Source organism: Pelobates fuscus, chromosome 9, assembly GCF_036172605.1.
Source record: "Pelobates fuscus isolate aPelFus1 chromosome 9, aPelFus1.pri, whole genome shotgun sequence".
In the NCBI taxonomy this organism is placed as follows: Eukaryota; Metazoa; Chordata; class Amphibia; order Anura; family Pelobatidae; genus Pelobates; species Pelobates fuscus.
Window position 1 is genome coordinate 102,819,496 of NC_086325.1, and position 144,179 is coordinate 102,963,674.

Here is a 144,179-nt window from a genome sequence, read left to right on the forward strand (position 1 = left end):
GGAACATTATACTTAATCCTACCAGAACAACAGAGAAAATGGAGAGAATACCCTTCATATCCCCATACACCCCCCACAGTAAGGATATTAAAAACATTATCCTTAAACATTGGAACATCTTTGAGGGTGACATTAATCTTCCTACTGAATTTACAAATCCCCCACTGTTCTCCTATTGTAGGGCACAGAATTTGAAAGATAGATTGGTACGTTCCGACATTGGGAGCGGCAAGAAACAACGGAGATTCTTCTCTGAACCAAAAAAAGGCACTTTCCCATGTCTCAATTGTAGACACTGCAATAGCATTATAAGGGGTGAATACTTCGCACACCCTCTATCAGGGAAACAATTTAAGATCTTAGATTATTTCACATGTAACTCGGATTATGTGGTGTACATATTGAAGTGTCCTTGCGGTCTTCTTTATGTTGGAGAAACTATAAGACCGATCAAAGACCGTATTGGTGAACATAAGAGGGACATTAGAGCCGCTATACAAAAGGGAACAGATGCTAAACCAGTGCCTAGACATTTTATTCAACACGGTCACAGCGTAAATCAATTACGCTTTCAAGTGATCGATACTGTCAAGCCCCTACGGAGAGGTGGGGATAGACAGAAGGCACTTTTGTGCAAGGAGACGAAGTGGATTAGTGTCTTGGACACATTATATCCACAGGGTTTGAATGAGGATTATGATTTGAAACATTTTTTATAATACAGGTTAGCATTGTTTAAACTTATATACTCTGTACTCAGATCCAAGTAACCGTCATAACATTATGATTTTATCTTTATCAGATTTTGACCATGTTTGGTCCGCCTGGTCCCCTATCTCCACCTCTGGCTCTCATAAAATTAACCTATGTTGGTCCGCAACCCGAATAGTTATTACGGGGTTCTCATTTGGGATGGCCATGGATATATTTCATTGGTACACCACTGGTGAGTACATCTCTATTTGTTAAACAGCCGGAGTTTTTATCTCTGAGGGGCCATTGCAGTGTCTTAACACTTTATGTACCAATTCGGTGATATACTTTTACTACATGCTTACAGAGGCACCTCTGAGTTACACAGATGGGCCACAACAGAAATTACATAGATATGGTTTTAAAAAACAGAGGATTTAAGAAAGTGACTGTGTCCCTTTAAAAATGATATGGAGTGGGTGTCGGCCATAACACTCTACAATAATAATAACGACCTATGTTCCTTACAGCATAATCTTTCCCCCTTTTTGGTCATTAACCATTCATAATTGTTAATATATAACAGATTAGTATTTTTTATTTTAAGTTGTTTCCAACTTTAAACACATTTAAGGTTTTTTTCGATAGTTGGGAATGGTTTTGTGAGTTTTGTAGATATGTAAATATGTTAATAAAGTTATTTTGAGATTTTCGCTCTGTGGAGCACATTCATGTCGATTAGAGTGTGACGTCATCATAGCGCGACCCGCGAGAAAGGGCGGGCGCGCAATAGAGACATAAGCAGCTTCTCACACTCATTCCCGACAGGGCCATTGAAGGGATCATTGGATTCCGAGCGCGCAGCCCATTACAGCACCCCACCGCCTGCTACAGCATTTCATCAAAGGTAAAGAGACCCTCTACAAACAACGAGCAAGCAAGGAAGGAGCCTGGAGGACGCATTGCACAAAGGAGGACTGACTACATGTTCCTCTATCCTGGCACAGACCGGAGATAATCCCTTGGACGTAGATACAAACAACTAATGATACAGGGAATCCTCTGGCCTCTAACTGTGGTGAGATCTAACCATTTAACACTTGGAGTAATAACTACTTATAATCATCAGTGTATACACATTTGGACTGTAAATACTTTTTTCATTTTTTTTCTCATTTTTTCTTATTTTTTTCTTCTTTTTACTGTTTTATTTTTTGGACATTCTCTTTGTTTTTTCACATATATTTTTTCTATATTACTGATGAATTTTTTCTATATTACTGATGAATTTTTCTGTACAGTGTATATAAGAGATAGAGGGCTCTCTATCATATAGTGCCTCTGTGCACTTTACTTGATTATCAATTGCGGTTTATATTGGGGGCTTTTTGTATATATTAATTATTGTTTAGGTGCAATGGTAGGATTGTAGATATATTTTGTTAGTCATCAAGTATACCTTTATGATATTCTATTCGCTTTGATTATTTAAATAAAACTATTTTTGCAAGAATTAGCTTCTAAGCAGTATTTATACAGAGTGCGGTATCCTTTTTTGTTGCATAAAACTTCCACAGCGCCTGCCTAGCTGGTATCTGTGACATCTAGGAGTCAGCCTGATACTATACTGGTAAACCGGTGAGCTAGAAAATCACAGTATGCGAGGCAGATATGTGGCAGGCCTAGGAAGCATATAAAATGATAACATAAAAATAACAAACCAAACAATGTCAACGGAAAAGGCATACATCTTGGTACATTGGGAAGCGGTAGGTCTTGACTTAATGTGCAGTGAGTAACCTGTCCCGGTGCTCAGCCCATATCCTTTGGGGGTAAGATGTAAACAAGAACTAAATACAACGTGCGCTCGGACTATAATTTCTGGAGCGTGTGTTAGCTTGGTATATCAGCCAGACGGGGGTGAAACCCAGATCTCAAGAGTACCTTCCATCTATAAGTTCGGCGTGTGTTCCGAGTGTGTGTGGTCTGGTGGGTGCGTGTCTGCGGTCTTCGGGTGCCCCTAAGTGATGTGTGTCCCCGTCCCGCCCGCTATGTGGGTAATAAAGTCTGGCTGTCGTTGTGTAAGCGCTGGGGAGTGCATGCAGGGCTGGTGTGTTGGGGTCGCAGGTGAGCTAGTCGCACTGCGTGTTGTGTAAGGCTGGGGTTCGGTCATGGCCTGCATTCCGAGACCTTGGTAGTGAGGAAGGGGAGATGCTATATAGATATTTCTTTTTTTTTAAATTCTTTATTTTTGATACGGTTGAACACCACATGTACAATACACATCGATACAAATAACGCCACCTGAACATATGCAGGAGTCAATAGAAACATAAGGCACATCATATAAGGTACATTATAAGTCTCTTGAAGCTTCGTCGATGTCATCGGCGGGTTGGTATCGAGGATTGCACTTGAGGTCGTGGTGTCCCTCCATTTTCATATATATAAAACTCAAAAAGAACTAGAATGGCTATAGCATGTGATATACATGGCATTGAATATTTTACATATGTAGTAACATATCCTTCGGGCTATAGAAAAAACTTTGTCCGGCCTCGCCTGTTGGAACGCCTAATAGTGCAATCGTACATTTCCAAGAAAAGCTCCCTGTAGTAGCGTCCCTGTCTAGACAGGACGAGGTCTAAGCCAAGGTAGCGGAGAAAAAGAATATGCAGCCATTCAGAAGAAATAAAGAGAGAAACGGAAAGGAAGGAAAGATAGAAAAGACATAGAAAAGCGGGAACAGGAAAGATTATAGGATGAAGAGCCAGGAAGGGAAAACCAGGGAAGGGGGGGGGGGGGGTGGGAAAGGGAGGGGATAGTAGTCGCATGTCCTCCGCCTGTAGTTCGCAAAGTAGCGCCAATAACCCTAAACCTGTTGCGCTGTACGTAGCCCCGAATCTCCCTGCCCCCAAAAAGCTTGCTGCCTCCCGGAGGCCGCCAAATGAGAGCCTCAATATGCCTTCTAAAGGGAGGTAAACCGTGTTCACATCCGTCTTGCACCCAATCATAGAGGGAGGGGTCTGTAGGGCTACGCCTAGGACTCTTGCGCCCTAATCACTCATACCGCTGTCCATCCAAGGTGCCCAAACTTTATTAAATTTGGCAATTGTGCCCCTGACCTTTGCTGTGAGTTTATCCATAAGGAATGTATCTTTAATCTTCAGAAGCACTACCTGGATCGGGGGGGCGGAAGGTTGAAGCCAGACCTGAGCCAAGGCCCGCCTTGCTGCCAGGTTAATTTTGTGTACCAGTTTCTGCTCAGTTCTGGTCCATCCCTCTAGAGGTCTGGCCAGAAGGAACACCCATGGGTCCAGCTTAATCTCCCTGCCGAAGATATCCTTCAGCAAGTCCGCCACCCGTTTCCAAAATTCCTGGGCCTCAGGGCACTCCCACCACATGTGCAAATATGTACCTTTGTGACCGCAACCTCTCCAGCACATGTCCGTAGACAACCTATGCATTCTACACATCTTCACCGGGGTGGTGTACCACCTGAACATGGTTTTATAAGCTTGTTCCTGCATGGAGACACATATGGAGGATGTAGCTGCAGCCTCCCAGATCTCCTGCCAATCCACCCCCTCCAGCTCCTCTCCTAAGTCAGCCTCCCATTGTGCTATGTAAGTAAGTTCCCCCCATTCTGACGTGGATGTGCTTAAATGCGCGTATAAAGTTGTTATGAGGCCTCTTGGAAATTGCTCCTTTAGGCACATGTTTTCGAAGAAGGTGGGCGGCCGCAGCGCGCAGGCTTTATTAGCCGGGGTCTGTGCGTAATCCCGGAGTTGGAGGAATCGAAAGAAGTCAGAGGGGCGCAGAGCAGCCCTGGTCTCCAAGTCCTTAAACTGAAGGAGTGAACCTCCTTCGTACAGGTGGCAAAGGCGTTGAACGCCCGTACCCTCCAGCCCCTTAAATTCTCTAGCGTCCATTCCTGGGGGAAAAGCCTTATTCCTCAAAAAGGGAGTTAGTGGAGATGCCTGGGAGGACAACCTATATTTAAGTGACACAGTGTCCCATAATTTCATCGAATTTGCGATAGCCGGACATTCTATATGCGTCGTCGGTCTGTGTTCCCGAGGGACCCACATGAAGAACTGGGGAATATCCGGACCCATGAGGGATGCCTCCAAGTCAACCCACCTCCTTTCTTCCGGGGGGGAGTGCCAGAGTGCTACTTGTGTGAGCTGGGCCGCTAGATAATAAAAATAGAAGTTTGGTAATCCCAGTCCCCCCCTCGACTTCGCCCTATACAGAATGTTTCGAGAGACCCTGTGTTTCCTGTTCTGCCAAATGAACTTTCCAGCTGCCTGCTGGAGCGCGCCCAGGTCCGACTTAGTGAGTCGTACCGGGAGTGCCTGAAATAGGAATAAAATCCGGGGGAGTACATTCATTTTTACCGAGTGGATTCTACCAATCCATGAGATCGGTTTGTCTTGCCAGTGCTCCATATCCGCAATAAGAGTGCGAATCAAGGGGGTATAATTCTGTTGGAAAAGCCGGGCGGGGTCCGCCGTCAAGTAAACTCCCAGATATTTAATATTACTCTTTGAGATTCGAATATTGTGTGCAGATCCCACGTGGGCAATTTCCGAGTCGCGCATACAAACAGGGAGTGCGCTAGATTTGGGTAGGTTCACCTTATAGCCGGCCAAAGCTCCATAGGACTCCAGTACCGTTGCTAACGCATGCATTGATTCCGTCGGTTCCGTCAGAGTCAACAACACGTCGTCCGCGAATGCGGACACCACGTACCGCTGATCTCCTATCGAGATCCCCCGAATCTCCTGGGTACAGCGCACTGTTTGCAGCAGAGGTTCCAGTGATAGGGCAAAAAGCAGAGGTGACAGAGGGCAGCCCTGCCTGGTTCCATTGCCCAAGGTAAAGGGTTTCGCGTTCGAGCCTGCTATGCGGACCCGTGCCTGAACACCTGTGTACATTGCCTTAATTGCAGTGACATAAGCGACAGGGAGGCCAAAGTGCCGAAGAACCTCGAATAGGTAAGGCCACTTAACTCTGTCGAAGGCCTTTTCTGCATCAAGCGATAGGATCAACGTCGGGATCTTCCGAGTCGCTTGCCTCCATATAAGGTCAATGTTGCGTCTAGTATTCTCATATAACTGTCTGCCGGGTATAAATCCCACTTGGTCTGGATGAATTAAGTGTGTTAAGAAGGGGCTTAGGCGGGTCGCCAGTATTTTGGCCAAAATCTTAGAGTCATGGTTTATCAGCGATATCGGGCGAAAGTTCTCAGGAAGCGAATCGTCCCTGCCCGGTTTTGGTAGGAGAACCACGTCGGCCAATGACATGTCCCTGTCCGGTACTCCCCCCTCCATGAGATCGTTGAACAACGTCTCAAGATGGGGTGTAAGCTCTTCACGAAAAACTTTATAGTATCCGCCCTCAAAACCATCCGGGCCTGGGGCTTTATTGCCCTTCAATGACGTAATTGCCGCGTCTATTTCGTCGGCCGTGATCCGCGCTCCCAGGACAGCAATGTCTCCTTCCCCCAGCTTCGGCATAGCCAAGCGATTCAATAAAACTCTCGTTTCCTCAATCTCGCGATGTTGTTGAGTGCTGTCGCCGCCGTCAGAGTGGTTATATAATTTGGAGTAATACTCTGTGAAAACCTTCGCGATATCGGTGGGATCTGTGCGATACGTACCTGTGGCGTCTTTAATCCGTGTGATATGGGAGTGACCCTGTCTCGGGCGGAGAGATCTAGCTAGTAACGTGTCCATCTTATTGGATTTTTCATAGTACGTCCTCTTAGACCATACCACTGCCCTAGCTGTATCATCCATAAGTGTCTCGCGTACTGACGTGCGTAGTTTCTGCACGTCCGCCAACATACTGGCGGACGGGGCAGCTTTATGTTTCTCCTCAGCTTTTCCCAAGGCCTCCAGGAGGGATGACAATAGTTGCATTTTGCGTTTCTTTTTTAACGTAGCTTCTCGAATAAGTATGCCCCGTATGACCGCTTTATGAGCGGCCCATACCGTAGCCGGGCGTACGTCGGACACCGTATTCCGAACGAAGTACTCCGTTAGTTCCCTGCGGACTGTCTCCACTACGGCCGGATCTTGTAGTAACGAAGTATTCAGTTTCCAGGACCATGGAGACGCCGAACACAAGTTGTCCATTGTCAACGTGACTTCAGCATGGTCCGACCAAGTGATGGATCCAATTGCGGAGTCCGAAACCCTGGACATCGCATGAGAGTTCACCAGGAACAGGTCGATCCTGGAGTAAGTGCCGTGGGGTGCAGAATAGTAAGTAAAGTCACGGTCATCAGGATGGTGGGCCCTCCAAACGTCCAATAGGCCCGTGCGCTGAATAAACGTGCGGAGCAGTTTATCTTGGCCCCCCCTACTGTGTGACCTTGGTATCCCGCTTCTATGGCTCCGGTCAGCCGCTGGACACGGGGCAGCATTAAGGTCCCCTCCTACGACAATCATGCCGTGGGGTAAACCATTGACAGTTTGGGCCATATTGTCCCAAAATGCAGCGGAAGGGTCATTGGGGGCGTAAATATTTAGAAAGTGGATCGTGTGGGAATACAGACTCCCTGAAAGCAGTAAAAAGCGTCCAGCCGGATCCATTATCACATTTCCCAATCGAAAAGGGCATCTATGGTGGATGAGAACAGCTACTCCATTCTTTTTATTTAGGGCTCTCGCCTCAAATACAGTCCTGAACGTATGATCCCTCAAAGTGAATTTCGCTGGTGCTGGCACATGTGTCTCCTGCAGGAATGCTATGTCTGGGTTTATACGTTTAAGTTCTCGAAACATAAGGCGCCTTTTTCTTGGGGCATTAAGGCCCTTAACATTCAAGGATAGTAGTTTCAACGGCATTACGGTGGGTTAAAAGGTGAGCTCGTCTCAACAGGCAGACCCACCAGGGGTCGACCCATATAAAGCAAATGAGGCACAGCGACAACCCCTCCCAAAGAGACGTGGGCGGGGAAGGGGAGAGAGGAAGGGGGAAGACTGAGGAGGGTAGAATAGAGGGGAAAAAGAAGAAGAGAACAATAGAATAATAGAAAGAACAATTGCCTGGTCTTACCTATCGCCAGGACAGGACGGGGTATATGTTGAAGCTCCTCCATAGCGCCGAAAGGGCGCCGGAGATGCCTAAACATAGACCAACTAAGCAAAGCACCCCTGGGGTGCCAAGCGAACCTATATTAGAGACAAAAATCGAATAAAGGGGGACAAAAATCCCCATAAAGGCAGGGGAAGTCGGACGGGCCGCAGGGAATGGAATCCCGAGGGACTCGCATCCCACTTCCCCGGTTCACGACAGCGGGCTGTTGGGCAAGGTATCTTCATGGTAAACTGCAGGGCCTCAACAAAGAGGGGGAAGCAACTTAGGATGCCAAAGAGGAAGGCTACCATAGCAGGCCCAGTTGCAAGAGGGCACAGCCAGGAAATACACGGGTAATATGTAAGGGGCCACATAGCGTGATAACATGACCTGAGCTAAACATGTCAAACCTCAATTTACGCATGTATAACAAGATTGGCAACATATGTTAAGTGCACAAACGGATACAAAAAGTCTAGATTAAACCCTTATCCCCTGTTGCATAGTGCCTCGTGGCCACTGAGGGCATTCTGGGGGGGGGGGGGGGAGTGGAACACTAGCATTAAGAAGAAGCCCAAGGCCAAAACCCCTGAGAACCTGCCTGCCCCCCAATAAAACCCATTTTGCAACGATACCGTCAGTTGGGAAGCTATTATGTAGGGGAGGTAGGGGCATAAACGGCTTTCTTCCCCACAAGCTTAAACTTGGGCCCCGTATTACAGGACGGACCGGAAAACATAGTATGCACAGTTTCCCACATAAAATCCCCCGCCACACCGGGTCCCAACCCCTCCCGGCGAAATACCCCACCGCCACACAATGAGCATATATCACAATCGGTACAAATATATTTGCAATATACAATCCGAGGGCGCCAGGTGACTTCCTAGAGCCCAGCCCGCCGCCCACCGCCCGCCGCCCGAAACCATTCCCGCACCCCAACATCAAAACCATCAAAACGAATATAAGACCCCAATCTCGAGGAACCTAACAATAAAGTCATAAACAAAAGGGTATGTGGCATAACAAGCCAACAGTCCGCAGCTGAGGGTCAGCCCAAGGAAACTAACGCGGGAGCCAAGGTGAGGCCCAGGGACGTGAAGCAACCCTAACCCACCCAAGTAGAACCAAGCCCACCCTCGAGACCGGGAACCCGTCGACCCACAGGAGCTATATCGGGGATCCCGCCATACTGGGCCCCAAAAAAGAAAATATAGGGAGCGGGGCTCCAGACCCACCCTCCCAAACAATATTATCCCCCCCGTGAGGCCTTACCAGCCGGTACAACAGCCAGCCAGCCTGGAATTGCAACAGGAGATCCGCCTTCCTCATTCATCTGCCGCATACCACTCACGGGGGAGAACGGCGAGGACCTCCGCCGACGCCCCCGGCACCGCGAAGTCATCAGGAGTTTGGATCCCAAAGTCGCCAAGAAATTTTGTCGGGTCGCCATCCGGGAAGAGAAGTTTAGTGCGGCCATCTTTGAAGGCCATCAGCCGAAAGGGGTGCCCCCAGGCATACCTTATGGAATGTTGCTGTAACAGTTCCGTAATCGGGCGCCAATTACGCCGCCTCTGCAGTGTCAGCGGGGTGAGGTCCTGGAAGAGAGCGAGGCTTACCCCTTTGTGAACAATCGGGCGGTCCCTGCCATACTTCATCAGGGCCTCCTTCGTTTGGAAGGAAAGAAATTTAATTATCACGTCCCTGGGGTGCCGGTCGTCCGCCCTCCTAGCCCGGAGAGCCCTATGCGCCCTTTCGATGTGCCACAGATGATCCGGGACGTCGGGGAGCAGCGGTTTAAAGATCCCCAGCACGACTTCTCCCAGAGACCCTTCCCCCTCTTGCTCCGGTAAGCCCCGGAGGCGGACGTTATTCCGTCGCGATCTATTACCGAGGTCATCTATTGCCGATTCTGCGGTAAGTAGTTGGGAGGTTAGACGGTTGATTTGGGTGGCGGCAGCATTGTGGGCCACGACTGTGGATTCCACCCGGTGCTCTAGCGCCGCTGTCCGCACCCCCAAGGCCTGGATTTCGGCCTTCACTTCTGCTGTGTTGCGGGTAATCTCAGTGGCCAGGTACTCACGGACTTCCGCCAATTTAGCCAGGATTTGGCCGGTATCGGAGTCTGAAGAACCCATGGTCACGCCGCTCGCTGGGCTCGAGGGTGAACGGGGCGCACCATGACTGTCCCGTCCGCCATCTTGTGTGCCTGAGCGCACTGCTCGAGAGGCCGCGAACATATCGGTCACCGTTAGACCTGTTTCCGTCACTCTTTTCGTTTGTTTTCTCGAGGCTTTCCTATCCATCCTGCTTCCCCCACCGAATTCAGATGTTTTTAGGGATTTGTCTCTGCTTTTGTTAGCCGTTGGCACCGCGGTCGCAGCAGAGCCTTACCCGGACACGTCCAGCTCGCTCGGCCGCTAACCACGCCCCCTCGCTATATAGATATTTCTATGGCCAAATCGTGTGTGCGGAACTTTTACTCAGCCCCCCTGAGCGGTCAACATCCCAGTCCCAGTCCAGTAAAACCCCGTCTCTGGTCCTCGTGGTGAGTTCCATCTTCTTCTACGGTGGCGGTATGTGCCTGGCAAGTCCGCGGCCCTGTTCATGTAGTGGCCTTGGCGTATGAGTCAGTCGGCTGTTTCCTGGGCACAAACTCGTCTATGTCGTCTATGGTGTGGCTTCCCAGCCGTTGTGTGCGGCTAGCGGGTCGTGGTGTTAGACCGTGTGGGTCCGTGGGAATGTTCATGCTCTGTATCGCTTCAGCGGCCTCTTGGGGGTTGTGGACTACATACTTGGTGTCTCCTTTGCTTATATTAAGGGTGCGGTTCGGGCCCCAGCGATACTGGATTTGGTGCTGGCGTAGTAAGGCTGTATAGGAGCTCAGGGATCTCCGCCAGGCCAGCGTTCCTGCGGACAGGTCCGAATAAAAAGAGAGGGTCATCCCCTCAAAGGGGTAGGAAGACTGTCCCTTTGTAGCCTCTAGGACCATCTTCTTTTCTTTAGCCGTTTGGAATTTTATGATTAAGTCCCCGTGGCAGTTTGTGGGGCTTTTGCAGACCGGGGTATGCGGAATAGACCCTCCAATACTATTACTTTCGCCGCCTTGGGTGTCAGGAGCTCCACAAATAGGCGTCTGATGAGGTGCGGTAGTTCAGCGTCCTGTATGGAGTCCGAGACTCCTGTCACTTTGAGATTGTTGCGGCGGTATCTGTCTTCTTGGGCAGCCATCAAGGTTTCCTGTTGTGCAGTTTTATGTTGCAGGTCTTTAATTGCTTTCTGCAGGTCCGCGATCTGGCCGGAGTTGTTGGCAGAGGAGGTCTTCACCCTGCTCAGCCTGTCTGTGAGGCCTTTGATGTCCTCCCTGATTAGGGCCACATCGGTCGAAATCTTCTGATGGTGAGTCGCCATGAGGTCTCCGATTGCCTCCATCGTTACTGGGGTCGGGGCCTTAGTGTGTTGCGGTCCCCTTGGTTGTGAGGGGGTCAGCATGGGGTCTTCCCTCTCCTCGTCCGACGATCCCGCCGTGAAGTCCGAGCATCCGCCGTGTAGGGACTCCATTTTGGCGCCTCCTGCCTCGTGTGCCTGCCGCCATAGTTCCCCTATGTCCATTCCCTGGCGGGGTCTGTCGGGCTTTGCCTTTTTAGTTTTTCGCCCCATTAGACTCTCCTGGATCACAGGGTGGTTTTCGGGCTTGTTTTTGTGCGGGTTTGGGAGTTGTAAAAGTTGTTTTTTGTCGGTTTTGTAGTCGTTTGCCCTGGAGCTCTGTGGCCATGCGACCGTTCGCTTTGGATGCTTGGCTCCGCCCCCTGTCGGGATTGACTCTTAAACCATCTAAGTCTAAGAAAGTCAGGTGGAGGAGAAATACAGAGACAAAATAGTCCCTACTTTGTCTCTGCTTATCTATTGACTAGATTGGAATTTCGGTGAAATTCTAGCACATTCAATGTGAGTATTTCATAAAGATTTTATATTTGTAAAAAAACTAATTTTTCAGGGTGGTGGGGTGACCGTGCCACTTTAAAAGACACATTACTGCTAGTATTATTGCTGTGGAGCTGTGTAACACACGAAGACACACCAACAATATGGAGTTCTTTAGGAGAGAAAAGAGAGACAGAGGAAATTGGAAAGAGAGATAGAGGAAATTGGGTCCAAAATAGGGACTGTTCTTCTTAATTATGGACACTTGGGAGGTATGGGTCAGTGTGCATGAAAATAGTGGCATGTGCGGGCATGCATATCATTGTGTGGCGATAACCTCCCATAGCTCTCAAGTGCACTACTAGAGTAGGAATGGAGGAGGTTGTGTTAGGTAGAAGGACATGATCAAAAAGTAAAATGTTCTGCTCTAAAATGGGAATTGATAGATCTGTAATGAAAGGGGTTGTTCTTATGATATGTACTAAGAGTTCAAGAGCCAATATTAAAATTACAGCAGGCACCTCTGCTACGTCATATTGGTGATACTACATTTGTCAGAGAGGAAGCCCAAATTCATAACCCTCATTGACGGGTTAGAATATAGTGCCATGACAGCTGTTATGAAGGGAGTTGGGAGATCATATCTGTGTAGTGTTGCTTCCATATGTTGCCAATGGAGGTGATCAAACGTCTTCTTGGTATCCAGCGCCAAGAGAAGACTAGCTGTTCATGTAAGCTTGGCCAGATCTATGAGATCTAAAAACATCGTTATCACTAGGTTGATATGAAGGTACAAATCCCACCTATTCAGGGGCTACCAGGTGTGGGAGTAAAGCTTTTAGCCTTGTCGCCAGTAGTTTGGTGTACAGTTGTATGTCTGCATTCAGCAGGCAGATTGGTATGAGGTTCGGGCTACCTGATGAATGAGGCTTTCCCAGCTTTGGAAGTGTAATGATGTTGCATTTAAGGATTTCATCTGGGCATGAGCCTGTTTGGAATATGTGATTAAAGAGGTATGTCAGGTGAGGTACTAATTGTGGTGGAAATTTTAGATAGTAAGAGTTGTGAAACCCATCCAGCCTCAGTGATTTATATTTTGGGAGATATTTTATCGCTCTATGGACTTCGTTACTGTATATGGACTGGTCATAGTGGAGGCCTAGGAATTTGTAATAGTGGGGAGTGTGATCAGCCAAGAATTTCCCTCCTTCGCACTGCTCCCACTCTAATAAGGTGGCCCCTCACCACTGACTTATGTGACAGCAATACATAATTTGGAGAGTGTAGAAGACCATGGGTAACCCGACTAGTTACCTCCGCTATTACCTTCTTTCAACCACTCTGGAACCATCAGCACAAGTAAATACCCATTCCCCCCAGTAACCAGGAATAGAGAAACACCCTGGATAGCTCCTGGTCCCAGCCATGATCCCTGCAAATAGCTGAGCTAGCAGATGTACAGAGCCCGAAAAATTGTTTTATAAAGTCTGGGCTTGAGGCTCCGTACATACCCGCAAACAGTTCCACATAATCACTTGTTCAAACTTCGCACCTATACCACGAAGCAACCAATAAGTGCCCAGGGAGTGGAGGCGTTCCGGGCTAAGCCCTTTAACTCGCGCCGGCCAATCGGGAGAAAGGGCGCGAACCAAGTTTGCATAGTAGCTCTTTCTCCCATTGGTCGGCACGGACTTCCAGGTGGCCAGCGGGACTCTGCGGCTGTGACGCCGACTCATAGCTTAAGAAGGTCTGCTAGGGCTCGCGTCCCTCTTCGGTGGATATCTCCACTTAGGTAGCACCGGAGAGAGCGCTCCTTGCGCAGCTACTAGCCTGGACACGAAGCTCCCGGGTAGGGAGCCCCAGCAGTCACTGTCTGCCTCGCTGACTGTAATAAACATTTAACTCGCAAGTTGGAATAAACTTGGAATTAATAATAACATTAATAACTAAAAATAATAACTTAAAAACCGAGTGTAAAGTCAGAGTCCACACTCCTTGCTTTCGGCAATTCAATAATATTTATTAAGAGAGGCTAATTAAACAAATAAACAATACATACACATTTGAAATAGGCTAGTATATGTTGCTACTAAAACTAATCATTGACTGAATGGAAAGTAGGCTAAATTAACATAGTAAAAGAGGCATAGACACGTGATACAGTTACCACTCCATAGATCGTCAGCTGAGAGTAAGAGAGAGAGGGTGTGTATAGTGGGGAGAGGGGAGAGAGAGAGAGAGAAGGGAGGTAATTCAAAGAGAGGTGATTCAAAGAGAGGTCATTCAAAGAGAGAGAAAATGTGCTATTCACAGGGCTTTATACAGGTTAGCCCCTCCTTCTGCTGGACACACCTCCCTTAGTCAATCGCTTAGGATCTAACAGAACCAGAGTGCCTCCTGGGGGAAGGGGGAATGAACTAGAGGGAATGGAGGAGGAGTTTATCAACAACCCAACTGATTTTGCCTGGTAAAAGGCCATGTGCTTCACAGAGGACTCCATTATTGCCTAAGGGTAGAATGGGGGCTTGAATCCCTGTATTAGAACACAATAACACTTCATTGGCATACAGTTTGGCTGTTAATCACATCCCCCCACTTATTACACTGACCATCCGGCAGGCATGAGGCTCCTGGATCTCCTCCTGACAGTGATTATAGCTCCTGTAGGAGCAGATAGGGAGATCCCCAGCATGATGACCTGAAAACAAAGAGCTCGCAAGCGAGTGGGCATGGTACTCCGTGACGGCGTTCCATCACAGAGAGCTAGAGGGCTGTGCATTATCTTAGAAAGAGTATGCAAGTCTTTTTATAAAGTTTAATTGAGCCTCCATACTTCTGGTCCCCTAGGTGGGTGAAAAGGTGCCTATCACTGGGGCATGGTCAGACCATGAGATTGTTTCTATCTAGCATTGGTTAGATTTTGTAGGGCTCCCCCAATTTATCCAGCACATGTCCAGCCTTGTGTATTCTTGGTGAACTTAAAGTATTAAAAGTCCCTCTCAGTTAGATAAAGGGATCTCCAACAGTCATAGAGTCCCTGTGTCTATAGGAGAGCAGAGTTTAGCACTAAGGGCTATAAATACCCTGTCAGTGGGGTACATCTAATTCAATACTGCATCTAGAATGCAGTTGAAGTCCCTACAGACAAAGAGCTGGCCAGGTTTAATTGAATCAATTTTTTTCCCCCAAAGATATTTTGCGAGGAACTGAATTTTGCCATCATTAGTGTCGTATAGGTTGGCTATTGTAACTTGGATGTCGTTAAGAAGGTGCACTAAAATCAGAACCTTTTACTCTACTACAGAGAATTTACAATGCAAGGTGAAGACCCATTCCCTATGTATTAGCACTGAGACCCCCTTGCTTTTGTTGTGTGCGCATGTGTGATAGTTCATGGGTAATCTAAGAGAGTGAAAGCTGAGTGGGTCTCTTCTGCAAAAATGTGTCTCCTGAATACACACCACAGCTGCCACTGCATCGTTTATCTCCTTGAAGACCACCTCCTCTTACGCGGGTATAAGTCACTAAGCATTTAAAATCATAATTTCAAAAGCTCAGAATTCCCAGACTCACGGAATGTGCTTGTTTTCAGTCTCCAGTTCCCCCTGATCACCACCAATGAAAAAGTTCCCTTACTTAAAACAGACGTTCCCAACATCTCTTTCCTCCCCACCTCCAATCTGTTTTCCTAGAATAAGTTACATAAATTCTGTGCTCCCCAGGGAGACAAAGGCTGGAAAACAGAAAATTAGGTATAGAACATTCGAACATGTAACAAAAAATAACTCAAAATAATGATTAGTATTCAGCAGACTCTGAAGACTGCGTTCAATGCAAGGATTAACTCCATGGAGTTGAACTGAAAAGGTTGACAAACAACCAGAAGGAAATTCTAATTCCTGGCTAATCATGGCAGCATCACTTATGGGTAGCTCCTCCCTTAGCAGTCACAGGACAGGAATTAATTAGATTAATTAATTAGACTGATAGGTATAAAGAGTCCCTCCTCCCCTTACACCACAGTCTTTTTTCCTGTCCTTAGCAAGTTCTACAGGACTTTTTACTTTTTATTTTATGGCCACCTTCCTGCGTTTGTCGTGGGTTCGTTCCAAATGAAGTTCAGCCTCTCTTCATTTGAAGGACCCTGTAAACAGCCTGCATGAGCAGGACTAACTGGGTCAGGTTCAGAGTAAGTACTGAACTGCTGCGTGGGATATATGTTTAGTGTTCTGAGGGAGACACTGTTCTAAGCTTCCTGGGGTTGGTTATCCTTAAAAATGTCCCCTTGTTTCTGGAAGTGCCCCTAGTAATTGGGGTCGAAATCCCCCCCCTTACCTTGTTGGCAGTGATTGGGGATCCATACTGTAGTCGTCCTGATGGAGTGCTTTTGGGCTCTATTAGATGTTGTTTCCTGCCTGCATGCCCTGTATTGCCCCTGGGGGCTTGCTCGGAGTTGCTGTCCTTGTGGGGGCTGTTTTCGGCCGGATTTGCTGGTTTGCCGCGGTGTGCGTTCCAGCCGCGGAATTGCCGAACCCGGAAGTGCCTCGCGCCGGCCGCAAGGCTTGGAACGCATGGCGTGCGTTCCAGCGCTCTGCGCATGCGCGGACCGGGCGCAGAGGTATTTAAACAGGGGAATACTGACACTTACCTGTCAGCTGTTCGGAACTTCTGATTTGCGGTCTGAATTTTCGCCAGTTCTCCTTCTTGCTGTATCCTGGCTGCCTGGAGTGTGTTTTCTGCCGTTATGAGGTAGGATTGCCTGTTTTTTCATGGTTTTTTGCTGGAGGCTTTGGGTTTGCTTACCAGTTTGCCTTTTTGGGCTTATTAGGAATGTGTTTCTGATTTTGCCTTTGTTCCTTTCATAGTATGGATTCTCCCTCTGCCTCTGCTAGATCCCTCTCTAGAAAACATAGGTGAGCCATTTATTTTGTTCAGGGGGGGGGTTGTTAAAAGAGTGCCATACTGAGCCTGTAATATATGTTATATATGGCTTTCTTTCAGCCCCAGCAAACAGTTGGATTTTCCAGCAAGAAAATCCAGGGACAAGACCAACAGATGCGTCAATTGTTCATCTCCAGCTCCACCTGGAAGGAACCTCTGCAGGGAATGCTTGTCGGAAGCGGCTAATGTCCCCAGTAAGACTTCACCGCAGGACGACCTTAAGCTTTGGATTTCCCGTGCAATTGCTGAGGGCTTTAAGTCTACCACGGGATGTGGTGGCCCTCCTAAGAGACGCAGAGCGGAACCTCAGTCTTCCAGCTCTGGGGAGGATCCTGTGGGAGGTCTCTGTGGGAGGTCTCTGATGAGGGGGAGGAGGAGGCTGACTATGCCTCCAGGTCTCTGGACTCTAAATCTATAGATCGACTTATTACCCTCCTCAGAGACACTCTTAGCCTCACGGAAGAAAAATCTGAATTGAGAGAGGCTGACAGGTTTTTTGAGGACTTGAAACCTAATAGACCAACATTCCCAGTGCATTCCTCTATAAGGGACATGATCCTTCAGGAATGGAATAAGCCGGAGAGGAAGTCCACCTTGAAAAACAAATTCACAAGGACTTATCCTTATTCTGCCACGGACTGCTGCCTTTGGAATTCGGTTCCCAAGGTTGATGCCGCAGTGATCCATATGGCTAAAAAGACCACGCTTCCTATAGACTCCATGGCATACTTAAGAGAACCTATGGAAAAGCGTATGGATGGTGACCTAATTAAAGCCTATCTGGCGCTAGGCTCCGCCCTTCATCCGGCAGTGGCGCTGACCACTCTCTCCAGGGCCTTAAGAGTTTGGCTCGCTAATTTGGAGGAAGATATTGGTCAGGGTGTCCGTAGAGAACATCTCCTGGAAAGTCTCAAGGATTTGAGCCTTGCTACTGAATTTTGCTCTGAAGCCTCCCTGGACATCACTCGCATGATTGCCAAAGGTATGGCCCTATCTGTGGCCTCCAGAAGGGCCTTATGGCTTCATTCCTGGGGGGCGGACTATGCCTCCAAAGCGTCCTTGTGTGGTCTCCCGTTCCAGGGGGACCTCCTGTTTGGTAAGATCCTGGAGGATGCCATTCAGAAAGCAGCTGATGGGAAAAAAGTGTTTCTTCCACAAGTCAGCAGAAAGAGTTTTTCCTCCTCCTGGAAAACCAGGCGATTTAAGGATCGGTCCTTTCGGGACAGTAGAAGCTACAAGCCCGGAAGGGAGTATTCCAGGAACTCTTCGTGGAAGTCCTTCTCTCACTCCTCTTCCAATAAGGCTTCCAGAGGTAGAGGTGCCAGAACCTCCGGGAAGACCTTCTGAAGGTCCTCGGGCCCATCCGGGTACGGTGGGTGGAAGACTGCAGTTCTTTTACCCGGTATGGGCCGCAAATGTCACAGACGAGTGGGTCACCTCTATCATAAAAGAAGGCTACAGGATAGAATTTTCCTCTCGTCCACATGCTGCCCATTTCAGAAAATCAAAAGTGTCAGAAGGTGTCAAACGAAGGGCCATGAGGACTTGCATTTCCACTCTGCTGGAACAGAGGGTGTTGGAGGAGGTCCCTACTCACGAAAGGTTCCAGGGGATGTATTCCACTGTGTTTTTGGCCCCAAAGCCCCAGGGAAAGTGGCGTCTCATCCTGAACCTGAAAGGAGTGAACGCCTTTCTAGGCGTAAGGACATTCAAAATGGAATCCTTACAGACTATCCTAAAGTGCGTAAAACCAGGAGATTGGATGACCTCCATAGACTTAAAAGACGCCTACTACCAAATCCCTGTAAACAGCAATCACATGCAGTTCCTTCGGTTCTGGGCTTTAGGAAGACATTTCCAGTTCCGAGGGCTTCCGTTTGGTCTCAGCTTAGCGCCAAGGACTTTCTCGAAGGTCCTTGTCTCTTTAATTGCCGTCATAAGGATGAGAGGTATCGAGATATTCCATTACCTGGACGACATACTCATCATAGGGCCTTCACAAAGAATAGTGGAGCATCATACATTTATGGCAATGAACATCCTGCAAGATCACGGGTGGCTTCTCAACATAGAAAAAAGCTCCCTGATTCCATCTCAGACCATCGTGTTCCTCGGAGCGGTGATAAATACCATTTCTGCCCGTGTGTTTTTGTCTCCAGAGAGGGTCATGAAGATACAAGACAAAGTCAAGAAGCTCCAGGTTCTCGAAAGGGCCTCGGCAAGGGAAGTCATGAGTCTCCTGGGTTCTTTAACATCTACGATAGGTTTGGTGAAGTGGGCCCAATGGAAGTTTCGCCCTGTACAGAGTTGTTTCCTTCTCCAGTTCGACAGAGAAAAAACGGATTGGGATCAGAAAATATCTCTGCCACTGCCAGTAAGAAGAGAGTTGAACTGGTGGAAGAACGGGAAGAACCTAGCGAAGGGCTTTCCCTTGGAAGAGCCTCCGTGGACCGTTATTACGACGGATGCCAGTTCTTCTGGTTGGGGTGCCCACCTCGATTCCTCATGGACTCAGGGGTGGTGGACTCGAGAAGAAAGTCGGCTCCACTCGAACCTAAGAGAACTGCGAGCTATTTCCAAGGCCATTCAGGTGTTCCTTCCGAAGATCAGGAATTCCTGGGTGTTGATCAAGACGGACAACTGAGCGGTGGCCTCATATGTAAACAACCAGGGAGGCACAAGGAGCAAGCAGCTCTTAAAAGAGCTGGCTCCTCTAATGGTAATGGCCTTGACCTGTCTCCAGGGACTGAAGGCTATCTATCTCCCAGGCTCGGAGAACGTAGCGGCGGATTTTCTCAGCAGAACAGAAATTCTCCCGGGAGAATGGAAACTTCACCAGTCGGTTTTTGCTTGGATCACCCATCGGTGGGGCATGCCCCAGATCGACCTGATGGCCTCGTTCAGGAATCGCCAGGTGGAGAATTACTACTCCCTCCACCCAGAGAGTCAGGCACTGGGCCAGGATGCTCTATCTCTTCCTTGGTCGTTCGATCTGGGGTATGCGTTCCCTCCCCTACCCGTGATACCCAGGTTCCTGAGAAAAGTTTGGGCAGAAGGGAAGAAGGTTATTGCCGTAATCCCGATTTGGCCTCGAAGGCCGTGGTTTCCCCTACTGTCAACGTTGAGCCAGGAACAGCCTCGGCCCCTGCCTGTTCTGAAGGATCTGCTAACGCAGGGTCCAATATCCCATCCTCATCCGGAACGCCTCAAATTGGGGGTGTGGGTCTTGAAAAAGAAAGACTTCAACAATTAGGCCTTTCAGAAGCAGTGGTCAATACCCTCTTACACTCAAGGAAGGCTTCTACGTCCTCATGCTACCATAGAATCTAGGATGTGTTTCAGGAATGGGCTTCGGCCAAGCGAGTTGACTTCATACGCCCTCGCAACACTGAAATCTTGGAGTTCCTGCAAGAAGGTCTGGATAAGGGTCTTAGCATCAGCACTCTTAAAGTTCAGTCTTCGGCCCTGTCAGCTTTGTGCAACACCTCTTGGTCATCAGACCCATTGATCTCCAGGTTCTTCAAGGCAGCTTTCAAGTTGAGACCGCCTTCGAGATCCACTACCCCTCCTTGGGACCTTCCGCTTGTTCTCGACTACCTGACTGAGGATCTATTCGTTCCTCTTGAGAATTTGGATGCTGTCCTCCTAACTTGCAAAACATTGTTCTTAGTAGCAATTACTTCCGCTAGGAGAATTTCAGAGATCAAGGCCTTCTCCACCCTGCCTTCTTGTCTACAATTCTACCACAATAGGGTGTGCCTGAAACCTAATCCAGCATTTCTGCCTAAAGTGGTCTCTCGTTTCCATCTCTCTCAAGAGGTGGTCCTGCCATCCTTCTACCCCAATCCTTCTTCACCAGAGGAGATCAAGTGGCAACGTTTGGATGTCATGAACTGCCTGTCTATGTACCTTGAACGTTCTGCTCCTTACAGGAAAACTCACCAGCTTTTCGTTTTGCCTTCAGGGGCCAGGAGAGGTGAGGCAGCCTCTCTATCTACGTTGAAGCGTTGGATTGCTCTTGTAATCAGAAAGGCATATCTCAATAAAGATCGCTCTCCTCCACTGAAGATAAAGGCTCATTCAACCAGGGCATTGTCGACTTCATGGGCTAATTGGGCAGAGGTTCCATACGATGACATTTGCAAGGCAGCCACCTGGTCTTCCCCGATGACGTTCATGAAACACTACAAACTAGATGTGGATACTCCTTCCACCTCATTTGGGAAAAGTGTCTTGTCTACGGTTTCTTTGTCCCGTTGATATTAAATTCAGTCATAGCATAATAATTTGTTCTGTGTATTTTATCGTGATTTTATTCCCACCCTATTTTCTGTGAGCTTGGGTATTACCCATAAGTGATGCTGCCATGATTAGCCAGGAATAGAGAAAATTTATGCCAAACTTACCGTAATTTTCTTTTCCTGGCTATTTCTCATGGCAGCATCAGGGTTCCCGCCCATTTTTTATTTTCAGCTTTATAATTGGACTGTGGTGTAAGGGGAGGAGGGACTCTTTATACCTATCAGTCTAATTAATTAATCTAATTAATTCCTGTCCTGTGACTGCTAAGGGAGGAGCTACCCATAAGTGATGCTGCCATGAGAAATAGCCAGGAAAAGAAAATTACGGTAAGTTTGGCATAAATTTTCTCTATTTCCTAATCACTTTGGATGAAATCAAATCAGTCATGTTCACTGATCAGCCACAACATTAAAACCAGGTGAAGTGAATAACTTTGATTATATCATTACAATGGCACCTGTCAAGGGATGCAATATATTAGGAAGCAAGTGAAAAGGCAGTTCTTGAATTTCATGTTGGTAGCAGGAAAAATGAGCAAGCAAAAAAAAAAGAGCTACTGTACCTTAAATTGCTGAAAACCCTTATGCTGGCCATGATAGAAAAGCATCAGAACACACAGTGCATCACAATTTGCTGCGCATGGGGATGCGTTGCTGCAGACCTGTCAAGAGTGCTCATGATGACCTTTGTACACCACCAAAAGCTTCTTCAATGGGGATATGAGCATCAGAACTGGACCATGGAAGAAGGTTGCTTGGTCTGATTACTCACATTTTCTATTAACTCAGGTGGATGGCCAGGTGCATGTGGGTCATTTTACCAATGGAAGAGATGGCAGCTGGATGCACTATGGGAATAAAGAAGGCTGGCAGAGCCAGTGTTATGCTCTGGGCAATGTTCTGCTTGGAAACTTGGGTCCTGGCATGCATGTGGATGCTACTTTGACCATACCACCTACCTATAGATTGTTGCAGACCATGTACCAACATCCCAGCAGCGAGCCAGTATCTCCAGGTTTGGAAGAAAACTGACATTATGGAAGAAATTTTAGATGAGGAAAACAAGGATGTGGGTTGTTCTACCAAATACCTGGACTCCTGCAATACCTGGTAAGTTGAAAATTGATTAAACTAATAAGACGTTAAGAATTCATAAATAGAGGTCAGATACTAAAGAATCTGGCAGATATTTTGTGCATCTCAAGTCAAACAGACTCATGTTTCCAGTACACACTACCATTAAAGAGATGATTTATCAAGAGTGGGATAAACTTGAGGAAAAGGTAACACTGAAAAGACAAAGCTACTAGGATATATCCCTATGCCCAGAATGACTGCAAGTCATGGAACTCACTTTGAAAAATAGACGCTGCAGTAATTTGCATGGCAAAATGAACTATCCTTCCTAGGGACTCCATGAATTTTTTTAAGGGAGCCGATGGAAAAGCATCTGGATGCAAATCCTATTAAGTCTTATCTTGTTCTAGGTTCGGCCTTACATTCTGCGGTCACATTAATAACTTTATCCAGAGCCTTAAACCTAGGCATGTGCATGGGGAAATATTTCGGTTCAGTTCGGGATTCCGAAATTCGGGACTTCGGCAACTTCAGCATTTCTGGACTTCTCTTGCAGCCACTTAGTAGATAACTCCCTAATTCCCACGGTATTAGGGAGTTATCTACCAAAAGGCTGAAAGACCTTAATTGGTCTTTCAACCAAATTTACTAATACTAAGTAAAAATTACTTAGTATTAGTAAATTTTGCCCCTACTCGCTATACTGCGAGTAGGGGCATGTCTATTAAACAGTGAGCCAAAAAAAAAAGGGTCCCCCCTCCCGACTTAAGTGGAGACCTATTGCCCCCCCCCCCGGCCCCCACCCCTGAGCGGTGGGTGGGGCCCTAAATTAGAATAAGGGGGGGGACCTAATGTCCTCCCCCCGGCCCCCACCTCTGAACGGTGGGTGGGGGCCCTAAATACTAATAAGGGGGGACCTAATGTCCTTCCCCCTGTCCCCCACCCTGAGCGGCGGGTGGGGGCCCTAAATTAGAATATGGGGGGACCTAATGTCCTCCCCCTGAGCGGTGGGTGGGGGCCCTAAATACTAATAAGGGGGGGGACCTAATGTCCTCCCCCCTGGCCCCCACCCCTGAGCGGCGGATGGGAGCCCTAAATTAGAATATGGGGGGACCTAATGTCCTCCCCCTGAGCGGCGGGTGGGGGCCCTAAATTAGAATATGGGGGGACCTAATGTCCTCCCCCTGAGCGGTGGGTGGGGGCCCTAAATACTAATAAGGGGGGGGGGGGACCTAATGTCCTCCCCCTGGCCCCCACCCCTGAGCGGCGGATGGGAGCCCTAAATAAAAAAAATAACCCCCCCTCCCCCAGGTAACTAGGGGTCCCCAAACCCGTAGTCACCCCCTCCCCCAAAAAACTAACCCCTACCTACCCCCCTCACCCTAAAAATAATGAGGGGGGGGGGGACCTTTAACTAAGTACCTGTAAACATTTTTTTTTAAAATAAAACTTACCATTTGATGTTTTCGGTTTTCTAAAATCTTCTTTTTTCAGCCCCAAAAAAGGCCAAATAAAAAGCCATAATAACTGACGCACTTAAAAAAAATAAAAATAAAAGCAAAAAATAAATAAAATCCATCTTCACCCATGGAGGGCTCCGCAGACTGAGCTCTTCGGGGGTGGGGGAAGGCTTATAAAGCCTTGCCCCGCCCTGCAATTAGGCTCAGAGCACAGGTAAATGAAGAAACTGACCGGTAAGTCTCTACATTTTACACAGCGTGGGAAAGTTCTTTGGAATTTTCCCATGCTGTGTAATTTGACTCATAACACTCTGATTGGTGGATTAAGTAACCAGAGTGTTATGAGTCAAATTACACAGCGTGGGAAAATTCCAAAGAACTTTCCCACGCTGTGTAAAATGACACAGAGCACTCTGATCAGAGTGCTGTGGCAGGTAAATGTAGAGACTTGTAAATGTCAGCATAAATCTACCAATCAGAGTGCTCTGAGCCTACTTGCAGGGCGGGGCAAGGCTTTATAAGCCTTCCCCCGCCCTGCAGAGCTCAGTCTGCGCGGAGCCCTCGCCGGGTGAAGATGAATTTTTTTGGGGCGCTCGATTTTTTCTTTTCTTTCAAAGTGCGGTTGGTTTATATGCCTTTTGCCCCTTTTTTGGGGCTGAAAAAAGAAGATTTTAGAAGAAAGAAAACATCAAATGGTAAGTTTTTTTGTTTGTTTTTTACAGGTACTTATTTAATGGTCCCCCCTCACTATTTTTAGGGTGAGGGGGGTAGGTAGGGGTTAGTTTTTTGGAGAGGGGGATGACTAGGGGTTTGGGGACCCCCAGTCACCTGGGGGAGGTGGGGGTTATTTTTTTATTTAGGGCCCCCACCCACCACTCAGGGGTGGGGGCCAGGACATTAGGTCCCCCCCTTATTCTAATTTAGGGCCCCCACCCACACATCAGGGGAGGGGGCCAGGGGGGAGGACATTAGGGCCCCCCCTTATTAGTATTTAGGGCCCCCACCCACCGCTCAGGGTTGGGGGCTAAGGGAGGACATTAGGGCCCCCACCCACCGCTACACAATAGGTACCCTCCATCATTTTACTTTAGGGCCCCCAACCCACCGCTCAGGGGTGGGGGCCAGGGGGGAGGACATTAGGTCCGTCCCCCCCCTTATTCTAATTTAGGGCCCCCACCCACGGCTCAGGGGTGGGGGCAATAGGTCCCCCCTTTACCTGAAAAGCCCCCACTCGCGCATCGCGGGTGGGGGCTCGGGAGGAGGGACTTTTTTTTTTTAAACAGCCTGTGGCTGCTCACTGTTTAATAGACATGCCCCTACTCACGGTATAGCGAGTAGGAGCATAATTTACTAATGCTAAGTAATGTTTACTTAGTATTAGTAAATTTGTCTGAAAGCCCAATTTAGGTCTTTCAGCCTTTTAGTAGATAGCTCCCTAATACCATGGGAATTAAGGAGTTATCTACTTATTTATTTCTGTCATTCCATTGACTGGCCAAGTAACTTACATTTTATATGAATGTATGTTACTTGATTGTTGTAAGTGTTGCAAATGCTTACAGCTGAATCCTGGCTATGTTTGTATACTTTTTATTTAAAATTGTATACAGTGTAACATTATTCATTCTTCCACTGGTTAAGTATATTAGTTCTTAGGCAATACTGTGCTTCGGCGCTTCGGAAATTTGGTAATTTCAGAACTTCGGCAATTCATCTATTCGGACATTCAGAAGTACCCGAATGACCGAATTGCCCGAAATTCGTCCAAATTCACATTCGGACCGAAACGAATTGCACAGGTCTATTTAAAATTGTTGCTTGAAAATCTGGAAGAGGATGTAGAAAGAGGAGTCCGCCGAAAGACTTTGCAACTGAATTTTGTTTGGAGGTATCCCTGAACGTTACAAAAATGGTGGTGAAAAGCATGGCTTTGTCAGTAGCATCCAGCAGAGCTGTATAGCTACATTCCTGGGAAGCTATTTATGCCTCCAAAACCTCTCTGCTAGCTCCTTCATTTGAAGGAGACCTGCTATTTGGGAAAGTACATGATGACGCGATTTATAAAGCTGCTGATGGGAAAAGGGCATTTCTTCCCCAGGAGAAGAGGAGACCTAGTTCACCTGCCTGGAAAGATAAAAGATACAGAGATTGTCTTTACTTTTGGGACAGCAGAGCTTATAGACAAACAAGGGAATACTCCAGGAGCTCTAACTGGAGAAATTATCAAGCAACAGCTTCGTCCAAGTGTACTAGAAGAGGATGTAGGCCTTCCAATAAAAAAATCTCAAGTTTGAAGCTCCAACCAGGAGAAATAAGAGGAAGACTTCATCTCTTCTATCCCAGAACCATGACAGATTCCTGGGTCCAATCTATTATGAAAGAAGGATACAGGATAGAATGAAGAAATTCTGTCTTGGGAATTAATCACAAACGATCGAATAGCAAAAAGGAGTAAACAGAGCCATGAGAGATTGTATTTTACAACTTCTTGAAAACCATGTTTTAGAGGAAGTCCCTTATAGAAAACATTCAAGGGCCACTATACTATAGTCTTCCTCGCACCAAAACCCCACGGCTAATGGAGATTCCTATTATACCTAAATAATCTGAACCCAAAATTAAAATCAATAACCTTCAAGCTGGGAGTCAATGTCCACTATTCTCCCAAATATACAGAAAGGAGACTGAATGAGGTCTATCAATCTCAATGACGCACAGATTCCAGAGTCACCGCAAGTTCCTACGAATCTGGGTCTCAAGGAGACATTATCAATTCAGAAGTCTTCCTTTGGGTTGAGTCAGGTTTCAAGAACTTTAAAAAAAATTCTTATTGCTCTATATGCCTGCATTCGAAAGCAGCAGAGCAAATGATGGGAACCGCACTCATTCCCAGCGTCCACGGGTGCTCCATAGCAGGACCAGCAATCCCAGGATAATAGGTAGAGAAGAAAGACTCACAGGCACTCCGAATTCAAGCCGCAGGCAGTTTTATTGTAACAGAATGTTACATTCTGTTACAATAAAACTGCCTGCGGCTTGAATTCGGAGTGCCTGTGAGTCTTTCTTCTCTACCTATATTCGAAAACAGAACATCACAATATATTACAGATCTGGACGATTTCCTGATAATAGACCCATCCCATCATACAGATTCACTAAACACCCAGACTGCAGTCAATTGTCTTCTAAACCATGGATGGAAGATAAATATGGAGGAGATTAATGATTCCAGCTCAAATTATATTATCAAGAGCAGTGATAGACACTGCCATTGGGATAGTGACATTATCTCCGGAGAGGATTGAGAGAATCCAAGAAAAAAAAAAATCTTGAACCTTCACAACAAACAATACCTATGAGCGAGAGACTTTTGGAGTATTTTGGGCTCACTCATATACACCATAGGACAAGTAAGATAGGCCCAGTGGAACATAGAGACGTTCAGACTATCACTATAGATGCGAGTGTCTACATGGATGGGGGGACCCATTATAGTAAGGTATGGAAACAGGGGGCATAATCACTCAAATAGAGGAAGTTACAATAGATGTCAGAGTAATATACAAGGCGCTGCTGGTTTTCTAATATTTATTTATTACTGGCATTTATAAAGCACCAACATATTCCGCAGTGCTGTACAATTAGGGTAAAACATACAATATGCACAGAGCAATGAAAAAAGGGTAAAGGCGGCCCTGCCCGTGAGCGAATGTATCTTGCAAACTCACAGGTATGAATACAGTCAACAGAGCAGTGGCTTCTTATGTGAACCACCAGGGAGGAACCCGAAGAAAAAAACCTTTTGAAAGAATTGTGATGAAAATTTCACTCAGATCAATCTGCATGGTCTAAAAGCAGATTATCTGTCAGGTCTAGAGAACTTCTTGGCGGATTATCTCAGCAGATCAAAGATTCATCCAGGAGAGTAAGTTACATCCAGAAATATTTAATGCAATATCTCTTCGGTGGGGCATACCCCAGATCAATTTTATGGCTTCTATCAAGAATACGCAAGTCCCCATATATTTCTCTATTTGTCTAGATCCTCTATCAGCAGGACAAGATGCTCTATCTCTACCATGGGAATTTTATCTGGGGTATGCGTTCCCTCCCCTACTGATGATACACAGACTGCAATAACCTTCCTTCCACATAGTTTCCATCAATCACCCCAATTTGACCACGGAGACCTTGGTTTTCTCTTTTGAACAGAATGAGCTTGGATCATCAAAGACCACTTTCTCAGAGATCGGATTTACTTCAAGGGCCAGCAGTTCATCCTAACCCCAAGCAGCAGAACTCAGGGGCCTGACTCTTGAACAAAAAGACTCCTAAACCAAGGATTGTCCGAAGCAGTTGTAGAAACTCTTCTAATATCTAGAAAGAAAGCTACCTGCCATCATAGGATTTTGGAAACCTTTCGATTCTAATCAATTTCATATCTTGAATTTCCTTCATGCAGAACTGGAAAAAGGATTGAGCCTTAGTACTTTTTAAAGTACAAACATCAGCTTTATCAGCCTTATACAATATCTTGTGTGCCTCAGATCCCCTTATAGTGAGATTTTTCAAAGCTTCCAGTCGTATAAGACCTCCTATGAGAAATTATACACCACCTTGGAATCTTCCTATGGCTCTGATGTGATGACAGATACCCCCACCCCCCTTTGCTTCATTAGACAAACCGGCTATACTTTCATAGACCTACAAAATTCTTTATAGTGGCAGTCACATCAGCAAAATGCATGTCGAGATTCAGGCTCCTCTCATGATGTTGACCATATCAAAGTCTATCACGAGAGAGTGCTTTTGACACCTAAGCAAGAATTTTTACCTAAGGATGTTTCAAATTTCCACCTTCTTCATGAAGTTATCTTACCTTCTTTTTACCCAATTCCTTCATTAAAAGTAGAGAAAAACTCCATTAATTGGATGTAAGAGAAGGTCTGATAAAATACCTGGTGTTTTTTTAGGCTTTTTGTAAGTCTCGACGATCGTTTGTCCTTCCGAACAAGAAAAGGGAGAGTAGCTTTAGTTTCACTCAGACGTTGGATCTATAATATCATATTGAAAGCTTATCATCTAAGGAACCAGGCCCCCCCTTATAAGATCAAATAACATCAAGATGTATTCATTAATTAAGCATTATAAACTAGATTGGCTTCATCCTCTACATCCTTTGTTAGAGGTCTTCTGCTGCCTTTCACAAATAAAAATTCCAGCTCTTTTTTTGTTTAGCTTGGGTATTAACCATAAGTCATCCTACCATGATTAGCCAGGATTCATGAATATGAAAAATTTATATATTTACTGTAATTTCCTTTTCCTGATTATTCATGGCAGCATCAGCAAGCCTCCCAAATATATTTTTCAGAGCTTTTATACTAGACTGTGAGAAAGAATGAGGAGGGGCCTTTTATACCTACAGTCTGGTTCTAATTTGTTAATGGTTTCCTGTCTTGTTCCTGCTGTGAGTGAAGCTACCTATAAATGTTGCTGCGATGAATATTAACTAGGAGAAGAAAAGTACGGTAAGTATGATTATCCATATTCCTGCATGAGAGTATTCGTTACTTCTTGCTGTACAACAGTTTCATAGAATTTGAGCAGGAAAGACAAATACTGCATTTAAGATACCTTTATTAAAATTAAAACAAAGGGGGAAAAAAAACCAGAGGCAACGAGCATATACTCTGTAAACATTAGCTGTTAACCCATTATATGCCATGTTGCAACTTGAGTAAACACATCTATCATCAAGAAATGGTGTTTTTTATTCATATCTTAAAACTGAATCCCTAGTCAACTCCACAAGAAGAGTATGAATATTCTAATTAAAAATAGAAATAATAAAAACATTAAGAGGTTTATGCTATGTAATATATGGCAACATTTTAAGGAAATGACAGGTGTTACACATGTATGGCTGTAAAAGACATACAAGTTATTTACTGAAGTGAGAATTCAAGTGATTTTTGAATCAAAATAGTTACTCTGGAAAAATTCTTTAAGTCAGCAATGCTTTCAGATCGGATACTCTGGTCTTCAATTTTAAGTTTACTTTGAACTCACTTAACATTCTCACCTTAGTAAATAACCCTTACAAAGTTTGTATTTGCAGGGTCCAGATGATAGCTTATTAAAAAGAAAAAAAATATGCAAACAAGCATGTGGGTCAATTAATGTGCGTTCAAAATAAAAGTTTGCACATGGACGGGTCGCATTTATATGTAATAAGTCGTTTATGGTATCATATAAGACCGTTTCACTTTTGTTAGGTATCAATTGCTCACCTTTAAAGTTTTGATCTAAAGGCCTCAACATTTGTAGATATTAAACACCGACTTTTACAAATAATATGGAAAACAAAAAAATGATTTTACACAGTGATGATATAAACTTTACCTAATCATACAACACATTTTAAGGTATGTTTCTCTTACACAAGGACACTTCAGTAGCAGCAGTCATCATACATATAAGGCAATTATTAGTACTGAATTAGATTTATAAACTCATTGTATTATTATTATTTATCTAACATTACAGTTCACATTAAATTATAGGAGCAGGTGTACAGAGGCTTATTTGCCTCTGCAGACTATTAAGATGATTATCCGTTTTATGTATCCGCAAAAGATGCTTTAATTCAGTTAAGGAAAACCTCATCCCTTAAAACGTGTTTTTAGCAGAAAACATAATTAAATGTTTTCATTATTATAATTACTTGGAGTGATTATTATCAAAAAAGGAACTAGCACTATCGATGGTAATTGGAAATGGGCACTGTGCATTCAAATACTATGAAAAAAGAAAAGATATAAAAAATTGTTTAATAAAAACAAATTTTAGGTTTCATAATGTTTATTTTTCCAAGAGGACTTTTGGATTCAATATTTCATGGCAATGCTAGCTAATTTTAGTAGTGGATTTGTAATCAAACCCTCTATATGTTAGTGGATGACTAAATGGAGCAGGAGGACCTGGTAACTTTAATTCAAAAGAATACATTAATAAAAAGTTGAGTTATCTAAGGCTTTTCAAAGGAAGTCCTCCAGCTCAAAATAAATAATTATGAGGATATGTTTTAATGATATGTTTAAATGAGTATACAGATTAGATATCTTGGTTATTGCACAGTTCCATCCATAATCTTTTAAAACTAATATCTACATGGCTAAAGAGGCACTTAAACAAGAGAGAAAGAACGAGAGAGAGAGAAATATATTAGCAGCATTAAAGGGACACTTTAGGTACTGTAACTGCTTCACTGAAGTGGTTATAGTGTCTGGATTAATCCTTCCATTCATAGTTAAATCTTTTTTTAATGCTAAACTAGAGACCCCAGCAGACCGTACCCTCTGTGCTCCTTGGCCAATAGCTTCAGCAGCAACGGGCATCTGTGATTAGCCGACAGTGTCAGTTTACCACTTTCAACCTATTACAGCGCCCATTAGATTGGTATGGCTAGTAGGAAATGTGTAAATGGCCAGAGACCCTCTTTTTTTTTTTTTTCAATTCTTTATTTTTGTGTGCAAGTGCTTGACAGACATATTTAACGTGCCACAACAGCACACACATACTTTTCATCATAGACAGTATCTTGGCACATGGAAGTTGCACATTTTTTATATTAGACATAAATGACTAGGATACGGAAAACATAAATGGTTGATACTTCATGCTTATCCAACTAACAGTATACGGGGTAGGTGTAAGAGTTGTCAGATTATGCAGGCTTAATCCAGTGATTTATGACATGAGTATTTGTACGATTTGATACAGGAGTAGTTGAGAACACAGGCAGACCATATACAGTGTGGTTGTTGGCTATGCCAAGGATATTACAATATAACAAGGTAGGTATATCTCAAACGTTGGTACATTTTTAAGCAGTAACTATCTTGTGACATGCTGGCTAGACATTGCTTAGGTAGGGCTACTGGAGTCGGGCATATCGCTGTCGGCTGACTTAGGTCAGTGGGTGCAGTAGGCAGGATAGTCAATACCGTTGCGGTGCGGAGCCAGGGGTACTAGGTCTTAGGCGGCAAGGATGTAACTTAAGGCTGCGGCCTTCTGTGATGCGTAAAGTTGGGCTATGACTCAAAGATAATATGTTGGACCTGGAGACACTGCGGTCTAGCTCAATATACAGTGACAGGGATCTGCAGGCATTTGCAAGCATCTCAGGTACTCATCTGAGTGGCGGTTGAGCTTCTCCTCCCTGTCTGGGGCCATCGTCAGGTGCATCGCTTGTAGGCTTGATGTAGCATGGGGAGGGTGCCTGGTGAAGGCTCTGTGCGGTATACGCTCATGGCTCCCCTAGTTGCAGACCGAGGGTTCAGGAGCTCTTCCAGCCCCCCTCTCTCCCCGGCTGTGGTAAGAGGTGACATTGTCTCTGAATTTGCCCTGTGCCATCCTGTCGTGCTCCTCCGCAATCAGTGCAGTCGTGTCGGCAGATCGCGCACGTGGCTTGCATGCGGCAGCCATCTTGAGGGGTGCTGCTTGGTGAGTATCAGCTGCAGGGTGGTTGCTGTAGGCCCATAGTGGTGTGTTAGTGGCCACCTGTGTAGACCGGGATGACCCCCCCGGTCCAGAGGGGGGGGGGGGAAGCCAGACGCCGGCCGGAGACCCGGGAGAGCGGCCGTCTCGTCCCGGCTCAAGCCCCTACACACTCCGGGCCCCTGTCGGGCCACTATTGGTTCCAGGCACGGTCTTTAAAGGTGTCCTCTCGTACCCCGTCAGTTGGGGATCAAGGTGGTCACCGTCGTGGTTTTCAGGTTAGATTTGGCCTGCAGTTAGTGCCGGTTTTCCGGCCCCAGAGCGGGAGCTCAGACATGGCACGTCTGATCCCTTCGGCGGTCAGGCCCCGCCCCCCAGAGACCCTCTTTTCAATGTTAAACTACTTGAAATGTTTTAACACTGAATGGAAGGAGAGCCCCAGGAGACTTCCTGCACTATAAACAATCCAATTAGATGAAATAGTTACAGTGTTTATAGGGTCCCTTTAAAGAGAAATAATTTTTGGTTCACATTAGTAGTACATGGAACTGTTTACAAAGTGTTTACATGCACAATCAGACTTGTACCACAAAGTTCCAAACAGCTGATACCTTAACCAAAACTATAGCTGTTAACCCACTTGGGTTGCTATTGCTTCTTCAAAATGCTACACAAATACATTCGTAGTATGATAGATCACACAGGCTGCCTCACTAAAGTGATCACAGTGCAAAGATACAATTAGCTTTATTGCTAATGCACAGCAGTACATGTCTAGGTCACTGCATCGAGCAACCACTTTGTGGGAGAGATTCTTGCAAAGTTATGGCTACCGACTTAGATAGGTAAGTCATTGTCCCAAAGCGTCCACTGGGGGCACTGTCATATAACAAGCAGCATATTCCAGTTCCAGGGTCGATTTCTAGCATTCCATCATCTGCCCCAAGCGCCTTCTGCATCAAAACAACAAAAATGGACAAACAATTGTAAACAAAAGTGTTGTGGGGATAAGTTCACTAACAAAACAAAGGTAAAAACCTTATGTGAATGCTATCTTCATGGTGTCTCAGCAGGTTAAAATTTCCTTTCCAAAGCAGTGAGTCTCAGAAGAAAAGTTTACATTTCTGAATGTCATTTAAAAGGTTAAACAAGAAGGCAAAGATCAATGTTACCATGTATGAGTTATTATATGGGCTCTTTATATCAAATGCAACATTTAATCTGGAAAGTCAATGAGGGAATCAAATATAGAGAAAGGTGTGGAGGCTCATTACCTGCTCTTGACAGAACAACTCATTTGCAGTGTGCACGATCTGTTCTACGTGGATGATACCACCTACACTCTGGATGTCCACATCAGCAAGTATTGTTAAAACCAAGATAGCTTCCACCAGAAGCTGACGATATTCTGGTTGGGGAACACGGTTGAGGACAGATTCCACATGAGCAGAAAATTTCAATTCGCCAGGTGTCATCTGAAGGCAGAAATAAGGGAATGTGCATGTCTGACAACCGGTACGTATACAGATATCGTAAATACAGCTTAGGGTATGCATGAAAGATTTCACCAATTGGTTAAAATCTAATCTAACCGCAAAACAGACTTGGTAGTAGTAAATATAAGAGTTCCAATTCCCTTGAGATACCTAGATTTTTTCCCCCCCTTAACCAACGGTTTTAAGAAAAGAAATTGTTTAATGGCCATGTGTACAAACTCACTCCTACAACATTATTCACTAAATTGACAATTTGAAGGCTTCTGTGGCTTATAGATGATTATTTCCAGTTCAGCTATTTTGGCCTTATATTCAAAGTTCACTCTGAATTCTTGAATAGACCTGTTAATGGTTGGTCACTAATGGTCTTGGAGTCTCTGTGTTCCATTTAGGAATGTGCACTGGCCTCTTGACTCACTAGAGGCTACACTTCATGATTTTGCACGTTTGACCGATACTTCAGAAAGCTCCCATACAGTGCATTTCTGTGGCTATCATTGGAGTTACCCCCACCCCTTCCAAGAGGTATTCTGCTTACTAGTGGAAAGGGGGCTTGTAAAAATAACCTAACATCTACTTCGTGGTCTTCCACTGGTCCCTCATCCAGTGTACAACAGGAGGGGGGGGGGGGGGGGATACACCATAAAGTGCTGATGTATTTGTGATTGCTGAATAAAACAGTGCCCAACACCAAGCAGTGTGCTAAATAATCCATTATTTGTATTTATGGGTTCCCAAGAACATGGGCTTGCTTACAAACATATGAACCTAAATTACCACATAATCTTCGGTTTCCAAATATCACAAGCCCCTAACTACTTTGACATTGGTGAAGGGTAAATAAGAGACCAGAGGCAAGTCGTCTCTATTATTTAAAGTGGCTCTGGGGCGGGGCAAGGCAGCCAAGATGTCCGGACGTGTTCTCTGAGTGTTCCGGCATACAGGCTTCCTAAATCAGCTTTCTTGCACACAATCCCACTACCTGAAGCCTCACCTGAGCTTAAGACCTCCATAAACCAGGAGGAAATCTGTAGACTCTCCTACTGAAAAGCTATTCACTCCAAACTTGGAGAGAGCGCTTCAATGCCCACTTTGAACGGCTGTGCCAGGAGTTCTGGAGGAGAATTCAGAGCCGAAGCTCTGCAGGTACCGTGCCCACGAAGCCTGTGACAAAGACAACCACGCCAGAGCGGCGACCTCACTCTGCACAGGGTACCCATATAAAGGTACTACTCACTGCTAGCCCGATCTGACGATGGGCTATCCGTACCCTAAAAGCTCTCAAGGGCCCAAAAATCTACCACACACAACAAAGACCCCATGTAGAAGCAGATGAGGTTTCCCGTAAAGCATGGGCCTTCGGAAAGACAACACCTGGCTGCAGCACCCCTTCCTGGATATGCAAGTGTGAAACCGGGCTGACAGCAGAGCATAGTATGGAGGCATATAACGAAACAAGCCCAGTCACAGACTATCTAGCATGGCCCACCTGTGGCATAGGATGGACCAGAGCCTTGATCACCTAACAGTGCAGGGCCTCCACTTCTCTTCTTCACACGCCTATTTATAGGGATTAGTACCCAGTTGCACTTCAGTTAACTTGTTATAGACAGCATGTTATACAGCTCTCTCTCCTGACAAGCTTAGTTTAAGTTGTACCTACACCATGCTATATGTTTACCTAACGTGTTTCATGAATCTACTATGTCAGAAATACTTAATCTGTACGTACACCTACCGTATTTTTCGCTCCATAAGACGCACTTTTTCCCCTCAAAAGTGAGGGGAAATGTCTGTGCGTCTTATGGAGCGAATATGAAGCTTTACTTACCTGTCTTGTAGCGTGGACCGGCTTCACAGCGCGCACCGCGGTAGTGGAACTTCAATTTCAGGTTCCGGTTTCCGGCGGGACTGAAAGGAAGTGCGCAGTCAGTGTGCACACTTCCTTTCAGTCCCGCCGGAAACCGGAACCTAAAATTGAAGTTCCAGTACCGCGGTGCGCGCTGTGAAGCCGGCCCATGCTACAAGACAGGTAAGTAATTATGGGACAAGAGGAGGGAAAGTGCACTATGGGACAAGGGGAGGGGGGTAGAACACTATGGGAGGAGGAGAGGGGGGAGAACACTATGGGAGGAGGAGAGGGGGGAGAACACTATGGGAGGAGGGGAGGGGGGAGAACACTATGGGAGGAGGGGAGGGGGGAGAACACTATGGGAGGAGGGGAGGGGGGAGAACACTATGGGAGGAGGGGAGGGGGGAGAACACTATGGGAGGAGGGGAGGGGGGAGAACACTATGGGAGGAGGGGGGAGAACACTATGGGAGGAGGGGGGAGAACACTATGGGAGGAGGGGGGAGAACACTATGGGAGGAGGGGGGAGAACACTATGGGAGGAGGGGGGAGAACACTATGGGAGGAGGAGGGGGAGAACACTATGGGAGAGGAGGGGGAAGAACACTATGGGGGAGGAGGGGGAAGAACACTATGGGGGAGGAGGGGAAGAACACTATGGGGGAGGAGGGGGAGAACACTATGGGGGAGAACACTATGGGGGAGGAGGGGGAGAACACTATGGGGGAGGAGGGGGAGAACACTATGGGGGGAGGGGGAGAACACTATGGGAGGAAGGGAGGGGGGAGAACACTATGAGGGGAGGAGGAGGGGGAGAACACTATGAGGGGAGGAGGAGGGGGAGAACACTATGGGAGGAGGAGGAGGGGGAGAACACTATGAGGGGAGAACACTATGAGGGGAGGAGGAGGGGGAGAACACTATGGGAGGAGGAGGGGGAGAACACTATGGGAGGAGGAGGGGGAGAACACTATGGGAGGAGGGGGAGAACACTGTGGGAGGGGGAGGGGGAGAACACTATGGGAGGAGGAGGAGGGGGAGAACACTATGGGAGGAGGAGGAGGGGGAGAACACTATGGGAGGAGGAGGGGGAGAACACTATGGGGGAGGAGGAGGGGGAGAACACTATGGGGGGAGGAGGAGGGGGAGAACACTATGGGAGGGGGAGAACACTGGGGGGAGGAGGGGGAGAACACTATGGGGGGAGGAGGGGGAGAACACTATGGGGGGAGGAGGGGGAGAACACTATGGGGGGAGGAGGGGGAGAACACTATGGGGGGAGGAGGGGGAGAACACTATGGGGGAGGAGGGGGAGAACACTATGGGGGGAGGAGGGGGAGAACACTATGGGGGAGGAGGGGGAGAACACTATGGGAGGGGGAGGGGGAGAACACTATGGGAGGGGGAGGGGGAGAACACTATGGGAGGGGGAGGGGGAGAACACTATGGGAGGAGGAGGAGGGGGAGAACACTATGGGAGGAGGAGGAGGGGGAGAACACTATGGGAGGAGGAGGGGGAGAACACTATGGGGGAGGAGGAGGGGGAGAACACTATGGGGGGAGGAGGAGGGGGAGAACACTATGGGAGGAGGAGAACACTATGGGGGGAGGAGGGGGAGAACACTATGGGGGGAGGAGGGGGAGAACACTATGGGGGAGGAGGGGGAGAACACTATGGGGGGAGGAGGGGGAGAACACTATGGGGGGAGGAGGGGGAGAACACTATGGGGGGAGGAGGGGGAGAACACTATGGGGGGAGGAGGGGGAGAACACTATGGGGGGAGGAGGGGGAGAACACTATGGGGGGAGGGGGGGGAGAACACTATGGGGGGAGGGGGGAGAACACTATGGGGGGAGGAGGGGGAGAACACTATGGGGGGAGGAGGGGGAGAACACTATGGGGGGAGGAGGGGGAGAACACTATGGGGGAGGAGGGGGAGAACACTATGGGGGAGGAGGGGGAGAACACTATGGGGGAGGAGGGGGAGAACACTATGGGGGGGGGAGGGGGAGAACACTATGGGGGAGGAGGGGGAGAACACTATGGGGGAGGAGGGGGAGAACACTATGGGGGGAGGAGGGGGAGAACACTATGGGGGGGAGGAGGGGGAGAACACTATGTGGGGAGGAGGGGAAGAACACTATGTGGGGAGGAGGGGAAGAACACTATGTGGGGAGGAGGGGAAGAACACTATGTGGGGAGGAGGGGGAGAACACTATGGGAGGAGGGGGAGAACACTATGGGGGAGGAGGAGGGGGGAGAACACTATGGGGTGAGGAGGGGGAGAACACTATGGGGGAGGAGGAGGGGAGAGAACACTATGGAAGGAGGGGGGAGAACACTATGGGAGGAGGGGAGGGGAGGGGGAGAACACTATGGGAGGAGGGGAGGGGAGGAACACTATGGGAGGAGGGGAGGGGAGGGGGAGAACACTATGGGAGGAGGGGAGGAGGGGGGAGAACACTATGGGATGAGAACACTATTTGACAAGAGGATGGGGGTTAAAGAACACTATGGGACAGGGGAGGAGGGGTTAAAAATCACTATGGACAGGGGAGGGGGCTTAAAAGATCTCTATGGGACAGGGGAGGGGGGGTTAAAGATCATTATGGGACAGGAGAGGGGAGTGGGTGGTAAGGAACACTATGGGACATGGGAGAAAAAAAAATATTCTGAACAAACTTTCCCATAGTAAGAAACATGTTAGAAATATTTCTTTTTCTGGGTTTCCTGCTCTAAAAACTAGGTGCGTCTTATGGTGCGGTGCTTTTTATGGAGCGTAAAATACGGTATCTCTATTTGGACATGTTCACTAGCTTGCTTATTATATCTTTAATAAGAGGGGGGGAAAAATAAATAAAAAGTGCAGCACATCTTGACCTTACATGTTTATATATTGTCATTATACAGCCTGTCATATGTCATTACAAAAGCTTGTACCTATCCCTGCACGCCTAAAATAATTTAAACAAATTAAATAAAGTGGCTCTGACAGTGTTTTGTGTGTGTCCCCACCTTGGAAATGAAGCATTTCATGGATAAAATCTATATGAAATATTCATAAATACTGTGCTGATGTTGCGGTCGCCGGCCCGCCGTGTGGCACGGCCGTACCCGACCAGCACAGCCTCGCCGACAGCACGAGCTTACCTGCTCGTCGGCGAGCCAGCAACCGCTCCCCCAGGTCTTCCGGGCGTCACGCCCAAATCAAAGATGGTGTTGACCACGTGGTCGCGTCCATCTCTAGCTCCGCCCCCGAAAATTATACTAACGTGCGCATGACGTCACGACGTCAATGCACACGCACGTTTTGGGGCCAGAGGTCGCCCTCTGACCAATCAGAGCAAAGAGAGGGAAATTTAAATCCCTAACTTACCCCAGTACCTTGCCCTGTAGTGGTTTCCTGTTCCTGGTTTCCTGAGAGTGCTTTATCTTTGTTAATCTGATTTCCTGGTATCTTGATCTTGCCTTTTCCATGGTTATTCTGAATTCTGGTTTCCCTGACTTGGCTTGTGTAAACGGTATTGTGTTTTTTCTGGCTTCCTTTGACCATTCTCTGTCTCTAGCGTATTAGTACGGCCATTCTAAGGTCCGGTTTACGCTCTGTCCTTTTATTTTCCTTATTTTCCTTATGTATATGTTTACATAGTTTCTGCGTGCTGGACCACACTAGTAGTCGTGCCAGCTGAATTGTTTTAGTCTCGTTATAGCGAACTACATCCTCAGTAGATTTGAGTCAACACAATTAAAATCTAATGGGTTTAGTTAAAGCATCTGTATTTTTGCCCCTTCCACAGCCCCTCTAAGTGTCTCTTTACCAAGCCCTGGTCTGTCTCGTTTTCCCCTTCTACAGCCCCTCTGTGCAGTGTTAATGTTGGCAGCAAATTTCAATTTAGTCATAGTTTTTTGACTAAAAAGCCATTTTAGTTTTTACTCATGAATTGTTTTAGTCGACTAAATCGCAAATATTTTTAGTCAACTAAAATTTGACTAAAATTGTTAGTCGACAAAATTAACACTGGTCAAAAGATATCAGACAAAGTAGAAATCACCAACTTAAAAAGTAAATCACTAACTTGACAAAATGTTTTGACACTTGCTAGCGACAGCAGTGGGAATAAGACATTGTCTTGCTCATTGCAAGACAATATCTTTGGAGGGTCCTGCAGCCTCCTCCAAAGTCATCAGTATTGTACTCTCAGGCATATGCAAGCTCAGCACTGATGTGAGCTTCTGACAGATGCAGCACTTGGAACTGGAGATTGATAATGGCAGTGCCCGTGGCAGACAGCATCAGGTAAGTCTAACAAATTTCTATTGCACCTCTTGGACACAGCACGCTAAGCAGGGATGCCACCATAGGGAGTCAAGACTTCAGAAGGTGGCAAAGCCACTATTAAGGGAATAGCGTACTAACAGGTGTTTAGGTCTTCGCTAGATCATTATTGTCCATCCGCTGAGAATATGAGGGAGATAATGGAAGAATTACAAGCAGGTTCTCCTATAATAAATTGCTATACATCCCATTAACCTCAACGGTTAATCTCCAACAGTGTTATAGAGAGTGTTGGGTTTAAGGTAAGACCATTAAAAAGGTCCTCCCCTCAGGTTATGAGTACTCTCACATGCTCCATAACACTCTATACAATTTTCACATTTCAAACCGCTGCGTGTGCTGTGACGCAACAACTGGATTAAAGTTTATAGTAATTTGTGCAGGTGGTATGTGCAGTTTCCATGCAAATTAAATGTTTAACAGTTGTTTAATGTTATAAAATCTTCCTTGGCAATTTGCAGGATTGGGGTGTGATGAAGGGAAAAAATATCACATGAAGTGATACAATTGGTTTTCATAGATTGCCTCCGTTCTAATAGTGTCAAGGTTTGAACAGTGGCTCTGGAAGCATATGTTCTCAATACATCCATAATTTCTTACCTCACGTGTGCTGGAAGAAGGAAGAACATAACCTTCAATGGACAATCCGTGACACTGCGGGGAAAAAAACAAAACCAGAAATCAGGGAAAATAGAAAACAAAGAGGAGACTGGATATAATGATTTAAGGGTACAGGCAACCAGGGAATCTATATACCAAGTATTGTTCCAGCTTACTTCAGGCTTGTGTTTAGTTTTTATTTCTATACAAATCCATGTATGGGATCAAATATTAATTAAAGGAATACTATAGGGTCAGGAATACAAACATGTATTCCTGACCATGTAATGTTAAAAATGCTATTTAGGTGTTACTCACCAGAATGACTACACTAAGCTGTAGTTGTTCTGGTGATTATGGTGACTTAAGATCATATGTATGTGCTACATTTATACAATGGAATCCTATCACGCCATTTATTTGTAAAAGTCAACACAAGCAGATGAAGAGCAGTACAAATGCTTTATAAATATAGAAACAAAAATTTAAGATTAAGACATTATTGAGGTAAAAATAAGATCAATGTAACATTTGGTAGCATTAAGAATTGTTTTATATACCGTATTAAACACATATTTTGTTTATAGATAAAAACAGAAAAAATGTGCGCTTGTACAATACTGACACATAATCCAAATGCACCCTTATCATCAAAAACAGATTCTTATCTACCCCGATAGGGGGTCGGATAAAACAGGAAAAGAAGGTGTAGTGTCTTAAGTGTCCTTTAAGGAATGTGTGTATTTAAGCTCCCTACAAGTGTGAGTGTACAATTTTTAATTTTCCTTGCTCTGTCAACAAGTTTTTAAACTTACTACACTATCTGTTTTTGTTTTTTTTATTTTTCTTGAGGCTACATACATTCCCCTAAAGAATACTTCAGGCGCAACACCAAGCATGTCAAACTTGCGACCCATGGGCCGCATGTGCCCACACTGAATATATTTGCGGCCCGCCTGTCCTGGGGTCGATTTGTGCTGTGGCTGCAACCAGCCACAAAACTCTTTCCTGTCTGATCCTGGTCTTCTCTCCCACGACCACAAGAGCGCAGAGTGGCGGTCTGACTGCAGAGCAGGAAAGCCACTCCCCCTTCCCTCCTGCTCGCAGTGCCAGAGGAGCGTCTGGCCTGATTGAGCATAGCAGGACTAGGACTGGAGGATGGGCGCCTCATCTTAAGGTAGGAGAAGAGGATCTTGGAGGACCTTCCTGTGTAGTGTGTTAAATTGGGGAGAAAAAAAAAACTGGGGAGAGGGGGCAGTGTATTAATATGAGGGAGGGGGCAGTGTATTAATTTGAGGGAGGGAAAGGGCCAGTGTATTAATTTGAGGAAGGAAGAGGGCCAGTGTATTAATTTGAGGAAGGAAGAGGGCCAGTGTATTCATTTGAGGAAGGGAGGAGGCCAGTGTATTAATTTGAGGAAGGGAGGGGGCCAGTGCAGTCATTTAATTTATAATTTATAATAATTTGGGGGAGGTAGGGAACAATGTATTATATTAGGTGAGGTAGTGGGCAGTATATTAGTGGTGGGAGGGGTATGCAGTGTATTAGAGTTCTGGGAGGGGGGCAGTCTGTTAAATTGGGGGAAAGGCAGTATTAAATTGTGGGAGCGAGAGCAGTGTATTAGAGTGGAGGGAGGGGGGACAGTGTATTAAAAAAAAGGGGAAGTGTGTTCGGCCCCAAGTGTATTGGATTTGGGGGCAACGTATTACAATGGGGGGAGGGGCAGTGTATTAGAATGGGTCTGCATGGAGGCGCTGAACCCTCCCCGTGAAGGACCTGATTGGCCCACATAAACGTAAACCTTGTTTATTTGGCCCGTGTTAGCCTTTGAGTGTGACATGCTTGGTGTATACCTTCTTTTCCTGTATTAATTTGTTTATGTTGTCTAGATAGTACATTTGACAGGGGAAATATTTCCAGTATCCACAGCCTAAAACATTATGTGCAAATACAGGTAAGATTTGCAGACAATATCTCTATTTTGTATGGATTCTTTTAATCGCCATATTAATTTTCTGGATACTGCCCACTTTCACCACAAACACTTTGCATAGAAATCGTCTGAGAGATGTGATTTATTATACTACATCTCGTGAGTGCAATTTGTGTTTGCACAATTTCATTTTTATATAACAGTGTCACACTATATCTGTTCCTTTTGTGTTTCATTTACTTTGTTTGTAGATCTACAGCCATACTCTCCAACATACTTGCTGTTTTTCGTACTATATAAAAGGAATGTAGTCTGGGATATTCCTGGAGAAAGCTACCACTATCTATTAAGAGAAGTCACATTATTGATTTAGGTAAAGTGTTGGATGTATATTTTGTTTGCTTAAGAGATGTATATAACATTTGCAGGAAACTGCCATAGCGGTTAAACACTCAAGGTGGTACTACTTTTCCTATTCATATGTTGTCACTCAACAACTTTTGCAATGAATATCAAAATGCATGGTAAACATCTCATCAAAATGGATCTCTCTGCACCCCAAGTAGGACCGTTTGGTGCTCTGATCTGGTTAAAATTCAAATATTTACTAATATCACCTTTGAGACCCCCTTTTATTGGTACTTTATTGGTTATAAATGTCAAGATCAGTCTTGTCCTCAATGACAGGAAATGCCTCAGACCCACTCTCTGCTATATCTGCCTTTCCTATATGACTGGTTTAATGATCTCAAACTATCAAGGCCATGAAGGAAATTATTTTCTCATGTTCGCGATTAAGGAGAGAATATAATGCTTTCATTAATCAATACACTGCACCAATTTATTGCTGATTCCGCAGAATATATTTTTGTCTTCTATTCCCTGTTGCCTCAGCATTTATTATTTCTATGGAACTATTTTTCATAAAGTTGTTTCATAAAACATGACTAGTTTTTTTTTCGGAATATTCCTCACCTTTTGTAAGATTGTCCATACTTTCTGATAGAATCCAACAGGTACTCTGTTTAGTGCCCCATCCAATCTCCTCCTACGGAGCCACTGCCCCTGACGACTATCGTAGCCACTGTCACTATCGGATATGCTTGAAGTGGAGAGATCACCAGAAGCAGATAAAGAATCGCCAGGTTTCTAAACACAGCAAAGACAAAAGACCTAAAAACATACCCTGTATAACAGTTCAGTATTCATACCGATGTACATAGTGCTATAAAACATTGACACCTTGATTTGAATATTTTTGCATATTTTGTGAAATTCATGTTCAAATTTGGATTTTTGTATGATTCCCCATGTGTGTCATATATTTTATTGTAGGTTACTGTTGCCTTTATGTTTTATGAACGGTTTTGAATCTCTCACAATAAGTTTAAAGGGACACTATTGGCATCAAAACATAAAAACTTTAGCCTAATGAAGTAGTTTTGCTTTATAGATCATGCCTCTGTAGTCACACTGCTCAATTATCTGCTATTTAGGAGTTAAATCACTTTTGTTTATGTTTATGTAGTCCTAGCCACACCAACCCTGGCTGTGACTACATGAAAGAAAATGTTTTCCTTTTCAATCAGATATTAACTTGCTTCTTTGTAAATTGAACTATAGTGCAAGAGATAAGAACTTCTAAATTAAACAGACTGTGCAATACAGGAACTTTGAACATTAGCACTCTCTTCATAAGAAAGTGTTTTTATCAAGGCTGTGTAAGTTACATGCAGGGAGGTGTGTCTAGGGCTGCATAAACAAAGTGATTTAACTCTTAAATGGCAGAGAATTGAGCAAAGAGACTTAAGAGGCATGATGTATACTCCAAAACTGCTTCATTAAGCTAAAGTTGATTTGATGCCTATATTGTTCCTTTAATTTAGAGTTGTTGAAATATAGGTCCAGTTCAAAAATAAAGAATTTAGTCAGTTCCTTTTGCAGCATTGTCTAACCGTATATCTTTCAAGGAGCCCAGTAACAGGGTCTAAGGACCTATCTTCTAGCTGAAGTGCATGCGCTGTGGTTGCTATGGGTGGAGTGCAGAGGGACAGCCTGCGTGTGGTCTCCTCTGCTCTCAATTCCGCGGCATTGAGTGTCTGCCGAGGAAATGAGAGACAGAGAGGAGAATAAAACTATTTTATATCGGATTAGGAGCAAATGTATGCATTTGCTGACAAAACTGCTAGCACAATGTATAGATTAAAATATAAGCTCTTTTAAGAGAGCTAAAGTCAATAAGGATATGACTGGTTTAGAGAAATATGCTCCTCTACAGGCTGGTAATCACAACTAGATTATAAATGAGGGTGAGTGAGGATTTAAGGACTAAATTTCATTCTGCAAAAATACATGAAAGTAAAACAACATTTATACTCTATTCTGGAAATTAAGTAGTCAAATTAAATTTGTTTAGGTGCATAGTGAATTCCTTTAACATCTCCATAAAGATTTTAATAAGTTGTTTAAGACAAATAATGAGAAAAAAAAAAACCAAGATTTTATTCTGGCCTTGGCTTCCTTGAGTGAGAGCAGAACTGCGCATGTCCATGTTTTGTGGAAAAGTATTCATAATTAATATCATGGTGTGACGAACATAGAGGTTGCAGAAGAAACATACTTCAATGTTCCATACCTCCCATATGATTGCTTTCTGCTCAAATATATAATAAAACCTATAAAATATATAATACAAAAAGGTTGCAAAGAGTTGCAGGAAAAAAACAAAAAAAAACACACACACACCAACCAATTCCAGCACAGTAGGCTGCTTATGACTCACATAGTCCATTGGTCTGCCTTAGCTTAAAGTGTTATCCAAACTTAAATGGGATTTACTTAATGAGAATGTATTTGAAGTACAACTTCAAGTAATTTATTATTACAACAGGAAGAGGGCAGACAGCTACAGTAATATTTGGCTTTAAACTATCAGAAGCAGAACCGCCTTGCTCTAATTAAGGGTTGGGTATGACGTTTCTGTTTCCCTTGTATCTGTCAACCTACACAAAGAAAAATATCCAACTTTCCATTTAGTAAAGAGAAGAGCATTTATTATCTAAAAATAATATTACCAGTGACGTCATGGAGAAAGGATCCACATCCTATGTAGAAAACATAAAAGATATCCAAATTAGCACAGAAACAGCTAATAGTTCAGATTCTACTCATAATTAGTTAATGATTAACACAAAATGTGAGTTAAACTATTGGCAGCTGATTATGCTTAGCTAAGCCATGGATGGTAGCATCCCCCGAACATCATATTAGTCACATTTAAAGCAATATATGATTTCTCTGCTTCGATAATTAGGTGTTAAAAGCTGATCCGAGTGAGTCTGCAAGATTATAACTGCATTATTACTATATAAATGAAACAAAATATTTATATCGGAAAGACTGAACTGGTACAGTACCTGGTATGCATTTACTACTCTAGTGGAAAAATGACCAGCATTGTGGGAAGACATCTCAAACTAAAGTCAGACTTTTTTTACTATCAATACTTTAGTTTCTTAAGTGCTAACATAATCATCATTGAAAGCATAGAAAAAGTCTGACCAAGAATAATGACAACTTTATTAGGCACCCACTTAACTGTTCTAGAGGTAGAACTTTACATGAGGTTTGATTGACCAAGAATTTCACAACAGGAGAACCTTTCAAGTGAATGTAACTTGCACATAAAGCTCTAAGAGAGAGCTGTTAACAATCTGTTTAATTCATTTAATCAGCTCTCAAGAACTTCCAGCACTTAGGCTACCAGTGACAACATACCAGGTCAAATCCCACTTTTCCTTATTCTTATAGCATAGGAGACAACCATATTGAAGTGATTTTCTTACTGTGAATTAATATACTCTCCGCCATTCTTTTACGTGCACAAATAGGTGCTTAACAAAAACCTAATTATCCAGTTTGAAAGTGATACACCAGACCCATTAATTGGCATAATTATTATTGTGCAATCTACTTTAAACGGCACTATATTTTTGTAAGATCACAATTAAGCGATTCACCCACAGTGAACAGCCCATGCAGTGACTATAAACGCCATGTGCATACTTAGCAGTGATTAAATATAATGTAGCTCATCAGTTCACCTGGCACTCAGGAGCCAGAGACATCCTACGTTTATCCAGCTGTTAAGAGAGAGTTAAAGCCATATGATGAGGTAGCAAGCATTCAAGTCATCACACGTGTGATTCATTGATATTCACTTTAATATTTTTTAAGAAGAAGTTGTACAGGTGGTAAAAGACAAATAATGACAAAACAAGTTACGCACATTTAGGAACAGGAGGTGACAAGTATCCTGTTCAATATGAGCATCACAACATGAAAAGATTTGTACATTTCATAGTGATATCCTCAGTGGAAACAAAAACAATTGTGCATTGTAAAAAAAGAAAGTATTAAAAAATAAAAAAATAAAATCTAAAATCGACACAAAAAAAACGTTTTAGGTACCAGGTATAACATTTAAAGGGACACTGTAGGCACACAGACAATTTCAGCTCACTGAAGTAGTCTGGGTGCTGTGACCCTTTTGCACCCAGTGCTGCAATGTTAAACATGGCAGTTCCAGAGAGCTGCAATGTTTACATTGCAGCACTAAGTTTGCCCTCTGTGGCTGTCTGCCAGACAGCCACTGGGGGAACTTCTGGAATCCTAAAGGACTTTTAGCGCGTTATCCTCACGGACCTCCAGCATTAGATTTTCCCCATAGGAAAGCATTGAATAATGCTTTCCTTTGGGGAGGTCTAATGTGCGTGCGCGGAGCCTGACTCAGTGCCGAGGGACATCGGCGCTGGATTCAGGTAAGTGGCTGAAGGGGTTTTAACCCCTTCAGTCCTAAGGGAGGGGGACCTTTTAACCCTATCAGGCCAGGAAAACGGCTTTGTTTTGCTGGCACAATAGGATCCTTTTAATAGGATCCTTTTAATAGTCCTGCCCTACCAGACAAGCCAGAGGTGAAGGACTACCTTCAAGTGATAAATTTTCACTCACCAAAGACTAGCAGTGAGGGGAAATTTTGAGCCCTGATTTACAGAGTTATTAACTACATGATGAATTGTTGGGATTTTCAAAAATGAATTCAAAGAAAGTTTCACGAGTTGGGCCAAAATAATCAAATTGAAATAAAAGCTGACATTTTTCCAAATCAGTTACTTTGACTTAAATTTTGAAATTTATTTTGCATTCCTGACAAATAACATCTTAGGGATCGGTGAACTTCTAACATGCAGATGCACAGTAGAAATTGTGGGGTGATATCCTCTCATTAAGTGTAAAAGAAATACAAACTGGGTTATACTCGTATACATTTTCAGACTGTCCATAAAATGGCTTCATCTGTACATTACCAGTGCAAAAAAAAACAATTGGTCAGACTTTTGGCTAAATAAAATACCACTTCTGATCAGCAATATGGACTGAGGAGTTACTAACCCATCATTTAGGGCTCGGGAAGTTGCCACCTTTATAGTACAAAATGTAGTAGTGTTCAACCAAGGTTTTATCAAATTAGATAGATTTTTGTTAAACCACATCTGGATTCTTTTTGGGAAAAACAATATTCGGACAGGCATTATGGAGACAGAAAAGCTACATTTCAGCATTCTACTGTACAAATCGGAAGCCTTTTTTATTTATTTTTTTAACTATCAAGTAACTATGTATGTAGACTTTACCACAATTCCAATGGCATAGATATAAAACGACTCAGAACAGTTACTTCAACAATCTGTTATCACGACAACTGACTAGATAGTGTTTCAGCCTGTACCTAGGTCTTCATGTCCAGTCTAGTGGTTATCAGCATTCACCCCATCATTATATGTATGTATTCATATAGAGGTAATTTCAGAAATAAAGGGAATTGTCACACACACATAAATATGGAAGTCTGACAAGGCATAGCCTGGCAAACAATGCAAATCAGTTTAACTTGCATTATGAAGTGTATGGGTAGTTATGCATACTCAATGCATTATGAGAAGAGCGTTACCCTCAGCAAGTTGATTCCTTAAGGAGTTTAATAAGGATTTGAAGAAGGGATATCAGTGGAAATATGAAAGCAATACACAAATAAAAAACTGTCTGTATGCTATATTAAAAAAGTATAATGGTTAATATAGTTAATATGCAATGTAATAGGCATCATATACTGGATCTTTAACATCTAAAGCATTTTTCTTCTTTTGTATTTAACACTGTGCTTGGGAACCCTCAAAGAAAACCGAAGGCTATTCAGTATCTGGTCCAGAGGCTTGTATACATTGTACACACCAAAATGGATCAAGAACACCTGGATCTCACAAATTGCTTATAGCCTAGAGACAGAAATAAAGGATAGTACTGCTCTTTCCAATTTGATAACTGAAAGCTACCAATTATCTAACTTTGATAAACACAGAAGATATTTGTTTATTTACATTATGTAGACATGAAATGAAGTTCTGATGGAATTTTTGCAGAACTTTGAAATGTAGACAAGACCGACCATTACAATGGGATATATATGAAACAAAGCTGCACAATGTCTGGAAACAAAGCTACTTATTAGCTCAACAAATGAAAAGAATGCTCCTCAGATTTGTTTTAGGTGTGCATAACAGTGTGATGTAAGGATTAAAGCCTGTAGAGGTTAAGGGCAAATGCATAGTACAGGTATGCACTACAAACGTGTACACAGAAGTTCAATCCAGCAGTTGTAATTGTAGATAATATTTTAATTAATAAAATATAATTTATTGCTATATTCCAAAATAATCACAAATCTATGAGTAGTACCCTCGTGGTATGAAACATGTTATGCTGCTCTTTTTGTAGCGTGGATGTGTGCTCTTCTACTTACCAGTGTTTATTTTTAAATTTTATGTCTTACTCCTTGAATTTTTTTTAGGGGATTTCTCCACCATGTGGGTGGAAGACGAATTACTGCTGTGAATTGCTACTGGGAGAGCGAGAGAGTCTCCCTAGAGTGACACTGCCGCTGTTTGAGTACCAAGTTAGCAAAGTCGAACAATGGTTACACTGCCACTGGAGGTCAGATGGCCGGGCAGGTGGGGTTAGGGAGCAGGTAAAGTTGAGATTTACTTACCTGAACTTGTCCAACGCGGGCAAGGCCATATTGGCTGTAGGGATAAAAGAGGGCCATGTGGAGGAGAAATACAGAGGCAAAGTAGTCCCAACTTTAACCTCTGCTCTTTAAGAGTTCCCTATGCATAAGGTATGATTAACATTATATGCATACAATTGTTTTCTTCAGCTTCCGGATGAAAATATAGAAAATATTCAGGGTGATAGGTGACTGGAGATCAAAAGCACACTTATGAGTGATGGACACATTGCAAAACATTCTTCTCCAATGGCTCAACTGACACAAACACATCAAGGACACACAGATCGTTAAGGAAATGTGTAAAGAATCTACCATGCTTTTGAAGATATTATATATATATATATATATATATATATAATATCTCTCTTTTACTTACCAGTTTTATCTCACTTTTCAGTCGTGTGATGCCAGCTCTCTCGCTCTTTGTGGCCCCCACACCTTCCAATCCATGGATGGAAATAGAAGGATTGGAATCCACGGGTCGAACTGAGGCAAGAATGATAAAGACAAAGAGCAATTATATTGGTAAACAGGGGTAAAACGGAAGAGGTCACGTTCTAAAAAACATAATTCTGTAACCCCAATGCCTAGCCCAAGGATACCATTCTTTCAAACACCATTTTCTGGAAAATGTTAACTTACCACTTCTCTCCACACCAAATTCCTTCCCGCTCAGGATGTGGAGAAGTAGACTCTTCATGTCAGATGGGCTTAGATTCATAAGACTTTCTGTGGCTTCTTCAGCTATGGTAGAAAAATAGGGGGATGAGAGACTATTTTACTAGCAAAACTGCCAAATATGGCGGGACAATATTTTATTATAATTTATGAAACCATTATTAATTGTGATAGTAATAACTTATCTGCAGTTGGAAAGTTGTAGTTTTTTCTATTACTTTGTATTTAAAGTGATACTATAGTCACCTTAAGAACTACAGCTTAATGTATGTGTTCTGGTGAGTACAAATCAGTCTCTGCAGGCTTTTTGCAGTAAACACTTTTTTTTTTTTTCAGTGAAAAGGCAGTGTTTTACATTGCTGCCCATGGACATCTCCACTGGCCACTCCTCAGATATCTACTAGAGGTGCTTTCTGGGGCAGTGCTGCACACATTCAGTGTCTCCACCCTCTGCACGGAGACACTGAACTTTTCTCATAGACATGCATTGATTCCCATCAATGCACTTCTATGGGAAGATGCTGATTGGCAAGGGTGGTGTTTGACTCCGCCCCTTGCCCACCTCCGTGGCAATCTCAGCGAATCCAATGCTTTTCTACGGGAATGCATTGTGATTGGCTCAGATTATCACTTCTAAAGAGGTCAGCTAAGGAGGCAGATTAGGCTCAGAGCCAGCACCACCAGACTGGAATAAAGGTAATATTTATGGGGATTAGGGGGGTTAAATATTAATTTTAACACTATAGGGTCAGAAATACATGTTTTTGTTCCTGAACCTATAATGTTCCTTTAACTAAAGATGCACTCTTTATTAAAATCTGCCTTACACCGGCTTTGTTATCTCAATTTCACGGTTTTCCTCTTGAAAACTGACACTCAAAAGCCTATCTAGCATTTCTGCTGTTGGGCCTGTCACATAATAGCACACATTAAATACATTTAGTTTTCATTATATTAACGTCTACAAATGCAGCATTTTCTCACATAGAAAGAAAACAAAATAGTAAAGTACAATGCAATTAGTATACAGCTACAAAGAGCCTTTTCAAAGAAATAGATTAGCCGATACACTATAGAGACTGAAATAAGAAGTTTTCATTTAGATTAGCGTGTGTCAGCATATGGAAAATATGATCTGAAGTCCCCTACCAGAGCAGCGCAGTGAATGGGAGAGCTCTGTCGTCATGACCTGGATGATAAGTCCAATACGCAAGCGGAACATCTCAGAAAACAGTGAAGGCTGTGTCCTCATGTACATGGCCAGGTACACCATTATTTCCTGTGGGCAACAGAACAGGAATTGGTTGATTGGTTGACATGGCAACATATGATATCCAGATATTGCCTCTTTGCTTTAAGAAAAACATTCCTGCCACGTAACATCCCAAATTTGAAACTAACTTACAATTTACTTTGAATTCTCAGTTTAGTGAATAATTCTGCTAGTGTAATGCAAGGAAATATTGTGTTATTGTGGCGAAAAAAAGGAGGGATGGTGAAAAGTGGAATTTTGAAAACTTCCAAACTGTAAATTTATGCCACTTTAAGTCTGGCATATTACGGGCATTCAGTGCAGTACACTGTTGTAAAATGGTGTTTTGTGAAGCATCAGTAGATTCCTCAGAGCTACTTGTATTTCATGGGAGGAATGATTTTGGTGGAGGGTAGGGAGGTGACCAAACTAAGCCAACACTGGAATGTTAAAGTACACCAACTCACAGGATAAATCTACTTTGGTGTTTGGTAGTATCACATAAGCAGGAAGAACCTTGCTTGTATGGCACTGCTTTTGGTGAACTGTATTGCTTTGAAAATGTAGGGTAAGGTAAGTGGCATGGCAGGGAAAGAAATGTAGAATAGAAATATAAGTGCAAAATAGGAAAAAATATGCAGGTAATTTCATTATACCCTCTCTTGTGCTCGGCTGCATGCAACCGTCATTTTAATGTAGATATGTTTATTAGAATTACATCCTTCCCTGGCACACTCATTTATATCCGACAATCTACTAAAGTAATACAGCATTGATAAAATAATTAATTTAACCAACTCAGGTACATTTATATCCTTCACATAACATTTCTCACAAACTCAGCCTTTTGTTACTTTAGCAGGAAGGTACTTCAACTATTCTGGTCATAAAAAGTGTGTATATTTATAGATTTTGAAATCAGTTTGGAAGGTTATTTTTGCATAGTTTATGCCACACATGTGGCTAGCACAATAAAAAGTAAGATTGGGGAGCAATACCCTTTTTAATTTAACTGCGATTAACGTCTGTCTTTACAGATGTGCCTGCAGATCTAGGTGGGAAGAGGAACTTGCACTTGATCTTTCCCCCTATAAATCTTTTAGCCAGTCCATTGCAGCATTTTGAAGTTCTACCTGCACACGGCATTACACTTTCTGTAGAGTGTTTAACGGCTAGTGCCTTTCTATACTGTTTAATTCTCAAAGTGCTAGGGTGACATGCAATCCTGGGCAAACTCAGTACTGCAGTTTGGAAAGTTTTTTGATGGAGTTTGATGGAATGTAAATATGTATATAATAATCTGTAGATAAAACGTAATTTCAGGTGCCAAACTCGCTTTCAAAATAGTTGCAGTAAATGGTATTTGTTTGCCGTGTGAAGATTTTACTTTGTTAAATAGTAATATTGGCTGAAATAACTCAATCAGTAACAACCTCCCCAGATGTTTCTCTACTCTTAATCCAACAGAAGGGAAGTACCCAATGTGATTTAAAGACATTTCCAATTGTGCCACAAAAAAAAAAAGAAAATCCTTTTTTTCCCCAAAGTGGTAGTCAGATATTTCCTTGGCTCAAAAAGCAGTTTTCCCACATTTTAACTATTATATAACTGAATATTCTCTTTTTCCAAATTTGAATCCAAACCACATTTTTTTGTCAAGGAATCACAACTATTGGACTTACTGTAAAGAACAGCCATGGGTGCCCAGTTTACTTACCTGAGTAAGAATGGACGTGCTCAGGTTTTTCTCACTGGCTTCATCAATTAAATATATGAGTTTCTCATACGGGAGGGGCCTAATGGAATACACATAATTAGTAAGTACAAAAAATATGTAAAGTTCACAAAGAAGAGACGTATGTTGGGTTATTTTAGGTTGAAAATGTTACACAGCCATGACTCTTAAAATCTTTTCCTAATATTATTGAGATTAAAGGACCACTCTAGTGCCAGGAAAACATACTCGTTTTCCTGGCACTAGAGTGCCCTGAGGGTGCCCCCACCCTCAGGGACCCACTCCCGCCGGGCTCGTGGGGGAGGAAGGGGTTAAACTTACCTCTTTCTCCAGCGCCGGGCGGGGAGCTCTACTCCTCCTCCTCTTCTTCCTCGCGACGTCATCGGCTGAATGCGCATGCGCGGCAGGAGCCGCGCTCGCATTCAGCCGGTCACATAGGAAAGCATTCATAATGCTTTCCTATGGACGCTTGCGTGCTCTCACTGTGATTTTCACAGTGAGAAGCACGCAAGCGCCTCTAGCGGCTGTCAGTGAGACAGCCACTAGAGGCTCTGGAGGCTGGCTTAACCCTCAGAATAAACATAGCAGTTTCTCTGAAACTGCTATGTTTATAAAAAAAAAAAGGGTAAAAGCTAGCTGGACCTGGCACCCAGACCACTTCATTAAGCTGAAGTGGTCTGGGTGCCTAGAGTGGTCCTTTAACCCCTTAAGGACACATGACATGTCTGACATGTCACGATTCCCTTTTATTCCAGAAGTTTGGTCCTTAAGGGGTTAAGCACCCACTAATTCATATTTTCTTACAACAAATACGATCTGTAAAGAAAGTCGCTCTACCATCTAAAACATACCTCTCTCCTTTTGTTTAATCTTTTCTTCCTCTTTCCCAATCTGTTATTTTCTGATCTATTTCTCTTCAAAACGTAAGACAAAAGGATACTTGATCTTCTGTATTTTTCTTACACTTCACAAATGTGACAAAATGATTGAGCTTAATCAAGCTCCACTTCCTTTGTCATAGAACATTTTCCTACAATGCTCACCTTTACACCCTGTCTTTGCTCCGTTGTCTCACGAGATTTTTTGTTTCCTTTCTACTGGTAGTAGAATTGGGTTCTTAGTCCATTCGTTTCAAAAACAAATGAACAAATACAAATTAAACTGAATGAAACAAAAAACAGACCACTCTTGACGAAATTTCTGTACAATTCGTTTTTTTTCATTTTAGTTACAAGAACTGGCTTGCAACTCCCTCGTTGTAATATTTTAAAAAAAGAAGCGGCAGGGAGCATTCCTAAATTTCCCCATGCTTCACCTCACCCATTGGTGGTCGTGTGGACATATTAATTTAAGGGAGGTTAAACTGTCTGATTAAAAATATAATAAAAGTATAAAATATCTAACGCGTTTCATCCATCACAGTGGACTTCCTCAGAGATACAAGTAAACAGCAGTACATAAAAATATGCATAATCCCAACCCTCCCTAAGTCCCATTAAATACACTTATCCAGTGTTGTTGATTGGAGTGTGCTCCAGGTGTGACCAGATTCTATGCCGATCTCATTCTTGGTAAAGGGACCAGCTCTCCCCATAGGTTCTCATTCGGTACATTCTCTGATGTTCTTACTCAATTTGGTCGGCTTGCATTCCTAATAAATACATATTTGCATCTAATCCCTGACTCTGTATCATGAAGTACCTGTGCCTGCCATGTATCCATTATTTCCTAATATGGAGAGCGGACCAGTGTAGCCCAAGTGTGGGCTTTAAGGCGCTTACCTAATCTTTATCTTGTGAGTGCAATCTAATACTGCTGTGTGTCACATTGTATAATGTACATCACTATGTGCTGTTTGTTTCTTATGTTTTAGCACCCAGCTGTATCCCTATCTTTATATTATCCATCTGATACTACAGAGGCGTGAGTGGGGAAAGCCTCTAGGGAAGCGATCTACACTGTACTAAGTTAAGCACATTTATCCTACCAACTATTTGTTTTGTTGAGAGGTAGAGCATTTGTCCTCTTAGTAGATAGCTCCCTAACCCTTGCAGGAATGTCAGAGCCGTACCAAAAAGGAGCTGTTTACTAAAGAGCTTCCTAATTTGGTACCCTTAACTATGGCAATTGCACCAGGGTGCCAATTAAGGGAGTTCTCTACGAAATGGCTGCAAGAGGCAACTGCAGCCCGCATTGGTTTTATTCGTCCAAATTAAATTCTGATACAAACATAACAAATGAACATAATTTGGTTGGGATGAAATATTTTTTCTTCCTTTTTGTTTCCCAATGTATTCAAACAAAATGAAAATGTTAGTGGCGCCCAAGGCTGATGATTAAGACCTCATTGCATTCTTTGGCAGGAGAAGGCAGTGACGTTACATCACTGCCAAGATAAAAAAATATATATATAATAAAAAAAGTTAGTGTTAAGAAGAGATCTACATCATAGCATTTTGTGTACCTAACTGGCTTAGATGTAAGCTTGTTTAATTTTCTATTATTTTACTATTTTTTATTATTTTAGTATTTCTCAATAGGTATTATACGTAGAGAGGCATCTCACACTAACTAACCTACCTTTTCCGTAGTAAGCACTCACTCTCTATTATACCGCAATCTTTCACCCAGCATTTCTAGAAAAGTTCCTGCCAACAAGCATGTTATGCATTGATCGGTTAGACAGGAACGCTAAATCTGTTTATGTTGTTATATAAAAATTGTGTTGATCTTTTCACATGCTGACCAACTGTTAACATATGTCTGGTTATATACTTGTCAATGCTGTTGCGGCATGACGAGCCCTCGTTATAATTTCATGCACTCCAAAAATAAAGAATTTAAAAAAATAAATTTAAAAAAATCTAATTTTTCATTTACATGTTCTTAATTTGTGATCTGATAACGGACTGACTGCGAGAGCCTGCAGCATCCCCCTGTGGGAGGATTAACAGTAGGAAATAAAGCACTGGTAAATGTGTATGTCACAGGGAGGGGGTGTGTGGCTAGGACTTAATAAACAAAGTGATATGATTCCTAAATAGTATGAATACTCCAAAACAAAAGATAAAGTTGTATTGGTGCTTTAATGTCTCTGAAAAATGCAGTGAACGCCACTACATCTGTCTTTTTACATATTCTACTTACATTTAGCAGTATATTCTAACAAAGACATTGTTAGGGGACGGTTACTTTATCACAGATTTAAATAAGTATGTAGATGTTGAATGGATGTTTAGTTATAAGACACGGAAACATTCAAATATTTATAAAACAAAAAACCTTATATATCATATCGTGAGTATGTAACATTATGGCTTAATAAATACCAAAGGATATAAGGGCACTCATAAATGCAGCATGAATAGGAGGTCAAAACAGGTCTAGATTTCATCTAAATTGTAAATTCTATGTACTATAATACAAAAAGAAGAGATTGTATTTTATTATAGAATAAGTTCTGATACTCACACGCCTTAAATAAATTAATTTGAATTATATGATCCATGTTTTTACAGTCACAAGCAATATGTTTTCTTCAGGACAAACTGTGACACATAAAAAAAGGTTAAAAACTCACGCAGTTATGGTCTTCTCCCGAGGCTCTGGGGGAAATCCTACTGTTAGTTGCTTCTGGTGAGACAGAAGGTCTGTGCAGGCCTAAGGATGATACAATATAGTTTATTACTGTGACTCTCAATAAAGTTTCAGGTGTTTAATTTAAATTGGTACAATATATGGAAATTCTGTAAGTCTTGTAACATCACAAAAATAAAAAAAAGATCTTTAACATTAAGTAACATTATAGGGTCAGGAACACAAACACGTATTCCTGACCTTAGAGTTAAAAATACTATTTAGCTCCAATCCCTCCCCCCCTCCCCCCCCCCATGACCCTCTTAACCCCTTAAAGCGGCACTGTCATGCCGAATCCCGTTTTTTTTTTAAACCCCCCTGCCTCCACTACATCCAATCGACCCCCTAGTCACCCCCAAATGCCCCTAATCCCCCCACATTACCTCTTTTTAATTCTTTATCTTCTGCCCCGATCTTTATTCAGGGCGCCGCCATCTTTGTGTGGGTAGGTGAAGTCCCTGTGGGACACGTCATCTACCCACACTAGACAGACTGTGAGATTCCCGCACATGCCCAGTGAAACACCTGGACATGCGAACGGGAATTTCACCTATTCATTCATTCATCAGACAGACGAATGAATGAATAGAAAAAATCAGATGAACAAACTAACACTGTGTATCAGTGTTAGTTTGTTCGTTCAGTTTATTACAAGGAGGGAGCTACCGGCGTGCAGCTCCCTCCTTGTAATATGTAACTATAGAAGCGGCAGGGAGCAGTGCTCCTCGCCACTTCCTAAGCCCCCCATGTCCCCCCCTCACTCTATGACCCCCATAATAGCACAAGGGAGATTAAAATCTCCCCAATACCCCTACTCGCTATACCGCGAGTAGGGGCATGTCCACTAAACAGTGAGCAGCCTGTGGCTGCTCACTGTAAAAAAAAAAAAATGGTAATAAGGGGGGGACCTACTGTCCCCCCCCCCCCCCCGGCCCCCACCCCTGCGCGGTGGGTGGGGGCCCTAATAAAACAATAAGGGGGGGACCTTCTGTCCTCCCCCCCGGCCCCCACCCCTGAGCGGTGGGTGGGGGCCCTAATAAAACAATAAGGGGGGGGGGACCTATTGTCCTCCCCCCCGGCCCCCACCCCTGCGCGGTGGGTGGGGGCCCTAATAAAACAATAAGGGGGGGGGGGACTGACTGTCCTCCCCCCCTGAGCGGTGGGTGGGGGCCCTAATAAAACAAGGGGGGGGGACCTACTGTCCTCCCCCCCTGGCCCCCACCCCTGCGCGGTGGGTGGGGGCCCTAATAAAACAATAAGGGGGGGGACCTACTGTCCTCCCCCCCTGGCCCCCACCCCTGCGCGGTGGGTGGGGGCCCTAATAAAACAATAAGGGGGGGGGACCTACTGTCCTCCCCCCCTGGCCCCCACCCCTGAGCGGTGGGTGGGGGCCCTAATAAAACAATAAGGGGGGGGAGACCTACTGTCCTCCCCCCCTGGCCCCCACCCTTGCGCGGTGGGTGGGGGCCCTAAATGACCCCCCCCATCAAGGTGACTAGGGGTCCCAAGCCCCTAGTCACCCCCCACCCAAAACATTCTATCCCCTACCTACCCCCCTCACCCTAAAAATAGTGAGGGGGGAATAAAATAACTAACCTGTAAAAAAAAAACAAAAAAAAAAAACAAAAAAAAACCGAGCGCAAACAAAAATTAATCCATCTTCACCCATGGAGGGCACGCCGCGTACTGAGCTCCGCAGGGCGGGTCACGGCTTATAAAGCCTTGCCCCGCCCTGCAATTAGGCTTAGAACACAATGATTGGTTGGTTTAAGCCAATCAGAGTGCTCTGTGTCATTTTACACAGCGTGGGAAAATTGAACTTTCCCACGCTGTGTAAAATGACACAGAGCACTATGATTGGATGGTTTGAAATCCATCCAATCAGAGTGCTCTGTGTCATTTTACACAGCGTGGGAAAATTCCAAAGAACTTTCCCACGCTTGTAAAATGACACAGAGCAGTGTGATTGGATGGTTTGAAAACCATCCAATCACAGTGATCTGTCATTTTACACAGCGTGGGAAAGTTCTTTTGAATTTTCCCACGCTGTGTAAAATGACACAGAGCACTCTGATTGGCTTAAACCAACCAATCATTGTGTTCTAAGCCTAATTGCAGGGCGGGGCAAGGCTTTATAAGCCGTGACCCGCCCTGCGGAGCTCAGTACGCGGCGTGCCCTCCATGGGTGAAGATGGATTAATTTTTGTTTGCGCTCGGTTTTTTTTTGTTTTTTTTTAAAGTGCGACGGGTTTATGTATTTTTATTTGGCCTTTTGGGGGGCTGAAGTAAGAAGAATTTAGAAAAAAGAAGACGTCAAATGGCAAGTTTAATTTTTTTTTTTTTACAGGTTAGTTATTTTATTCCCCCCTCACTATTTTTAGGGTGAGGGGGGTAGGTAGGGGATAGAATGTTTTGGGTGGGGGGTGACTAGGGGCTTGGGACCCCTAGTCACCTTGATGGTGGGGGGGGTTCATTTAGGGCCCCCACCCACCGCGCAGGGGTGGGGGCTAGGGGGGAGGACAGTAGGTCCCCCCCCCTTATTGTTTTTATTAGGGCCCCCACCCACCGCGCAGGGGTGGGGGCCAGGGGGGGGAGGACAATAGGTCCCCCCCTTATTGTTTTATTAGGGCCCCCACCCACCGCTCAGGGGTGGGGGCCGGGGGGGGAGGACAGTAGGTCCCCCCCCTTATTGTTTTATTAGGGCCCCCACCCACCGCGCATGGGTGGGGGCCAGGGGGGAGGACAATAGGTCCCCCCCCTTATTGTTTTATTAGGGCCCCCACCCACCGCTCAGGGGTGGGGGCCGGGGGGGGAGGACAGTAGGTCCCCCCCCTTATTGTTTTATTAGGGCCCCCACCCACCGCGCATGGGTGGGGGCCAGGGGGGAGGACAATAGGTCCCCCCCCTTATTGTTTTATTAGGGCCCCCACCCACCGCTCAGGGGTGGGGGCCGGGGGGGAGGACAGTAGGTCCCCCCCCCTTATTGTTTTATTAGGGCCCCCACCCACCGCGCAGGGGTGGGGGCCAGGAGGGAAGACAGTAGCCTCCCTCCCCCCCCCCCCCCCCCCCCCAATCTTTAACCCCCGCGCAGGGGAGGGGGGTGTTTATTAGTTTTTTTTTTAGTTTTTTGTTTTTTACAGTGAGCAGCCACAGGCTGCTCACTGCTTACTAGACATGCCCCTACTCGCGGTATAGCGAGTAGGGGCATATTATTTACTAATACTAAGTAATCTTTACTTAGTATTAGTAAAGTTGGCTGAAAGACCAATTTAGGTCTTTCAGCCTTTTAGTAGATAGCTCCCTGATACCGTGGGAATTAGGGAGTTATCTACTAAGCGGCTGCAAGATGCAGCCGCGGCAATGAATAGGATCGGAGTTTCATTCATTAGAATGAAATTCCGATACAAACAAAGTACCGAATTGCATCCTAACACCAATGGAGAAACAGTGCTCATTCTGTTAGGATGCAATTCGGCAGTTTTGCCGGCGTTCTGTCTAAGTGACAGGACGTTCGGCAATACTGACAGGAAGCATTGTGGGAACAGGGAGGAAAGCTAGGGATCATGGGAAAATTGCTCTGACCAGCGGAAATGAAGCACACTTTGCTCCTCCGCTGGTCAGAGCTGGTCAAGCGGAGGAATCCCATAAGACAAAGAGTCCCTACTTTGTCTTATGGTTTTAAAGAAAACTAAAGAAGACAGGAAGAAAAGAAGAACAGATCCTGAGAGAGGGGGAGAAGAGGAAGAGATTGAGGAAAGGTAAGTTCGGCATGACAGTGCCGCTTTAAGGACCAAACTTCTGGAATAAAAGGGAATCATGACATGTCACACATGTCATGTGTCCTTACGGGGTTAAATAGAGTGTTAACACTTTTTTTCCAGCACCGTCATTTGGCTCCACACAGATCATAGCACACTGATGTAGTACGTGGTGCTTACTTGGGGAGGTAGTGGCATTACATGAGTGGTGTAGTGCAAATGTATGCATCCTTACAATATCCCAGTTAAGTGAATCAGTGAGTCAATGTCTCACTCACTTTTGGCACACAGTTTGAGGTCATTCATGTAGAGGATGTGGCTGATGATATCTTCATGGTGATCTAGCTGAGGGAGTTTAGGCCTATTCAGGACAGCATCAGGGAAAGCACATCACCTTGGCATTTGATGTTTTGTTTTGTCTGTGTAATTGTCCTGGAATTGGCTTTTAGTGTTGTACTTGATGACGTTTTAGTGTCTTGTGGACTTTGTATAGAGACAGGCATTGCAGTATGTGTGTGTGGCACTGTATTGTAAACATTCTTTTATTCAACTGAGAGTTTGCACATATTGGTCTGTCTGGTATTGGAATGTTGTGTGACCGCTTGGTCTATCAGCAGCTCGTGTTTTAAGCCTCTGGGGTGTTTCCAAATCCTCAGGACTGTTCATGTATTGACTCATATGCTAATCAATCTTGTAGGCTTTGATGCCTGACAGGACCATCTATGCTTTCTAGAAGCAGGTGATTGGTTGACAGTTAGATGGTGTTGTTCCATTGTGAGGGTCCTTCATGACCAGTCTTGTTCTGCCTTTTGTTAGCCAGTCAGGGTGGGAGACTATTGCTAGTAGTTTGTTCATTTGTGTTGCTAGGCATTCATAGGTATGGATCATGTAAGGTCCGAATGGTAACTAACTTGGTAACTTGGTAAATGGTAAGCTACCCTTTGTTGGATATCTCCTATTGTGATAGTCACTGGTTCCTGTTCTGGGAGCATGCAGTGGTCTGTTTTCAGGTCTGGAAGCCACTGAGCCTTGGTTTTATGTGATGCTTCTTTCTCCCATTACTGTTCAGTCTAAACACTGGGTGGGTCTTAACACTTAAATATATGGATAATTATCTTACTAACAATGCTAGGATTTAAAAAAATAAAATAAAATACACAAGTCGACATTTCAGTTCTAGCATAGTACTTTCAGGACAAGCACAAGCTTATCCAGATGAAAGTTCTATGCTAGAACTGAAACATCGATTAATGGCATTTATTTGAATAAAGATAGAGGATTTTTTTTTTATATCCTAGAGTGCCGGTAAGATAATTATCCATATGGACAGACAGATCAGGGGATTTTCTCTCTCACAATGGGTACCATATTCATTAGCTAAATGTGATTAATTATCAGTATTTCATGTTGCGCAAGAGTAATCACATTTATCAAATTCAGAAGTGCACCATGTATTCTTGCAGAAACGGATATAATACTCCACCTCATCTAGAGCTTCCACCTTCTTTTTCAGTATGCCAGAAATCAAGCGGATTAAGGACCATTGCCGTGAGGACCCCACTTTATTATACAATTCCACGAGAAGCTCCTTAACCGTCACACCTGGTTGTCCATATATCTGAGTGTCCCAATCAGCTCCCCTATTTAAAATAAGAGAAGAGATATGTTGAAAAGGTAAGGGTGGGACACACTGTTTAAGATGTGAATGTGCATATAAACTTACTTTATGGTATGCAATAAGTACAGTATGTCTGCTTGCTCTTGCACATTGGCGCTGTCCCTAAGGATATCAACAAGAGCTGTATAATCCACCTGCCCATCTGAATCTCGAGGTAAACACATCCCTGCATAGGCAGTCGAGATCTTAAAATAGAAATTTAAATCATTACATATGGCCACATACATTTATATGGTTAAACCAATGTAAGCAAACACTGGGGGGAAAAGGGAAAAAACTAGACAAAAAACACACTAGCTCAGATGTATAAAAAAAAATACAAAAAACAGACACTGTAGGTTGCCAACTAAATGTATTTTTAAAAAATATTTAGTAATCACCTTGCTTGCAGTGAATTCTGGTGGAGTTATGTTCAGCAAATCAAACGATGGCTGTGAGGCTTGAAATAGTTTGGTTGGTAGATACATCTGTAAATCTAGGAAAGCACAGAGCGTAATGTATACATTATCTATGTATAAAAAATAGATGATGACTTCTTCTCCACCACTTCCTCCTCTATACATAACCTAGATTTATTTTACCATCTACTAAATAACAGGCATGGACCATATTTCAGTTTCATTATTTCAATAATGTTCAATACACAAATAACATTACAGCTACAGAAAGACGTGCAGAATGGCTACAAATTATTTCCCTATGTAGAAAGCATGTGGCAAAAAAAAGAACAAAAAAAAGCATTCAATAGAAAGCATTGGTAGGCTAGTGCACATGTGCAGCAAAGCACCGCAATACACCAATCAGATGGTCTCTAGCGAACCATCTGATAGAAATTGCCGCGTTTTCTCTACTAATTTTGCAGAAGCGCCTCTAGTAGCTGTCAATGTGACCCTCCAATCACAGACTTTCCAATGAAGCTCAATGAGAAGCCTTTGCAAGGTAGGTGCTCTAAGCAATTGCCTGACTCTTGAGTTTAGCTCCACTGAGCTAAGCAAACCAGGAAGTAACATGACCTGTTGTCTGATTGAAAGCCAAGTGGTGTGTAAACAGATTAGTTTATAAAAGTGTCAATATTTATTGAAAACTGCACTTTTTACTAAATTTTTTTAAAAAAAATAAAAAAATAAATGAGGACACATTCCTCACACATAAAACTAAAGTGCTTTAGACTTTGTATCTCCCCTAAAGCAGACACACTGTACAGATTGAAATGTAATCATTTTATTCATGTTGGCTTTGTGAGACAGATGCAGGGCAGGTGTGGCTAGAGCTCCAAAAACAGTGATTTAAAGGAACCCTATAGTGTTAAAATCACAATAACCAACTACACGACAGAGAATTAAACATTGAGACTGCAGGGACATCATCCATACACCAAAACTACTCCGTTAAGTTATAGTTTTGGTGTTTACAGTGTCCCTTGAAAACACAGTTGGTTTGTTTTATTGGAAAAATGTAGTGATATTTTCCAATACAGATAAAAAAAAAAATTAACACTCACACAAAAATAAACATACCTTACAACCAGAAAAAGGGTTGTAGGGTCGAATTTGATCATTTGGATGTAATTTCAGTTTTCAAACCCTGGCTAATTCAGACTACTACACTAGTTGTTTGATGCTATTTAAAGAGACACTTTAGCCACCAGAACAACTACAGCTTAAGTATGTAGTTGTTCTGGTGAGTATAGTATATCCCTGCAAGCTTTTTGCTGTAAACACTGCCATTACACTAGAGGTGCATCTTGGGTTAGTGTGTTCAGCATCTCTACACTCTGCATGGTGATGCTGAACCTTCCCCTAGAGATGCATTGAATCAATGCATCTCTATGAGGAGATGCTTATTGGCTAGGGTGGCGTTTGGCTTAGCCACTCACCGCGCCTCCTTTGGCTGAGATCATCAGAATTGACAATCTAAGCCAATCTAATGCTTTCCTATTGCCAGACACTTTACCGTGATCACATAACTTTTGTAAGATTTAAACAATTCACACTTTATTTTCTTGTATTCTATTTCAACACTTTTTGTGGGTTTATACTTAAATAAAACAAACAATTAAAAGGAAATTAAATAACTAAAACAGTGTAAAGTTACTTTTTGTCTATATACGTAGACAATAGACTTTTATACATATCATAATATTTCAGACAACAAACCTATGCATATATACATCAATATCACTTACTCTGCACATTAAGTCCCTTGGCTTTGGTGCGGAGTGATATAATATCTCGAGCGCTGTGAATAGCTGCACGGAAGCGATGTCGTCCTCCACGCTGTGAGACAGGGGTAGTCTGTGTGGATGAGCCCAGCAAATGGCTAAGATACTGAGCCACTTCATCTTCTGTGTCTTCTGCAAAGAGCAATAAAGGTATTAACGCAGAAAAGGATTTTCTTTCTTGACTTCACAGCCAAATTGGAATAATGCCATGCTTCAACGGCAAGTTTAAATAAATAACTGTTAAAGATACAGTTAAGCTTAAGATTCATGGCTTTATATTCTTGTTGTTATTTTTTTGGTATATCTAAAAATTATCCAAACCAAATTTTGCATGCACTTGACTCACCTCTCATCTCTTTACAATGACAACTTAGTCTCCTATTCTTTGTCCCGTTTTACTCCCACATTTTAAGTTCCACGCTCTTCCCTAAGTACAATCATATCAAACTCCATCCGTGCCTTCTATTATTAGTATAATCATACCTTCATGCCAATTCTACACCATATGCTCTTCACTGCAATATTTACACGACTTGCTGTCTACCTTCTTAGCACAGGGTCTCTCTTCTGCCCACCTCTCTTACCATCATCGGCTGTAGGGGCCACATGCATGGGTGAATCCGGCTCCCGCACAATGAATGGCTCGCCCTTGTTGTAGCTACTCCACCCGGCACACAGCTTACCCTCCACTCCGAGGTCCATGAAGCTCAGATGTTTGCAGCACGATGTGGTCAAGAAGTCTTGCAGGCGACCTGTTTGAATCCTGAAATAAAACATCTACAATCATTAAAAACCTAAATACACATAATAGGACACTGAAGGCCCCATAACTGCTTGGAGTTCTCTGGTGCTGTCCCTCCATGCAGTGCTATAATATTTGAGAGGTTTAACACTGAATTGTGGTCCTTGGCCAGAGATTAGCCCCTTCTGGAGGTATGGCTAAGGCAGAAACACTCCTTTTAACCATACCATTTTATTCCAGCAATGGGTGGCATGATGGACTGAAAGCTATTGGCTGACACTCTCAGCCAATCACAGCCTCCTATTGATGCTCAGGTTGATGCTTCTTCATTAGCCCAAGCAGCACAGAGATGGTGGGCTGCTGTCGATTCTTACTAATAATTAAACAATTAAAAATGGTTTAATACTAAATGGAAGAAGAGTGCCAGTGGCCTTCAGACACTATAATCACTTCAATGAGATAAAGAAGTTATAGTGCCAGCAGTGTCCCATTAATGACTAAATTGTATGATAGCAAAAAAAAAAAAAAAAATAAATAAATAAAAAAAAAAAAAAAAAGAGAGAGAGAGGGATCTGCACTCTCATCTCCTGTAGACCTCGGTGCACTGTACCTAGGGCTGGCAAACCCCTAATCCATATAGTAACAGCAAATTAGTCCAGGCACTCAAGGTCTTCATACATCAGCAGATTTATTGGAAAAACAGGACATATACAGGAACGTTTCAATCCCTTCAGGGATCTTTATCAAGCTATCACCACAGTGCACAAACCACTAATATATAGGGCATCTCATTAACAATCAATACAAGGTCAATTAACAACCAATCAATATACAAAAGTGCCTTACAAGGTATCATATTATATTGGGGATCACAATGCATGTACATACGCCCAGTTGTTATTCCTTGCTAAATAAATGTACACAAGTACTTTTCTATGTACATGCATTGTGATCCCCAATATAATATAATATGACAATTTTGTAGGGTTATTTTGCACATTTCTTCGTTATAATACACAATTTTGTATATTGATTGGTTGTTAATTGACTTTGTATTGATTGTTTTTTTTTTTTTTAAACTCTATTTTTTTTTTTTTGTGCTTCTGAGTTACAAACACGCCTGCACTGCCCCAACAGCGGAAGCATGAAAATTAGTATACAAAGTATAGCAGTGTAGGGCACTTGACAAAACAGCACATTATTTTGTGAGAATAAATTTAAGTAACCAATATGCTTAATAAAACATCCTAAACTAAACCGTAGCCGGGTTACTGTGTACAGCTTGCAAGTGGATAGCCAGTCTAGAGAAACCCTATATATTAGGTTTGTGCACTGTGGTGTTAGCTTGATAAAGATCCCTGAAGGGATTGAAAAGTTGTATCTGTCCGGTCTACAAAGCAGACAGTCAACCACTTAATGTGCACCAGAACCACAACAGCTTAAAGAGACTCTCTCTGCAGTCTCCTGAAGGACACCTGTAGTGCCTGTAGCGGCTGCTGCCTCGACGGCCACTAGAAGTGATTTCTATTAAGGTCCTGCAATCTTTTCACGACTGAAGTCCAGCGGCTTCCCGCTCAGCAAGAAGACTTTAAATGCTCCTTATAGCGATGCATTGGAATTTTACTATTACTGAATCTAAATAAAAACAGGATTACTTCTAACATTAGAAATACTTCTAAAGTTTGAAATACCTAGTGACACTACTAATAATCCTGTTAGATTTTAATTTCAATGCATGTGAATGAACCTTACCTGGCCCCTCCAAAATAGCCATCCTGGAGTTTACGAAGAGTGGCAAGTACTGCTGGGTCAAGGTCTTTACCATTAGAATCTGAAGGCACACAAAAAGAAAACAAAAACAAGGTGTGATTATTAAGCCATCCACAATTTTACAGTGAAGACGTCACATAAACACACATGCATGTACACTTGCTGATAAAGAGACAGAGCAGACTGGGTTATTCTATAGAACACACTGTATAGTAAAATGATATTGGATTCAAGACATCATAATCCGTCAGTGACAAGGTCACAGGATGCTTCCTGATCCTACTTTTTAAACAAATTCAATATGGACATTACAAATAAAAATATACTTAAAAATGAAAAGAATATGATGATTAATGAGGCTATTGTGGCTATGAATAAAGGAGTGAAGATGCAGCATTTAGAAAAGGATTAGACTTAGAAATGGTTCTTGGAAATATATACCGCCCATATTAATTGCGTAATGCAGTTAGTGATGTTATCAGAGGTATTGCACCCAAGTCTAGGTGGGACTGAACTGTATCTGCAAGTATCGACACATACACATGCTGTGTGTGACCCCTATTAATGTGAATGGAAGCTGCTGTGTAAAGTGAACTGCAGATGCGCGAGAGGCTTAAATTACTTTTTAAGAGGAAAATTTGAGTATGCAGACTTAAGAGTATTTACGTATTTAATTTGTGTGCATATGGTCCTTATCACACAAAAAAATGTTTCATCTACACATTTTTTATATGCATAAAATGAATAAGAATAGATAGTGCAGAGATACGAACCAAAGAACCCAGTGTAAAAAAGGGAAATAAAAAGGTGGATACCACACCAGCTAGATATCATTTAAATGCATGCTGATAAGTGTCTACATTGAAAGATAAACGTAAATCCATGCACACAGCCCACACATTGATTAGTGTTAGAATAGGTATTACCCAGCATGGTATGGGAGATTGGGAAGGTAATTGTTGGGCGTCCAGTCATTCTCCAGCGACTACAAAGGTAGGATAGATCTGTACGCAACATCTCAACTATCATCCGGTTATCCAAGGCCAGGTAGAACTGCTGCTGGTCAATGAACTACAGTGGAAAAGTGATTTTAAAGTCTATTTCTAATCAATCATTTCTGCAAATGTAAAATCTGGAAATGTGTTCGGTTTCTGATAACACCACCAATGGAGGTTAACACCTGAAAATAGCAGCATACATGGGTATATGTAACTAACAAACCACCCCAGCATGCAGAAACAGCAATGAAACTAAATAACAATTGATCATTTATTTAAGAAGAATAGTACCAACAGTTTAAAGTGCTCTAATTAATACAGGTTTTAAATTCTATGAAGCATTCCGACGAGAAACAGTATAATTGCACCATTTCATCACTCCTTTGGTGCGACAGGTTTAATAAATGAAAATGGTCTGTGTATCAGAATATTTTGTTCACATGAAGCATTGTCACTGGAGCCTTTTCTTTTCTGCCCGATGGGTTACCAAATGGACCCCAAGAGGCACCTGGAAATATGACAGCATGTAAGATTCAGTGCTACACCAAACATTAGAAACTGGTATTTCCGTTTCTCAAACATCAAAGAATATACAAGGGACATGATAAAGGAAAAATAAGAATAACATTAATCTTTGTTCCAAAAGCACTGCATAACATAGGTTATTATACTAATACTGAATAATATTAAAAAAGCAGTAAGGCTGAAATTCACTTCTACAATTAACAATTATAAACGGAACACTGGGAATAAATATTGCACATCAAATATCCTGCATCTAAGACCTGGTGACCAAAAGCTACATAACCAGTTGCTGTTGAACTACAATGTACATGATGTTTTCTAGCTTTAAGTCGTGCAAAGCATAGGGTCTACTTTCTGACCACCCTTCATCAACAACATTCAGTACATCTTTTCCATATTTTTGATGAAAATAAACCTTCATATTTGTTTTAAATGTTATAATAAAATGTTTATCTAGGAGAGGGAGATCTTTAAATAATAAAATCTGCTGAATTAGTATTTCGTTAGGTTATTACACACATTCATAATTTATTAATTTAAATTAAACCCCTATCTCACCTGAGGAGTAAAAGCAAATATGTTCTGTCGTATCGTGTATAGTTTGGAGGTTCCTAAAACCCCCATATTTCTGTATGGTCTGCCGCTGAGGTACATCTTCCTACTACGACCTGCGGTATTATCAAGGGAAAAGTTAGGTAATTGTAATTTTATTCATTCTACAACATTTATAGTAAAAAAAAAAGAATAACGCACACACACGGATTATGGCTTCCATGTGTTTTAATGGCTTGTTTACACACAAAAATGTACAAGCACTATCATAAGGAAGAATAAATCATACCCAGTCTAGCGTAGATGTGACTCAAAATTTTTGCAGGCTGAACTCGGATGGGGTACACACCCGCCACCGTCTCCACCTCAAATCCATGCTTCTTCAGGACTTCCTTGATCTCTTCAGTCTCTGCCAGAATGGAAACTGCAAAGACCAGATAGCATTTGCACAGTTAATTGGCAGAGGTGCTTGGAATACATGGCTCCCCAAAAATGGGGGTTTTCACCAACACTGACTAGTATGAGATCTGACACACAAAGCTAAGATGGAAAAGTAGATCTGCATCTGTGCAAGTTTGGAGTGCTACTAAGGAACAACTTTACCACCACAGATATTAAATACAATGCCTTTGGACAGCACAGTTTTATAAAATATTGGACATGCACATTTTTATTGGCATACATGTCACTAAAGCTTCACCAATAATACTGCACACTCCAGCCACTGGATAATCACAGTGAGGGCAACTTTGTGTCAAAAAGTCAGCCACTGTCTAATGCAGTGGTTCCCAACTCAGTCCTCGTGGAACCCCTACCAGTCCATGATTCAGGGATTACCAAGCTGTATCTAAGGTGTTTAAAAAAAAACAAAAAAAAAAAAACAAACCTTGGACACAAGAGAGTGATCCCTAAATCCTGGACTGGTAGAGTTTCCACGAGGACTGGTTTGGGAACCACTGGTCTAATGAAAGAAAGTTTGCAAAACCTCCACGGTAAGAAAATGCACTCTTGTACTGGAATCCTGTGTTACTATGCTACCATATACCATAAAATTCTGATTCTAAGATGCTACAAAAAAATACAAGTTTCCAATAAATCAACAATCATATGTATACCATTTAATAAAGGTGAAATACATTATAGTTCAACTGTCACCTGAACCCATAGGACATTCAAATTTGATTAGTTAAAATTTTAAATAAAAAGCCTGATGAGCAACCAAGTCACAAAAAAAACAAAACAAGCAAAAACCCACAACTATTTGCCTTCTCCCAGTTAAATACACATTAGACAAGTGACCACAAGAGTGCCCATGTTATCTTAATATAAGCCTCAAGTAAATATAGCGTGAGTAAAAATTACAAATATTGAGATAAGCAGTGCTTTCATTTACCTTTCAAAAGGATATTCAATAATTCAAGAACAGTCAGGAATACCCTGAGATTGCAAATTTAAGACCAAAATAGCTGAACTGGATGACTTGGAGACTATTTCCATTTCGAATAATTTGGCCTTAAATTTGTTTTTTGCATTAAAATGTAACTGGCCCAATCTTTAATTCAGGAAAGTCTAATGTATTTAGCAAAAATCTCTCTGGATTAAAACATTTAACAGTATCAAGTGGGAAGCAAGTTTCTCACAGATTTTCATCACTACCTTTTGTGAAAATAACCATTAACAATGATGGCAAAAACAAGTCTCGGATGTGTCCGTAGTACGTATATCAATCCTGGAGACTATGTCATAACTCATCAGATCTATATTTAATCATAAAGTTATTTATTTCAGTTGGGGCGAATATCAGATTTTGTGAAGCAGAAGGTGTTGATAGCCATGCGGGAAAACTCTGGCTTGAGTAGAAGTTTATCTGGAAGGTAGGGTAGAGAATAGGATTGGCTGCATTTTGATTAGTTACATGATATCTGCAGAAGACTGTGCAGTTTGGTTCAAAATATTTGCCATCACTGCCCTTGGACAAGAATTCCATGTCCCAAGATGCAATTGTCAATACACAAGCAAAGCTTAACAGATTAACATTCATGTACTATAGAGTGTTAATGGCAAATATGAATTCAATGGCACTTACCTTGAACAACCACATCTGGCTTGGGAACAGTAGAAAATCTTCTATTCAGTGGGTCAATCTCTCCAGGAGCCAGAAAACCCTGAGATAATACAGTAAGAAGACAAATCACAGGTGTCCAGTGGAAAGCACCAAGAGAGATTACGCTAATCTCACCTGCTTACGTTATTACACATGGGTACGTTAACAAAATGAACATACAGTTACTTGACTTCTTACTCTCCATCATGACTTCACACGTAACAACGGATGACTGAATCAACTCTCATTTTGACATTTATATTATATACCTGGGGACACACAGATACATTCAAATACACGTGTGCACACAAATATATACATATGCATAGATGCGCACACAACACACACACACACATATATATATATATATATATATATATATATATATTCACTAAATATGGTGATTAAATATATTGACGTTGTGCACAAACAAAAACTCAGGAGAACCAAGTATAACAAAATTTGAATAAAGGCAAAGGTTCTCTAAAGAACAGAATATACAGAACTACTAACATAAACAAGGTCAACAACATAATTTCCACAACACTCTGAACTCATCCGTGACCACAGTTCCACTGCAAGCTGCAACTTACCTCTGACATCAGGCAGCCTAAAATGTAAAGAGACTGGCCCCACATGTGAGGCAACTTCCCCTGAGGTACGCGGTCCACTGTGTGTGGGTTTTCATATTCTTCCTCCACCTGCATAATAGGATTTGGGCTGTTATCCTTATTACTTGTATAATATCCGATCAAAAAAAAAAAAAAAGGAACAATGTATAAATTACTAGGTATTGAACACTAACCTTGTCTTCAGGTACACTGTACAATTCTGGAACCAATCGTACACCATGTTTACCTTTAATTAGAACACCTTCAAGAGCATCCCTGTATTCCTGAACCTAGGTCAAAGAAGAAAAAAATAAAATTATATTATATATATATATATATATATATACTGGAGGAGAAGTATAAGCAGTCACACACATAAATACTTACTATTAAAATAGTAGAAGAAAGACAGAAAAGAAGAAAAAAATACAAGATGCAAATTGGAGACATATCAGATAAACACAGTGCAAGTGTTAAGGGAATAAAAAAAAAATGATGGTTTAAAGTAGGAGGAGGAAAATGAAAACTGGAAGGCAGAGTAAAGAGTTTATAGGTTTTGAGAAAAATAAGAATTTTTCACCTGCTCTTTGTTGCCACTGAATATCCCATCTAGGATAAAGTATGTCCAGAATAGTGGCCACTCACATTCAATGTTTTCAAAAAGCTTCAGCTCTGCAGGTTCATAATACAATCTACTACGGTCCTGTAACATACAACATTTACATTCTATATAGGCATAAGCACAGATAATATAATGCTACCCAAGAGGTCTCAAATCACTCTTGGAAGTTATCAAAGGTAACAGATGCAGCTGCAGGTAGATGTTACATTGTAAATGATACAGCTGCAACAGTAAGGTTTGATCAAACGCTGCAGCTTGCAAAATAGCAAATTATTGGCATAAAATGAAAGATTCCAAATCACATTCACCAGCGCCATGCTGATAAGACACACAATGTCAAAACTGCAGTCCATGGCTGGTGTCTGCTGGTCACTGGTCCTTTTGGATCACAAGCCCTACTATGGTTATAAAAAAAAAAAAAAGACCTGTTTAAAACAGCGTTCATTGCAAAGAGAACCTGCAGAAATAGAGAATCTAAAAAACACAATTCCCGTCAGTGCTCATTTGAATAACAAGACAAAGAAAAAGAAAATCGTATTGTCCAAGAAGGTGGGATCACAAATTAAATAAATAAATGCAAGAGTTACCTCTTTGGGAGTCCGGTACCCATCTCTGAGAAATCTACAACAGCCATAACGACCCTGCAGAATGGCAATAAAAAATGATGAGTGAAGTGAAAAAAAGAAACTAAAGAACAAAAGGAAAGCTGAAAAGAAGGTAGAACAGAGACAAGTAGATTGTAACAATTAGAATTTTATAAAGAGCCAGAATATAATTTTTTAAATAAAATTTGCAGTGAAATACAGATATATAGAGAGGCAGGCAATACCTGCAGCTTATCAATGATCTCTTGTTTGGTTATCTGCACCAGGTGTAGATCCTCAACAGCAAAGGCTGGAAAGGAGATGACGGACAGAACCCCTGCATCTATTTCCTTGGAGGAGGAGGCTCTGGGTAGCATGGAGTTTAATATGGACTAAAAAAGGAGGAGGATTATAATAATTTTAAAGAAACATGATCAATGCATCCTCAGATATGAATGATATGATGGGAGTGTTTACATTTGGGTCACTAATTGTACCTGACAGTGCTGGATCTCATCAGACAAGACATGGATAACAGACTGAGGACCTCCTTTAGCACCAAACAAATTCAGTTCATCCAATGCCTCAAGGGCTGCCTGAAGACGTGAAGAGGGATGGAGGTGAGTGAGGAAAGACATACTCGGTGGGATATGGAATAAAAACACTATACTGGAAAACGGAGTGTAAATATTGGTTTACAATGACACTTTGCTAATTTGTGAGTGTGGTACACGCTCTCTCTGGATTGTACACCAACCTCATATAAATATAAAGCTTTTAAAACTGGAAAGCCTATAAGGCTCCAAAAGCAAAATTATGAATTTCCTTTCTCCAAAGGCAAGATTATTATTTTTGTTTTGGACAAGATCTTATTAAATAATTTAATACTCATTGTTTGCAATTTGCATGTCTGTTATACTTTTTCTCTTACTTTTACTTAAAAATGAGGCTTAGTAGCTTACTGTGAGACACACCACTATCCACGCCATAGCAAAGCCTAGCACGTTACAGGTTTTGTGTTGCTATCTGACAAATACTTGTCATGTATGGATATTATCGCTGATATTGATCACCATGTAGCCCCAGTACCACTTTGTTTTTGTTAATGTATGACTCACGCCTCAATAAAAACACAGATTGACAAAAAAATAAAACTGTATCTTTATATAAAGTGTGGTTAAAGGGACACAAGGGACACTGTAGGCACCAAGACCACTTCTGCCCATTGGAGTGGTATGGGTGCCTTTCCCCTCTCTGCTTAGCCCTGTAAGTCAAAACACTGCGGTTTTGGAGAAACTGCAGTGTCTTGATTACAGGGCTAATTCAGCTTCTAGATGGTGCTTCTGTGTTCTTAGAGCACCAGAAGTGTTTTAAATTACGTTCTGCATGAGGATGTCGAGTGTTGCCGGAACCCCTATAGGAAAGCATTGAATAATGCGCATTAGGTCTCCCTGACAGCAGCGGAGCTGAGCCTGCGCTGAGGGACGTCGGCGTTGGACCCAGGTAAGTGACTGAAGGGGTTATTAACCCCTTCAGCGCTGCGGGAGAGGACCTTGACAGAAGAGGAAGCTATAGTGCCAGGAAAACAAGTTTGTTTTCCTTGCACTATAGTTTCCTTTTAATTTTACCATCACGTTTTCTGGTGTAACTGTTAGCAAGAAAAGTTTTAAGGTTCAGGGTTCACTTGAATATTATGTTGGGTTTCTCGGGAATTATATTTTTTTAAAACATCGTCCTTTTGTAATATATGGCAATTTAAAAAAATGTTTTTGTTGTTACAATGAAAATAATTGGAAGAGTAGGAGAGTCATTTTTTGTTTAATACACAAATTTATTTTCTATCATGTATTTTCAGTGTTTCGATAACTTTGTCTAGATTCTCTTAAGGTTTTCAGACAAAATGAAATACTGCCATTTCTCTATTACCTCCTTGCCCCCTCTCATTCCCCCAGACAGCTGTTTCACTCTACCTACTGCTCTATCCTACATAATGTCCTGTGAAACTACATCAGACACTGTCCTTTTTCCCATTCTACATCTCATTTAATTTTAAGAGGTTACATTTTTTGAATTTCATTAAAGGACCACTATAGTGCCAGGAAAACATACTCGTTTTCCTGGCACTATAGTGCCCTGAGGGTGCCCCTACCCTCAGGGTCCCACTCCCGCCGGGCTGGATGGAGAGGAAGGGTTTAAACACTTACTTTTCTCCAGCGCCGGGTTCCCTCGGTGCTGGAGACTCTCCTCTTCCTTTCCCCATCATCGGCTGAATGCGCATGCGCGGCAAGAGCCGCACGCGCATTCAGCCAGTCTCATAGGAAAGAATTCTCAATGCTTTCCTATGCACGCTGGGGTCTTCTCACTGTTTATTACATTTACACAACTGTTCTAATAAATACAACTTCAAAAAAATAGCAAAACAGTACGGTGATAGAAAGAAGAAAGAAACATGAAAGAAATGTGCAAAGGAAGGTACTGAAGTCTATATATTTACTGTTACCTTAGCCATTCCAACAGAGCTGGCATTAAGTTCAGAGATACCCTGGTTGGTTTTGTCACCACGCTCCCACATTCCAAAATCCTATAGAAAGAAAAGACAAATAATTGATGTCAGAAAATACAAAGAAAAAAAAAATCAGTTCTATGCATCTTATTCTATACAAATCCTTGTTTGTGTGTCTACACTCACCGCAGTTTTATATGCTGCTTCAATATAAAACACCAAGTTCTGTATAAAAGTAACTTCTTCTAGAGTGTAGATTATATGGAGCCCTGACAACAAAATGAGGAGGTTACAAAGCATGGTTAAAAAAAAAACAATAATCAAGCATTTCCATGAACAAAAAAAAAGCTGTGTAAAACACCATTACAAGGCATTGTACTGGTCATAGTCTTTGGAAAACACCCCAATGTTTGTTTGTTTTTTGCCATATGTTTTTTGGTTTGAAGAGGAGAAAAAAAGCAAAAGAAAAAGTGGGGTTTATTTGGGCACTTAAACCACAGCCACTTTGCAGCAGTTCTGTTCTAACCCAGGACAACAATAATAGGCTACAAGCACTTTGGGGGTAGCCCAGAACACACAAACTATTACTGATGTCCAGGGTCGCATGGATAAGGACGGGGGGATTATTTTGTAAGTACATATTCATTTCTATGTGTGGTAGACTGAGTGGTTAATAAACCGACACCAGTCAATAAGTGGAGCGCTCAAAGTGAGGTAACTCACCCCACTCTTGGGCTGTTTGAATAACCTAGAGGTGGGGATGAGATAAAGAGCTATATTGTATAATACGTTTGGATGATAATGGAGTGGTAATAAAAGATATGAACCCACTCACATGGTTCTGAGCCTTAGCAGGATAGGCTTAAATCACTTAGGCAGGCGTGTTTGGGATAACACAAAACCTTACAGTGGAATAAGGTCACGCTGTTCCTTTAAGAGATAAGAGACCAGATATGGTGCAATATGTAGATATACTTCAATAAAGGTGACAAAGTACACAGAACTGCTCGCCTGATTCAGAGCCTAGAACCTAGTGTGTGTCAATGAGGGGACACAAAACCCTGTAAGCGAATGGCAGGAACACAAGATGCTTTAGTCAGCCGGAGGGAGTTGAGTAAAAATGTAATTTATTAAGTATAAAAACACTCGTATAAATAAAATCGCTGTATAAAAAACAATGGTACAAAATAAGTCCTCAATCCTGTTGACAGGTTCTAGGCTCTGAATCAGGTGAGCAGTTCTGTGTACTTTGTCACCTTTATTGAAGTATATCTACATATTGCACCATATCTGGTCTCTTATCTCTTAAAGGAACAGCGTGACCTTCTTCCACTGTAAGGTTTCGTGTTATCCCAAACACGCCTGCCTAAGTGATTTAAGCCTAGTCTGCTAAGGCTCAGAATCATGTCAGTGGGTTCATATCTTTTATTACCACTCCATTATCATCCAAACGTATTATACGATATTGCTCTTTATCTCATCCCCACCACTAGGTTATTCAAACAGGCCAAAAGGTGGGTGAGTTACCTCACTTTGAGCGCTCCACCTATTGACTGGTGTCGGTTTATTAACCACTCAGTCTACCACCACATTTCATGTATTTGTGCTAAGTTGTGAGAGGATTGCACACTGGTGGTAGCGGCACAAATTTTTTCCACTATTATCTATCTTAAGCACCTGAATACACAATATTACCGTCTTTGTATTTGTCATATTAATTTCCACATTGCTACCTGGAGAAGGAGGTCTGGACTTTAGATGCTGAAAGAACCCTGATTTATATCACATCACTCAAAAATGGTTTGGCAGAAATCCACAGGACCACTCAAAGAATAAAAGCACTATATCCTCACAATTGCGCTGTATTGATCATGGTGTTTTTTGCGTGCCCCTTTTTTAATCAGGCTTTGTTTCAAATTTAGAATCAAGAACAGGAGAACTGGATTTTCTTTGGGGGGAGGATTTGCTCTCCCCCCATCACTCTGCTGACAAAGAGGTATATGCCATCATCATTACCATTTATGGTCAGAACTGGTAGACATCTGAGAACAGGGACCAAATATTTACTGTAAAATATATGCTTTTGCCAGCTCAATGTATACTGACATTTAAAGGGACACTATAGTCACCCAGACCACTTCAACTCAATGAAGTGGTCTGGGTGCCAGGTCCCTCAGGTTTTAACCCTTCACATGTAATCATAGCAGTTTTAGAGAAACTGCTATGTTTACACATGGGGTTAATCCAGCCTCTAGTGGCTGTCTTCCGGACAGCCACTAGAGGCGCATCTGCGATGCTGGAGGCGAATTTTGCCTCCATCGCGCAGAGTGTCCATAAGAAACCTTTGAGAAATGCTTTCCTATGGACACTTTGAATGCACGTGCGGCACTTGCCGCGTATGCGCATTCGGCTCCACTGCCGTCAGACGGGGGAGCTGACGTCACCAGCGCCGAGAGAGCCTGGCGCTGGATTAAGGTAAGCTGCTGAAGGGGTTTTATCCCCAGCGCTTTGTTTTCCTGACACTATAGTAATTCTTTAAAGTAACAATATAGCCACCCAGACCACTCCATCTCCATTTAGATGCTTCCTCCGAAATAACATACTATAACTCGGCTATTTCTTTCTATCAGACGGTCTCCCAATGCTTTCCCATTAGAAAGTCTTCATGATCTTAGTCATGGAGGTGGTACGGCAGAATAGAGACCGACACTGCGATGGAAAAAAGGTAAGTAAAACTCCCCCCCACCCCCTTCAGACTTGGGGAGGGGAGTGGAGGCGCATCTTAGCAGCCAACAAGGCACTATAGCTCTACAAATACACATTTGTATTTCTATCGCCATAGCGTGTTCCTTGAAATAGTATTTAAGTTATCTGAAAGCTGTGTGAATCATGATTGTACAGTTAAACAAATGCATAGTAATAAAAATCCCGCCCTAAACATCTTCATTTTATATTGACCACAAGTTTATTTGTACGCATTCGCATTGCTGTGAATAAAACACATGGTAGGTTTTTAGTAAATTATTTAAATGTCACATTTCAAAATTTGATTACCAGATGCAGTCATCTGTGCCAAGAAGAGCAGATAAAGGGAGGTGGCATCAAGCTGCAGGTGACCCCACTCGTCATCTCCCACCACAGTGGAACAGGTTCCTGTGTTATACTTGGCATGGAGACAATCCTTTGTGCCCTGGCTATACTTAAATTCTTCCACTTTCGAAACCTATAAAAAGCAAACATATATTATCAATTAAAGCACAGTTGGTCACTTCCTTGCAACAAAAACAAAAAACCGTAATAATTTTATTTGTATTCACCAAGAATTGAGTCATCTTGTCTCTTGCATACTTAAAGGAACATTATAATAACCAAGACAACTTTTGCTTATTGCGTTGGTTTAGGAGTATAGATCATGCCCCTGCAGTCTCCCTGCTCAAATCTCTCCCATTTAGGAATGCAGCCCTAGTCACACCTCCCGTCCATGTGACCTACACAGTCGTACTACACCTGTCCTGTTAAGAAAAATCTAATGTTTAAACTTCTTGCAGTACCTCTTCCTGTGTGTGGTTAAAGTTCAGTTTTCAGGGCAAGAGATAAACATTTCTAAAGTAAGCACAATGTGCAGTCACAACTGATCAAAATTAAACATTTCTTCAAGTAGTCTGTGAAAGCCACAACCAGTTAAGATGTTGGTAGAGTTGCATAAAATTTTTTTTCAAAAACATGTAAAAGTGATTTCACTCCTAAATGGCATAAAACTGACCAGTGAGACTGCAGGGACATGATCTATACACTAAAACGGTTTCATGAAGGTAAAGTTGTTTTGGTGCTTAGAGTATCCCTGGAACTTTGTAAAGTATTAGATTTCAGAGTTAAGTCAATAGTAATTGACTGAACAGTCCAATTGTTTGTGGCATCTGGAAGCTGTCTATGCACCTCCATGCTTACATGTCAGAGTATCCCTGCATTTCCAGACATGCATTGTTTTTCTTATACTGGCCACTGCTATTCTCAAAAAGGGTCAGTTTGGCATAATTTCTGACACTGGTGGCTCCTTTATACACGTTCTCTAAAGCTCACCCTAATAATGACACCCTGCATCACTCCGGCAATAACGGATCATGTTTTGGGTGCACAGGATAAAAATGGTAGAAAGCTCTCATCTTAAAATATGTACTTTGCTACATTAAATAATAATGTCACACTGTGCCAAACACATTATATCCTTACCTGTCTCATCATACATTGCAGTAAACCTCTCATCAACTTGACGACGTTCTAGAAGAGAAAGCCAAAAATGAAGATATTGGGCACTAGTCTAAACAGATTTTAAAATGTTTATTTTAAATCAAAAACCATTAACAGATAAGTTTAATTTACTCCTACCACTTCTGTACACAGTCAAGCATGTTATATACGGATACGCACGTATTATATAGATCAGAAACAATAACGGTTTAAAGGTACACTTGTCATTATAACCACTTCATGCCAAATTAGTGGTTTTGTCTCGAGTCCTCCGGTTCCTTCTTACTTACAAGGGTTAAACTGTTATTATCACTGGCCATCCATAGCAAGTAATGCTTCAAAAATGTATGTACGATTTTCATAGATTACATTTTATCCAATAAATAAATATATATATATATATTTAAATAAACATTTTGGGAAATTAAGAAACGTTCAGTTATTGGGTCGTTGTAATGCGCCACCGAGAGGCTGAAGTTGGGATAACTTAACAGATCCGCACAAATACAGGCTTAGAGAGAGTTTTCAGGGGGGGGGACCTACAGTATTGCTCTCTATACAGGGTGGGTTAAAAGAAGAAAAGGAGTGCCACCCAGTATACCAAAGCCAGGTTCTGGCTAGCTCGGGTCAACACAGATAGCTCTCTGTGGCACCCACTGGTGACAAATACTGAAGTACAAACACCTGACACTGACCACGCTGCACACCCATGAGCCGGCTTATCCACCTTATGATATTGACCCTTCCATTTTCCCAGTGTACCCACAATTAAATTTAAAAAGTGTAGAAAAATTACCCATGTTGCCGACTGATTGTTCAATACTTTTATTTCATCTTGAACTTATGTTCTGTCTAATAAATTAAATATTTTTTTACACTTTATTTGAGACATCACAATTTTGCATGGATTTTATTATGAGAAAATACTGCACAGTATAACTTTGTATTGCACTTTAATAGAAATTCTGATTATCACCAATGTGAGATTTTATGAAAAAGTAACACTTATTGTCTAAAAGATAAAGCGCACCTATATTTTAAGTGTTTTGTGAGCTATGGCACTTTTAAGGGTGCTGCTTCTATTCACACTGTAGTGGTATTTTAAAAACACTTTAAAAAAAAAAAATGTTTTAGACTTTTGGTTAGCCCCTTTTTAATTTTATTTTTTTTAAACTTGTTTTTTGGTGTACATAAAAAAAAAAAAAATGTAAAAAAATATGTATGACAAAACCCTTCAATAAAAATGAGATTGTCAAAAAAAATTGAAAAAAATAATTAAGACACTTTTACTGCAATAAAAACACATTTGTATGCGGTGATATCCCAACGATTCCCAACGATTATTTATAGGTTTTATTGTGTATTGGGAAAGTTACACAGTGAAATAAAGAACTTGCCCGTTTCAGTTTTTATACATTGAAATTTGCCAGATTGGTTTGTAGGTCCATGTTGCCTTTGAGACCATGTGGCAGTCCAGGAATGACAATTTCTCCTGTCATGGCATACAATTTACAAAAGTAGACAACCCAGGGTATTCAAAATGAGATATGTCCAGTCTTTTTTAGCTGCCACTAAATCACAAATACTGGCCAAAACTAGTGTTCATGTTTTTTTTTGTCTTGCATTTTTCACACACAAATGCCACTTTCACGGATTATATCTTCATTACACATTTTACAGTTTTAAAACACTCATATTTGTGTCCAGTGATCTCTCACAAGTAAAACAGTAACCCCCACATACAGGCTTTATGGGGTTTGGAAAAGTTACAGGGTCAAATAACTAAGTTTTGCTAATTAAATTCTCTGGAATTTCTGCCTGGTTTGTCAGGCAGGTACCCAAATATCTAATAGAATAATACAATTACCGTATATATAAATACACTTTGAATCATGAGATCCTGGTGTCACCACAATCACGACTTAAAATGGCCGTATTGGCTGCTGTGGGACTGCCTTGATTGTCAGACAGGTCCCTCAATTGCAATCGGTATGAAGGGTAAGTTTCCGGGCCGGGGAAAGGGTCAGATCTTTAGAGTGTGCTATGCCAAGGAGTTAAAGCCCTCCTTTTGTAGGACTGCATAGCACTCCTTAACGTCACGAATGGGTTAAGATATGTATCTATAGAGGCGGAGACTGAGCTGCAAGCTGACAAGACGTGTCCAGCACGAGCTCCTGCTAAATTTTGCAGTTTTGCAGCAATATCTCAAGCCACTAACTTAACTCTGAGGTGCTCTCCAGAAGGGGGACACCCCAACGCATCGGTAGCCACCTGAAGGGAGGCTCAAAATCACCGGGAACCGCAGCAGTACATAGCAGCCTGTAAGAAGCAGAGCTGAGGAAATGTGTCTACAAGCTGAATACAGCAACTCGACACGGCAAATGACACCAGCGGACCCCCCACCCTTTGGACCGGCGGGGGTTACCCAGTCCGCACGGGTGGAACTCACATAACTCTGCACAACCAGGCAACTGAAACAACAAGCACTACTCAATGCAGATCCAAGATGGCGGAAGCGCATCCCAACCCTACACAGGATCAGCAGCAGCATTCGGTGGCCCAACAATGCCCTATCGATCGCATGATACAGCACATAGATGAGCACTTTACATATTTCTGGGCACAATTGGCTGCAAGACTTGCAGAATCATCAACCCAAGACCAGGAGAAGCAGAGCAAGGCGAGAGTGGACTGGGACCCCTCCAGGCGCAACTTACCCACAAGCTTCTAAGTCACCCACCATACGCCTGCCTAGGCTTAAGGCCCGCAGGGCTAAGTCCCTGTAGCATCGACCACGGAGGTGGAAGGTCCACCGCCGCAGGCGGCAACAGACCAACAGGAGCTTCGGCTGGATCCCAATAGGGATAGACTTGGCCTCAGTTGAGAGTATTTGAGTCTGTGGTTATGGGATGCATGCCTTCATGACAGCCTGAGCCTAGAGGGCCACTATCCCCCACCACATATCCCTGGGCATTGGGTGAAACTAGCATCCCCACATGGAGCGACCCGTCAAACCCCCATGTGCCCCCCGAAATCAGCTAGCTTTGACATTCCGTGTTATGCCCTTATCTCTGGCTCTACTTGTCTCCCTACTAATACAGTGATTTGCTATTAACTATGTTCCATCTTAACCTTGTGCAGTACAGATGAATGCTAGCTTGTTTAGGATCCGTGGTCACCTAATACCTGCTATATGTTCAACTAAATGTCTAACTATCGAGCCAATCCACATAGCTAAACGTACTCAGTGCATAGGCTCGGTCTTTAACTATTGTTTGCTAGCCTAGTACAGTTATTTTTGTCGTATCTAATATTATAAAAAAAGTGCACGTTTTATCTACTACCCAATTGTAATATGTGATGCTAAGCCTGAGGAATGCCGTTGGGGTACCTCAAGCATGTCTGTAATCTTATGCACACAAAAAAAAAAAAATTATTAAATAACAAAAAAAAATAAGATATGTATCTATAGAGACAATTTTTTTTATATATATTAATATGGGTTCTGGACAATAGACAAAGCCTAAAGGAAAAGAGGGCAAAAAAATGAAAATATTCAAGAGACTATCACAAAATGCTCTTAATTTCATATTCTGGTCGGGGGTTATATTTGGAGTACGTATACGATTTCCACCAGAGTAATTTTTTAATAGTAGGTAAAGGAATATCTTTCCATGAAGTGGTAGAAGCTGTACTTATTCTAAAAGGAGTGCCCCAAAAAATAGGAAGCATTGAACACTAATCTTACCAGATACTACTGCTGATACCAGTGTGATTTCTCTAGGTCTGAGAAAACCATAAGGCTATGTAAATGTCAGTTGTCATAACCACATATTTGTATGAGTCTCAAGCGGGGTTGTATCGAAAAGATGTAATACAGCGCTAAAGAGAGAGCAGTCAATAGTTAATCGTTTCATAGTAGAAGAACCGTTAACTCTTTGGATTCACTTGGTATGTTGCCACAAAGGCTTTTTTTTATTAGGGAACCAAGTAAGCATGTTGTGTTAGTTTAAGATACAGTTTAACAGTGTTGTGGGATAATTTTAGTCTTAGGTGGGAAAAAGCTATAAATGCCATGATAATGTATTCAACAGTTAGAAATCTCTGTTAAAATTGCAAAATATGCAAAGTGCTCTATCATAATAGAGCCTGGTGTTATCTGAGAGGCCTGCATGTGCACTATTTACTGTTAAGCACAAGACTAGCTAGTCCATTATAAGGTCTTGAAATGTCAGGACTTCTGAGGCTTCTTTCATGGCAATAGGGTGTACTCCGAAGAACTTATGAAATTTAAGACATGATAAGTAGTCAGCTGCCGTATTATGTACCCCTGGGACAGGAATATATACCAGGAAGAATTGCAGATTATCTGGTATCCATGTCAGTCTTCTAATTAGTCTCATAATGGTGAAAGAAGGGGAATGTCCTTTATTAATAACCTTGCAAGCGGTCTAATTATCTTTTTAAAAAAAACTTGACAGTTTAGCCAGACTATAAGTGTCCCCAGGAGTGTGCTGCTGCGACAATAGGGTAAATCTGAAACAGCACAGAAGCCTCATGGGAAACCCAACAGATCAAAATTCTTGAGTGGCCAATAATTGCAGAATTCCGCGATAATAGCCGCAAATCTAGTTGAGGCAACAGCATCTGTCCATACTACTGGAGAACTCTTGGATAATGGTAGAGGAAACATGGCCTCCCTGTTCCAACTAATTGAGAATTTTCTCAAAACCGTAGATCTGCCTTAATGTGGGTATCTTAAGTTATCCTATGGCTGTCATTTGAAAGACTCTGTAAAAGACACAACAGTCTGGATATGACTGTCTCTGTGGAATTGGGTGCATGGCAAAATTTAATGAGCTGCAATGAGACTGAAGTTCTTTATGAGAGCCAGATCCCGCACTTAAACTTTTATCTATTAATTCCAGTATGCTCTGAACTCTTTTCCCAGGGAGGTTAGCTTCCAATGTAATTGAATTTAACAAACTCCAAGAATTTGAATTTTGTACTGGGATCTTCTGTCTTTTCTGCTGACACTGGAACACCTAATTGCTGTTTTGTGGCATTCTGAATGTAATGTGGAGTGTGACCTTTCTGTACAGTGAGGAAGTCATCCAAATGATGAATGACTGCGGGGCATCTGCATAAGTTCAGTAGAAGCCGGTCTCTGTAAAAAGACTGAAAAGCATAGGGCTACTCTTAGAACCATAAGCGAGTATGGTAGCAAAATAAACCCATGAAGGTGCCACCATGAGGGATGAATAGGTATTAGTTTGAAAGCATTAGCGACATCAGTCTCTCAGCCATGTCACTAGAACTGTTGTAAATATGGCTTGAATAGCATTATCAATGATGGAGTACTGTAGTGAAAAACTCATCTGATGGAATGAGAGAATTTAGACCAAGAGAAGAAGAATGAGGAGCCCAGTAGTCGATGTCAATACCAATTATTTGCACGCCATGTGGAAAATTGGAGGAGGGTCCTCAACCGTTATTGACCTATTTTAGTGAAAAAAAGAGTTTCCACTGCTTGTGAGTCTGTGACTGCAGGTTTTTTTCCACTCCAAGGTACCAGTGGGGGAAGAAGCCCAGTGTGAAAACCCAGAAATAAGAAATTGAACAAGGTGAGGTGATGTGTAAGATTTGTTCTCTATAATGTCTTGAGAAGCAATCAGTAAGGACACCAGATTGATGTATTTAACTTCTAGAACATCTTTCCTTAAATTAGGAGAGACCACGTGTGTGCTGGTGCAATCATATTCCTCTAGACTTTAAGCTCATCTGAGCAGTGTCTTCATCTACCCATTGTTCATGTATCATTTTGTAAATGTCTCCTTTATAGTTAAATCTCCCCCGTTCAGAATATTGTAAAGCGCTGCGGAATAGGTTGGCGCTATTTAAATACCAATAATAATAATAATAATATTACTAGCAGAAGAAGAAAACAGACATTACCCAAAGCAGGACGAGGGTTTTTAGAAACAGGGATTGTAATTCGGTATTGGCTGCTTTGAGTCCCTCCAACCTGTGGTTAATGACACTGTTTCAATAGACCATAGAAGACATCATGGCATGCTGTTATTACTAGTTCCTTCTCAGCCACCTTCAAGCAGTGGAGTCTCCGTTTGCGCTATCATGATTCTATAGAGTTCAGCTTTCCTGGCTGTGGCTGGGAAAGATGTTCCTTTGCCTTAGCTCAGCTTTTATACTAGGAACTGTCCAAGATCTGAGAGAGCAACAGATTACAGAATTCTGTCACCTAGCTGGAGAGGCAGTCCTTGCAAAAGTGCTAAGGAGGGACATATCCTCACCCTGCTCTGAAGCTTAAGACATGCTAAGTAGACAATAACCAGACCTTTCAGTCAAGAATTCCCTACAATTAATCTCTGAACTGATCTACCTAGTTCCAAAAGGCAGAATACTCCTAAGGGTGACAGTGAGGCCCTTACTAAGTGCCAATCGGCTTGAATGGCGCTACTGATGTTTAGGGGAGGGGTTGTGCGAGCCACCAGTCATTGTGGCCTCTTGGTGAATTTTACTTGAATCAATAAAAGAGGCCAAGACAGGTGAGTCCTTAACTATGAATTGGACCGAAAGAGCAGATGAGGTGGGATGTTGGTCTTGCAGGACCACTAACTATGGCGGACAAATCAGGAACATTAATTTAATCTAGGGGTACCTACTAATGTCCTAAAAGCCAGTTCAGCTATCCCTACATAATCAGTAAGGAACAACATATAACGTAAAAGTAAAACGTGATATAATGGGATCAGTGAGGGTCACCTACCTAAACTCAAAAAGCCAAGGACCCAATTTTGATTCCCGAGAGACTATGTTGGGTAAGCAGACCTAACATTAATAATGAAAGTGAAAATCAGTGAGAAAGCATAAAATAGGTCCTACTACCAATCTTGACACCATTAACTTAAGGACACAGCTTCAAAAGTAAAAGGCCAGCATGATGGAATTTTTTTGTCATATGTTCTTAGGGGGTTAATGGGATTGATGTGTAAAATAAATGTGCTGATTGTCATTGTAAGGCGAAAAGCCTATCAACCATAACACATGAATTACATAATGGACAACACCTAATATCAGAAAGCAGCATGCAGAGAAATGTGGTGAAATGTGGTTTCTCTGGGAACTTTTGCCCATTCATCCAGTAGAGCAGTTGTGAGGTTAGACACTGATTTTAGACAGAAATCTCCACTTCAGTTCACCCTAAAAAAGGTGATCGATGGGACTGAGGTCAGGCTCTGTGTGGTCCAGTCAAGTTCTTCCACACCAACCTCATGCAACCATGTCTTTATGGCCCTTGTTTCGTGCACTGGGGCACAGTCATGCTGGAATAAAAAAGGGCATTCCTCAAACTGTTCCCACAAAATTGGAAGCATAGCATTGTCATGACATGCTAAAGTGTTAAGGTGTCCCTTCACTGGAGGCAATGAAAAACAGCCCCATACCGTTATCCCTCCTCCATCAAACACAGTTTGCACAATGCAGACAGACAGGTAAAGTTCTCCTAGCATCCGCCAAACCTGGACTTGCCCATCAGACTGCCAAACAGAGAAGTGTGATTCATCACTCCACAGAACACATTTCCACCGCTCCAGAGTCCAATGGTGGTGTGCTTTAGACCACTCAGTCTGACAATTGGCATTGTACTTGGTGATGTGAGGTGTGCATGCAGCTGCTCACAGTCGCACAGTGCTGATAAAAATGTCAGTGGAACTTTGGGACTCTTCAGCTATGGAATCAACAGAGCGTTGGTGACGATTAAGCACCATGCGTCTCATCACTCAGTGACCCCACTCTGTAACTTTACATGGTCTTCCGCTTCCTAGTCGAGTTGCTGATGTTCCTAAATGCTTCCACTTTCCAATAATACGTACAGTTGGAATATCTAGCAGGGAGGAAATGTATTGTAAGGTGGCATCCTATCACAGTACCACGCTTGAATTCACTGAGCTCTTCAAAACGACTCATTTTATTCCACAAATGTTTGTAAATACAGAGTGATTTATTTGATACACCTGTGGCAATGGATCTGATTGAAACAACTGAATTCAATAATTTATATATTTTATTTATTTATTTTCCCTTCTTCCTTGAAATTATACACACATTTAGAAAAAGTTTATGATCAACTTATCATGAGATAGATTATAGAAATACAGTTACTGTATATGACTCCTGAAGCAAATATAGAAAGCGTAGTGATGTACTGGTATGCAATGAAAACTGGCTACATATGATGCAGATACCAATTAAAAGATCAACTCTACAAAAATAATATTTTCCAGCCTTGTTTATGCAGGACTGAGATCTCTAGTTGTAAGGACACACAGATTGCTTGACACAGGAGATATGACATGACCTTTTAACTGCGGTGCTAGTGTGAAACCCTAAACCTTTAAACAGCATCAGCAATATATCAGAGGGGCAGCTAATATTGGTTAGATGTGAATGCTAAAAAAAAAAAAAATCCATGAGACCCGAAGCATGTAAAATAGAGCCCATATCAGTGTGAGAGCACCTGCTGTGCATGTTCCATATAACTACCGGGAAGTTGGTGAGACCAGTTGGCTTTTCTTCACTGAAAAACATTGTTTACATGAAATACACAATAGTTACATTTCCCTCAACAGTACCTGCTCGAGCTCATATGCCTTTGCTTTGTCTTCATCTCGATCAGCATTTTTTCTGTATGCTAGGCCCAGACCCCACACTGCCAGTACCGTGTAGACATTGTCACGGACCCAGGCATCTTTTTCTTCACAACTTGCTGGCAACAGTCCAGTAACTGCATTCTGCAAAGCCATTAAAAGTAGACACATTATAAACAATTTTTTTCAGAGAGAGAAAAAAAAAAATACATAAAAAAAAAAAAAAAAAAAAAAAAAAGAGGACGAGGGAAGGTCAGTCTAAGCGACATAAGTATTTTTCAAAGCAAAAGTACTGTGTGCTTAGAGCAGACTGAAGTCACTCATTTGCCGCCACCAGGGCTGTCAAACAGCCCAGAACACTTGGTTCTGAGCGGTCAGTGTCAATTTAGTTCTTACTGTGCAAGTGATGCCCACACAATAGCAAAGGCTAATTTCTCCTCCACCAAGTGCCAAGCTGCAGACTGTTAACAAGCAGTCAGTGGCTCTGAAATGGTGAATATTGGTCCTGATAAAATTACTTACCCAGACTTCCCTGGTGGACAGAATTTTATGGGACAAAAACACTTGCCACAGACCAGAATAAGACACTCCTGTCAGAAGCATCTTTCTGGTGTGCGAGGGGTCTGCTTATAGATGCAGATAGTCTCACTAAGTAGTAGTCATGTTCAAAAATTAGTTTGGGGTGGTTCATCCAAATCAAATTCCTTTTAATGCACACCATAATGAATCAATCCTTCTAGGATCTGACTGTGGAGTTTTATTTACTGAATTGACGGATTGATTTGTTTGGGTGTGGATTAAAAGGAATTCCATTCGAACAAACCACTCCAAACTAATTTTTCCACAACTTTATTTGAAACTTTGTTTGGTAAACTTGTAGCTTTTCTAGTTTTATATATAATCTACCAGGATGTAATGGTTTAAATCCATTGTAAGAGGTTTAGTCCCTTTGAAAGAAAGGGAACAAAGTTGTTATTAAGAGACAATCTCTCAGTGAAAGGTCTTTCCAGCATTTTACTCTGAACTCTAAAAATCACAATAAGTGTCTAAGTCATGTAGTTCAAGGAACAAAATCAATGATCCATACAGAAGGAAAACCAAACAAGCAGCAATCTGGCCTAGAGCGGTGTAACCGACTCATTTGTGATTTAACACCAGTCCTGAAAGAATATACTACCAGAGCTACTCTGCTAAAGTTCTGCCCTTAGCACAATTTGCAGATTTATTTGTCACGATACTTCCAAACAGGCATTCCAGGCACATTAAAGATTTACATAATCAATGTGATTTTATCCTGGACGGAGAAATGTGAGATACCTCTAACTGCAATTTAACCTCTGCAAGGTACACTGGATACAGGCAACAGTACAATGAAACTAGTGGGAAAATAAAAGTGTCAGGGATGTCAGATTTAAACACTACTGGCACATCTTCTGTGAAACATACAGTGTTCCCAATTCCATAAGGAGCATCGGAAGTGCGACCAACTTTGGGTAAGGAATTAGAAGCTACGTCACAAGCATACAGTGTGTAAAGCAAACCATGCATGTGACAGTCACATACCAGCCCCCAGTATAAGCCGCAGTAAGCAAAGGTGTAAGGGATACTTAAGCACCAAAGCAACTTTAGTTTAATGAAATAGTTTCGATGTGACCATGCATTCTCACTGCACAATTCTCTGCCGTTAAAATAGTAGTAGTTAAAATTCCCTGATTTATTCAGCACTAACCATAGTTACCCAGACTCTCACACCCACATTATATATATATATATATATATATATATATATATATATATATATATATATATATATATATATGTTTGTTTTTTATTATTTTATTTTTTGTTTTTTATTTATTTATTTTTATTTTTATTTTTTGGTGCCAGATATCACAGGACACATTCAGAGATCTTGTAGAGTCCATGCCTTAAAACACATCAGAGCTGTTATGACAGCACGAGGGGGACCTACATGATATTAGGCAGGTGGTTTTAATGCTTTCATCACTGTACAATGCAGGGTACACCAGGACACTTCTGGCACCATAATCACTACAGTGTGCTGTAATGGTTATAATGTTTGTAATTTTTACATAAAAGATGCTGCAGGAAGCTCTAGCAGGCAAAGAGCACAGCTGGAAAGAAAAAAAAAAATCTAAATTAAACATACTGTACAATAAGAGAAGAAAAAAAATCTCTTTCAGGAAAACTGAAGAAGAGCCTGAGCACGTTAAATCCAGGGGTGGTGTGTCTAAGGCCACATAAACAAAGTGATTTAAATCCTAAATGGCAAAAAATTGAGCAGTAAGACTGCAAGGGCATGATCTATACACCAAAACAACTTCATAAAAGGGAAGTGTACGGGCACCATAACAACCTCATCTAAATTGAGTTGTTATGGTGCACAGGGGTCTCTGGCGCTTTCTTAGCTGAAGGTGTTAAACAGTTCTTGAATGCTTCAATACCAAAGGTTGCTTTACAGTGCCGGATCACCATTTCTCCAGCGGCATCAGACTAATTCAATTGACTTTCAAGAAACATGAGTGCCACCAGGTCATGTGTGAGTGTAAAAGGCTGGAGTGGGCTCCTGGCAGCTTTAAGGACCAAGAGCTGAAGAGTGTCAGGAAGAGAACCGGCCGTGATGGACAGCTTCAGGTAAGTATTACTCACTTTCCCCTACAACAGGACACCTAACCGCAAAGTCACCCTCGGGGGCTTGTGCAATATACCCTTGATGCAGAGCCGATTTAAAAACAGAATAAGAGTTGTTTAATAAAATTTGTTTCTAGAAATACCCCCTTTGCCATCCTATTTGTGCATGTGATTTTAACGTGCTGCATATACAGCTTGGACAGACATTTCTCCCTTCCTTTGGACAGAGTCTGGACCCAATCAGTTGATCGCTGCATACATCCTGGTTCACAAATCTGAACTAGACTGTGCACAGGCAGAAAGCAGCTACTGTACAGCAAAGATCCCAGAGAATCCTTGGATCAGTATTCTAATCATCTGCTACCGATTTGCTCTCCCGGCTTTACAACTCCTGCCACCCACCTTTGACTACGGTCTTTCGTCTGTGCTCCTAACCTTGCATCTTTGTCTAGACCAGGGGTAGGCAACCTTCGGCTCTACAGATGTTTTGGACTACATCTCCCATAATGCTTTTACAGCCATATTGCTGGCAAAGCATCAAGGGAGATGTAGTCCACAACATCTGTAGAGCCGAAGGTTGCCTACCCCTGGTCTAGACTGTCTGTTCCTGTATCTGGTTTGACTATCTGTATTCTCATCGAACTTTGCCTATAAAGACCCTATATGCCTTCCTTGGAACCTTTCCTCATCTCCAGGCCTCTCTGTAAGTAGTGTATTGTATATTGCCATAAGGCTTCTGCTCTATAATTCCCATTCCTATCAAGCCAGGCCAGCATTAATAAAATATTGCACAGTTAAAGAATAACATTAGCTCACAAGAATTGTTACTAGGTAATTTGGAAAGAAACACTTACAAATCAAATATACTCCCCACATAACATTTACATGAATAAAGACTATTTCACTACAGCGTCCCTGTACTAGAACTACAATTCAGCAATGTCATGTAGCAAACCACGTCTGTCCGGTAAACCTATCACTGCACCAGCCAGAGCACAAACCCACACATCCCACAGCAGCTATTTTAAGCTGATGTCCTCTTATACACCTCTCCTAATATTAGAAGATATTGAATTACAAAATCCAAACCATTTCACTGCACATTCGCACAAACATAGAAGAAAGATGCAAACTAATACAGTCAATTGTGATCTTTTTATTTTTTATTTAATATTTTTTTAGTGTCCTTCAATAATTACATTCGCTATCCATCGATTCTAAAAAGTTGATTAAAAAACAAAATCTAACAATCTTCAGTGTTTACATACAAAGAAGGATAGAAATATCACATGCATAAGCAAGAATTTGATTTGGATCATTATAATCACAGTATTGGGATACGCAGTCCAAACACTTCTGTTTTTGGAACATTACAAATCACACGATTACAGCTTTTCAACCATGTCCCATACATGTAAGTTATGTTAAATCAACCGAATTTACAAATATTTAACCATGTGTTCCCACTCTACAACCAGTTGAGTGGAAAGAATACAAGAAAAACGTAAAATGTAAAAAAGGTTTTAACTTTATATTTTGAGCTTCAATAGACATTAATGGAAACAATACAGCCATACAATGACTGCAGTAGAAAACAACTCTGGTTGTACGAATGGTTCCTATGAATTTCAAATCAGGAAATCAGCTAAGCTGAAATTTACTTTATTAACACCTGAATTGAAGGAAATAAAATAAGGGTACTGCATTTAGCCCCTTAAGGACACAGGACATGTGTGACATGTCATGATTCCCTTTTATTCCAGAAGTTTTGTCCTTAAGGGGTTAAAGCACCACTAAAGTCACCCAGACCACTTAAACTCAATGAAGTGGTCCTGTAGTTTTCAAGGGACACTGCGTGCACCAATACAACGTTAATGCATTTGATAGGTTTTGGCTTCATTAATATGCTGTACAGTGGGACCTCGGTTTACGAATTTAATGCGTTCTCCGGGACGTTTCTTATTGGGAAAAATTTGTAAACCGAAACGTGGTTTCCCATAGGAATGTATTGAAAACCAATTAATCCGTTCTGGAGGTCAGAAAAAAAGTCAAAATGAGCTGGCATGGAAACCAACCCACAATGCAGAACACACAATAAAAGGCATGCAAACGACGAATCTCAGCTCCCTATCTTTCCACAGCCTGAGAAATGCACCCAAAAAGTCCCCAAACAACTGCAAACAATTTCCAGAATGGCTCCAAAACTCGATGCAAAAGACACTCCAACACCTCCACACTCTACGCCACGTGCTACCCACAGGCTCCAGCATGCAGGGGCAGTGCTATAAACCTCCCAGGTGCAATGCATCCTGGGGAAACTTTATTTGTATTGCGAAAAAAAATTGTAAACCAGGCCATTATTTTCAATGAATTTTCATTTGTGAACCGAAAATTATGTTAACAGAGACCCCACTGTATTTTATTTGCATGCTCAAAACTTTACAGTTTTCGTACATAATAAAATAAATGGTTTGCAGAATGCTGCACCATGAGCCAGCCTCTGTAGCCACACTACCCTCTCTGCCGAAAAAGACTTCCTTATCAAATCTATGCACAAAGCTCAGTCACTGACAGTACTGAATGATCTCAACTACAAATCAACCTGCATTAGAAGAATAGGACGCCCAGTGAACTGGATACATTTGACACAGAAGTCTTACTGGAATGTAGGGGTATGGCTCAAAAGGCAGGTTTATTGGTCAGCATTCTGCCAATCATTTATTTTGCATTGTGCAAAAGCTATGTTGATCATGCGGAATTTTTTTTGTAATATTATATATCAGAATATGTATTATGCCAAAACCACATGACCAAATCACATGAATTAAACTTGTATAGAGGCCCTCTAAGTATTGAAATATATTTCAGAAAGTGTATAGAAAATGTTTACAGAATACACATCCCACAACTAGATATACTTAGGGTTTGAAAAAAGAGGTGGGACTTTTTTTTTTTTGTTACTAAGAGGAGGGATGGACATTATCCAACAATGTCAAAAGTGGTAACAGATTATACTCAATCCCTACACTCCTCCAGCAAGCAAGGATGATCTTCGCGGTCTCAATGTTGAGAATGGATAGGTAAGAGAAGGTACTCAACTTTAAAGGCTTACTCCAAGCACCATGACCACTTAAGTGACTTGAAGTGGTCATGGTGCCTGGAGTCTGTTTGTGCAGCTTTTCGCTTTGAAACTCTGCACATACGTTGTTCAATGCCTATGTTGCCGAAGGTGTAACTCAAGCTCCTGCAGCATCATTGCAGTGTCATAAGCCAGGCTCATTTTTATTCTGTGTAACTTCCATTGCCCAGAATTACATTCACTCAAGGAGAGCATTCAGCAGACACTCTTAGTGAATGAATGACAATAGCAGTGACTTCCACATCTCTGCAGAAGCTTGTAACTGGACTACCAAAGAATCAAGACCAGGGGGGACCAAGGTAAGGAAACCAAGCCAGTGCAGGTAGTAATGATCAGGATGCTTGGAGAAGAAAGTTTATATTTGAGTTATAGAGAGATAATATTTCAACGACAAACTTTCGAGAGTTTTGAAGAGAGGAAAACTCTTGAAAGCTTGTCCTCTTTGAAATATTAAGTAAGTCCAATAAAAAAGGTATCATCGTATACTGCAATACTGTATTTTGGCATCTTGTCTACTGGACTAATACGGCTAATATATATAGTAGATTGGATCAGCAGGATCCAATATACCAGTGTATATATAGTGTTATATATATATATATATATATATATATATTATTTATTTTTAAATACTCCTCCATAAAACTTAACTTAGTGTACCCATGACATCTACTTGAAAATCTCAAATTCACTAACTTTATTTAAAGGGACATATCACTTCGAGACAACTGCTTCATTCAAAAGCTTTTCCTTTGAATGAGACAGTTGCCTCACTCTGCAGGCTGCAAATTCAGGTACATATGATTTTTTGCATGTTTACTCGTTTCTTCTTTCTTATGCTTTCCCCACCCACTTTAGGGGAGGAAGAAGATCTAACCAATCAGTATCCTATCCCTGGGAATGCTGGAAAGGTGCATTGGGCATATCTGACAGTTACACATGTGCACTTGGTAGATCTTTTCACCCGGAAACATCCTGATGGGGGTAAGGAGAGTCAATCTGAGCAATGTGATAATGCAGAGAAGGATCTGGTGTTGGTTTTCTCTCTCCTGCTGCTGGACCATGCCTCAGTGGACTGAAGAAACTCCCTTAGCTACAAGGCATCTAATAATGCAATCTGACAAGTTTATAGCCATTTATTACATACTTTTCAATGTTTTTCCTTTGGTTTGTACATCTGTTTAAAACTGTTTTATTGCTGGTTAAAAACAAAAATATTGTCAAACAATGCATGCCCCTTTAATTGGGAAATATACAACAATGCAGGTCTGAACAGGTTTCAGCTCTGCTTTATGAAACCAGCCACATGCCCAACCTAAATAAAAGATTTAAAAAAAATATATGACTGCCAGAGCGCCAAGTTTGGCATGAACCATGGACAACAAAAAGACCTGCTTTGATTCTATAATCTATAAGTTGTAACATGTGTAACACTCCAAGACACCTTTGTCGAATATTAAAGCTCATTTATTTTCAAAGCTCTCCAGATTGGAATCCATCTATAAAAGTGATTCCCCTTCTAAATAAACTTATGATCAAAGCTGAGGGGACTCAATAAAATAAAATAAAAATTACTTTAATGCCATACATGATTTATGCACAACGGTTCAACAGTTCACTCATTGAAAACTACTGGAGGCCAGGTACCTGGGACAAACTTCAGATTTGGGATAGAAATGTATGTATAACCTGAAAAATATATTATTATACATTCATGTTTGATTAATGTGTAAATAAACCAGAGAACACAAGAATTCTAACTCCTCACCTATAATCCCGTAGCTGGTAGAAAAGCATTGTGTACAGTGCCAAGGGCGTGAATTAAAAAGAAAGAAAGCCAACAACAGAATTAAGCCAGGACTACAGGTTAATTACTTGTTCAGCTGAACTTATGAGCAAGTTATGAAGCATCAGATTTCAATGCATACATACATATGATAGAAACATTTAAATACATAAAGAGAATCACCACAGTAAAGGAGGAGACTATATTTAAAAGAAGAAAAACTACCACAACAAGAGGACATGGTCTTAAATTAGAGGGTCAAAGGTTTAAAAATAATATCAGAAAGTATTACTTTACTAAGAGGGTAGTGGACGCATGGAATAGCCTTCCAGCTGAACTGGTAGAGGTTAACACATTGAGGGAGTCTAAGCATGCGTGGGATAGGCATAAGGCTATCCTAGACTTAAGATAATGCCAGGGACTAATTAATGTATTTAGAAAATTGGGCAGACCAGATGGGCACAATGGTTCTTATACTATTGTCACTTTTCCAGGTTATTTATTGTATCTCAGTAGATGGGTGAATTGAAACATAGAAAACATAGAATGTGAGGACATTCTATGTTTCAATTCACCCATATACTGAGATACAATAAATACCCTGGAAAAGTGACAATAGTAACATTTTAGAATCCAGGTAAATCATCATAATTAGATGCAATATGTTCCACAATGCTGTACAAGGATAAAACATTCAAATTGTAACAAAGCAAGTTTAGACAAAAGTGCTTACTTTTGTGTCGGACTAAAGTATGGTTAGTCCAGACATAATGTAACAAATATACTGCACCATTCCACTAAGAATTCAGAACACTTATTTATAAAAATAAAACCTGTTTCTCAGTACTATGCAATAAAGTAAATGAAATGCTAAATGAATGTCAAATTTAGATACTGAGGAACAAAAGAGATCATAAGGTCTCCCAAGGAAAATCAAAATACTTACGCTAATCCTAGTTTAAGTATGAAAACTATCAACAATTTGAACATGCACTGACCTGATGACAGAGGATGGTTTGCTGCACAAGTTTGGCATATCTATCCAGGCGGACACCAGAATTGCTCCGGCTCCTCATTATACACAGTGAACTGGTCTTAAATCCTATAAATAAAGCAATTCCATTAGGCAAATATCTATCAGTATATAGTTTAAACTTCACATCCCCTAACATATATTTTTTGCCTTATATACCAAGTGTGCCAATCTTACCACTACAATTATGCCATTAGTCAGTAATGAAGAATTAAATTTACAGCCTCATTACTCTCTACAAAACTAATAAAGCGGGCTCTTTGCAAACTATTAAATAGCAAATTACCTATAAACATGGTCCAACAACATCCCTCTGTTTTTACACTACCCCTCCCCCCAGCCCATTCATTTCCTAAACAACCCCCATTGTATACAACTCCCAGTAAACTCTTACATTAGAGTGTGAAAACTTTGAAAAGAAAATAATAAATAAAATATTATTTAACCTCTGGAAGTCCTCACTGTGAATGTATCCTCTATATTATCCCTAATTACCCCCCAGTGCTGTATCTCTGCTGACCCTCACGTAGTAATGGCTAATAACACAATATACCACCAGCTGTGAGCCTGTACTTCCTCCCGGGTATCCCTGCACCCTCTGCTCTCTCCTGCTCTCGCACACTGAAGGCACTTCACACGCCTGAACGACCTGATTGGCTGCTCTGAAAGAAAGTGGGCGTGGCTCGCACATAAAGGCGTGAAGAGTCGAACGCAGGAAGATACTCCGCTACGTTTGATTGGTTGGACAAATCACTGGTGGGCGGGAATGTGCGTGAACACGCCTATGGCTGGCAAATCAGTAGGAAGCTCTAAGGCTATTCCCGTGTTGGTTGGCAAACACGAGGCATTGAAATCGAGGCTAAGGAGAAAAGTAGCATTTTATGTTTATGGTCTGCTATGCAGCAGCCATTTATTAGTACAAGGTGTATGATTGAGACACCTCGTTCCTGAGCTGCTCACGTTCTGTAGGTCTCGTTACTGGGGTCACATAAAGTGCTCTGTTTATTCAAACATGGCGCCAATGTAAACATGAGCTCAGCCATCAAGCTGCAGTTAACCCCCTGGTGACTGATACACATGTGTTAGCCTGAAGCCACCTTTGGCACTTTTGCTATGAGTTTACTCCGTTATTTCACAGTTTTTCAATAAGTGCCCCTATATCAGTCCTGACTTAGTGGAAAAGCCTCATGGGATGTCAATCAATTTTTAGGACATAAAATGGGAATTCTGGACTGACAACACATGGAGAGAATTATTGTAGTAAAATTACATATTTGCCCAATTTTGTAATCTGGGTTTATATATATTACTTTATATTTAATATTTTTATTGTAACATATCTGGGTTATACATAGAGGTATCAGCTTAGTACGTTACATTTTTAAGTGCATACATATGTGGTAGGAAAGGTGTTGGACACTTATACAGAAAGACAAGATGCATGATACGACATTATTCCTGCCTAGTTTTTTATAATCTGGAAAAAAATTTGCACATTATGGTGCGGACTGTGGAGAATAATCAGGTTAACTCGCATTAAGTGGGACGGAATGAGAGTCCCGAGAGAGTGGAATATACCCTGCAAAAATGATCACTATGGAGCGATGTGGTGGAGTTAGAACTTAAAGATCAAAAATTAAAAATATAGCAGTCTCTCCATGCAATAAAATAGAGTATGGGTGGTCTTAGGGCCATCTTTAGCGTTTGCATTAAAAGTGGATAGGTGTACTTTCCCGCTGGTTTACGGTTGCAAGCGTCTAGTGTCCTTAAGTGGTCCTGGTGTCGTGGCTCGCTTCTGCCTGGGGTAAAACGGCTGGATATTGGCAACATCCCAAGGTGATGGGGTATGTTCCATTGAGGTAGGTGGGGTATGTCTCTGTACATTCTCCAATGCTGGCAGGTTCAGAGCTTTGAGAAAGCGTCCCGCTTCTGAAGCTTGTGCGAGGTAAAATCTCTTTGCGCCGTGTTGTACTGACAGCTTTCGTCCTGGTCCCCAGCGGTATCTGACTCCATTTTCTCGCAATAACTTTGTGACCGCTTGCACAGATTGCCTCCATATCATGGTGGGTCTGGAGATATCATTGAAAAAGGAGAGGCTTGCGCCTTCGAAGTGGAAGGTAGGTGACTCTCGGCTGCTCGCCTGTAGGAGCTGTTTGCTCTGAAGTAGCTGGAAGCTCAGGAGCAGGTCTCGTGGCGCTTCGGCTGGGGCCTTAGGAGACTTAGGAATCCTGTAGTAGTGGTCGAGTTGTATAGTTTTTGCCCTGGATGGTGAGAGCATTGCGCTGAATAGCCTTCTGAGGTAATGTGGGACCTCAGTGTCTATTATGTCCTCAGGAACTCCGCGGAGCCTTAGGTTGCGCTGCCGCTTAGAGTCCTCCAGCACGGCTATTTTTTCTTCCATGGTGAGGGTGACCTGTTTGAGTCTGTCTATATCAGCAGACATATTGCTTTGTAGGTCTCTGGTGATGCACCCCTCGTCCTCCAGTGACTGCAGTCTGGTGGTTATAGCCCCCATATCTTGGCGTACAAGTGCGATGTCGGCCGAGAAGTAGGCCTTCATTTCAGCCAGCATGTTCTTAATGTCAGCTTTGCTGGCTGGCATGTTCTCCATGTGCTGTGTAAGGCTGGTGCCTCTGTGTACTGGGGTCAGCTCTGTGTTGGCTGTTCTCTGGCCGAGTATGCCACTTTCAGAGTGTGCTGATAGACTCTCCTCCGAGCCAGATTCTGAGTCTCCCCTTGCGGGCGCCATTTTGGCAGCCCGCGGCATCGGCGTGCAACGGAGCAGGGCTCCAATATCTTTGGCAGAGGACGCTGTTTCTCCTTTACGGAGTTTAGTTTTCTTCCCCATCGCTTCTGGTTCGATTTGGGAAATTTGGAGGCGCTTTGGGTGTAGTTTGTCTGGGTTTTTGTAGATCTCCCTCGGGAGCTCTCTGCATGTGCGTCCGATCAGGTCAGTGGCTAGCTCCGCCTCCGGTTTATATATATTAAACCCTTTAAGGACGGATGCAATTGTCCAAGTTCTGAAGCAAAACAAAACGTAGAATTTGAACTATTCTCTGTTCAAGCATAATTGAAACATAATATATATATTTATTTATTTTTCATAATATTTTTTGATTTCTTATAAAAGATGATACATTGCACACTTATCCACAATACATTTGTGTATTAGTACTTAAATTCCATATTGATGTCGGTAGTAACATTTAGTTACTCAAAAATTGTATACAAGAAAATACCACAAGACAAAACAATTGAAGAGAACCCATGGGGAGTCGGCGCAGTCTTTCATCTAATATGCGGAAAGGAGAAAAAAGAAAAGAGGGGGAGGATTTGGAAGACAAATTATTTTAATCTTATTCCTACTTCATATTACCTTCCAGCCTCCAAGGGGCAGTTTTCATTCCATTTCTCTAATATTGTTTCCTATAATCTGTGGGTTGGTAAAGTTGATAGTGAAAAGTAATATTTGAAACATAATTGTGTGAGAAATTAAGAAATGTTATTTTTCTGCTGGGCTGTTATTATATTAACAACGAATAACTCTTATTAATTATAGTATAATTATTTTTAATATTAAAATACAGTTAGAATGAATATATATAAATATTTCATTATTTAATTCTAAGTGTCATTTTCGTGTTATTATATGTATAATTATATATTATTATGATTCCATATTGGGGGGCCTGCCTGACAAACCAGGCAATTCCCCTGCAGCCAATCCAGCAGACCCGAGTCATGTGATCGCAGTGCGCTGACCGGCTGGATTGGCTGCAGCGGGACAACATTGGTTGTCAGGCAGGTCCCGTGATCAGCAGCTAAGGTAAGCATTCCAGTCGGAGGTAGGGCCAGATCGTTAGGGCATGCTATGCCACCCTAACGGGTTTAAGACACTCCTATGGAAGGACAGCATAGCAAACCCTAGTCGGGATTGGGTTTATATCATTCACTGAATCAAAAACAGCTATAAAAAGTACATATTTGACAAAAGTAGACCAGCCAACATGTTATTTACCATGGGGCATTTTGACACTTCACATGAAACCTCTTGATAACTAGCCTAAGCCATGGCTTCTGATTATATTTAGTTATTCCATACCTTTAGTTCCCAAGGGTCTCTATTTTGTGCCCAAATTCATTTGTCCCTCTTTTTATTATCCAAATGTATTCTACAAGCTCTATAATGTGTTTTTAGAAATCAGTCTGTGTGAATAGGATGAATTTTTTTTTTTCTATATTCATTTTTAGTTGCATGAATTATTGACAAGTTATGTAAACATTCTCGTAACGGCCCTGTCCCTGGCCACACACAGAACTCCTTAAAGTGCACCTTTTTGTCCATTTGAAATGTCGGAAGGTATGCACGTATAAGTATACTGTAGCAATTTCACAGTGGATAATCTAATCTTGATTTTGGCTACTGGTGGGAATAAAAATATGTTTTCTGCAACATTCTGTTGAGTACATAAATAACCCCTATCCCTTCTCAAGGATTGGGATGGGCCAAAAGGGTTGACACAATGGTGGGTGGAACTGCAGTTCTATGTGAAATAGGGCATAGCAGCCTGACAGGCCAGCAATGCTCAGGGTTGCCTAAGTACCGTGCTGTTGAAGCACTTTCTTGTGGGCTAGATGAACTGAGTTCAACTTGAGAAACCCGAGCACATCAAAAGATGTACTTGTGCAGCAATTATTGGGAACTTGTTTCTGGTGGCCACAACAGTACACTTGAAATTAAATATGGGCTTGTGTGCAATAAGCCCAGTATCAGTAATTTTTCCCCTCACAAATTTCATTTTCCATTTGTTATGGTGAATTTCTACTACTGTGAATTTCTGTTTATTTTACTAGTTAAGGATGAAGGCTCTTATGAGTTGTGGCAGATTTGTGACAGAGGCCTTTTTGGCACTTTTGCCATGCGTTCATTCTACCACAATTTCACCCTTTTTTTTAAGTGTACCCATACATTTTGTATAGCATTTGTAAAAGGAGAAATAAGGCTTTCTTTTGATACTCTATATGTATATATAACACAATATTAAATAGGAATAAAATATTTTAAAAATGGAAAAAACAACAACAAAATGTTTCTCAGTTCTGGGGGCAGAGCCAACGGCACAACGAGGCAGTCGCCATTTACAAACGCTCTGCACGGCCAGCGCTAAAATAACAACAAAAAGTCACACCCGTAGCCCATCGACTTAAACTAACGACGGGCACAGCTTCCAGGCACCCTGCTGAACACGCAGATGCCTTTTTTCCAACCGTCGGGCACAAAACGCCGCATCAAGGGGCAGGGGCCTATCGCACACGCGACCAGTACCTCACCAGGGAGCTGACAGCGTGGCTCGGGAAAAGCCCGCAGCTCATAGAGGCAGACTCCCACGCAACTGAAGATATGGGACGGAGGTCCAACAAACCGTCCGCAAGCACTTCCACGCCTAACCGGGACATTGGCAGCATGCTGCAGCACCCTCCACCCGCACAGGCCCGGGCTCCCACGGCAGCCTCACCTAAGAGGTCTGAAGACGAAGACTCAGAACACAGCACAGCGGAGGCCAATACAGGCAACACAAATGCACAGGCTACTAATGGATTAACCCCAGCGACAAAACTGGACATCCAGACCATGCTAATGGGTCTCCAAAGTAACCTACAACTAATGTGGCAAGCAGACCTGAGGGACTGGCAGCAGAGGTACAGACGGTATCGGCCCGAACACAGGCCACGGAACAAGAAGTGAACGATCTGAGCCAAGCCCTGAACTCACTAAAAGACACGGTTACCCAGATGCAAACAACACAGGCTAACGTCTCCAGGCAAGTAAACATCCTAGACGACAGGGGTAGGAGGAAGAATGTCAAGATCAGGGGGGTACCTGAATCGGTGCCATTGGAGGAACTACCCCATTTTATAAGACGCCTGGTGGCCTCACTCATTCCCAACAGGCAGGCAAAACACTTTACATTTGATGGCATATATCGCATAGCTAAACCCCAAAGGGCACCTAAGTCAGCCCCACGTGACATAATGCTACGATGCCAAACCGTGACAGGTAAAATAGCCCTAATAACGGCCATAAAAGGGAAAGCGCCCTATGACTTTGGAACACATCAAATCACATTCTTTCGGGACTTATGCAGAGACACATTATCATGGCGCAAGAGCATGCAGCCTGTGACCACCGCCCTGCAAGCAGCGGGTCTAGTGTACAGATGGGCAACCCCCAGAACGCTGTGGGTGACCAAAGGCGAACAACACTATAAAATCACCACCGTGGAAGAAGGACCGGCCTTGCTGATCACACTGGGACTCTCTAACAACGCTATAGGGGTGGACACTTCGCACCCAGGACCCGTGACATGAAACCTGGACTGATCAAACAAAATACCTCTAGTTATTGTTTTATAAGTTTTTAATGCTTCAGGTTCATGTTCAACTCACTACACCAAGTTATGTATAACCTGTTTTTATTTAGGCCCTCATCTCTTACACCGACAGGTCATGCTTTACCCTGTGCCTTTAAGGCAGTACAGCTGCAGACTGCCCCTAACCCCCCCCCCCCCCCAATGCCTCAGGGTTAAGAGGCGTAGCAACCGCTGGAACACATACTAGTCAGAATGGTCCAACCTTTTTAATTCACATAGACCTCCCCCACAGTCTTAGAGAACCCAGCCCTAACACGGCACAGACACATATACATTGAAATATAGACCATTCACACATAGACGACTCTCAAACTCCTAGCCCCTACTCTAGTATCCACCTTTATACAACCGTACAACCAAAAGGGGCAGGAGGATTACCAGCGCAACTCCTGTACCAGAACCATATCACCATCGGTGCAACCCACTAACTTCACACTAGCTATGATACACCACTGGTATGGGCGATCACATCGTTTTGACTACCTAGCCCTATATACAGAAAAATGTGCACAGATAATCTTAGCTCCAAAGGCAGGATGCTTTGATCACTGATATATTTTATGCAATTGCTGTTGTGGCATACTCAAACAAAGTCTGTATCATTGAACCGGCACTGAAAAATAAAGAATAAAAAAAGAAAAAAAAAAATGTTTCTCAGTTCTAAGTTCGAAGTTTAATAATACTTACACAACAAATGAAACTAAAGAAAACGAATTCAAAATAGGCAATAAACTTGAGAATAGTGTACCTGAAAATGTCATTTTCATTTCATTTCAGGTACACTATTCTCAAGTGTATTGCTTATTTCCACTAGGGGTTACCCCCCTGTACCTAGTGTACCTTATTTGGCTGTATCCAACTAGTTTTCACTAATTCAAAATAGATTCAGTAATTAGTCCTGGTTGTTGGAATGCCCAATATGTCTAGGATTTCAATTAATTTTTAGAAGTTATGAAACAAAATACCGAAAGGAGTGAGTTAAGGTTTAAAGCTAAAACTGAGAAAATTTTGACATTATAACTTTAAAGGGATACTATAGGCATTAAAACAACTTTAGCTTAATGAAAAAAAATTGTATATAAATCATGCCCCTGTAGTCTCACTGCTCAATTCTCTATCACGTAGGAGTTAAATCACTCTGTTTATTCAGCAATAGCCACACCTTACCTTGCTGTAACTGACACTGTTTGCAGGACAAAATGGTTTCAGGTGTTACTTGAGAAGTTTTTATTTTATTTCCTACTCTGTAAACTGAACTTTAATCACACACAGGAGGCTCACACACTCACTGACATACACACTCTCACTGATTTGACACTTACTGACAGACACACTGGCCAACACTCTCAATGACAAACACACTCTCACAGGGGTGCCATCAGAGATTTTAGGACCCCTACCTAACACTGCTCAAGGTCTGGGCCCATGGGGACCCGCCTCAAAGCCCACCCCCAAATCCCACCTCCAAACTCCACCCACATGAATACACACACACACTGATACAAAAAAAAAGGACACAAATACACACACACACACACACACAAAGATACACACATACTGAAACAGACACACAGACATATAAATACACACAGACATACATAGTGACACACAGACACATACTAACATGCATACAGACAGTGGTGTATCCTGGTTTTGTGCTGCCCTAGGCATACATACATACACACACACACACACACACACAGACATACATACATATACATACATGCATACTGACATACATACACATACATACAGATACACAAAGACAGACATACATACACACAGAAAGACACACACATACTGACATACATACAGATACATATATACTGACATACATACACATACATACATACATACTGTCAGGGTACCTGTAGTCTCTACCTCAGAGGAGGTGAGAGACTTAGACGTTTATCCTCCCAGAGGGGTTGTTTCTTCCGTTCCTCGCGGTTCTCTCGGCCATTTACAAGCCGACCGCGAGGGATCCACTTCCTTATATGACGCGACGCTCAGTAGTCGACGTCATGACGCCAACCCGGGTCGAGCTGTCAGTCAAGTCCCGAGCACTAATCAGGACTCGTCGGGGGCGTGATTACCCTCTAGAATCAAGGTATAAAGTAAGGCTTTCGGCATCTGCTCATTGCCCTGTCGTGGTTCTAGCCCAGTGATGGCGAACCTTTTTGAGCCCGAGTGCCCAAACCGCAATACATGCCAACTTTTTTTCCCTCAAAGTGCCAACGTGGCAATTAAACCTGAATACTGAGGTTTACGTTTAGAAAAAAACAGTTAACAACTTTTGTTTTAAAAGAAGAACACAACAGAGAGTTAAATTATAAACATTTTAAATAATGATATAAATTAAGCTTATATTAGTATCTCCAACAAATGCAATACATACACACAGACTGCTGAACACATTCACACACCAACTGCTTAATACATACACACACCGAGACACAGACAGACTGCTAAATACACACACAGTCCGCTAAATACACGCACACTGCTGAGTACGCAGTCTGCTGAATACACGCACGCAGTCTGCTGAATACACGCACGCAGTCTGCTGAATACACACACACACACACACTGCTGAATACATAAAGACTGCTGAACACACACACATATACTGCATTGAGGGGTGCAGTGTATGTGTCTGTGTGTAATGTGGGGTGGGGTGCTGTGTGGGGGGGGTTGGGGTGCTGTGTGTGGGGGGGTGGGGTGCTGTGTGTGGGGGGGTGGGGTGCTGTGTGTGGGGGGGTAGGGTGCTGTGTGTGGGGGGGGGGGGTAGGGTGCTGTGTGTGGGGGGGTAGGATGCTGTGTGTGTTTGGGGGAAAGGGTGCTGTGTGTGTTTGGGGGAAAGGGTGCTGTGTGTGTTTGGGGGAAAGGGTGCTGTGTGTGTTTGGGGGAAAGGGTGCTGTGTGTGTTTGGGGGAAAGGGTGCTGTGTGGGGGGGGGGAAAGGGTGCTGTGAGTGTGGGGGGGGGAAAGGGTGCTGTGAGTGTGGGGGGGAAAGGGTGCTGTGAGTGTGGGGGGGGAAAGGGTGCTGTGAGTGTGGGGGGGAAAGGGTGCTGTGAGTGTGGGGGGGAAAGGGTGCTGTGAGTGTGGGGGGTAGGGGTGCTGTGAGTGTGGGGGGGGGTAGGGGTGCTGTGAGTGTGGGGGGGTAGGGGTGCTGTGAGTGTGGGGGGGTAGGGGTGCTGTGAGTGTGGGGGGTAGGGGTGCTGTGAGTGTGGGGGGGTAGGGGTGCTGTGTGTGGGGGGGGGGTAGGGGTGCTGTGTGTGGGGGGGGGGGTAGGGGTGCTGTGGGGGGGGGTAGGGGTGCTGTGTGTGGGGGGGTAGGGGTGCTGTGTGTGGGGGGGTAGGGGTGCAGTGTGTGTGGGGGGGTAGGGGTGCTGTGTGTGTGGGGGGGTAGGGGTGCTGTGTGTGGGGGGGGTAGGGGTGCTGTGTGTGGGGGGGGTAGGGGTGCTGTGTGTGGGGGGGGGTAGGGGTGCTGTGTGTGGGGGGGGGGGTAGGGGTGCTGTGTGTGGGGGGTAGGGGTGCTGTGTGTGTGGGGGGGGTAGGGGTGCTGTGTGTGGGGGGGGGGGTAGGGGTGCTGTGTGTAGGCGGGGTAGGGGTGCTGTGTGTAGGGGGGTAGGGGTGCTGTGTGTAGGGCTGCTGTGGGTAGGGGTCCTGTGTGTAGGGGGGTAGGGGTGCTGTGGATAGGGGTGCTGTGTGTAGGGGGATAGGGGTGCTGTGGGTGCGGGGGTAGGGGTGCTGTGTGTAAGGGGGTGGTGGGTAGTGGGAGTAGGGGTGCTGGGGTTAAGGGGGGCTAGGGGTGCTGTGGGTAGTGGGAGTAGGGGTGCTGGGGGTAGGGGTGCTGGGGGTAGGGGTGCTGGGGTAGTGGGTGTAGGGGTGCTGGGAGTAGTGGGAGTAGGGGTGCTAGGGGTAGTGGGAGTAGGGGTGCTAGGGGTAGGGGTGCTGTGGGTACTGGTGCTGGGGGTAGGGGGAGTAGGGGTGCTGTGGGTAAGGAGGGGTAGGTGTCCTGGGGGTAGGGGTGCTGTGGGTCCTGGGGGTAGGGGTGCTGTGGGTAGTGGGAGTAGGGGTGCTGGGGGTAGTGGGAGTAGGGGGAGTAGAAGGGGGGTGCTGGCGGTAGTGGGAGTAGGGGTGCTGGGAGTAGGGGGAGTAGAAGGAGTAGGGGTGCTGGGAGTAGGGGTGCTGGGGGTAAGGTTATTAAATCAGTATCCCCCCCCTTCCCTTCTTGTTACCTTTGGTGAAGGGGAGGGGGGGGACACAGCCATCCCTGGTGGTCCGGTGGTGGTATGCAGGACAGGAGGACAGGTCCTGCAGTTCTCCTGTCCTCCCGCGCGATGCTGTGTGGAGCGTTGCCATGGTAACGCGCGGCAACGCTCCACACAGCTCGCAGGAGGACGGGAGAGCTGCTTCCTCGATCCCTCCCCCCTGCTTCCGGTCCTGCCGACACGGAAGCAGAGTAGGCGCCTGCCGTTTTGGGCAGGCAGGCGCCTACTCTGCAGTGATGGCAAAGCTATGGCCGCGTGCCCACAGAGAGGGCCCGGCGTGCCACCTGTGGCACGCGTGCCATAGGTTCGCCATCACTGTTCTAGCCTGTCTAGTCACTCAGTGCTCTTGTATTCTAGTTGTCTCTTTGGTTCTGACCCGGCTTGTTTGTACTACCCTGTTTATCTCTGTTTCCCTTTGACTCGGCCTGTCTCTCGCTTACCTGTCCTCTCGTTCCCTCGTCCTCGGCTTGTTCCTAGACCATTCTCTACTTACTCCTTACGTTAAGTCCGGCCATTCTAAGGTCCGGTATACGTACCTACCTCCTGTTTGTACTCTGCGTGTTGGATCCCTGTCCCGATCCTGACACATACTGACATACATGCACATACATACATCCTGACATACTGACATACATACATACATATACTGATATACATACATACAGATAGATACATACATACATACATATACTGACAAGCATACAGATACATACATACATAGCTAATTTTTCTTACCTTTTAATTGCAGGAGGGTGGCTGGGGCTGATGGGAGTTGGCTGGCTCTCCCGTCCTCGCAGCCTGTCTCTCTCCCCTAACAATCACTGACAGGCACACATGCACACTAACTGACATACACACTCTCACAGATTTGACACTCAATGATACACACTCACTGACAGACACATATACTGACATACACACACTCTCACTGATTTGACACAAACTGATAAATGCACACACTCACTGACAGGCACACACTGACAAACACACACACTGTCAGGGTATTTATATCAGCAGACATTTTGTGCTATGAGAGAAATTAAAATGTATATTGTCAGAGTCACTCTGAACAGAGCAGACTCCATTTTGTTATTCTCAAGCTAACAAAAGACACAAGATTTCTATCCCTTCTGTAAAACTAACCACTTTGCCAGAGCTAAAGGAATGCATAGTATATACAAACCGAGTGATAAGAAATGAGAACGGGGGATGGACAGACTGTCTAAATGCTAATGGAATATAATTAATTCTAAACCCAGACATTTATGACAGAGAAGATTAAATAATGTAATTTTACTTTCGATATTGTATAACGTCCCATTGTAATTTAGAGGTCATATTAAGTTTCTAACTGTCATATTAGAAATTATAGCAGAATTTGCCAGACACAGTCTGAAGAAAACCCAAAGACACTCTTTGAACTGACAGTAAACTTAAATTATAAATAACCATAAAGATAAGCTAAATTACGTTAAAATAGCCACCAGGAAAAGTTAACTCTTTCCTGGATAGGAATGTTTAGTGGGACGAGACTGCCCTCTATAGACCAAATACTTAAATTGCTATCTGGAAGGTAACCACACCTCCAGTTTTCTATTGGTCTATCACCTAGTGAATTTTCCCTTTAAAAAGTTAAGACAAAGGGAAGAGAGAGGTATGCAAAGGAAGTAAAGAAGCAAAGAGGTGAGCAGTCGGGGGCAATGCAGAGAAATCCATGACAGATATCCACTCCAGGGCACTCGGAATTTCTTACACTCCAATCACACATCCATTCAGTTCCTGAGACTACCTACTAATCTGATGAAAATATCTACTCAACTGGTAATTATACTGGTTTCATTTAATTAATCTAAATTAATTAAAATTTTCTAATAGCATGATATATGACTGGATAAATCACAATCAGATTTCGATATTTAGAAATCTTAGTTACTAAAGAATATATAATTAGGCATTCCATTCTGCAGATGGAAAGGAATAATCATATATATTAATGTGACATATCACATGTTAGCATATCGTGATATTTATCCAGGTGTATTGATTTGCTCTAAAATAAGATAAAATATCTATTTAGGCAAGTTAAAATTCTGCTTATAGAACATGGTAGATTACTCTTATTGGATGGTTACAGGAAATGACTAATGAGCTGGTTTAAATGTTATGTTATTTAAAATTACATGAGAATAGATCTTAATTACCTAGGGGGTCTAACCAGCATTGAAAGGGTTATTCTAACTGTCAGCTAAAGTTTTATGGCCTTAAGCTGCAAGCTCTGTGTGTGTAAGTTTCACTTTAATTTCTCTGTGAAGCCCATCATAAATCTTCTTGACAATTGGCTGTATTAACCATTGGAATGTGTATTGCCATTTGTATTGCATACTCATGTTATACTGAATATTCATTGATTATTGTCACACATGTTACTTATTATTATTATTTAATTTGTCACAATACATTGTATCTATTTTTATAACAAATTGTGATTTTATTTATATGGAATACATTTCACTTACACGATAACGATCTTTGGGATCTGAGAATTGAAATAGTGGGCAATTCTCAACTGTTTACTATTATTATCCCATACATATCCCCACAACACACACACACACTCACTTACAGACATACACACACTCCCACTGACAGACACACACTCACTGATTTGACACACTCATACATATACACATTTGCTCACACACTCACTGACAAATTAATTTTATTTAGATTGGGGGCGTGGGTGTTTGTTTTTTAGGCCCACTCAGCCTCTCTAGCTTTGGGAGAGCTGGTGTGGGCTCTCTCTCTGGGTTTAAGTGGAGATCTTGTACCCGTGGTCCAGGGAGCTACTTGAATCTTCCTGCTCTTCCTCACTGCTCCTTTGCGCACTGTGACATAATTTCCCAGCATCATCGCAGAGTGTGTGAGGGAACAGTGTAGAAGAGTTGGAACATCAGCGCTCCTTTGCCACCACCTTCTTTCTACCCCTCTGGATGCAGTATATTTCAACTGAGTAGACACCTGCTGTCTGGGTAAGCAGGTGCTTATGCTACCTTATTTCAGAACTTAATATCCGACACTTCGGAGTTCACGGTCCAATGACACACCCCGTTCTCTGATGCGGCTTCCTTGCGCTACTTAGTGGAACCGTGCCAGATTCAAAGTGCTTGATTATTCTTCTTGTCTTCTGACCGGCTACAAACTATCACACTAAACTACTGACTACATGTACCGAACCTGGACTGTTTAAACCGCTGATCTCCATTCTCCTTACCTTGACTCGGATTACCTTTGGAACACTCTTCTTGGTTTAACCGCCAACTTACGGCAAGTAAATATTGGACTATCCCTTTCTACGGGCACCTCAATGTCTTTCCGTGCCGTCTGAGTACTAATAATGGGAAAGCTGTCTCTGTATTCACACATAAACTTATCCTCACAGATTACTCCTCTGCATCCTCTCTGTATTATAATACAAGATGCTAATTCCCACTTGGGTTCCTTAAAGTTACAGGAACTCGTCTCAACGAACTACCTTCTTATTGCATTCCTTAAAGCTACAGGAACTTGTCTCAACGAATTACCTTCTTATTGTGTTCCTTAAAGCTACATGAACTCTTCTCATCAAATTTTCTACTTCTCGTGTTCCTTAAGTCTACAGGAACCACCCCATCGACCTATACTCTCATCACTTCCTCAAACACAATTCTGCAGTTGAGTTCCACTCCAAATCCATAGGAAGCATAACACCTTAGTGGATATATGCAACTTGGTTTCACAGAAACAGCTTAATTGAACTATAGTTTCCCCTGTAATAGTATTCACAGAGTTCGAAACCACTACACAAAAGTATATATTTGTATAAAGTACATCCCTAGGTTATTTAGCTAAGAGCATTCTGACAAATTTCATTTATTCATTTTATTACAAACGTTCATCAAATCTACTGGTTATGTTTAATTTCTTTGTGTGTCAGGGTACCTGAGGTCTCTACCCTTGAGAAGGGTAGAGACTTAGTTGTTTATCCGTCTAGACGGGCCATTTCTCCCGTTCCTCGCGGCCCATCCAGTCATTCTAACACTGGCCGCAAGGGATCCGCTTCCTTTTCTAACATGACGCTCGATACGTGACGTCTTGACGCTATCCCGAGCGACCTGTCACTCTATTGGCCTTATCTAATCAGCACCCATCGGAGGCGTGTCTACTCCCCGGACTCAGGGTATTTAAGCTTGCTTCTCTCGTCAGCTCATTGCCCTGTCGTGGTTCTAGCTTGTCTAGTCACTCAGTGCTCTTGTATTCTAGTATTCTCTTTGGTTCTGACTCGGCTTGTTGTACTATTCTGCTTATCTCTGTTATCCCTCTGACCCGGCTTGTCTCTCGCTTACCTGTCCTCTCGTTCCCTCGACCTCGGCTTGTCTCTGACCATTCTCTGTTATTCTCTGTACGTTAGTCCGGCCATTCTAAGGCCCGGTATACGTACCTTTCTACTGTTTGTACTCTGCGTGTTGGATCCCTGTCCCGATCCTGACATTACGACAGGGCCAATGGATCCTGCAGGTACAAACAGTCAGCTTGGTTCTTCCGACCCCAGGTTTGATGCCATGGAACACAGGATGGATCAGATGGCCCTAGCACTACAGGCGCTATTGTCTCGTGCTAGTAACCCACCAGAGGAGACACGTACTCCTTCGATCTCTCCTGTAAGTTCAGGTCTAGAAGTAGCCACTGTAGGTGCTTCTTCTCGTATTACTCCACCAGTACGTTATGGCGGTTCTCCTGAGAAGTGTCGTGGCTTTTTGAACCAGATCAGCATCCATTTCGAATTACAACCCCGCTCCTATCCTACAGATAGAGCGAAGGTTGGATTTATTGTTACGTTACTCATTGAGAAGGCTCTGAGATGGGCTAATCCTTTATGGGAGAATGATAACCCGTTAGTCTATAACTATAATGCCTTTGTAGCTGCTTTTAAAAGAACTTTTGACCCCCCTGGTAGGAAGGTCAATGCAGCTAGATTACTGTTGCGCCTTAGACAGGAAAATCGAACACTTGTGGATTATGCACTAGAGTTCAGATCCTTGGCGGCAGAAGTTAAGTGGAACGAACAGGCTTATATAGAGGTATTTTTAAATGGGTTATCAGATGTAATCCTTGACGAGGTCGCTACTAGAGAGCTCCCTGAGAATTTGGAGGATTTAATTTCTTTTATCTCTCGCATTGATGAACGCTTAAGAGAGAGGCAGAACACTCGAGATAGGACTCGTAGACCCTCCTTTAAACTAGCCCCTGCATTTCAAAATTCTGAAATCGAAACCTCACGTTTCCCAGAGCCTATGCAGATAGGTAATACTCACCTCACAGAGGAGGAGAGACAGTACAGGAGAAGGGAGGGTTTATGTATGTACTGTGGAGTCAGAGGTCATTTACGCCTAAATTGTCCCAATCGTTCGGGAAACGCTCGCACCTAAGTTTCTCTAGAGGACAGGCCTTGGGTGTATCTATTTTGTCCTCTGTTCACAATTATAAAGATCACAGGCTTCTGTTACACGTTTCTTTGACTTGGGAGAAGGGAGTAGTTAAAACCATGGCTTTGATCGATTCTGGAGCCGCTGAGAGCTTTATCGATCAAGTTTTTGTTAACAAGCATACTATCCCATCCCAGTTAAGGGAGACACCCCTGGCCATTGAGGCCATAGATGGTAGACCTTTACTTGAGCCTGTTATTTTCCGTGAGACCATACCTGTTAATTTAACTGTTGGTATCTTGCATGAGGAGGACCTATCCCTGTTGATCATTTCCTCTCCTTCTATTCCCATAGTCCTGGGGTACTCCTGGTTAAAGAGACATAACCCTATCATTAATTGGGAGTTAGGGGAGATAGTTTCATGGGGTCAGAATTGTCAAGAGAAATGTTTGCGGAAGGTCTCCCCTCTTTGCCTGGCTCACACGTCGGCTAACTCCTCTAATCCTACAGAGACACAAATACCGCCTCAGTACCTGGATTTAAAGGCAGTATTTGATAAAAAGAGAGCCGATACCTTACCTCCACACAGATCCTTTGATTGCAAGATTAACCTACTCCCTGGTACCATGCCTCCCAGGGGTCATGTATACCCGTTATCTACTAAAGAGAATTCAGTTCTAGAGGAGTATATTCACGAGAATTTAGACAAGGGATTCATTAGGAGATCCTCCTCCCCTGCCGGGGCTGGATTTTTTTTTGTTAAAAAGAAGGATGGTGGCGGAGCCTAGCATCCGAAGCAGACGGTCGCATGGCCGCCTAGCTCCGGACCAAATAGCGAAAAAACCCGTAATACCCGCACTTATTTTCCCATCAAACCTCCCAAGGGGGGGACCCCGAGACCCCACAAGCACAATGGGCAGAAAAACCAAAAAGGCGAAACCCGACAAACCCCGCCAGGGCATGGATATCGGGGAATTATGGCGGCAGGCGCACGATGCTGCAGGAGCCAAGATGGCGTCCCTACACGGAGGCTGCTCTGACTTCACAGAAGGGTCGTCAGACGAAGATGGGGGAGACCTCATGCTGCCCATGTCGACTCCGACCGCACCACGGACACAGCCACCCACAAAACCCCATACCCCAGTGACCATGGAGGCAATAGGGGCCCTCATGGCGGACCATCACAAAAAAATAGCAGAGGACGTGGCCCTGATCAGAGGGGACATTAAGGGCATTACCAACAGACTGGCTGCAGTGGAAACCACCTCTACCAGCCAAGCGAAGCAAATTGCAGACCTCCAGACCGCACTAAGGGACCTGCAACTCAAAACTCGGCAACATGAGCATCAACTTGCCGCCCACGAGGACAAGGCCCGACGGAACAATATAAAGCTACGTGGAGTCGCAGACTCCGTTCCCGAAGCCGAATTGCCACATTTTGTCAGGAGATTACTCACATCAATACTCTCCCCTAAGGCAGCAAGGGCAACCGTACTGGACGGCCTGTTCCGAATTCCACGACCTGCCTCGGCCCCCCCAACTGCAACGGGGGACCTGATCCTCCAGTTCCAGTCATTCAGAGACAAACAAGCGATCATAGAAGCCGTTAGGGGTCAACCTACTTACCCTTTCGAAGACATGTCCATATCGTTCTACGCGGACCTGTCGGGCGGAACATTAGGGTGGAGGAGGCAAATGAGCCCTCTCACGGCTCTCCTGCGTCGCCACCAAATCCGGTACAGATGGGGTCCGGGGCGCACCCTTACGGTAGATGTAGGAGGCAACAAGCATACCATCCGCGACCTGCAAGAAGCCACTGAGAAGCTGAGCCTGCTCGGCCTCCCCTTGAACGCAATGGCCCAGCCGAGACGACCAGCAAACCAAGTACACCCACCGGGGAGATATTCTGCTGAAGCACCGGAGTTCGTGCCCCGCAGCACACTCGCAGACCCATATGCCAGGGCCACGACCTGATAATGGACATATCCCGGAGGTTCAACATAATTTGTGGCACGACCCCGTGCATACCTTCAGATGACCCGAGGACTGAGATACACTGGGGACTATGAGTCTCCCCACACTTGAGTACAATATGTTTTGTGCCTTTTTCCCCTTTTTATGCTTTAGTCGCAGCCCACCTCAACGACCAGGACCAGAGACACCAAGACGGCTACAACCGACCAACAACCCTACGCAAAGGAATATTGCATGGGAGCCTAAACGGGACTGTGAAATACCACAGGCAGGCGTTGGTTAAACGGGACACTTACCACCAACGATGAGTTGATAGATATATTGCTCATGCTGACTCCACCAGTGGCTGTTGGTGACCAAATCTCTAAGTTTGATTCCACGTTTGTTTGTTTGTTTTTTTTTTTTTTGGTTGTTTTTTCTTCTTGTTTTTCACATCATTGAGCCTTGTGCTGGCTGTGATAGTATTTACACTATGAGGAATCTACCTATGTCTAAAGCCCTGCAAGGCTTTACAGTGCATATCCAATAATTGCATGCTTAAACCTGCCACTCTCCACAATCAGACACCTAGCTTGCAAAAACAGTGACACCGCCATGGCTCACTTCAACTGTCTTCCCCACAACACACACCATAAAGTCATACACGATACCATACTACACCAGACTATAGGACATGTGTTGTAATCTTACCTTTATTACAAGATAGAGCCGGACACTATCCCACAGCTTGTATCTAACCTGCATATCATGCTACTAGCCTGTGACACACATTTGCTATACACGTAGTCTGCAACAATCACCTTGCTTAACCCGTAGATTCATAACGCGATTCACTACTATACTCCTTAAACATGTAAAACTTGTGCAACTGAAAACACTAACCAATGCTGGGAATAATATGAATAATAGTGTATTCCTGCACCAAAAACATGTAACAGCCTATTTTTCACTGTAATGTTAAGCTAGATTGAATGTGTTTACTATTTAAGTATATGTTAGATTTAGAATGAGATATTGTAGAATGGATACGCAACCCGACCGAGTCCTTAACACACTGTAGTCTGAAGCACCACGACTTTCACTACATCTCGGAATAGGCTGCAACAGCGCAGACAGAATGACTGTAGCCACTAGCCGGACTGACTATTCACACTAGCAGTGCCAGCTCTATACGACAAAATAGCGACGCTTTCACACTAACCTAATCTATGTTATTAACCTGTTATTGTTTCAAGTTGTCATGTTAGACCTAAACCTGTATCATACCTTCTCAAATAAGCTGAACTGACAAACTACTTGATAAGCGACAATTATATATATAAAAATGTGCAGAACCCTATAATGCCTGACTATTGTAACATGATGTTTAAATACATGTTTTCCTTGCTGTTGTGGCATGATAAGCATGACGTGTTCAACCCTTGCACAAATAAAATAAAGAATTTAAAAAAAAAAAAAAAAAAAAGAAGGATGGTACACTTAGGCCTTGTATTGATTATCGAGGTTTGAACAAGATAACCATTAGGAATGCGTATCCCATTCCTTTGATTACCGAACTCTTTGATCGTTTAAAGGGTTCTAACATTTTCACCAAGTTAGATCTCAGAGGGGCATATAACTTGGTGAGAGTCCAGCAGGGTCACGAGTGGATGACGGCGTTCAATACTCGATACGGTCACTATGAATATACAGTAATGCCTTTTGGGTTATGTAATGCACCGGCTGTATTCCAGGATCTGATAAATGAGGTTCTTAGGGAATTTCAGCATGAGTGTGTTATTGTATACCTGGACGATATACTCATACATTCTAGAGAGATTGAGACTCACCACGAACAAGTCAGAAGGGTTTTGCACAAACTTCTTCAACATGGTCTGTACTGCAAATTGGAGAAATGTAGTTTCGATCAATCCCAAGTAAACTTCCTCGGTTATGTGATCTCTGGGGAGGGATTTAAGATGGACCCGGATAAACTCCAGTCCATTCTAGATTGGCCTCTACCCAAGGGTCTTAAGGCCGTTCAGAGATTTATTGGGTTCTCCAATTATTATAGGCGCTTTATTAAGGGATATTCTTCTATTATTGCGCCCATCACCAATATGACCAAACAGGGGGCTGATACTAAGAATTGGTCTACGGAAGCTCTCCTTGCTTTCAAAACTCTCAAGGAGCTTTTTGCTTTCGCCCCAATTTTAGTTCACCCTAATACCACTCTTCCTTTCCTACTTGAGGTAGACGCATCGGAGACTGGCATAGGTGCTATCCTATCCCAAAGGCTAGGTGTGGATAAACCGTTACATCCATGTGGATTTTTTTCTAAAAAATTGTCTGGTGCTGAGAGCAGATATGACATTGGTGACAGAGAACTACTAGCTGTTATCAAGGCTTTAAAAGAATGGAGACATTTATTGGAAGGGACATTACATCCTGTTACTATTTTAACGGATCACAAGAACTTGTCCTATATTGGAGAGGCCAAGCGATTGTCTTCCAGGCAAGCTCGTTGGTCGTTATTCCTCACCCATTTCAATTACGTTCTTACTTATAGGCCTGGTTCAAAGAATTCTAAAGCCGATGCTCTATCTCGCCAATATGAACCTTTGGCTTCTTCTGAACCGGTTCTGTCCTCTATAGTACCTCAATGCAATATTATTGCTAACACAAGTCTCAAAATCCATTCTCCGTTGCTTGCCCAGATGTGGAACTTACAACATCTGGCACCTGGACAGACTCCTGAGGGAAGAAAATTTGTCCCTCCTGAACTCCAACTGGAGCTCTTACAGTGTTTCCACGAAAGCAAGGTGGCTGGTCATCCTGGCATTCGCAAGACTTATTCCCTGATCTCCAAGGATTTCTGGTGGCCTTCCTTACGAAAGGATATTAAGGAGTTCGTCGGAGCTTGTGAGACTTGTACCAGGACTAAACAGCCTCACGCATCTCCATGTGGTTTGTTGCTCCCCTTGGACATTCCTGAGAAACCATGGTCCTGTTTGGCCATGGACTTTATTGTGGATTTACCTGCCTCCAAGAGACAGACTGTTATTCTCAAGGTGGTTGATAGATTCACTAAGATGGCTCATTTTGTGCCGTTACCTAAACTCCCCACGTCTCCTGAATTGGCGGAGATTTTTGCCAGAGAAGTTTTTCGCTTACATGGGATACCTTCTGAAATCGTTTCTGATAGAGGCTCTCAATTTGTCTCACGATTCTGGAGATCCTTCTGTTCTCAATTAGGTATCAAATTGAACTTTTCCTCTGCATATCACCCTCAGTCTAACGGAGCCGCTGAGCGTACTAATCAAAAGATTGAACAATATCTGCGCTGCTTTGTTTCCGAACACCAGGATGACTGGGTCGGTTTGATTCCTTGGGCGGAGTTCGCACACAATAATCTCGTTTGTGATTCTACTCGTTCTAGCCCCTTCTTCATGAACTATGGCTTTCATCCTTCCATTTTTCCTTCGGTCTCTTCTTCCCAAGGAGTACCGTCGGTTGATGATCATGTCGCCAATCTGAAGAAGTTGTGGGATCAGACTCGTCAAATTCTCCTGCATAATTCTATGTTGTTCAAAAAACACGCTGATAAACACAGAAGGGCGGCTCCAGTTTTTGTTCCTGGGGATAGAGTATGGCTGAGTACTAAGAACATTCGTTTAAAAGTTCCCTCTATGAAATTTGCGCCTCGGTACATAGGCCCTTACAGGGTTTTGTCTCGTATCAACCCGGTTGCGTATCGCCTAGCCCTGCCATCGGCCTTACGCATTCCCAACTCCTTTCATGTGTCTTTGCTGAAACCACTGATTTCCAACAGATTTTCCTCTACGGTTTCCTCACCTCGTTCGGTTCAGGTGGACGGTCAGGAGGAGTACGAGGTCAACTCCATTATCAATTCCCGATTCTCCCGGGGAAGATTACAGTATCTGGTCAACTGGAAGGGATATGGCCCTGAGGAGAGGAGTTGGGTACCTCAGGAGGACGTTCATGCTCCTCGTCTCCGCAGGGCGTTTCACTCCCGCTTCCCATCTCGTCCCGGTTCCTTCCGCCCGGTGGGCGTATCTGAGAGGGGGGGTACTGTCAGGGTACCTGAGGTCTCTACCCTTGAGAAGGGTAGAGACTTAGTTGTTTATCCGTCTAGACGGGCCATTTCTCCCGTTCCTCGCGGCCCATCCAGTCATTCTAACGCTGGCCGCAAGGGATCCGCTTCCTTTTCTAACATGACGCTCGATACGTGACGTCTTGACGCTATCCCGAGCGACCTGTCACTCTATTGGCCTTATCTAATCAGCACCCATCGGAGGCGTGTCTACTCCCCGGACTCAGGGTATTTAAGCTTGCTTCTCTCGTCAGCTCATTGCCCTGTCGTGGTTCTAGCTTGTCTAGTCACTCAGTGCTCTTGTATTCTAGTATTCTCTTTGGTTCTGACTCGGCTTGTTGTACTATTCTGCTTATCTCTGTTATCCCTCTGACCCGGCTTGTCTCTCGCTTACCTGTCCTCTCGTTCCCTCGACCTCGGCTTGTCTCTGACCATTCTCTGTTATTCTCTGTACGTTAGTCCGGCCATTCTAAGGCCCGGTATACGTACCTTTCTACTGTTTGTACTCTGCGTGTTGGATCCCTGTCCCGATCCTGACATTGTGTTTTTCAAGTGTTTTATTTTGGGGAAGTTCACAGGTGATGTGTGTGGTTCCACTACTTTAAAAACCCAATATTTGTATTTTGCCACTGTTCTCAAGTATAATGATACCGCATACAGGGCCGCCATCAGGGCATGACAACCATTACGGTTGGTCCTGTGGGGCCCGGACTGCTTAGGGAGTCCCCGGCCCCACATTACCTATGTGCACATATATATAGCGATTAACACTATATATGTGCATATTTGTATTCTGCAGGGGGCCCAGCACACTCGAAATATACTTCCCAGCTGCTTTTCTCTGCTCGCAAGTTTTGTGAGTGCTGCGATCGTCAGAGTGTTGCCACGGGTTACCATGGCAACGCTCCACACGGCTCGCGAGACTTAGACAGAGCAGAGCAGCTGGGAATTATATTTTGAGTGTGCTGGGCCCCCTGCAGAATAGTGGGGGACCCGCACCATGCCACAGGACCTCCAGTTAATGTAATCTCTCCCCTCCCTGGCCGCAGGTAAGAAACAGGGAGGGGGGAATAAAGCATTACAATTAATGGAAAAAAAAATACTGTAGGCTTTTCCCCCCACATTATGCAGCCCCATACATTTACACACACTATACACTAACATTTACACACACTTTATACTATACTACAACATTTACAAACACTGCATCCTTACACAAACACACTCTACAGTCACTACACACACTACATCCTTACACAAACATACACTCTGCAGATGTACAACCACTACACAAACACACACTCTGCAGTCACTACACACACTACATCCTTGCACAAACAGGCACTCTTCATTCACTACATCTACAACACACACTCTGCATTCACTACACACACTACATCCATGCTGGTACTTTTAATGCTTAATGGCTCATTCCGTCAATAGATCATTAAAGGGACACTGTAGTCACCAGAACAACTACAGCTTATTGAATTTGTTCTGGTGAGTAGAATCATTACCTTCAGGCTTTTTGCTGTAAACACTGTATTTTCATAGAAAATCCAGTGTTTACATTACAGCCTAGTGATAACTTCACTGGCCACTCCTCAGATGGTTGTTAGAGATCCTTCCTGTGTCATGACTGCCTAAAATGCATCCAAACATTCAGTATCTCCTCCCTCTGCATGCAGACACTGAACTTTCCTCATAAAGATTCATTGATTCAATTCATATCTATGAGGAGATGCTGATTGGCCAGGGCTGTGTTTGAATCATGCTGGCTCTGCCCCTGATCTGCCTCCGTGTCAGTCTCAGCCAATCCTATGGGGACGCATTGTGATTGGATCAGGCCACTACTTCTGATGATGTCAGCAGACTTTTTTTTCTGAGTCTAACAGCATGCAGAGTTACAGCTTCAGGCTTGAATACAGTAAGATTTTTACTATATTTATGGAGGCATGAGGGGCCCAGGGGGGCTACATGGTGTTTTTAACACTATAGGGTCAGGAATACATGTTTGTGATCCTGACCCTATAGTGATCCTTTAAAGCCCAGCACTGCATGATGACTGTGGAAAGTTAGTCTAAGCACTAAAACCACTTCACCTACTTTCTGCAGAATTTATTACAGTTTTATTGAAGCTCATGGGGCAATTTATAGACATGCCCTCAAATTTGAGTGACTGTCTTGCAGGGGCCATGGTTCATTTGGAATGGAAGAGTGATCTGGAAGTTTTCTTCAGAAAGTTTCTCAAGCCCTTGCACTATTATCTCTGTTACATAACTTCTTCAGACTTCCTCTTTACATGCTCTTCAGCTAACTAAATAGATGTTGTTGGTAAGAAAATTAACACGGACTTCAATTTATTACTTTTATTTTTGGCACTACAGCCCAGGACTAATAAACAAACCTGTTTACTTTATGACCACATAATACATTGTAATAATGTTTACTCAAAGATAATTTCTATTTCACCCTAAACCCTTGTGAATTAAAGGAACATTGTAGATACCATAACCACTTTATTTTATTGAATAAACAGATTTTAAAGGGGTTGACAAAAAATAGCTACATATATTAGGCATATTTTGGAAAATAGTTCCAAAGTCTTTTGTTAGTGGATAAACCCGATCATAGAATTGGTTAAGCATTCCAAATCAGTAACAGGATCATTATAATAAGCTACACAGCATCTGATGAAACGTAACTACTAACAGTTACATTTTATCATCAGCGCTTTTGGCATTGTATAATTTAAGGTTTAGAATCTGTTTTTATGGAACCTCTCTTATGTAGGGTCCTGGAATATGACCCCTGATCTTCCCTCTGTTTTTATGGAACCTCTCCTATGTATGGTCCTGGAATAGAACTCCTGATCTTCCCTCTGATTTTATGGAACCTCTCCTAAGTATGGTCCTGGAATAGAACTCCTGATCTTCCCTCTGTTGTTTTCTTTAGTCTAATGCTGTCCAGCATATTGGGAAAATAGAAAAAGGCCCCAAAAAGTGCAACTGAACATGTCATGAAAGGGAATATGCGGGGTAAAACATATTTTAAATATTGAATAAAAGAGCACTGTAAAGCGACAGCGGTCATATCGCATTTTACCAGTATACATATAGCCGAGTAAACAAATAGCATGGTTTGCCGTATGAGGCCATGGGTTCAGCTTTCCCTGTAATGTTCAGCAAGTAAAACTTGGACAATAGTAACAAAGGTAGGGGGCTCGTTCCAGGCTGCCTGACTAATAGCTCTGTGGGACAGGCCAAGGACTATTTTTACAAACTGATGCAATTCTGAGCTTCTCTTGCAAGTATTACAATTATTTATAAAGCACCAACAGCACTGTGCAATAGGAAACAAGACAAATATTTAAAGGACCACTATAGGCACCCAGACCACTTTAGCTTAATGAAGTGGTCTGGGTGCCAGGTCCATCTAGGATTAACCCTGCCTGCTGTAAACATAGCAGTTTCAGAGAAACTGCTATGTTTACAAATGGGTTAATCCAGCCTCTAGTGGCTCTCTCATTGACAGCCGCTAGAGGCGCTTCTGCGCTTCTCACTGTGATTTTCAAAGTGAGAAGACGCCAGTGTCTATAGGAAAGCATTGAGGATGCTTTCCTATGAGACTTGCTGAATGCGCGCGCGAGCACGGCTCTTGCCGTGCATGCACATTCAGCCGATGACGGCAGAAGAAGGAGGAGATTTCCCGGCGCCGAGGGAGCCCGGCGCTGGAAAAAGGTGAGTGTTTAACCCCTTCCTGCCCCTGGAGACCAGCGGGAGGGGGGCCCAGAGGGTGAGGGGGACCCAAGGACCCTATAGAGCCAGGAAAACTAGTATGTTTTCCTGGCACTATAGTGGTCCTTTAAGTCTAGCAAAACATGTATGACAAAAAGGAACAGTAGGTGAAGAGGGCCCTCCCCAAACTAGCTCACAATCAAACGAAATGAGGGAGAGGCCTAAAATAACCATCTGAAGTTGTATCTCGTCTACAGAAAAGCATTTCAGCTTCAGACTGGCTGTGTCGGTAGACTGTTCCACTTTGATATACTGATTCTATTGGTTTTGTTTGTAATGACTCAAAGAACTAAAGAGTGACCACCTGAGTAGGTAACTTATGGTGTAAGCTTTTAAAAGCACATCTCATTGATTTGGTGCTATCACTGTTCCTCCATTCAATGTTAAACAATTCTCAACAATAAAAAAAGGTCCCTGGCCACCCACAGCCAAGCCCCGACTGGAGTTATAGCGCAAGCAGGGATTACCCACTTCCTTCAGGTCATACCAATTCATAACAGTAAAGGGAGCTGTGATAGGCTGATAATGGTCAGCTGACAGTCTCGGGTAATCACAGCTACCAATTGCTGCTCAAGCTAATACTTCCTCATTAGCCCTAGCAATGTGCAATGTGTTTAATTTAGAATTCTGTTCAGTTAAATGTCTGTTAGAACCTACAGAAGCTTCATTTGTGTGATTTAAATTGAATTAACAGGGCCAGTGATAGGAATATCTAAGCACACTGTGCAGTAAGAACTGAAAATGAAACCATTTTTTTTTTTTACTGATGGCTTATGCCTTTCCAAGGCCAGTAGGTGTGAGGCTTACCTCCCTGATGAGATATTGCCTGGTCACACACTAACTGAGAATGGTGAATTGGCACCACCAACGCTTTAATCCTCAATGATTGTCCAATGAGTTGGAGGTGTCTGTCAGGAAGACTACCTCTGAACCCATGGTTCCCACTTTCTACTGCTGCCCCCTGCTTGCTGTGCCACTGTGGAACCTGTTATCTTGGGGCGATTCCAGATGGTTGTCTGTTTTATTTCTGAGCAACCTGATATTTCTGATTGACATCACATAATGGACCAGATAGTCCAAGCTTTGTAAACCCCCCTGCTTCTTACTGCTCTGCCATCTGAGCCTGCTCCTCCTGTGGTTCCACAGGTAGTTTCACTACCTCCACACTTCTCTATGTGTGCCACCAGGAAGACACCTAGCTTAAATCTGTGTTTGCTGGTAATCCTATGGTTTACAGGAGATTTCTGTAATGAATGTACAAATAATAAAGCATATAAAGACAGGAACAAAGTAACAGCACAAGGCAAACAGTAATCAAAAGTACTTTACCCAAATCTTACAAGCCTCAAGGCAGAAACACAAGCCACCAACTACCCCAACATTTTGACACCAACTTGCTGCCTTTATCAAGGGTACCTGTATATGCGTCCTCATGAGCCTGCTTATAAAGCCCCCATACAGCTGATGGCCAACAGTATGTAATTACAAGAAACCCCAGAAGTGACATCATCATTTCAGGTGTTGGTATAATACACAAGAGTCACTGAACAAATTACACTGTACACAACAAATATACATAATAGAATACCACCATAATACAACCATATACCTTATAATTAGAATATAACAAATGCTAGTTCCCACATCCGCGAGCATTATCCCCACACATGCGCACCGTATGGTGCATAGTACCACACTGCCATCTTAATCACTGGCATCATTCACTCATGTGTCAATCGCGCATGCGCAAACAACCTATTCGTGCACGCGAATCACATCATCCTTGTCCCATACACCGCAAAAAAACAAAAGGAATGTACCGCACTGTACTAATCTCTAATTTACCTCACATTAAAGGGACACTATAGTCACCAGAACCAACACGGCTTAATGTAGTGGTTCTGGTGTCTATAGCCTGTCCCTTAGGCTTTTTAATGCAAACACACTATCTTTTCAGAGAAAAGACACTGTGTGCAGCACTGGGCTTGGCTCATATGGCAGATCATATGGGTGGGGCATTGTGATGTCACATGGTGGGCAGAGCATATGAGGGGGGCGGCAAAAATCCTTGCACCGGCCCTGAGTGTCCCTTTAACTTCTAAATGGCATAGAATTGAGTAGTGAGGCATGATATATAAAGCGAAACTGCTTCATTATTAAGTGTTCTTGCATAGCAAGACCACTTAAAGGGACTCTCCAGGCAGAGTCTTTTACTCACCTCGTTCCAGCGCCGGGAGCCTCGTGAAGCCGCGCCCCCTATTTCGTCAAAATGATGAAATAGGCAGGCACGAGCAGGGAGCAATCAGACGCTTCCATTTGGAAGCGTCATTGCTCCCTTGTGCGCATGCGCGGCTTCGCCGCACATGTGCACATACTTCAGAGGGCGGCATTCATGCCGCCCTCTGAAGTCCTGAGCGCACTACCTCGCATGCACGCATTGTGCGCGGCCGCAAGCTGAGCTGACCGACAGCTCAGTTCGCGGTCTTTGCCTGCCCCCCTCCTCTGCTGACAGGCTGGAGAGAGAAGGGGCGCACACAGTGCCTTTTCTCTCCTGCACACGTCGGACGTATTTTAATACGTCTGACGTGTACAGGGCCTTTTTAGCGCCCTGCATGATAGGAAGTCCCTCTGGTGGCCGTCTGAGTGACGGCCACTGGAGGTATTCCTATCAATCAATGTAAACACTGTATTTTCTCTGAAAATACAGTGTTTACGTTAGATTGCCTGCAGGGAGCTATAGATCATACCTGAACAACTACATTAAGCTGTAGTTGTTCAGGTGACTATAGTGTCCCTTTAATGTTATCTCACATATATATTATTAAGTGTTCTTGCATAGCAAGACCACTTAATGTTATCTCACATATATATTATTATTAAGTGTTCTTGCAAAGCAAGACCACTTAATGTTATCTCACATATATATTATTAAGTGTTCTTGCATAGCAAGACCACTTACTGTTATCTCACATATATATTATTATTATTAAGTGTTCTTGCATAGCAAGACCACTTACTGTTATCTCACATATATATTATTAAGTGTTCTTGCATAGCAAGACCACTTAATGTTATCTCACATATATATTATTATTATTATTCTTATTATAGCCAAATTTGCCACCCTAACTCCTCCCACAGTTTTTACACTACATAGACAAAAATATACCAAAACGTGCAGATTGTTCCCGATCGGATTGCTATTACTTTGTGGAACGTTTCGCCAAATGGTTCACGGAATATCGTCATTCTTGTGGCAAAATTTGTCCCATAGGAATGAATGGCAAAGCTAGAGTGGGAGCTGGCAAAAGCTGAAAAATCAGGACATGATTTCTAAACTGCCACCACTCCCTCATTTTCAGGCCCACCTACACAAATCTTATATCAAAACGTTCAGCTATCCCTGCTGCCACTAGAAATGTCCATGGCTAAGCCATAGTCCTGATAGTTTTCACAATATGACCATTGTTTGCAACTCACGCCTTCCATTGACATTCATTGAAACTTCACTCAAGCCAGCTCAATCTTGAAGGGCAATTTCTAAACTGCGACTGTGCCTTCATTTGTAATACTTCAGTTTGGCAACCGCCAAAATACTCTCATATGTGCCAGGCTGCAGCAGCAAGTGATGTCATAGACAGGGCCTTTTGCACCTGCTAATGTTTTTATAACTGTATGTTTTAATGTAACTGTGAAGCACTTTGGGCAACAACGTTGCAATTAAATGTGCTATATAAATAAATAACAGTTACTCCGCCCACTCCAGTTCTAGACTACTGGTGGAGGCAAGAACACTTCACACAATTTCCCCAGAAATTGTAGCTTTTCTAGTTATTATTATTATTATAGCCAAATTTGCCACCCTAACTCCTCCCACAGTTTTTACACTACATAGACAAAAATATACCAAAACGTGCAGGTTGTTCCCGATCGGATTGCTATTACTTTGTGGAACGTTTCGCCGAATGGTTCTCGGAATATCGTCATTCTTGTGGTGAAATTTGTCCCATAGGAATGAATGGCAAAGCTAGAGTGGGAGCTGGCAAAAGCTGAAAAATCAGGACATGATTTCTAAACTGCCACCACTCCCTCATTTTCAGGCCCACCTACACAAATCTTATATCAAAACGTTCAGCTATCCCTGCTGCCACTACAAATGTCCACGGCTAAGCCATAGTCCTGATAGTTTTTACAATATGACCATTTGTTTGCAACTGACGCCACCCATTGACATTCATTGAAACTCCACTCTGCAAAGCTCACATTTGAAGGGCAATTTGTAAACTGCGACTGTGCCTTCATATTTAATATTGCAGAGACATACTATGCATCAAAATGTAGGCCTGGGTCTTGTGATTCTCACAATATAAAGCTCTTCGCTGTAGGATGTATAGTTTTTAAAATATGACCGTTTGAAGATGGCAACCGCCAAAATACTCTGACCTGTGCCAGGCTGCAGCAGCAAGTGATGTCATAGACAAAGCCTTTTGTACACCTGCTAATGTTTTTATAAATGTATGTTTTAATGTAACTGTGCAACAACGTTGCAATTAAATGTGCTATATAAATGATAACAGTTACTCTGCCCACTCCAGTTGAAGACTACTGGTGGAGACAAGAACACTTCACACAATTTCGCCAGAAATTGTAGCTTTTCTAGTTAAGTGTTCTTGCATAGCAAGACCACTTAATGTTATCTCACATATATATTATTATTATTATTCTTATTATAGCCAAATTTGCCACCCTAACTCCTCCCACAGTTTTTACACTACATAGACAAAAATTTACCAAAACGTGCAGATTGTTCCCGATCGCGTTGCTATTACTTTGTGGAACGTTTCGCTGAATGGTTCTCGGAATATCGTCATTCTTGTGGCGAAATTTGTCCCATAGGAATGAATGGCAAAGCTAGAGTGGGAGCTGGCAAAAGCTGAAAAATCAGGACATGATTTCTAAACTGCCACTACTCCCTCATTTTCAAGCCCACCTACACAAATCTTATATCAAAACGTTCAGCTATCCCTGCTGCCACTAAAAATGTCCACGGCTAAGCCATAGTCCTGATTGTTTTCGCAATATGACCATTTGTTTGCAACTCACGCAGTCCATTGACATTCATTGAAACGCCACTCTGCAAAGCTCACATTTGAAGGGCAATTTCTAAACTGCGACTGTGCCTTCCTTGTTAATATCTCAGAGACATACTATACATCAAAATGTAGGTCTGGGTCTTGTGATTCTCACAATATAAAGCTCTTCACTGTAGGATTTATAGTTTTTAAAATACGACCGTTTGAAGATGGCAACCGCAAAAATACTCTGACCTGTGCAAGGCTGCAGCAGCAAGTGATGTCATAGACAGGGCCATTTGCACCTGCTAATGTTTTTATAACTGTATGTTTTAATGTAACTGTGCAACAACGTTGCAATTAAATGTGCTATATAAATAAATAATAACAGTTACTCCGCCCACTCCAGTTGTATACTACTGGTGGAGGCAAGAACACTTCACAATTTCCCCAGAAATTGTAGCTTTTCTAGTTATTAAGTGTTCTTGCATAGCAAGACCACTTAATGTTATCTCCCATATATATTATTATTATTATAGCCAAATTTGCCACCCTAACTCCTCCCACAGTTTTTACGCTACATAGACCATAATATAGCGAAACGTGCGGCTTGTTCCCGATCGGATTGCTATTACTTTGTGGAACGTTTCGCCGAATGGTTCACGGAATATCGTCGTTCTTGCAGCGAAATTTGTCCCATAGGAATGAATGGCAAAATGTTCAAAACTAGAGTGGGAGCTGGCAAAAGCAGAAAAATCAGGACATGATTTCTAAACTGCCACCACTCCTTCATTTTCAAGCCCACCTACACAAATCTTATATCAAAACGTTCAGCTATCCCTGCTGCCACTAAAAATTTCCACAGCTAAGCCATAGTCCTGATAGTTTTCACAATATGACCATTTGTTTGTAACTCACGCCGTCCATTGACATTCATTGAAACTCCACTCTGCAAAGCTCACATTTGAAGGGCAATTTCTAAACTGCGACTGTGCCTTCATTGTTAATATTGCAGAGACATACTATGCATAGAAATGTAGGTCTGGGTCTTGTGATTCTCACAATATAAAGCTCTTCGCTGTAGGATTCATAGTTTTTAAAATACGACCGTTTGAAGATGGCAACCGCCAAAATACTCTGACCTGTGCAAGGCTGCAGCAGCAAGTGATGTCATAGACAGGGCCATTTGCACCTGCTAATGTTTTTATAACTGTATGTTTTAATGTAACTGTGCAACAACGTTGCAATTAAATGTGCTATATAAATAAATAATAACAGTTACTCCGCCCACTCCAGTTGTAGACTACTGGTGGAGGCAAGAACACTTCACAATTTCCCCAGAAATTGTAGCTTTTCTAGTTATTATTATTCTTATTATAGCCAAATTTGCCACCCTAACTCCTCCCACAGTTTTTACACTACATAGACAAAAATATACCAAAACGTGCAGATTGTTCCCCATCGGATTGCTATTACTTTGTGGAACGTTTCGCCGAATGGTTCTCGGAATATCCTCATTCTTGTGGCGAAATTTGTCCCATAGGAATGAATGGCAAAGCTAGAGTGGGAACTGGCAAAAGCTGAAAAATCAGGACATGATTTCTAAACTGTCACCACTCCCTCATTTTCAGGCCCACCTACACAAATCTTATATCAAAACGTTCAGCTATCTGCGGTGTCACTAAAAATGTCCACGGCTAAGACATAGTCCGAATAGTTTTCACAATATGACCATTTGTTGCACCTCATGCCGTCCATTGACATTCATTGAAACTCCACTCTGCAAAGCTCACATTTGAAGGGCAATTTCTAAACTGCGACTGTGCCTTCATTGTTAATATCTCAGAGACATACTATACATCAAACTGTAGATCTGTGTCTTGTGATTCTCACAATACAAAGCTCTTCGCTGTAGGATTTATAGTTTTTAAAATACGACCATTTGAAGATGGCAACCGCCAAAATACTCTGACCTGTGCAAGGCTGCAGCAGCAAGTGATGTCATAGACAAAGCCTTTTCTACACCTGCTAATGTTTTTATAAATGTATGTTTTAATGTAACTGTGCAACAACATTGCAATTAAATGTGCTATATAAATGATAACAGTTACTCCGCTCACTCCAGTTGTAGACTACTGGTGGAGGCAAGAACACTTCACACAATTTCCCCAGAAATTGTAGCTTTTCTAGTTATTAAGTGTTCTTGCATAGCAAGACCACTTAATGTTATCTCACATATATATTATTATTATTATTATTAAGTGTTCTTGCATAGCAAGACCACTTAATGTTATCTCACATATATATTATTATTAAGTGTTCTTGCATAGCAAGACCACTTAATGTTATCTCACATATATATTATTATTATTATTAAGTGTTCTTGCATAGCAAGACCACTTAATGTTATCTCACATATATATTATTATTATTATTAAGTGTTCTTGCATAGCAAGACCACTTAATGTTATCTCACATATATATTATTAAGTGTTCTTGCATAGCAAGACCACTTAATGTTATCTCACATATATATTATTATTAAGTGTTCTTGCATAGCAAGACCACTTAATGTTATCTCACATATATATTATTATTATTATTCTTATTATAGCCAAATTTACCACCCTAACTCCTCCCACAGTTTTTACACTACATAGACCAAAATTTACCAAAACGTGCAAATTGTTCCCGATCGTGTTGCTATTACTTTGTGGAACGTTTCGCCGAATGGTTCACGGAATATCGTTGTTCTTGAGGCGAAATTTGTCCCATAGGAATGAATGGCAAAGCTAGAGTGGGAGCTGGCAAAAGCTGAAAAATCAGGACATGATTTCTAAACTGCCACCACTCCCTCATTTTCATGCCCACCTACACAAATCTTATATCAAAACGTTCAGCTATCCCTGCTGCCACTAAAAATGTCCACAGCTAAGCAATAGTCATTATAATTTTCAAGATATGACCATTTGTTTGAAACTCACGCCGTCCATTGACATTCATTGAAACTCCACTCTGCAAAGATCACATTTGAAGGGCAATTTCTAAACTGCGACTGTGCCTTCATTATTAATATCTCAGAGACATACTATGCATCCAAATGTAGGTCTGGGTCTTGTGATTCTCACACTATAAAGCTCTTCGCTGTAGAATTTATAGTTTTTAAAATACAACCGTTTGAAGATGGCAACCGCGAAAAAACTCTGGCCTGTGCAAGGCTGCAGCAGCAAGTGATGTCATAGACAAAGCCTTTTACACCTGCTAATTTTTTATAACTGTATGTTTTAATGTAACTGTGAAGCACTTTGGGCAACAACATTGCAATTAAATGTGCTATATAAATAAATACTAACAGTTACTCCGCCCACTCTAGTTGTAGACTACTGATGGAGGCAAGAACACTTCACACAATTTCCCCAGAAATTGTAGCTTTTCTAGTTATTATTATTATTCTTATTATAGCCAAATTTGCCACCCTAACTCCTCCCACAGTTTTTACACTACATAGACAAAAATATACCAAAACGTGCAGATTGTTCCCGATCGGATTGCTATTACTTTGTGGAACGTTTCGCCGAATGGTTCTCGGAATATCGTCGTTCTTGTGGCAAAATTTTTCCCATAGGAATGAATGGCAAAGCTAGAGTGGGAGCTGGCAAAAGCTGAAAAATCAGGACATGATTTCTAAACTGCCACCACTCCCTCATTTTCAGGCCCACCTACACAAATCTTATATCAAAACGTTCAGCTATCCCTGCTGCCACTAGAAATGTCCACGGCTAAGCCATAGTCCTGATAGTTTTCACAATATGACCATTTGTTTGCAACTCACGCCTTCCATTGACATTCATTGAAACTCTACTCTGCAAAGCTCACATTTGAAGGGCATTTTCTAAACTGCGACTGTGCCTTCATTGTTAATATCTCAGAGACATACTATACATCAAAATGTAGGTCTGGGTCTTGTGATTCTCACAATATAAAGCTCTTCACTGTAGGATTTATAGTTTTAGAAATATGACCGTTTGAAGATGGCAACCGCAAAAATACTCTGACCTGTGCCAGGCTGCAGCAGCAAGTGATGTCATAGACAAAGCATTTTACACCTGCTCATTTTTTTATAACTGTATGTTTTAATGTAACTGTGAAGCACTTTGGGCAACAACATTGATATTAAATGTGCTATATAAATAAATAATAACAGTTACTCCGCCCACTCCAGTTGTAGACTACTGGTGGAGGCAAGAACACTTCACAATTTCCCCAGAAATTGTAGCTTTTCTAGTTATTATTATTAAGTGTTCTTGCATAGCAAGACCACTTAATGTTATCTCACATATATATTATTATTATTATTATTCTTATTATAGCCAAATTTGCCACCCTAACTCCTCCCACAGTTTTTACACTACATAGACAAAAATATACCAAAACGTGCAGATTGTTCCCGATCGGATTGCTATTACTTTGTGGAACGTTTCGCCGAATGGTTCTCGGAATATCGTCGTTCTTGTGGCGAAATTTGTCCCATAGGAATGAATGGCAAAGCTAGAGTGGGAGCTGGCAAAAGCTGAAAAATCAGGACATGATTTCTAAACTGCCACCACTCGCTCATTTTCAGGCCCACCTACACAAATCTTATATCAAAACGTTCAGCTATCCCTGCTGCCACTAAAAATGTCCACGGCTAAGCCATAGTCCTGATAGTTTTCACAATATGACCATTTGTTTGCAACTCACGCCATCCATTGACATTCATTGAAACTCCACTCTAGCCAGCTCAAACTTGAAGGGCAATTTCTAAACTGCGACTGTGCCTTCATTGTTAATATATCAGATACATACTATACATGTAAATGTAGGTCTGGGTCTTGTGATTCTCACAATATAAAGCTCTTCACTGTAGGATTTATAGTTTTTAAAATACGACCGTTTGAAGATGGCAACCGCCAAAATACTCTGACCTGTGCAAGGCTGCAGCAGCAAGTGATGTCATAGACAGGGCCATTTGCACCTGCTAATGGTTTGTATAACTGTATGTTTTAATGTAACTGTGCAACAACGTTGCAATTAAATGTGCTATATAAATGATAACAGTTACTCCGCTCACTCCAGTTGTAGACTACTGGTGGAGGCAAGAACACTTCACACAATTTCCCCAGAAATTGTAGCTTTTCTAGTTATTATTATTCTTATTATAGCCAAATTTGCCACCCTAACTCCTCCCACAATTTTTACACTACATAGACATAAATTTACCAAAACGTGCAGATTGTTCCCGATCGCGTTGCTATTACTTTGTGGAACATTTTGCTGAATGGTTCTCGGAATATCGTCGTTCTTGTGGCGAAATTTGTCCCATAGGAATGAATGGCAAAGCTAGAGTGGGAGCTGGCAAAAGCTGAAAAATCAGGACATGATTTCTAAACTGCCACTACTCCCTCATTTTCAAGCCCACCTACACAAATCTTATATCAAAACGTTCAGCTATCCCTGCTGCCACTAAAAATGTCCACGGCTAAGCCATAGTCCTGATTGTTTTCGCAATATGACCATTTGTTTGCAACTCACGCAGTCCATTGACATTCATTGAAACGCCACTCTGCAAAGCTCACATTTGAAGGGCAATTTCTAAACTGCGACTGTGCCTTCCTTGTTAATATTTCAGAGACATACTATACATCAAAATGTAGGTCTGGGTCTTGTGATTCTCACAATATAAAGCTCTTCACTGTAGGATTTATAGTTTTTAAAATACGACCGTTTGAAGATGGCAACCGCAAAAATACTCTGACCTGTGCAAGGCTGCAGCAGCAAGTGATGTCATAGACAGGGCCATTTGCACCTGCTAATGTTTTTATAACTATATGTTTTAATGTAACTGTGCAACAACGTTGCAATTAAATGTGCTATATAAATAAATAAGTTACTCCGCCCACTCCAGTTGTATACTACTGGTGGAGGCAAGAACACTTCACAATTTCCCCAGAAATTGTAGCTTTTCTAGTTATTAAGTGTTCTTGCATAGCAAGACCACTTAATGTTATCTCACATATATATTATTAAGTGTTCTTGCATAGCAAGACCACTTAATGTTATCTCACATATATATTATTAAGTGTTCTTGCATAGCAAGACCACTTAATGTTATCTCACATATATATTATTAAGTGTTCTTGCATAGCAAGACCACTTAATGTTATCTCACATATATATTATTATTATTATTATTCTTATTCTTATTATAGCCAAATTTGCCACCCTAACTCCTCCCACAGTTTTTACACTACATAGACAAAAATATACCAAAACGTGCAGATTGTTCCCGATCGGATTGCTATTACTTTGTGGAACGTTTCGCCGAATGGTTCACGGAATATCGTCGTTCTTGTGGCGAAATTTGTCCCATAGGAATGAATGGCAAAGCTAGAGTGGGAGCTGGCAAAAGCTGAAAAATCAGGACATGATTTCTAAACTGCCACCACTCCCTCATTTTCAGGCCCACCTACAGAAATCTTATATCAAAACGTTCAGCTATCCCTGCTGCCACTAGAAATGTCCACGGCTAAGCCATAGTCCTGATAGTTTTCACAATATGACCATTTGTTTGCAACTCACGCCTTCCATTGACATTCATTGAAACTCCACTCTGCAAAGCTCACATTTGAAGGGCAATTTCTAAACTGCGACTGTGCCTTCATTGTTAATATCTCAGAGACATACTATACATCAAAATGTAGGTCTGGGTCTTGTGATTCTCACAATATAAAGCTCTTCACTGTAGGATTTATAGTTTTTTAAATACGACCGTTTGAAGATGGCAACCGCCAAAATACTCTGACCTGTGCAAGGCTGCAGCAGCAAGTGATGTCATAGACAAAGCCTTTTACACCTGCTAATTTTTTTTAACTGTATGTTTTAATGTAACTGTGAAGCACTTTGGGCAACAACATTGCAATTAAATGTGCTATATAAATAAATACTAACAGTTACTCCGCCCACTTAGTTGTAGACTACTGGTGGAGGCAAGAACACTTCACACAATTTCCCCAGAAATTGTAGCTTTTCTAGTTATTATTATTATTCTTATTATTCTTATTATAGCCAAATTTGCCACCCTAACTCCTCCCACAGTTTTTACACTACATAGACAAAAATATACCAAAACGTGCAGATTGTTCCCGATCGGATTGCTATTACTTTGTGGAACGTTTCGCCGAATGGTTCACGGAATATCGTCGTTCTTGTGGCGAAATTTGTCCCATAGGAATGAATGGCAAAGCTAGAGTGGGAGCTGGCAAAAGCTGAAAAATCAGGACATGATTTCTAAACTGCCACCACTCCCTCATTTTCAGGCCCACCTACACAAATCTTATATCAAAACGTTCAGCTATCCCTGCTGCCACTAGAAATGTCCACGGCTAAGCCATAGTCCTGATAGTTTTCACAATATGACCATTTGTTTGCAACTCACGCCTTCCATTGACATTCATTGAAACTCTACTCTGCAAAGCTCACATTTGAAGGGCATTTTCTAAACTGCGACTGTGCCTTCATTGTTAATATCTCAGAGACATACTATACATCAAAATGTAGGTCTGGGTCTTGTGATTCTCACAATATAAAGCTCTTCACTGTAGGATTTATAGTTTTAGAAATATGACCGTTTGAAGATGGCAACCGCAAAAATACTCTGACCTGTGCCAGGCTGCAGCAGCAAGTGATGTCATAGACAAAGCATTTTACACCTGCTCATTTTTTTATAACTGTATGTTTTAATGTAACTGTGAAGCACTTTGGGCAACAACATTGATATTAAATGTGCTATATAAATAAATACTAACAGTTACTCCGCCCACTCTAGTTGTAGACTACTGATGGAGGCAAGAACACTTCACACAATTTCCCCAGAAATTGTAGCTTTTCTAGTTCTTATTATTCTTATTATAGCCAAATTTGCCACCCTAACTCCTCCCACAGTTTTTACACTACATAGACAAAAATATACCAAAACGTGCAGATTGTTCCCGATCGGATTGCTATTACTTTGTGGAACGTTTCGCCGAATGGTTCACGGAATATCGTCGTTCTTGTGGCGAAATTTGTCCCATAGGAATGAATGGCAAAGCTAGAGTGGGAGCTGGCAAAAGCTGAAAAATCAGGACATGATTTCTAAACTGCCACCACTCCCTCATTTTCAGGCCCACCTACACAAATCTTATATCAAAACGTTCAGCTATCCCTGCTGCCACTAGAAATGTCCACGGCTAAGCCATAGTCCTTATAGTTTTCACAATATGACCATTTGTTTGCAACTCACGCCTTCCATTGACATTCATTGAAACTCCACTCTGCAAAGCTCACATTTGAAGGGCAATTTCTAAACTGCGACTGTGCCTTCATTGTTAATATCTCAGAGACATACTATACATCAAAATGTAGGTCTGGGTCTTGTGATTCTCACAATATAAAGCTCTTCACTGTAGGAATTATAGTTTTTAAAATACGACCGTTTGAAGATGGCAACCGCCAAAATACTCTGACCTGTGCAAGGCTGCAGCAGCAAGTGATGTCATAGACAAAGCCTTTTACACCTGCTAATTTTTTTATAACTGTATGTTTTAATGTAACTGTGAAGCACTTTGGGCAACAACATTGCAATTAAATGTGCTATATAAATAAATACTAACAGTTACTCCGCCCACTCTAGTTGTAGACTACTGATGGAGGCAAGAACACTTCACACAATTTCCCCAGAAATTGTAGCTTTTCTAGTTATTATTCTTATTATAGCCAAATTTGCCACCCTAACTCCTCCCACAGTTTTTACACTACATTGACAAAAATTTACCAAAACGTGCAGATTGTTCCCGATCGCGTTGCTATTACTTTGTGGAACGTTTCGCTGAATGGTTCTCGGAATATCGTCGTTCTTGTGGCGAAATTTGTCCCATAGGAATGAATGGCAAAGCTAGAGTGGGAGCTGGCAAAAGCTGAAAAATCAGGACATGATTTCTAAACTGCCACTACTCCCTCATTTTCAAGCCCACCTACACAAATCTTATATCAAAACGTTCAGCTATCCCTGCTGCCACTAAAAATGTCCACGGCTAAGCCATAGTCCTGATTGTTTTCGCAATATGACCATTTGTTTGCAACTCACACAGTCCATTGACATTCATTGAAACGCCACTCTGCAAAGCTCACATTTGAAGGGCAATTTCTAAACTGTGACTGTGCCTTCCTTGTTAATATCTCAGAGACATACTATACATCAAAATGTAGGTCTGGGTCTTGTGATTCTCACAATATAAAGCTCTTCACTGTAGGATTTATAGTTTTAAAAATACGACCGTTTGAAGATGGCAACCGCAAAAATACTCTGACCTGTGCAAGGCTGCAGCAGCAAGTGATGTCATAGACAGGGCCATTTGCACCTGCTAATGTTTTTATAACTGTATGTTTTAATGTAACTGTGAAGCACTTTGGGCAACAACGTTGCAATTAAATGTGCTATATAAATGACAACAGTTACTCCGCCGACTCCAGTTGTAGACTACTGGTGGATGCAAGAACACTTCACACAATTTCCCCAGAAATTGTAGCTTTTCTAGTTATTATTATTCTTATTATAGCCAAATTTGCCACCCTAACTCCTCCCACAGTTTTTACACTACATAGACAAAAATATACCAAAACGTGCAGATTGTTCCCGATCGGATTGCTATTACTTTGTGGAACGTTTCGCCTAATGGTTCACGGAATATCGTCGTTCTTCTGGCGAAATTTGTCCCATAGGAATGAATGGCAAAGCTAGAGTGGGAGCTGTCAAAAGCTGAAAAATCAGGACATGATTTCTAAACTGCCACCACTCCCTCATTTTCAGGCCCACCTACACAAATCTTATATCAAAACGTTCAGCTATCCCTGCTGCCACTACAAATGTCCACGGCTAAGCCATAGTCCTGATAGTTTTCACAATATGACCATTTGTTTGCAACTCACGCCATCCATTGACATTCATTGAAACTCCACTCTAGCCAGCTCAAACTTGAAGGGCAATTTCTAAACTGCGACTGTGCCTTCATTGTTAATATATCAGATACATACTATACATGTAAATGTAGGTCTGGGTCTTGTGATTCTCACAATATAAAGCTCTTCACTGTAGGATTTATAGTTTTTAAAATACGACCGTTTGAAGATGGCAACCGCCAAAATACTCTGACCTGTGCAAGGCTGCAGCAGCAAGTGATGTCATAGACAGGGCCATTTGCACCTGCTAATGGTTTGTATAACTGTATGTTTTAATGTAACTGTGCAACAACGTTGCAATTAAATGTGCTATATAAATGATAACAGTTACTCCGCTCACTCCAGTTGTAGACTACTGGTGGAGGCAAGAACACTTCACACAATTTCCCCAGAAATTGTAGCTTTTCTAGTTATTATTATTCTTATTATAGCCAAATTTGCCACCCTAACTCCTCCCACAGTTTTTACACTACATAGACATAAATTTACCAAAACGTGCAGATTGTTCCCGATCGCGTTGCTATTACTTTGTGGAACATTTTGCTGAATGGTTCTCGGAATATCGTCGTTCTTGTGGCGAAATTTGTCCCATAGGAATGAATGGCAAAGCTAGAGTGGGAGCTGGCAAAAGCTGAAAAATCAGGACATGATTTCTAAACTGCCACTACTCCCTCATTTTCAAGCCCACCTACACAAATCTTATATCAAAACGTTCAGCTATCCCTGCTGCCACTAAAAATGTCCACGGCTAAGCCATAGTCCTGATTGTTTTCGCAATATGACCATTTGTTTGCAACTCACGCAGTCCATTGACATTCATTGAAACGCCACTCTGCAAAGCTCACATTTGAAGGGCAATTTCTAAACTGCGACTGTGCCTTCCTTGTTAATATCTCAGAGACATACTATACATCAAAATGTAGGTCTGGGTCTTGTGATTCTCACAATATAAAGCTCTTCACTGTAGGATTTATAGTTTTTAAAATACGACCGTTTGAAGATGGCAACCGCAAAAATACTCTGACCTGTGCAAGGCTGCAGCAGCAAGTGATGTCATAGACAGGGCCATTTGCACCTGCTAATGTTTTTATAACTGTATGTTTTAATGTAACTGTGCAACAACGTTGCAATTAAATGTGCTATATAAATAAATAATAACAGTTACTCCGCCCACTCCAGTTGTATACTACTGGTGGAGGCAAGAACACTTCACAATTTCCCCAGAAATTGTAGCTTTTCTAGTTATTTTTATTATTCTTATTATAGCCAAATTTGCCACCCTAACTCCTCCCACAGTTTTTACACTACATAGACAAAATTTACCAAAACGTGCAGATTGTTCCCGATCGTGTTGCTATTACTTTGTGGAACGTTTCGCCGAATGGTTCACGGAATATCGTCGTTCTTCTGGCGAAATTTGTCCCATAGGAATGAATGGCAAAGCTAGAGTGGGAGCTGTCAAAAGCTGAAAAATCAGGACATGATTTCTAAACTGCCACCACTCCCTCATTTTCAGGCCCACCTACACAAATCTTATATCAACACGTTCAGCTATCCCTGCTGCCACTAAAAATGTCCACAGCTAAGCCATAGTCCTGATAGTTTTCACAATATGACCATTTGTTTGCAACTCACGCCTTCCATTGACATTCATTGAAACTCCACTCTGCAAAGCTCACATTTGAAGGGCAATTTCTAAACTGCGACTGTGCCTTCATTGTTAATATCTCAGAGACATACTATGCATCAAAATGTAGGTCTGGGTCTTGTGATTCTCACAATATAAAGCTCTTCACTGTAGGATTTATAGTTTTTAAAATACGACCGTTTGAAGATGGCAACCGCCAAAATACTCTGACCTGTGCAAGGCTGCAGCAGCAAGTGATGTCATAGACAAAGCCTTTTGTACACCTGCTAGAGTTTTTATAAATGTATGGTTTAATGTAACTGTGCAACAAAGATGCAATTAAATGTGCTATATAAATGATAACAGTTACTGCGCCCACTCCAGTTGTAGACTACTGGTGGAGGCAAGAACACTTCACACAATTTCCCCAGAAATTGTAGCTTTTCTAGTTATTATTATTCTTATTCTTATTATAGCCAAATTTACCACCCTAACTCCTCCCACAGTTTTTACACTACATAGACCAAAATTTACCAAAACGTGCAGATTGTTCCCGATCGTGTTGCTATTACTTTGTGGAACGTTTCGCCGAATGGTTCACGGAATATCGTTGTTCTTGTGGTGAAATTTGTCCCATAGGAATGAATGGCAAAGCTAGAGTGGGAGCTGGCAAAAGCTGAAAAATCAGGAAATGATTTCTAAACTGCCACCACTCCCTCATTTTCAGGCCCACCTACACAAATCTTATATCAAAATGTTCAGCTATCCCTGCTGCCACTAAAAATGTCCACAGCTAAGCCATAGTCATTATAGTTTTCAAGATATGACCATTTGTTTGAAACTCACGTCGTCCATTGACATTCATTGAAACTCCACTCTGCAAAGATCACATTTGAAGGGCAATTTCTAAACTGCGACTGTGCCTTCATTATTAATATCTCAGAGACATACTATGCATCCAAATGTAGGTCTGGGTCTTGTGATTCTCACACTATAAAGCTCTTCGCTGTAGAATTTATAGTTTTTAAAATACAACCGTTTGAAGATGGCAACCGCGAAAAAACTCTGGCCTGTGCAAGGCTGCAGCAGCAAGTGATGTCATAGACAGGGCCTGCTAATGTTTTTATAAATGTATGTTTTAATGTAACTGTGAAGCACTTTGGGCAACAACATTGCAATTAAATGTGCTATATAAATAAATAATAACAGTTACTCCGCCCACTCCAGTTGTAGACTACTGGTGGAGGCAAGAACACTTCACACAATTTCCCCAGAAATTGTAGCTTTTCTAGTTATTCTTATTCTTATTATAGCCAAATTTGCCACCCTAACTCCTCCCACAGTTTTTACACTACATAGCCCATAGTTTTTTAAATACGACCGTTTGAAGATGGCAACCGCCAAAATACTCTGACCTGTGCAAGGCTGCAGCAGTAAGTGATGTCATAGACAAAGCCTTTTACACCTGCTAATTTTTTATAACTGTATGTTTTAATGTAACTGTGAAGCACTTTGGGCAACAACATTGCAATTAAATTTGCTATATAAATAAATACTAACAGTTACTCTGCCCACTTAGTTGTAGACTACTGATGGAGGCAAGAACACTTCACACAATTTCCCCAGAAATTGTAGCTTTTCTAGTTATTCTTATTATTCTTATTATAGCCAAATTTGCCACCCTAACTCCTCCCACAGTTTTTACACTACATAGACAAAAATATACCAAAACGTGCAGATTGTCCCGATCGGATTGCTATTACTTTGTGGAACGTTTCGCCGAATGGTTCACGGAATATCGTCGTTCTTCTGGCGAAATTTGTCCCATAGGAATGAATGGCAAAGCTAGAGTGGGAGCTGTCAAAAGCTGAAAAATCAGGACATGATTTCTAAACTGCCACCACTCCCTCATTTTCAGGCCCACCTACACAAATCTTATATCAAAACGTTCAGCTATCCCTGCTGCCACTAGAAATGTCCACGGCTAAGCCATAGTCCTGATTGTTTTCGCAATATGACCATTTGTTTGCAACTCACGCAGTCCATTGACATTCATTGAAACGCCACTCTGCAAAGCTCACATTTGAAGGGCAATTTCTAAACTGCGACTGTGCCTTCCTTGTTAATATCTCAGAGACATACTATACATCAAAATGTAGGTCTGGGTCTTGTGATTCTCACAATATAAAGCTCTTCACTGTAGGATTTATAGTTTTTAAAATACGACCGTTTGAAGATGGCAACCGCAAAAATACTCTGACCTGTGCAAGGCTGCAGCAGCAAGTGATGTCATAGACAGGGCCATTTGCACCTGCTAATGTTTTTATAACTGTATGTTTTAATGTAACTGTGCAACAACGTTGCAATTAAATGTGCTATATAAATAAATAATAACAGTTACTCCGCCCACTCCAGTTGTATACTACTGGTGGAGGCAAGAACACTTCACAATTTCCCCAGAAATTGTAGCTTTTCTAGTTATTTTTATTATTCTTATTATAGCCAAATTTGCCACCCTAACTCCTCCCACAGTTTTTACACTACATAGACAAAATTTACCAAAACGTGCAGATTGTTCCCGATCGTGTTGCTATTACTTTGTGGAACGTTTCGCCGAATGGTTCACGGAATATCGTCGTTCTTCTGGCGAAATTTGTCCCATAGGAATGAATGGCAAAGCTAGAGTGGGAGCTGTCAAAAGCTGAAAAATCAGGACATGATTTCTAAACTGCCACCACTCCCTCATTTTCAGGCCCACCTACACAAATCTTATATCAACACGTTCAGCTATCCCTGCTGCCACTAAAAATGTCCACAGCTAAGCCATAGTCCTGATAGTTTTCACAATATGACCATTTGTTTGCAACTCACGCCTTCCATTGACATTCATTGAAACTCCACTCTGCAAAGCTCACATTTGAAGGGCAATTTCTAAACTGCGACTGTGCCTTCATTGTTAATATCTCAGAGACATACTATGCATCAAAATGTAGGTCTGGGTCTTGTGATTCTCACAATATAAAGCTCTTCACTGTAGGATTTATAGTTTTTAAAATACGACCGTTTGAAGATGGCAACCGCCAAAATACTCTGACCTGTGCAAGGCTGCAGCAGCAAGTGATGTCATAGACAAAGCCTTTTGTACACCTGCTAGAGTTTTTATAAATGTATGGTTTAATGTAACTGTGCAACAAAGATGCAATTAAATGTGCTATATAAATGATAACAGTTACTGCGCCCACTCCAGTTGTAGACTACTGGTGGAGGCAAGAACACTTCACACAATTTCCCCAGAAATTGTAGCTTTTCTAGTTATTATTATTCTTATTCTTATTATAGCCAAATTTACCACCCTAACTCCTCCCACAGTTTTTACACTACATAGACCAAAATTTACCAAAACGTGCAGATTGTTCCCGATCGTGTTGCTATTACTTTGTGGAACGTTTCGCCGAATGGTTCACGGAATATCGTTGTTCTTGTGGTGAAATTTGTCCCATAGGAATGAATGGCAAAGCTAGAGTGGGAGCTGGCAAAAGCTGAAAAATCAGGAAATGATTTCTAAACTGCCACCACTCCCTCATTTTCAGGCCCACCTACACAAATCTTATATCAAAATGTTCAGCTATCCCTGCTGCCACTAAAAATGTCCACAGCTAAGCCATAGTCATTATAGTTTTCAAGATATGACCATTTGTTTGAAACTCACGTCGTCCATTGACATTCATTGAAACTCCACTCTGCAAAGATCACATTTGAAGGGCAATTTCTAAACTGCGACTGTGCCTTCATTATTAATATCTCAGAGACATACTATGCATCCAAATGTAGGTCTGGGTCTTGTGATTCTCACACTATAAAGCTCTTCGCTGTAGAATTTATAGTTTTTAAAATACAACCGTTTGAAGATGGCAACCGCGAAAAAACTCTGGCCTGTGCAAGGCTGCAGCAGCAAGTGATGTCATAGACAGGGCCTGCTAATGTTTTTATAAATGTATGTTTTAATGTAACTGTGAAGCACTTTGGGCAACAACATTGCAATTAAATGTGCTATATAAATAAATAATAACAGTTACTCCGCCCACTCCAGTTGTAGACTACTGGTGGAGGCAAGAACACTTCACACAATTTCCCCAGAAATTGTAGCTTTTCTAGTTATTCTTATTCTTATTATAGCCAAATTTGCCACCCTAACTCCTCCCACAGTTTTTACACTACATAGCCCATAGTTTTTTAAATACGACCGTTTGAAGATGGCAACCGCCAAAATACTCTGACCTGTGCAAGGCTGCAGCAGTAAGTGATGTCATAGACAAAGCCTTTTACACCTGCTAATTTTTTATAACTGTATGTTTTAATGTAACTGTGAAGCACTTTGGGCAACAACATTGCAATTAAATGTGCTATATAAATAAATACTAACAGTTACTCTGCCCACTTAGTTGTAGACTACTGATGGAGGCAAGAACACTTCACACAATTTCCCCAGAAATTGTAGCTTTTCTAGTTATTCTTATTATTCTTATTATAGCCAAATTTGCCACCCTAACTCCTCCCACAGTTTTTACACTACATAGACAAAAATATACCAAAA

General features: G+C 42.4%; 1 protein-coding gene across 4 annotated transcripts; it reads right to left on the reverse strand.

Moving 5' to 3' along the window:
* Window positions 1–32,367: 32,367 nt before the first annotated feature.
* Window positions 32,368–97,449, reverse strand: PHKA1 (phosphorylase kinase regulatory subunit alpha 1). Of its 4 annotated transcripts, XM_063432246.1 has the most exons (34): window positions 97,377–97,449; window positions 96,789–96,892; window positions 88,199–88,357; window positions 79,530–79,577; window positions 78,354–78,522; window positions 75,486–75,568; window positions 75,297–75,377; window positions 73,294–73,392; window positions 73,042–73,188; window positions 72,800–72,853; window positions 72,171–72,293; window positions 71,785–71,880; window positions 71,573–71,680; window positions 70,962–71,040; window positions 69,165–69,299; window positions 68,882–68,991; window positions 67,727–67,871; window positions 66,783–66,861; window positions 64,873–65,051; window positions 64,253–64,420; window positions 62,448–62,542; window positions 62,113–62,252; window positions 61,873–62,029; window positions 56,576–56,655; window positions 52,978–53,056; window positions 51,158–51,287; window positions 49,973–50,074; window positions 49,707–49,816; window positions 46,308–46,346; window positions 45,279–45,308; window positions 43,180–43,353; window positions 40,272–40,325; window positions 33,262–33,462; window positions 32,368–32,940 (listed from the first exon to the last, which is right to left on the reverse strand). In XM_063432246.1, the coding sequence occupies exons 2-34, from the start codon at window positions 96,864–96,866 to the stop codon at window positions 32,767–32,769; spliced, it is 3,705 nt and encodes a 1,234-aa protein (XP_063288316.1). In that variant the 5' UTR covers window positions 96,867–96,892; window positions 97,377–97,449; the 3' UTR covers window positions 32,368–32,766. The 4 variants fall into 4 exon arrangements, with proteins under 4 accessions (XP_063288316.1, XP_063288319.1, XP_063288320.1 ...); XM_063432249.1 differs by lacking the exon at window positions 97,377–97,449 and having other exon boundaries at window positions 64,972–65,051; XM_063432250.1 differs by lacking the exons at window positions 46,308–46,346; window positions 97,377–97,449 and having other exon boundaries at window positions 64,972–65,051.
* Window positions 97,450–144,179: the final 46,730 nt, after the last annotated feature.

What these genes read in the sequence shown, in the direction of transcription:
- PHKA1 (XM_063432246.1), bottom strand. Translation starts at nt 96,866, where the DNA reads ATGAGGAGCCGGAGCAATTCTGGTGTCCGCCTGGATAGATATGCCAAA. An exon ending in TATGGACAATCTTACAAAAG is followed by an intron (nt 40,326 to 43,179) that starts GTGAGGAATATT and finishes TTTTCCCCGCAG; the next exon opens with TGTCACGGATTGTCCATTGA. An exon ending in AGTTGTTCTGTCAAGAGCAG is followed by an intron (nt 32,941 to 33,261) that starts GTAATGAGCCTC and finishes GTTTTGATGCAG; the next exon opens with AAGGCGCTTGGGGCAGATGA.